The sequence below is a fragment of the Ictidomys tridecemlineatus genome, chromosome X (assembly GCF_052094955.1).
Source record: "Ictidomys tridecemlineatus isolate mIctTri1 chromosome X, mIctTri1.hap1, whole genome shotgun sequence".
Classification (NCBI taxonomy): Eukaryota; Metazoa; Chordata; class Mammalia; order Rodentia; family Sciuridae; genus Ictidomys; species Ictidomys tridecemlineatus.
Genome location: NC_135493.1, coordinates 44,533,733 through 44,677,911, shown reverse-complemented (window position 1 = coordinate 44,677,911; position 144,179 = coordinate 44,533,733). Strand labels below are relative to the sequence as shown.

The 144,179-nt window shown below is 32.7% G+C and overlaps 1 protein-coding gene and 1 non-coding gene across 3 annotated transcripts; both read right to left on the bottom strand.

The window, feature by feature from the left end:
- Window positions 1-7,158: 7,158 nt before the first annotated feature.
- Window positions 7,159-7,262, bottom strand: LOC120890989 (U6 spliceosomal RNA). Its single transcript, XR_005735439.1, has one exon. It is a non-coding gene; the product is annotated as a U6 spliceosomal RNA (small nuclear RNA).
- A 37,228-nt stretch (window positions 7,263-44,490) lies between these two features.
- Window positions 44,491-143,532, bottom strand: Klhl4 (kelch like family member 4). 2 transcript variants are annotated; one of them, XM_005323413.5, is made up of 11 exons: window positions 142,879-143,531; window positions 80,368-80,535; window positions 79,847-79,983; window positions 77,373-77,569; window positions 72,997-73,209; window positions 70,651-70,837; window positions 59,351-59,575; window positions 57,749-57,911; window positions 55,498-55,710; window positions 47,659-47,830; window positions 44,491-45,957 (listed from the first exon to the last, which is right to left on the bottom strand). In XM_005323413.5, exons 1-11 carry the CDS (start codon window positions 143,298-143,300, stop codon window positions 45,898-45,900), a joined length of 2,157 nt encoding a protein of 718 aa, XP_005323470.1. In that variant the 5' UTR covers window positions 143,301-143,531; the 3' UTR covers window positions 44,491-45,897. The 2 variants fall into 2 exon arrangements, with proteins under 2 accessions (XP_005323470.1, XP_040139653.1); XM_040283719.2 differs by lacking the exon at window positions 55,498-55,710 and having other exon boundaries at window positions 142,879-143,532.
- Between the last annotated feature and the right edge of the window lie 647 nt (window positions 143,533-144,179).

Genomic DNA, 144,179 nt, shown 5'->3' with positions numbered 1-144,179 from the left:
ATTTGTCCATAGTTTACATTAGTTTTTTAACACATTTAATATAGTTCATTTAAATATTATTTTCTAATAAATGCTATATTTTGGCCTCCTCAGAAACAGTTAATTTTATTGATATTTTTGATATAGTTATGAACCATATTCTCTTATTTCTTCTAAGGTCTTGTAATTTTGTTTTGAGAATTGGACGGGTAAAAATGTAATGCAGGGTCTATTAAAATCAGTTTCCTCTACACAGGATTTCATTAGTATGTATTTATTCATTGGCTTTAATGAACTATTTTTTTTATTTCAGGATTATTTTTTCATCATCCTCATTGTGTCATATTGCCAGAAAAAAGTGTTAAAATTTTGGATTAATTATTGGAAATTCATATTCTTTTGTTCATTGGGGACACTGATGTCAGGTCATCTTATGATTCATCAGAGATTTTCTTAACATCTGGAACCACCTGGTTTCCTAGTCTTTGCTACAGGTGCTATGTGCATGTCTGGCCATGCATTCAACACTCAATCATGTATTTTACCACTGTGCATTATCCTTCACTTTCTCTGTTATAAAACCTCTATATCAGTCATAAGTGACATCTCAGTGACTTCATAGGTGTAGATTCACAGGAATATGTCAGAGTTTTCCAAAATATCTCATTCAGCAATCTTTCCTCCCAAGCTTATGGTAAGTCTATTGCTTACCCCATTTTATATGCAATACTCAAGACAGCAGCAATTTTATTCAGCTGATTTTAAATGTTTTTGATAAATGCCCCCCCATTACTGATGTATTCATCTAAGCTCCTAGAGATTTTTGAGTTTGGAAAAATAAAAGTACTTTGAGAATGCCCTCCATGAAGCCACCAAACAGACCAGTAAGGAAAACCAACGACAAATAAAGGGTGTTCTACTCTCTCTACATACCTCTAATGGGACTGTGTGCTCTTATTTTCAAGTCTACCACTGAACTGGGAAAATCATTCTTGTGTTTATGTTAAAATGCCACAATATTGCTATTCTTCCCAAAATTCAACCCAAAATTTTGGATTCATATAAGCATTTCATTTTAACCAGGGTTCCAATAAAATTGATTCTGGTAGTTTTTATCAGTATTTTCATTGCTTTTCATTAGGGTAAGACTCTTAGAATTTCATACATGATCTATTCAGTGTGGGAAGGAGATCTCTTTTTTTCAATAAATGGTATTGGAAGAACTGGATACTCATATAATGAAAAGAACTTTTACCCCAAGTCACTCATGATAACAACAAAAATAATTTGTGATATATACACACATTTTTCCATAAAGAAAATTGAAATTGTGTAACTTGATGACAACTGTAATAAATGAAAGGAACTGAAGAATATCATATAAACTGACATAAGCTAGACTCAGCTCAGGTTAAGAAGGGTCAAATATTTACTCTCATTTGTGGGAGCTAGAGCAAAATTTAAAAAAAAAGAATTTTTAAAAAGTAGGGATCTTTTCAAAATAGAAAGGATATCAGTGGGGCAGAGTTAAGGGATCAAGGGAGAGGGAGAAAGGAAAAGAAGGGGGAGAAACAGGGAATTAAAATTGATCAAACTATGCTATATGTATTTGTGAATTTATCACAATGGATTGCACTTTTATAAGAATGTACCAATGGAAAAAATATATATACACAAATAAAAGGAAAATGAGAAGTATAGAAGAATGGGAATGCAGGGATGACTATGAAACTTATTGGAGAAAATTATTATATATATATAATGAATTCCACTATGTATAAATATAACACACTAATAAAACACAATGGATTATAAAAACTCTTAAATTTCAATAATAATTAGAGAAAAAACTGCAAGTTGATCAAAAATATTGAATAAAAAATTTAAAAAGAAGATATAAAAATTATCATTAAATATGTGAAATATGCATAATGTTGTTAGTCAAGAGATAAATGCAAATTCATTCCATTCATACCTGTGAGAAATCATTTTATACCATTTCATACCTATCAAAATATTTAAAATTCAAAGTGATCAACAAATACCAGATGTTTATGAGGATTTGTAATAAATGCAAATATTATATATATTGCTGCTAGGAGAAAAATTTCTCAAAGTCACTTTGGCGATTTTAGCAGGACCTTGTAAAATTAAACATACACCTACTTAGGACAGTATATCATACAAGTGATTATACTACTATGCAATAATAGGAAATGTAAACTATTTATATTTAATATAAAATTGAGGAACATAAAGAAAATCATATTAAGGGGGAAAGCCTGATGCAGTATTTACTCACTATCTGATTCTACTTTTAAACATATCAGAGAAGACATTTTCTTTCTATTAGAAAGAAGAATAATGTTTGTCTATGGGTATTAGAATTGACTAGAAGCTACCTAGAGATTAGAATTGACTAGAAGCTACCTAGAGTTCTGTTTATGTAGGCATATATACTTTCTAAAAATGTTAAATTCTACACTTATAATGCATGTATTTTAATGTGCTTAAATTTTACCTACAACACAACAAAATGATGGTTATCAGAAATTGAAGGCATATTTAATCTCTTTAATCTCTAGTTCAATAAGGTCTTTTTTTAAAAAATTTGTTTTAGTTGTAGTTGGACACAATACCTTTTATTTTATTTTTATGTGGCGCTGAGGATTGAACCCAGCACCCCATATGTGCTAGGCAAGTGCTCTACCACTGATTCACAACCCCAGCCCTGTTCTTTTTTTTTAATCTCCCATATTCCTTATTTTACAATTTGTTTCCATGACTCCATAGAAAAAGAGTATTCGACAAGTGTCAGATAATATGTATTTTCATCCTAGTCTTATCTCTTACTAGGTTCGTAATTTGGGGAAATCTTGAAGGATTATAGATACACTGAATATTATTAAACTGGAGGAAAAGTGTAAGGTGCATAAGCATGGCTAATGTGAATTAGAAAATTATTATTGAAAGTGTTGCAATTTGTACACGTGGAAAAATGAGAATTCATACTCTATTTGAATCAAATGTATGATATGTCAAGATCATTGTATTGTCTTGAACAACTAATAAAAAATAAATAAAGATTAACTGACCAATGAAAAAGTGAAAAAAAAGGAAAGTGTTGTGGGCCTTGTGTAAATAGGATACTCTCTGATGTGCAAATTAAAACCTCCAACTTACTTTGACTTCTATCTACACTTAAGCAATTCCTCAGAGTCTTAGGAAAGTTTTCCTTTCTCTTGGATGACACCTAAGGCTAATTGACTGGGACATTTGGATTTAGATATCCATAAGAGATGCAATCTAACTTAATATGCCCTATGATTTTTTGTATACATCCTTTTCTCATAATAAAAATATTCAATGTGTAAGAAAGGATTGGTTGAAGCTATTATAGGAAAAAATATCATTGACATTTTGAATATTTTTTCATAAGGTAAAATGACATTGCTCTTTATAAACTGTACCTTCATTAGAGTGGAATAGTTTACAATAGCCTTGAATAAATATCAGTAGTGGACAAATTCTTTGGAAAGTTCAGTCAGATAACAAAGAGGTTTATCATGTCTACAGTCATTCATTTTTGAAGAAGAAGGAAACTTTTTCTGCTTTAATGTCTCTTTCATATATTCTTTGGAGAATCTTTTTTATTCACTCACATTGAGGATAACCTCTGGCTATTGATAAATTTTTGAGCATCTTCTGACTAAGGAGGCCCTTGTGACCTGACACAATGTAGTATTCAGGCAGACTTGTAATTTTCTACATAAAAGAAATTTCTTTCTTTATTGTCAATTTCCTTTTTAAACCTACTACAAAACTATGTTAGAACCATTCCATTCCATCATAATCAGATTCACCAATTCAGCACTTACATAATCCTTAGAAATCTTAATACTTTGTCTATATATTATTATGGTTGTCCACATTAGTTTTGTTTGATTCATGAAATTATGTTATTAAAGAACTTGAAGAGACTCATATGAGAAAACAACATGTAACACTACATTTACAAAACCACTTTTTATGTCAATATACTCAGGGGTAAAATATTTAAGTAGAATGAGAAATACACTTTATATCACTCAATGTTAGACCACTTCTTTATTGATATAAGCCAAATAGTATCCAATTACATTTTTAAGGTATTTTGAAACTTTCCACTTTTTGTTCCAGAAATTTAATAAAGTAAAAATCACCACTTTTGATTTATATTCTCATATCTCTTCATTTCTTCTATAATTTCCTTTTCCTGTCATTTAAACTGTCACCAGCACTCAAACAGAGCCTTGTTTTCTTTATCAGAAGTTCTTTTTTTTTAAAGAGAGAGTGAGAGAGGAGATAGATAGATAGATAGAGAGAGAGAGAGAGAGAGAGAGAGAGAGAGAGAGAGAGAATTTTTTAATATTTATTTTTTAGTTTTCGGCAGACACAACATCTTTTGTTGGTATGTGGTGCTGAGGATTTAACCCAGGCCGCACGCATGCCAGGCGAGCGCGCTACCGTTTGAGCCACATCCCCAGCCCCTATCAGAAGTTCTTTGATTTTCAAGTTTAATAGTCTCATGTGTAGTTTCAAAGTCATTATCTAAAATGCATATACATACATAGCACAAGAATGTGCTTTTATAATGACATTGAAAACTTCACTTTAATGTAAAAGAAAGAACACAATATATTTTGAAAGCTTTTTATTAACATTACTTAAAATAATTTTGCTTTCATCAATTTTCAATTTTTTCATTTTTTATGAGATGCTTTTCCATCAAAATGAGAACTTAGAAGTCAGAATTATACCCACCACCTGATTAAATGGTTTGCTCCATATTTGTCCTTTAGCATTAGGGTGCATAATTAACTTACACTTATTTACAGCACACATAACACAGATAAGTTATGCTTATCTGAGTAATATACCAAGCATTGATATGTAAAATAAACAACATAAAAATTGTAGCATTTGTAGTGTTCAAGACAATATAAAATGACTTATGATAATAGCATTTGACATTTATTGATTTCACTCAATGTATGTTACCTCATGTAAGTAAAACAAGAAAAAGTAGTCAATATGCCCTAATGTCATGCAGCTAATTGGAGATATATTTCTTTGTTGCTGTTGTTGTTTGTTTGTTTGTTTTGTTTTGGGATACATTTTTATTTATTTATGTATTTTTATTTATATATAATAGCAGAATGGATTACAATTCTTATTACATATGTAGAGCTTAATTTTTCATATCTTCGGTTGTATACATAGTATATTCACACCAATTTGTGTCTTCATACATGTACTTTGGATAAAAATGATCATCACATTCAACCATCATTAATTACCCCATGCCCCCTTCCTTCTCCTCCCACCCCTCTGCCCTATCTAGAGTTTGTCTATTTCTCCCATGCTCACTTTCCCTATCCCAGTATGAATCAGCTTCCTTATATCAGAGAAAACATTCAGCATTTGTATTTTGGGATTGACTAACTTCACTTAGCATTATCTTCTCTAACTCCATCCATTTACCTGCAAATGCCATGATATTATTCTCTTTTATTGTTGAGTAATATTCCATTGTGTATGTATGACACATATTTTTATCCATTCATCTATTGAAGGGCATCTAGGTTGGTTCCACAATTTAGCTATTGTGAATTGTGGTGCTATAAACATTGATGTGGCTGTGTCCCTGTAGTATGCTGTTTTTAAGTCCTTTGGGTATAGACCGAGGAGAGGGACAGCTGAATCAAATGGTGGTTCCATTCCCAGTTTTCCAAGAAATCTCCATACTACTTTCCATATTGTCTGCACCAATTTGCAGTCCCACCAGCAGTGTATGAATGTACCTTTTTCCCCACATCCTTGCCAGCACTTATTGTTGTTTGTCTTCATAATAGCTGCCATTCTGACTGGAGTGAGATGAAATCTTAGAGTGGTTTTGATTTGCATTTCTCTAATTTCTAGTGATGATGAACTTTTTTTTCATGTATTTGTTGATTGATTGTACATCATTTTCTGATAAGTGTCTTTTCAGTTCCTTGGCCCATTTATTGACTGGGTTACTTTGTGTGTGTGTGTGTGTGCGTGTGTGTGTGTGTGTGTGTGTGCGTGTGTTTAGCTTTTTGAGTTCTTTATATACCCTAGATATTAGTCCTCTATCTGATGTGTGAGGTAAAGATTTGCTCCCAAGATGTAGGCTCTCTATTCACCTCACAGATTGTTTCTTTTGCTAAGAAGAAAGTTTTTAGTTTGAGTCCATCCCATTTATTGATTCTTGATTTCAACTCTTGCTTCAAAGGAAATTGGGGTCTAATCCCACATGATGGAGAGTAGGGACTACTTTTTCTTCTATTAGATGCAGGGCCTCTGCTTGTATTCCTAAGTCCTTAACAAATAATTTTTATATGACAAAAAACATTGGGAAAATTTTCTTTTTATAAAGTTTTGAATATTTAACCAAAATTATATGTGGCAAAATTATAGACTTTTTAATTTTACTGTGTTCTGATACAGAATATAAATTCAGCTAATTCAGAATAGTTGCTTGCCTTTGAAAGGAGTGTAAAAATTGTATACAAAGACAGAAGCACTATGTAATGCATATGGAAAAAACAAAAGCCCTACACAAATTCCATGGCCTTGTTCCTTGGGAAATTGGAAATTTTGTGAAGAATAACCCACAGAAATGTAGTAACTTGTTTACTTCCAAAAAATCCAACAAAAGTCTCACAGTTGAAATTCAAAGAAAATTATGGGCTGGTGGAATCTGTGCCTTTTGAATTTCCTCCCACAAGTGCACACTGGACATCAGAGATGTTATTTATATTTGATCTCACCATGAGACTCATGAGTGAAAGTGCCAAACTCAAGACAGAAGTGGTGAAACCTGTGGAAGACCCAAATATCAAACCTCTAAAAGACACAAGATATTAAATCTCCTAAGACACAATATGCATATAGAATTTTTCTTATAAGTAGATGAGATAAATCACATAATTTGGGTTCATATTTCTTGACATTGTCTCTGACTCCTATAAAATAATTATTGTATTCAGTTGGAAAATGCCTTTAGTTTATTCTTTCTTGATTTTTAATCTGGTGGAGATGTTTTATGTTTGTTCCCAAATTCTCCTTTTTAATAAGGATTTATTTGAAAGGTTCTTCTTTTTCTTATTTTTTTTTCTTTTTTTGGAATGCTTCACAAGCATGTCATTCTCATGCAGGGCCTATGCTAATCTTCTCTCTATTTTCCCAATTTTTAGTATATGTGCTGCCAAGGCAAGCATATTTGTAAGATTCTGTTGTGTGCCTGTGACAGATGTGTTAAGGGCTGGAGCTATTTTGCACTATGGTTAGTAATTTTCAGTTTAGTGTATTTTGTGCCAAAATCATGTGTTTTCACATAAGTTTTTCAGTCTTCATAAAAACATTCATTTTCCTTTCTTTAATTTGGACCACAGGATAAAAAGAATCAGTTTTGAACAGAGACAGTTTTTGCCTTCACCATGTGTTAATTATAACAAAAAACTTACATTTTGAATCATTTATTTTTTTCTGGTGGGAAAAAAGTCTCCTTAAGTATCAGAAAATTTCAAAGGAAATCCTTTATATACTAGAATTTATAATTTATTTGAAAACCATTATTTATATATAATTTGAGACCTCTAAGTACATATCATATTCTAGTATTTCTGTGCTTTTTTCAGTTTCAATAACCCTGAAATGATTTTACAAATTCCTTTTCTACTGAGCTTTTTACTTAGAGAACAGAACTTTTTAATAGCATTTCATGCTTTTACGTAAGGGAAGATAGTAAGAATGAAAGTTATTTTTTATCAGAGCATTATAGTAATACATAGTAGTTTTGGGGTTCATTTTCACAAAATGATATTTGCATGAAATTTGATTTACTCCATATCAGTCCCTGGTGTCGCTCTTTTCCCTCACCTATCTCTCCCCCTATTCTTCTTCTTCTACTCTATACTCAATTATTTTTTTTTATTTTTGTCTTGCTATTTATACATATGCATAAATGTAGAATTAACTGCATATATTTTCTGTTAAATTTATTTCACATTGTTTTTTCTTTTCCCATCTGTCCTCCCTCAATCTCAATCTCCCTCTTCTACTACACTGATCTTCTCTTTAACCTTTTTATACCCCATTTTTTCATTATTTTCTTTAGCTTCCATATATGAGAGATTTTTTGAGTCTGGTTTACTTTACTTAGTTAGATAGTCTCCAGTTCTATCCACTTACTGGAAAACGTGATAATTTCATTCTTCTTTATGAATGAGTAAAACTCCATTGTGTATATACAGCAAATTTTATTAATCTAGGCATCTATTTATGGGTCCATAATCTAGGAATCTATGTATGGGTCCACAATTTGGCTATTGTGAATTATGCCTCTATAAATATTGAAGTGGCTTTATTGCTATAATATTGAAACTTTTGTACTTTTGGGTAAATACAAAGGAATGGGATAGCTGGATCATATTCATTCCTAGTTTTTTGAGGAATGTCTATACTGCTTTACAGTGTATTAAATTATCCATCTGACTGAAAATTTATGAATATACCTTTCCCCCCACATTCTTCCTAATATTTATGATTTATATTTTTGAAAATTGCCATTTCTACTGGAGTGAAATAAAATTTTAGCATGATTTTGATTTTAAATTCCATGATTGCCTGAGATATTGGACACTTTTTCCAAATATTTGCTGCTCATCTTCATTTCTTCTTTTGAGAAGTGTCTATTTACAGTTCTTTTGCCCATTTTTGGTTTGGGTTGTCTGTATTTGGGGTGTTAAGTTTTCTGAGTTCTTTTTATATTATGGTTTTTAATCCCCTCTCAGGAGCAGCTGGCTGAGTTTTTCTCCCATTCTCTAGGCTTTATTTTTGCTCTTAATAATTTTCTTTGCTGTGCAAAAGATTTTGAATTTTCAGCTATCCCACTTATTGACTCTTTGTTTTATTTTTTGCACAGTTACAAACTTTCTTGTTCTAATTCCTAAGTCCTTGATCCAATTTAACTCGACTTTTATGCAGGGTGAGTGAATTGGATATAGTTCCATTCTTTTACATATGATTTCCAGTTTTTCCAGCACCATTTATTAAACAAGGTATCTTTTCTCAAACATATATTTTGGCACCTTTGTCATGTGTCAGATAAATATAAATTGTGAGTTTTTCGTTGTGTCTTCTATTTTTTTCCATTGGTGTTTATGCATATTTTCATGTCAATACAATGCTGTTATAGTTACTATAACCCTATAGCAAAGTATTGTGATGCCTCCCTAATTGTTCTTCTCTTCTCACTCAGGATTGCTTTGGCTATACTGTTTGTATTATACTTCCAAATAAATTTCAGGATTCTTTTCTAGTTCTCTGAAAAATATCATTGATACTTCAATGGAATTTCATTGAATATTACTTTTGGTAGTATTGCCATTTTGAATACATTAATTCTACGAATTCAAGAACATGGGAGGTTTTTGCATCTTCTATGTTGTTCTTCAAATTCTTTCTTTGGCATTCTATAATTCTTGTGGTAGAGATCTCTCACTCCCTCTTTTAGGCTAATCCCTATGTGTTTCATTTTTCTTCTTGAGAATATTTTGAATGGGATAGTTTTCCTGATTTTCTTCTCAGCAGATTCACTGTTGGGGGATAAGAAAGCTTTTTAATGTATTATTGGGTGCACTGATGTTTGGGAAATATGTTTTATTACTGTTAGAACTTCTTGCTGGATTTTTCTCTTAACCAGAATGTAGTGCCCTTCTTAGTCTCTTCTAATAAATTCTTATTATTTTTTTTTTGCTTTTTACAACCAATGTTAATTTTTTAATTTTTAATTTTTATTTGTGTTTTTAATTATACATGACAGTAGGATGTATTTTGACATATATACATGGATTATAACTTCTCATTTTTTGGTTGTACATAATTTGGAGTTACACTGGTTGTGTATTCATATATGGATATATGAATGTTATATATGATCCATTGTACTATCTTTTCTATTCCTATCCTCTCCCTTCCCTTAATTCCCCTTTGTCTAATCAAAAGTATTTCTATTATTCCCTCCCTATACCCTTATTTTGTGTTAGCATCCACATATGAGAGAGAACATCTAATCTTTTGTTTTATGGGGATTGGCTTATTTCACTTAGCATGATAGCCTACAGTTGTCATTTACTGGAAAATGACACAGTTTTATTATTCTTTAAGCATAAGTAATATTCCATTTTGTATATATACCCCATTTTCTCTAGTTCTATAACTGGTCACATGATCATAGCAGGTATAGTACTACTATATTTTACACCCTATTATCTGTTCCATTGACCTTCAGGAAGTAACTTATGTGGCATGTGATTTATTGCCTAGTGGGATAACCCAAAACCTCATACCTGAAAACTTTAGGTCATTAGTAATCCTGCATAAATTGGGTTCTTGCAGTTTTCCATTGACTTTTTTATTTTACTGGATTTTTAATTTTTTTCTTTTAGTTATACATAACAATAGAATGTATTTTGACATATCCTACATACATGGAATATATTTCCTCATTCTTTTAGTTGTACATGAAGTAAAGTTACGCTGGTCATGTATTCATATATGAACATAGGCATGTTATGTCCAAGTCATTCTACTGCCTTTCCTGTTCACACCCCCATCACTTCCCCCAATTCCTCACTGTTCAATCTGATAAACTTATACTCCCCCACCTATTATGGGTCAGCACTGCATATCAGAGAGAACATTCAGCCTTTGTTTTCTAGGGATTGGTTTATTTCACTTAGCATGATAGCCTCCAGTCACATCCATTTACTAGCAAATGCAACTACTTCCTTCTTTTTGGCTGAGTAATATTCCAATTTGTACATGTACCACATTTTTTTATACATTCATCTGTTGAAGGGCTCCTAGTTTGGTTCAATATCTTATCTATTGTGAATTGAGCTGCTATAAATATTGATGAGGCTGCATCACTATAGATGCTGATTTTATGTCCTTTGAATATATAATGAGGTGTGGGGTGATGGGGGTTTTGGTCCCCCCCCATTCCCTCCTGACCTGAAGGAGAGATTGGGGGAGCATACCCCAACCAGGATGGCCAAGAAAGGTAAATGTCGACTGGCCGCTCACACCCAGCCCTCCCTCCCTGGAGGACAATCAGGGAGAACAGTCAAAGCAGGATCTTGTTTACTGAGAAAAAACACATAGCTAATATAATGTACAGGAGCCAATCGGAGTAAAGGTCAGCAGGGTGGGGAGAGTTCACGTGTACACCCATCCTACAGGCAGTAATGGGAGACAGGAGCTGTCCGTGAGGGCAGACCGTGAGGGCAGAAGGGTTCTGAGCCTATCCAAGAGGTGGTCCAATTCTTCATCACAACCCACGGCAATGCCTTCTGGCTAATCGCCAGGTGCTTTCTTAGCCATATGTGGCCCCAGGACTGGGAAGTGATAGCAGCCAGCAAGTTAATTTTCCTCTTTTCTGATGCAACATGTCCCACGTTACATTATGCCCTACAGTGGGGCAACTGGGTCAGATAATGGTTTCATTCCAAGATTTTTTTCTGAGGAATCTTCATAATGCTTTCTAGAATAGTTGCACCAATTTTCAGTCCCACCAGCAATGTATAAGTGTACCTTTTTTTCCACAACCTCACCAACATTTATTCTTACTTGTATTCTTCATAATTGCCAATAGGACTGGAGGGAGTTGATACCTCAGTGTAGTTTTAATTTGCATTACTCTAATTGCTAGAAATGTTGAACATTTTCTCATATATTTATTAAACATTCATATTTCAAAGGTTTATTTATTCATATGTTTCACAAATGTAACACTTCTATTAGGGCATCTCATCTGTTCTGTATCTCCTTGTAGCAACTGGGAGCAGACACTACTCTCAATGTTGCTTGTAGCAATGGCAAAGGAAAGAGACAGTATGGGTAATTGTCCACTGTATCTTTGAGATTCTAAATAACAAATGTCTGTTTTACTTATATTTCATTGGCTAAAACAAGTTACAGTCTCAGTCCCAATGTAACGTGGAAATTCCATTCTATGTTCAGAACTTCAAGAAATTCCACATTTCTTGGCAAGAAAACAAGAAATAGGATTAATGACTAACTGTGCTGTTGATATTATGATACACAGTATGTCCCTGAACTTTTTCTAAAATTTTAAGTTTTATATCTCCCATTAATAATCAATAATTGGGTGTTTATCATTGAGGGTTTTTTCTCTTTTTTTCTTTTAAGTTATACATGATACTAGAATATATTTTGACATTTATACAAGCATGGAGAGCATCTTATTTTAATTAGTATCCCAAGTTTAAGGTTGTATGTGATGTGGAGATTCACTGTGGTGTATTCATGTATGTACATAGAAAAGTTATGTCAGATTCATTCTACCATCTTTCCTATTCCTCCCTCCCTTCCCTTTATTCCCCTTTGTCTAATATATTAAACTTCTACTCTTCCTGTTCCTCTCACCTTGTTGTGTGTCAGCATCTATATATCAAAGAGAGAATTCAACCTTTGTTTTTTGAGGGATTGGTTTATTCTGTTGAGCATAATAGTCACCAGATCATCCATTTACTTGCAAAAGTCTTAAAGTCATTCTTTTCTGACTAAATAATATTTTATTGTGTATATATAACATGTTCTCTGTGTTCATTCATTTGCTGAAAGGCACATAGGTGGGTTTCATACTTTGACTATTGTGAATTTAGCTGTTATTAACATTGATGTAGTATTCTGATTTTATTCCTTTGGGTATATTCTGAGGAGTGGGAAAACTAGGTGGTTCCATGCCAAGTTTTCTGAGGAATCTCCATACTGTTTCTTGATTTTATTTTTCACACTTTAGTAATCTTGTTAAGGAAGTCGTTTCTTAAACTGACATGATGGAGATTGGGGCCTAATTTTTCTTCTAGTAGGTGCAACATCTCTGGTCTAATGCCTAGATCTTTGATTCACTTTGAGTTTTGTGCATGGTGAGATAGGGTTTAAATTTCATTCTGCTACATATGGATTTCCAGTTTTGCCAGCATAATTTGTTGAAGAGACTATCTTTTCTCCAATGTATGCTTATGGCACATTTGGCTAGTATGAGATAATTGTATTTATGTGGGTTTTTCTTCATTTGTTTCATTAATTTACATTCGTTTTCAAGTTTGTTTTGGTTCTAATATCATACTGCTTTTGTTACTACTAGTAGTTCTGTAGTATAATTTAAGGTCTGGCATTTTAATGCCTTCAGACTCACTTTTCTCACTAAGGATTGCTTTGGCTATTCTTGGCATCTTATTTTCCAAATGAATTTCATGATTTTTTTTCTAGTTCTATGAAGATCATCATTGCAAATTTAATTGGAATTGCATTAAATCTGTATAGTACTTTTGTAGTATGGCTATTTTGATAATGTTAATTCTTTCTGTCCCAGTATGTGGGAGATTTCCATCTTCTAAGGTATTCTTCAATTTCTTTTCTTATTTATTTATTTATTTGGCACCAAGGATTGGTGTCTTTGTCTCTGGCTAGAGTTTCAAGGGCTCTATTGAATAGAAATGGTAAATAAGGGCATCCTTGCTTGTTCCAGTTTTTAGAGGGAATGCTTTCAGTTTTTCCCATTTTAGAAAGCTATTAGCCTTGGATTTAATAAATATAAGTTTTAAAATGTTAAGGTATGTTCCTATTATCCCTAATTTTTTTAGTGTCTTCAACATAAATGGATGCAGCATTTTCCTGCATCTATCCAAATAATCATGTGCTTCTTGTTTTTTACTCTATTGTTATGTGAATTATATTTATTGATTTCCATATGTTGAGCTAACCTTACATCCATGGAATGAAACCCACATGATTATGGTGCACTATCCTTTTAATGTGTTTCTGTACATGATTTGCCAGTATTTTATTAACAAATAAGATCATATATGTTCATCAGAGATGTTCATCTGAAGTTTTCTTTTCCTGGTGTGTATTCTGAAAATTTTCACTTGCTTTTTGCTTTTACAGATATGAGAATAGATACTTATTAATGTTTTTGAAGTCCTCTTTTATGGAATATTTATTCAGTTCTTTCACATTTAGCCTATGGGTGTCTTTACCTTTTAGATGTGTCTCTTACATGCAGCATATAGTTGAATCATGTTTTTAATCTAGTCTGATATTCTTTTTATTGGGGGGTCAAGATCATGCAAGTTTATTGTTACTATGGACATGTGTTTGTAGTAGTCTGTCATTTTGGTTTGTTTGCTATATTTAATTCTATAGTGCTTTTTATTCTGTTAGTTACTCTCTTAGTGATATGTATTTGGGAGCTTTGGGGTTTATTTTGAAGTTTTGCTGTGTGCAGTTTATATTAAAATATTCTTTGTAGCACTGCTTGAGAGGTCATAATTTTTTTTAGTGTATCTTTGCCATGGAAAGTTATTATTTTCTTCATTATTTCTGAATGATAGCTTTGATGGATATAGCAGCCTTGGTCATTTTTTCATTTAGATTCTGGAATATCTCATTCCAGACAATCATTTATTTTAAGGTCTGAGTTGAGAAGTGAGTCTTATTTGTCTGCCTCTAAATGTGACCTGACATTTTTCTCTTGCAGCTATTAATATTAACTTTTTATTTCCTATGTCATACATTTTGATTATGCTATGTTTTAGAGAGGTTATGGTTTGATCTTGTCAACTTGGGATCCTATATGATCCTTGTGAGTGTATGTCTATCTCAGTTCCAATGTGGGGATATTTTTCTTTTACTATCTTATTGAAGATGTTCTTAGTGCCTTTAGCCTGTATCTCCATGTTGTCTTCTATGCCAATGACTCTCAGTTTTGTAATCTTGTTGTTTTCCCAGAATTCTTGTGTATCCTGATCATGGTCTTTTTTTTATTCTATTTTTTTTTGTATCTTTTTTAAATTGGTTCTTCAAAACATTACAAAGCTCATGATATATCATCTTTCATACATTTGACTCAAGTGGGTTATGAACTCCCATTTTTACCCCAAATACAAATTGCAGAATCACATCGGTTACACACTCACATTTTTACATAATGGCATATTAGTGACTGTTGTATTCTGCTACCTTTCCTATCCCCTAATATCCCCCCTCCCCTCCCCACCCATCATCCCTCTCTACCTCATCTGCTGTTATTCAATTCTCTCCCTTGTTTCCACCCCCTTTCCCCTCATATCCTCTTCTATGTAATTTTGTGTAACATTGAGGGTCTCCTACCATTTCCATATGCTTTCCCTTCTCTCTCCCTTTCTCTCCCCCCACTCGTCTTTGTTTAATGTTAATCTTTAATCATGGTCTTTTATACTTTACTCTTTATTTTTTACTGGATATTCAATTCAGGCCTATCATCAAAGCCTGAATTTCTGTCCTGAAAGCCTGAAGTTTCATTTTCTATCCAATGTAGTGTTTATTTTTTGCTTTGAAGTGAAGTTTTAAACTGACTATTTTTTATTTTCAGGTTTCTGATTATATTTTTTTCATTATGTGGTAGTTCTTCATTGAAATTGTTTTTCAACTCCTGTATTTGTTCTCCGTGTTTTTTCCTTAAATCTTCTTTTGGTTAATTGAACATATTAATACTCAGATTTTTTATAATATTTCTCTGAAATCTCATCTATTTCTACATCTGTGGAATCATTATTTGGGGTGAATTTTCAAGGTAGATTTTTAGCTTGTTTCTTCATGTTTTCAGAGGTTTGGGATTTATGCATCATTAGATGAATTCCTCTTGTTTTTTTATGTATGTGTCCTTTTGTGTGTAGTTAACTACTTTATTCTAAACTTCTTCCTGTATTTGAAATATGAATATATTTACAGGTTTAGAGTCTGAGGTCCCTCTATGGTTTTTCCTACTCGGGGCCTGGTTGTTGGTTTGGTTTGGAGTTTTTGTTTTCCCTATTCTATCTGAAGAAATATTGTTGATGCTTCAGTGGGGATGAATCATGTGTTATGTGAAATTCACTCTTACTTGGCTAAGTTGTCATAATTGCTTGGCAGCAAGATATCTATTCTGTTATCTTGAAGTTTACCAATCACTCTCCACACCTCTTAGAGGAAGAAGAAGCTAGGAATAACACTAATGTTATCAATAGATATGCTGCCTTAAGATAAATGTCTGGTATCTAATTTGACTTCTATAATACTAATTGCCACCCATGTAGTAATGTTTGTGTTAACATTTAAGTTCAGCACCAAAAATTTAGAAGCATGAACTAGATCACGCATTGGACAACATGTATGTACTACATCATCCTCTGTATTAATAGTCACAAAAAACTGAATAGGGTAGGAATTACATAAAATATATAGTTCTATTAGATAGTGGGATTGCAGTTTTTTAATTGAAGAGAAAATCAAATAGGAATGCAAAAGACAAATTGAATTATTTAAAAAGTAAATAGAAGAAAGTTAGGAGCTAGGTGGTAGATGGTAGTTATAAAGAAGGAAGAAAAGTAAATAACTGAATGTAGCAAAATAACGAAAGTGAGGAAGCAGGAGCAGGAAACTTCACTATCAGTGGGAGAAGACACTGAAAAGAAGGCAATAAGATGAAAAAAAAGGTACAAACAAATTAACAAATATAAAAACAAAACCACTCAAACCCACATATAATTAAATAATAAATAGGTGAAAGTAACATATGTGTTCATGAAATTTTGCATGTAAGAACCAATCTGCACAGTGAGAACACACATTCATAACTACACACACAATGATACAGAATGGAAAAAAGTAAAATTTAATAAAATAAAATAAAATTGGAAAAAGTTTTTAAAAATAAAATTAAAAAAACAAGAATTGGGGGGATACAGGGAAATATATAAAAATATATAATAGGAAGAAATATAAATTTGTTTTAGATGAGAGGATCAAAATTGCTGGCAAGGATGCATTTTCATTCTTTTGTGTGTGTGTCAAGGGTTGAGGGTTGTTAACCCCAATATCATTATGTTCCTCACTTAGCTTCCTGTCCTTGTGGCTAAGAACCAAAGCTGATTGCTGTAGCTTTCAGCTTTCAGTCTCCCAGTGTAAGGTAAGAGAGACTGGGGAGTGTGGAAAGATTGTATACTCCTGTATCAGAGATGGTACAGAGATCTACACTGGAAGTTCCAGTAGTAGGAATTTAATTTTTATTGACTATTAAAACTTTGTTGGTGGATTTTTGAGATTTGATCCTTACCCCTTTTTGATGAACAGATGCTTACCTCTGCTGGACATCTTGGTCTGTTATGAAACAAGGGCTACAAAAGGTCTTCTTTCTCTTAGGTACCCATATCCTGGTTTCCCATAGGGACAACTCTTTGAACCTATTATAGTCACACTGAATCAGGTATACTCTGGAGCCCACAATAGGCAACAGCTGTGTTAGACTGGCACTTTACCAAAAGTCACACATCTCTAGATTTATCTTCTATTGAGTATTATGGAGTGTTAAATATTTATTATGATTAACAAATTGGTTCACTTAGTATAAAAAATAATAGTAGTGCATTTTGAGAGCTTCCTGTGTGTTAGTGCTGTGCTGAGCATTTACATACACCAGAGAATACCCACAGCAATCCTGTGAGAAATTCAAAAAATATGCATAAAACATTGAAATAGGAAAAATAATTCATTAAGAAGAATGAATAAATTATGAATAGTTCAATAGAGATTATGTTCAAATAATTGATTATTGAATCAAATATTATAGATTATGTTGCTTTTGTAAAAGCTGCAATGAACAAACAAGATTTTTTAAAAATATGTGGAAATATTAATTTCTTCTCATAGTACAATATTTACTAGTTACAGCTGTAGTTTCCAGAATATTTTGCGTAATAAATGAACATTTAATTTAATTTTATTTTTCTAAATTTTTTATTAGTTGATCAAAACATTACAATGATCTTGACATATCATACATTTGATTCAAATGGGGTATGTAATCTTAATCTTATTTTTCCACGTGTACAGATTGCAGGATCACATTGGTTATACAGCCACGTTTATACATAGGGCCATACTAGTGTCTATTGTATTGTGCTGCCCTTTCTATCCCCCCCTCTCCTACCCTCCTCTCTTTCTACCCAATCTACTGTGACACGTTTCTCTCTCTCTCTTATTTCTTCCCCCTCACACCATCTTATATGTAATTTTGCATAACCATGAGGGTCTCCTACCATCTTCTGTGCAATTCCCCTTCTCTCTCCCATTCCCACACAACTCTTGTCCCTATTCTCATGCTCTTCCTCCCTATTCTGTTTTGAGTTGTCCCCCTTATATCAAAGAAGACATTCTGCATTTGGTTCTTAGAGATTGGCTAGCTTCACTTAGCATAATCTGCTCTAATGCCATCCATTTCCCTGAAAATGCCATGATTTTGTTGTTCTTAAGTGCTGAGTAATATTCCATTGTGTATAAATGCCACATTTTTTTTTTATCCATTCATCCAATGAAGGGCATCTGGGTTGATTCCACAGTCTAGCTATTGTGAATTGTGCTGCTATGAACACTGATGTAGCAGTGTCCCTGTTGTATGCTCTTTTTACGTCTTTTAGGTATAGTCTGAGAAGGGGAATAGCTGGGTTAAATGGTGGTTCCATTCTCAGCTTTCCAAGGAATGTCCATACTGCTTTCCAAATTGGCTGAAAAAAATTTGCATTCCCACCAGCAATGTACAAGTGAACCCTTTTCCCCACATCCTCGCCAGCACTTGTTATTGTTTGACTTCATAATGGCTGCCATTCTTATTGGAGTGAGATGGTATCTTAGAGTGGTTTTAATTTGCATTTCTCTGATTGCTAGAGATGGTGAGCATTTTTTCGTGTATTTGTTGATTGATTGCATTTCCTCCTCTGAGAAGTGTCTGTTCAGATCCTTGGCCCATTTGTTGGTTGTGTTATTTGTTTTCTTGTTTAATTTTTTGAATTCTTTGTATACTCTGGAGATTAGAGCTCTATCTGAAGTGTGAGGGGTAAATATTTGTTTCCAGGATGTAGGCTCTCTATTTACCTCTCTTATTGTTCCTCTTGCTGAGAAAAAACTTTTTAGTTTGAGTATGTCCCATTTGTTGATTCTTGATTTTAACTCTTCTTCTATAGGTGTCCTATTAAGGAATTTGGAGCCCGCCCCTACAAGGTGGAGATTATGGCCAACTTTTTCTTCTATTAGACGCAAAGTTTCTCATTTGATTCCTAGCTCTTTGATCCATTTTGAGTTAACTTTTGTGCAAGGTGAGAGAAAAGGATTCAATTTCATTTTGTTGCATATGGATTTCCAGTTCTCCCAGCACCATTTGTTGAAGATGCTATCCTTTCTCCATTGCATGCTTTTGGCACCTTTGTCTAATATAAGGTAGTTGTAATTTTGTGGATTGGTCTCTGTGTCCTCTATTCTGTACCATTGGTCTACCTGCCTGTTTTGGTACCAGTACCATGCTGTTTTTGATACTATTGCTCTGTAGTATAGTTAAAATCTGGTATCGCTATACTGCCAGTTTCACTCTTCCTGTTTAGAATTGCTTTTGCTATTCTGGATCTTTTATTTTTCCAGATGAATTTCATGATTGCTTTTTTTCTTTCTATGAGAAATGCTGTTGGGATTTTGATTGGTATTGCATTAAACCTATAAAGAACTTTTGGTAATATTGCCATTTTAATAATATTAGTTCTGCCTATCCATGAACAAAGTATATCTTTCCACCTTCTAAGGTCTTCTTCTATTTCTCTTTAGGATTCTGTAGTTATCGTTGTATAGTTCTTTCACCTCTTTAGTTAGGTTGATTCCCAAGTTTTTTTTTTTTTTTGAGGATATTATGAATGGGGTGATTGTTCTCATTACTATTTCAGAGGATTTGTCACTGATATACGTGAATGCCTTTGATTTATGTGTGTTGATTTTATATCCTGCTACTTTGCTGAATTCATTTACTAGCTCTAGAAGTTTCTGGGTAGAACGTTTTGGGTCTGCTAGGTATAGGATCATGTCATCCACAAATAGTGATAATTTAAGTTCTTTTTTTCCTATCTTTATGCCTTTAATTTCTTTCATCTGTCTAATTGCTCTGGCCAGTGTTTCGAGAACTATGTTGAACAGAAGTGGTGAGAGAGGGCATCCCTGTCTTGTTCCAGATTTTAGAGGGAATGCCGTTCAGAATGATGCTAGCCTGAGGCTTAGCATAGATAGCTTTTACAATGTTGAGGTATGTTCCTGTTATCCCAAGTTTTTCTAGTATTTTGAACATAAAGGGATGCTGTACTTTGTCAAATGCTTTGTCTGCATCTATTGAGATGATCTTATGGTTCTTATCTTTAAGTCTATTGATGTGGTGAATAACATTTATTGATTTCCATATATTGATCCAGTCTTGCATCCCAGGGATGAATCCTACTTAATCATCATGCACGATCTTTTTGATATGTTTCTGTATCCAATTTGCCAGAATTTTATTGAGGATTTTTGCATCTATGTTCATTAGAGATATTGGTCTGTAGTTTTCTTTCTTTGATGTGTGTTTGTCTGGTTTAGGAATCCGGGTGATGTTGGCCTCATAGAATGAATTTGGAAGTTCTCCCTCTTTTTCTATTTCCTGAAATAGTTTGAAAAGTATTGGTATTAGTTCTTCTTTAAAGGTTTTGTAAAACTCTGTTGTATACCCATCCAGTCCTGGGCTTTATTCTTAGTTGGTTGTCTTTTGATGGCTTCTTCTATTTCCTCAATTGATATTGGTCTGTTTAGGTTGTGTATATCCTCCTGACTCAATCTGGGCAGATCATATGACTTAAGAAATTTATCCATGCCTTCACTATCTTCTATTTTATTGAAGTATAAGGATTCAAAATAATTTCTGATTATCTTCTGTATTTCTGAGTGTCTGTTGTGATATTGCCTTTTTCATCCCAAATGCTAGTAATTTGAGTTCTCTCTCTTCTTCTCTTCATTAGTATGGCTAAGGGTCTGTTGATCTTATTTATTTTTTCAAAGAACCAACTTTTGGTTTTTTCAATTGTTTTTTTTTTTTTTGTTTGTTTGTTTGTTTCAATTTCATTGATTTCAGATCCGGTTTTAATTATTTCTTGCCTTCTACTACTTTTGCTGTTCTTTTGCTCTTCTCTTCCTAGGGTTTTGAGATGAAGTGTGAGATCATTTATTTGTTGTTGTTTTTTTTTCCTTTTTTTTTAAGGAATGAACTCCAAGCAATGAATTTTCCTCTTGGAACTGCTTTCATTGTGTCCCATAGATTCTGATATGTTGTGCCTGTGTTTTCATTTATCTCTAAGAATTTTTTAATTTCCTCCTTGATGTCTTCTGTAACCCATTGATCATTCAGTAACATATTGTTCATTCTCCAAGTGATATAGGGTTTTCCTTCCTTCTTTTATTGTTGATTTCCAGTTTCATTCCATTATGATCAGATAGGATGCATGGTATTATCTCTATTCCATTATAATTTCTAAGAGTTGCCCCATGACATAATATATGGTCTATTTTTGAGAAGGATCCATGTGCTGCTGAGAAAAATATTAATCGCTTGATGTTGGGTGGTATATTCTATATATGTCAATTATGTCTAGGTTATTAATTGTATTATTGAGTTCTGTAGTTTCTTTATTTAACTTTTGTTTGGAAGATCTGTCCAGTGGTGAGAGAGGTATGTTGAAGTCTCCCATAATTATTGTATTGTGGTCTATTTGACTCTTGAACTTGAGAAGAGTTTTTTTGATGAACATAGCTGCACCATTGTTTGGGGCATATATATTTATGATTGTTATGTCTTGTTGGTGTATGGTTCCCTTGAGCAGGATATAGTGTCCTTCTTTATCCCTTTTGATTAACTTTGGCTTGAAGTCTATTTTATTTGATATGAGCATGGACACTCCTGCTTGCTTCTGAGGTCCATATGAGTGATATGATTTTTCCCAACCTTTCACCTTCAGTCGATGTATGTCTTTGACTATCAGATGTATCTTCTGTAGGCAGCATATTGTTGGATTTTTTTTTTGATCCATTCTACTAGCCTGTGTCTCTTGATTGGTGAGTTTAAGCCATTAACATTTAGGGTTACTATTGAGATATAGTTTGTACTTCCAGCCATATTTGTTTATTTATGTTACTTAACATGATTTGTTTTTCCTCTTTGATTATTTTTTCCTTTACTGTACTATCTCCCGATGTTGATTTTCATTGTTATTTTTCATTTCCTCTTACTGTAATGTTTTGCCAAGGATGTTTTGAAGAGATGGTTTTCTAGCTGCAAATTCTTTTAACTTTTGTTTATTGTGGAAGGTTTTAATTTCATCTTCCAACCGGAAGCTTAATTTTGTTGGATACATGATTCTTGGTTGGAACCCATTTTCTTTCAGCATTTGAAATATGTTGTTCCAGGATCTTCTAGCTTTCAGAGTCTGTATTGAAAGATCAGCTGTTAACCTGATGGGTTTACCCCTAAATGTAATCTGCTTTCTTTCTATTGTAGCTTTTAAAATTCTCTCCTTATTCTGTATGTTGGGCATCTTCATTGTATTGTGTCTTGGTGTGGATCTCTTGTGATTTATCACATTCAGCATACTGTAGGCTTCTAGGATTTGGAATTCTGTTTCATTCTTCAAGTCTGGGAAGTTTTCTTGTATTATTTCATTGAACAGATTGCTCATTCCTTTGGTTTGGACCTCCATACCTTCCTATATCCCAATAACTCTTAAGTTTGGTTTCTTTATGTTATCCCACATTTCTTGGATGTTCTGCCTATGGTTTCTTAACAGTCTCGCTGAGCTGTCTGTGTTCTTTTTAATTTGAAATACTTTGTCTTCATTGTCTGATGTTCTGTCTTCTAAGTGTTCTACTCTTCTGGTAATACTCTCATTTGAGTTTTTAATTTGGTTATTGCTTCCTGCATTTCCAGGATTTCTGTTTGTTTTTTGTTTTCTTTTCTTTTTTTATAACCTCTATCTCCCTGTATTGTTGATCTTTTGCTTCTTGGATTTGTTTATGTAATTCATTGTCAAAGTCATCTTTCATTGTCTGATTTTGCTGCCTAATGTCTAATATCTTCCTTGAGACTCCAGATCATCTGAAGCATGTATATCCTGAACTCTTTATCTGACATTCCATCTGCTGCAGATATTACCTCTTCTAAAGTTGAAATGACCTGCATTGCTTGTGGTCCTTTCTTTCCTTGTCTTTTCATACTGCTCACATTTCTTTCCAGCTTTGTGAAACTGTTGTGCTATTGATTTTCCCCCTATATATTTATGATTCTCATGTATAGTTCCAAGGTCTCTCTTTTGTGGAGAAAGACAATGTTAACAGTTCCCAATATCAATAGTACATCATCTAAGCACATGTTTTCCTTATTACTACATTTATAGTTAGACTCTATGTCTACAAATGTTGGTTTCAATTATCATTTACAAACATAGTCATTAGTTTCATGAAAGACATACCGTTTCTGGTAGCTTGAAGAAAACTGAATTTCAGGTGTAGGATGTTATGTTTAGGGGGAAATGAGTGAGGGTATGGGGTTAAACTAACTTAGTAACTTTGGAAAGCTCTAAACAATAGATGGGTAATTTATGGAAGAATGTCTAGATTCAAACTCCTTTCTGTATTTATAAGATTACCTTACTTATAAATAGTAAAATTTAGGGGGTTGCAAGTGGGACAGAAGGAGTAAGAAGGAGAAAAACAAATAACAAGGAAAGAAAGAGAAAAAAGAGTGGGGTAAAAAGAAAATAAGAGAAAAAATAGAAAAGAGAAAATAAAGGGAGGAGGGAGATGGGGCATATGCAATTCCTCTATATTATATTATTCTGGTTATCAGTTGTTAAAGACCTTTTAAATGCACAATTATTGGTTTCACATATGTTGAGGTTGTGAGGACCAGAGGGGGAAGGATAGAGGAGACTGGATGAATGGATGAAAAGAGAAAGAGAAGAGAAAAAAAGAAAAAAAAAAAGAAAAAAATGTCTCTCAGAACTCTTTTTGTTTTTCTTCCAGTGGGTGGCTTTGTCTATTCCTAGCTTGAATCTCTGCGTTCAGGGTGGTGGTGGTAGTCAGTGTGAGAGGACTTGAGCTTCCACCTGTGGCCTCTCTACTCTTATTCTCTGAGATGTAAACCAGGCACCTGATCTGCTGCAGAACCATGCTGATAGCCACGCCCACCAGTTGATGGGTATTAAGGTTTGATGGGATTTTCTAAGATGAGTTCCATCAGTTTTTCTTATAAGGTGTTTGATGAGGTGGGGGATGTTGGGGAGACCTTATGTTTGTCCAGAACTCGATCCAGTGACTGCACAGGAGGGGGGCTGGGCCCCTCCTCCAGTTGGGGTGGTCTGTCTACCACGCAGGCGGGCGGCTGGGCCCCTTCTCCAGGTCACATGGTCTGTCTACTGCACAGGCGGGCAGCTGGGCCCCTCCTCCAGTACGGGTGGTCTGTCTACCGTGCAGGTGGATGGCTGGGCTCCTCCCATTTAATTTTATTTTGCTGTCTATATAAAATATATTATTAAATTTCATTGTACAAAATTATTTGTTGCTGTATTCCATCTACTGATGAAACTTTAAATAGTATTTGAGCCTAGCTTTTTTACTTTCTGCTTATAGAAACTGTTTATTTAGTTACTAGTGTTCACCTAGTTACGAAATTTTCACATATAGTTTTTTGTAAATTTCACCACCATATATGAAATGGAACCATGTAAAATGCCAAGTGGTTTTGTAAAATACAGTAAATACTGGTACTTAAATGAATAACTGGAAACTTTGGCAGATTAAGATTATAAATTTTCTGTTGACTCAGAAAAGATAACAATTTGTCACAAAAATACTCTATTATATACAACATTTTTTGAAATGGTGTTGGAAATTCTTAAATGTAAACAAGTTGCATGAAGGTTATAAAGAGATGTAAATATCTGGGTTAACTCTTGCATATAATTAATACCAAGCAATGACAACTAACATATTGACTTCTGGTAAGTATCATTTATAAAATTAGTTGCCATTTTCTTTATAAAAATAAAATCAGTATTAATTAAAAAGTAGTTGTTCTTGGGTTGGGGTTGTAGCTCAGTGGTAGAGTGCTTGCCTTGCACACGTGAGGCCCTGGATTCCATCCTCAGCACCAAATAAATAAAAATAAAGATATTGTGTCCATCTACAACTAAAGAATATTTTTAAAAGGTAGTAGTTCTATCAAAAATAATAAACGAAGATTTTTCAAATTGTTATTTTAAGATTATAGTATTTCAAATTTAATTTTAACACATTTTAAGGTTTAATTATCTAATTGGAATGTTTTATTGTCTTTGTGAGAGCACTCAAATTTTTTTGTTTATAGAAGTACTGCTTAAATATCATTCAGTTTTTTGAAACTTCTTCCTACTTTCTCTCAGGATCTGACATTTTTCTGGCACCAGGTTAATGTCTATCTTACTTCTTAAACAAATATTAAAAATTAATAGCGTTATGGTAAGTGAAGATAATTATGCATGCTTGGAGCATTTGGAGACATCAATACTAACATTATAAAATTACAATGTTTAAAAACTGAGAGTAAAAAGTGCTTCAAACACTTTTTTAAAAGATGAATCAGGCACTGGACAAAGTCAGGGATTTCCTGTCTCTTGATTTCTTTTTATGTGTAATTTAACATTATTGCTTATTCTGTTACATAGATTTAACATTTTGCTGATATATATACACATCCACACACATATATAATGGTTATAAAATTGTATTTTGGTTCATAAATGTGAATACTTCATTATTGTTTTCTTTTCCTATTTTTTTTCATGAGCATTATTTCTCAATCAAGGTGTGTCTCCCCAGAACTCCTGCCTGTTTGTTCTAAACTTGATTAAATCTCCCAAAGGAAACCTCCTTGATTAATGCCCTGGACCCCAATAAAGACTTCAGTCCACAGGTGCCTTGTTAACTCAATAACTTCCCACAACTGGTTGAACATGTATATCACAGGCAGCTCCCTCTTCTTTTCATTGCCCCTACAAGGCATACATCCCTCTTCCCTCTGTGATTTATAAGTAATTCACTACATCTGTTATTTCATGTGTTTTGTTTAGTAGCTGCCTCTGTATTTCACCTTATGAATGCATTTGAACTTAACTTTACTCCTTAAATTCCTGTAGGGATTTTAACTGTGGAAATATATAGGGAAGCAGAAGTGTTCCACTGGTGAGCAAACTCCCAGGGGATAAAAGGCATCCTGTTTCCCACTGCTAGAATGCTCTGCAGTTTCTCCTAGAAACTAATAAGGTAACTAATACATTTGCAATGCCTAACTGCTATGGCAATGTCCTTCATGAGGACTGTAAGCAATTACAAACACCTACCCTGGACTCCCAACAGGGCAGATCTGGAATTTATAGGCTAACTAATCTCCAGGGGAAAACTTTAAGAACTACTTTTTAAAAATGAAATATTCAGACTACTGATATTTTCAAGAAGCTTACGACACTGTTTCTTTCCCCAAATGACTATTCACCTACATTCCCTGGGAAAAGGCAGCAATTGTTGGGGTGCAACTTATTTTGGTCTCACTCCACATGATCAAAGTATAAATTTCTCTTCTAAGCTCTAATAGTAGCACAAAGTGAGAAATCAATGACCACCAGAAGCCTGGAGTTAAAGTTAATGATTTTAAATTTAATGACTTTATTGTTAAAGGGTTTACTTTAAAATTTGTTCTTTATTTAAATTGTATTTATTTTTTTGTGGATCCAAATAAAAAAGATAAATAACTTTATTTCTTTAAAAACCACATCTTTTACTAGTTTCACATCTAGTTAGAAAATAGAAATATTTGACAACTTGTTTTCATGATACCAATTACCTTTCATTCTTTCTTATTCATAAGTTTTATCATAATTTCAGAGGAGCTTTCTCTTAAATTAGATCAGATTGTGAAATTTAGTTTTATGCTCAGGAAATTCCTTTCATAACACTTAACTTGCATTGAAATTATGTATTATTCATGTAAATTTTGGTGAATGTATATCTTCTGAACTAGGCCATGAGGTCTATCAGATATTTTACCTAAAATACCCTAGTGTATTGCACTGCACTAAGGAGGTGGTAGGAGCTACTGGATGTGAAGCCTGCCAAACTCTGACTTCATCTTACACTATACTCCTCTGGCTCATTGTGCTCCAGTCTTTGACATTTTTTGTTTGTTTGTTTGTTTGTTCCATTTATAAGCTCTCCTTAATTTTTTTCTCTAGATATTCATATCATTCAAGTCTCAGATTAAATATTATCCCTGAAAGAAGCATTCCCTGACTTTACCCATGTCAAAGAACCAAGTCACAGTATATGTTTCCAGAGTAACCATTGCTCTATGAAATATTTTTGTTTTTATTCTTTCTTCTTTCCCACATAATATATGAGTTCTGTGAGGATAAAAAGCTTGGCTACTCTTGCCAGTCTATGTATTTATTTTTCAAGGAACTACTCAGCACATGCTATTTGTTCAATAAATGTCTTGAATGAATGAGTGATGTTCAATAAATATATGTATAGTAATTGAATGAAGTAATTACTTCTCTATGAGCAAGGAATCCTTATCTGACCAAAAAGTGACTCACACTAAGGTGTGAATATATCTTAATAGAGATAGTTGATATGTGTCATTTTGAATTAGAAACCAAGATTTGAGGTATTTTATGGGAGATAATTCATTCAAAGAAATTTAACCTGTTTTTAATTAAATAGACCAGATCAATAAGGAAGGAGTCTATATAGCATGGTGAATATTGCCCAGATTATTTCTTGACACTCAGGAAAAGAGGGCTGTGATAAAACAGCTAATAAAAATGAGAATGGTAGAGGGGCTGGGATTGTAGCTCAATGGTAGAGCACTTTCCTAGCATGTGTGTGGCACTGGGTTTGATTCTCAGCACAGTAAATAAATAAATAAATAAATAAATAAATAAATATCATCAACTAATAAAATTTTTAAAAAATTTTTAAAAATAAGAATGGGAGAGAGGGTGAGATGCCAGAAGATCCTTATTTGGAAGCAGTAATTCTAGTACTTTCAGATATGATGGAAAATGATGTCCTCATCATTAACACTTAAGACTCTAGATGTTGCATTCATAGCCTCATCCCAGATACATACAGGCATACCAACAACATCTCTATCTTCACCAAACCCCAAAATCAGTGTTGCGTACTTCTTAGATAGTGGTACTATAAATGCTACCTTGGTCACCAACAGTTAAAAAAGAAGTCAAAGTGAGAGAATCAAGACTTATGAAAAACAGCTGCTCTCTGCTTCCATTTTGGGGCTTCAATAACTATTTCAGTAGATTTTGAATGGACTACACGCTATGCTACTACAGATAAGTTTTCCTCAAATTTAACACTAGAGATAATTTTTAATGGATACTTCTTCATTGTGTTGGATTATCCTGTGCAATGTAAGATGTTTATTAGTATTACTGGTCCCTATTTAATAAATGCTAGTTGTACCAATCAGTTGTGGAAATTAAAAGATCTTCAGATATTTCCAAATATGCCTTTAGTGTCCAAAGTTGTACCAATTGATAAATACTGCTGTAGAGTGAAAGGGCAGAGTTAGAGAAATTGATTTTGTGACTATTTCTGGAATCTAGGTTTTCACCGAAGAGGAGCCTTAGAAAACCTACTTTCATGTACCAGTGAAGATAAACCTAGCATTTTCTGGTGTATTAAACAAAACCCAGTACATATTTTTCTCACATGGGCTTATTTGATTGTGAGAGCTGGTAAATCTGCAAAATGTAAGGTAGTCTGGCAGACTGGAAACTTACAAACAGGACCTGATGTAGTTTTGAGCAGAATTTCTTTTTCCTCATGGTAACATGAGTGTTTTTTTTTTTCTTAAGACCTGTCAACTGATTCAATAAGGTACATAATATCTCAAGTTAATCTTTTTTACTGAATACAACTGATGTGAATGTTAAGCACATCTATGAAATACTCTACAACAATACCTATATTAGTATTTGAATACCTGGTACTATAGCCTAGTTATGTAGGTACATAAAATATCACTTTCTGTATATTTTTTAATTTCACAAACTAATTTACATAAATAGTCATATTAGTATGCTGATTAAGAAATAGTCATTCTTAGCTGGGTGCAGTGGTACACACCTATAATACCAGCAGCTCTGAAGGCTAAGGACAGGTGGAGACTATACAACTGATAAAACCAAAAATGTTGGTTATATGGTCTTTCACAGGATATTTTTGCCACCTCTGATTTGTTACTTGTTCTAACCTTGGACTACATCTCAATTTAATTTATTGTATATGTGTGTGGGGGGTGGATATGTGGGTGTGCATATGTATATGTTGATAAAGTAGCATATGTGAGTCTATGAAAATATAATCTTATGAAAAAGCGAGAAAGAATGGAAAGAAAATTTTCCACTTTGTTTGATGCTATTAGTAAACTGCTAATATGACAATAAAAATATAAGAAAAATGGTTATATAACACCATCTACTGAGAAAATATGAGATTACAGAGGATATGACAAAATCTATTTCTCTCTAATTTTGCTGCAGCATCACCTGGATTCTTGTTATAAAACTCGAATTTCTGTATTATAGTCCTCATAAATTTTGATACAAAACAAAGCTCATACCTGCGGGAAATAAGACAAATGCCTCTTTACATTTTCTCACATTTTATTTATTTGGTTTTCACAGGTCAATATTTTATCTTCAGTAATGAATTTACTTGTTGGAGGAACAGTCCAGTGATATGCTGGTGGGAATGAGGGAGGCCTCAGGGCTTCATCCCAGACATATTGAGTTCCAGTGACAGAGGGCTTTATGCAACAATTTTCTTTAGGAAAGCAGGTGGCTACTGTTCATGTGCTAAGCCAGGAACCACAGGACAGATCCAGCTAAGTAATTTATATGTGAATGACAGGATTGGTGCTGTGAATGAGAGGAGGAAATCTGATGAATTGCCCTACTATGGCATCTACTGATGATTTTGCCAGATTTTATTGGCTGGCTCAGGGGTATAAGATTGTGGTCTGAATCCATCATAAGCGTACCATGAAGTTTCTGAAAAGAATCATTAAATGCAATGGCTTGCTCTCCAAATTCTAGTGTGCATTAAGTAGCTTTAAGATATCATAGATGTTTAACATGAAATTTATAGACAACAAATGAATATAGATAATTTCTAGTGTATTTCAATATTTAGAAGCATATTTACTTCACAACAGCATTGATACAATGTCAATTTCCTGGGTATATTGTGAAAATTCAGCATGGGTTTGCACTTCAAACTTTAAGATAATTTCCACCCCAGCCTACAACTTGACTGCAAGCTCATGAAAGACTCTGAGCTAGACACCCAGATAAGTTTCTCTTGCATTCTTGACCCTCAACAAATGCATGGCATAATTAATGTTTGTTTTAACATGCTAAATTTGAGATAATTTGTTTCATAGCAATAGTGACATATAAGAGACTATTTTTATACAGATGCATTATACTTTTGCGAAGGTAATACTAAATTGAACCACTGGCTTACTCTTTCTAAGGGATGGTCTAAAGCCAAAAGATCAGGTATACATTCTGTCTCAGTATTCTGTAATATTACTGTGACATTGTTGTTCACATCCAACTTTCTCCCTATAATCATCCAGCTTCCTTGGAGTACCAATGAAAGGATTGACTTTAGTTTCCTCTAATGCTTGGAACATCGTAAGGACTTCTCCTCTATGCCTATTACTTATATCCTAAGCAAGGAAAGAAATTTTTAGACACACAGTAAAACCACTGGTCTGACCCAACATAGAAAAGCTACTAATTGTTCTGCTCATGATCTACTGTTATAGGTGCTTAAGTTCTGTATCTTACATTTCTGGACCACTGGGCAAATATTTCTTTCTCTAGCCAGCTCTCAACCTGCACCTCATTTGTAGCTTAATCATACATCAAGGGAGTGTGGGAGACATCTTTTCACTGGAAGTCATTATCTTTTCCCTTTACTCTCCTTAGATTTTCTCAGCACATTCAATTTGCTCTCAAGTAGAAACATGTCTTCTACTCTCCAGCCAGTTTTATGCATAGTTGTGTGGTTTTTCACCTGTAATTGTTATCATAATCCAAAAGTGTTCTGAGGAGAATGTGGATGCTATAAAGTTTAATCAAAATGATAAGGTATCTTCATGACCTTAATACAACAAAACAATAAAATATATAATATACATACAAATACACTAAATAAATACATATAAACATACAAAAGTGTGTATATATATATATATATATATATATATAGTGAATAACTACAAACATAATTATTTTTTATCTGATCATATGCCTAGAGATGCAATATCCAAAGCTCAGTGATATGTATGGATTTGTGTGAAAGTGAGATAAGTCATGAAACTTGGTCATTGTACAACTATAAGGTCCAATGAAGAGACACTGTAACTGATGGGCAAAAGCAGTTCAGTTATTAAAAGCTAGCCTACAGCATGGCTGATATATTCCCCACCAGCAATAACTCCTTTGTCTCTGATGATTAATTTAGCTTCACAAAAACCTTGGTTAAGGTAATTACATCTTGGATAATATTGGCCATTGGAGATGTGCTTTGCTTAATGTTGACATTAAGTACAATAACATCTTTATTCTTTAAATTTTTATTTTTTTAATACAAATGGAAAATTATTTTTCATTTCTCTGGTTGTATATGATGTAGAGTCACACAATTCATGCAATCATACCTGTACATAGGTTAATAATGTCTGTCTCATCTTTTTCCTCACACCCCATCCCCTGCCCTCCCTCTCCTCTACCCAATCCAAAGTTCTTCCATTCTTCCCTTGCCCCCCCCCCATTATGGATCAGTATCCACTTATTAGAGAAAACATTTGGCCTTTGGTATTTTGGGATTGGCTTACTTTGCTTAGCATCCAATTAGCTGTAAATGACATAATTTCAACTCCAACTCCATCCAATTAGCTGTAAATGCCATAATTTAAGGCTGAGTAATATTCCATTGTGTATATTTAGCACAGTTTCTTTATCATTCATCTATTGAAGGGTATTTAGATTGGTTCTACAGTTTAGCTCTTGTGAATTGAGCTGCTATAAACATTGGTGTGGCTGCATTACTATAGTATGCTGATTTTAAGTCCTTTGTGTATAGACCAAGGAGTATAATAACTGGGTCAAATGGTAGTTTCATTCCAAGTTTTCTAAGAAATCTCTATACTTCTTTCTAAAGTGTTTGCACATTTTCCAATCCCACCAGCAATCAATCAGTGTATCTTTTTCCTCAAATCCTCACTAGTACTCATTGTTGCCTGTATTCTTGATAATTGCCATTCTGACTAGAATGCGATGAAATCTTAGTGTAGTTTTGATTTGCATTTCTCTAATTGCTAAAGATGTTGAACTTACATATTTGTTGATTGATTGTATATCTTCTTCTGTGAAGTGTCGCCCATTTCCTCAGTTCATTTATTTATTGAGTTATTTGGGGTTTTTTTTGGGTGTTAAATTTTTTGAGTTCTTTATATATCCTGGAGATTAGTGCTCTATCTGATGTGCATGCGGTAAGATTTTCTCCTATTCTATAGGCTCTCTCTTTACATTATTGATTGTTTCCTTTGCTGCAAAGAAGTTTTCTTGTTTTTTTTTTTAGTTTGAATCCATCCCATTTATTGATTCTTGATTTTATTTCTTGCACTTTAGGAGTCTTGTTAAGGAAGTCAGGTCCTAAGCCAATATGATGAAGATTCGGGTCTAGTTTATCTTCTATTAGGTGCAGAGTCTCTGGTCTAATTACTAGGTCCTTGATCCACTTTGAGTTGAGTTTTGCACAAGGTGAGAGATAGAGGTTTAAATTCATTTTGTTGCATATGTACATCTTGATTTTTTTAATTTATGAGAATGATGTAATATAATTGAGTCACCTATATTTGGCCAACACAGCAATTCAGAAAGAATAAAGCTCTCAGACCTCTAAAGTTAAAGACCAAATAGTGGTATGAGAAGATATTAAAGAACAGAAAAAAATTGAATCCCTGAATTGCTAGAAGTGCTCTCTTTTTATATATTCTTTCAACAGTGAACACCTGATGAAAGACAGATCTGATTTCATACTTGTCTCATTTAGCTTTAAATGTTTAAAAATTGAATTTGAATTCCTTTGGAAGAATTTGAATTCTCAACCCCAAAGTCCCTGTGATGATATTATATTTAAATAGTGTCACTCACAAATTTATTTTTCCTACATGACCCATAAAAAATTATTTAGTTTGCTAATGTCTAACCTAAAAAATGCCTTGACTTCTAATTGCTTCAAGTATATTAGTTTGATCTCAACAAACCTCATACTATAGGTTAGAGTCCTCTACATTGCAAGTTTAACTGTTATCGTCAATTTGCTACATCTGAACAAGAAAAAAATGAAACCACACATCTTAGGGAGTAAATGTGTTATGGTGAGATTACAATAAATCAGTGAGTAGATCTTAGAGCAGGACGGGACCTTTATTCACCAGTTGATGGTCTGGATTCACCAACTTGAAGCACAAGGGGCAGGCTGCAAGTCTACACCCTCTGACCCCCTCCTGTGGTTTGAGTACACCTTTAATAGTCCAAAACCATATTAATCATAAGTTGCTGTTGTTATGATTCAAAACCATAAACAAATGTCATGAGATCTAAAATCATAAGCAAACGGTGGAGTGGGCCAAAACATCTCTAGTTGAGTACAAGTTAAAGAATGGTTACTAATATCTAGACAATCTTTGACCAGGTACATTGTCCAAGAAAAATGGGAATGAAAGAGAGAACAATTTTATGTCTTATAAGAATTGCCATTTTGTGTTACCAAACATACTACGCTAAGGAACTATTGATGGGTAAAGAGGTGGAGCTTTCACATGGGAGAAGCAGTTTTTATATGACGTGGAGTCTCAGGGGGAAAAAGAACTTTGTTTGGTCATTGCTCATATAGTTTGTCCTATAACAAATGGAATCCCCTTAAGGTACTTAGGTAGCTCACATTTTTTATTTGTTAAAAGTGTGCCAAAAAACTCCAATCACAATTCTATAATAGTGGGTCAATGCTGCCACTGATGTTATCATGTAGCCAATTTTTCCCATTTGAGGAGTGAACTTACAGATCTTCTACAACTGAGATACGCCCTAGCCCTTTTTTATTTATTTTTTATTTTTTATTTTTTTAAAGGAGAGAGAGGGAGAGGGAGAGAGAGAGAGAGAGAGAGAGAGAATTTTTATTTTTTAATATTTTTTAGTTTTTGGTGGACACAACATCTTTATTTTATTTGTATGTGGTGCTGAGGATCAAACCCAGTGCCCCGCGCATGCCAGGTGAGCGCACTACTGCTTGAGCCACATCCCCAGCCCTTTTTCTTTTATTTTGAGACAGGGTTTTTCTAAGTGACCAAGGCTAGTCTCATACATGTGATCCTCCAGTCTCTGTTGTGTCCAGAGTGCCTGGGATTTCAGGCATGCATCACTGAGACAAGCTAGCAACATTAATTTTAAAAGTTTAAAAAAATAGACATTTATTTTTAGTCTATTATTTTTATAATTTAATTATAATTTATGACTGAATTTTGTAATTTAGTTTATTATTTTTTTAAAAGATACTTTTATCTATGTGCAGTTATTGTTGACTGTCTTACCTTGCAACTGTTCTCCTTCATTAATTTGGTCTACAATACCATGCCTTACAAACAGCAGTAGAAACATTTAATGCAGCTTAACTTCTTGTTTTGTTTTTCTTTCTCCCCAGCCAGCCTCTACCCTTTTTGTTTATACTTTATACTTAGAGACAGTGTCTCACTGAGTTGCTTAGGGCCTTGGCAAATTGCTGAGGCTGGCTTTGAACTTGCGATCCTCTTGCCTCAGCCTCCCAAGCCATTGGGATTACAGCCTTGCAGCACCATATCCAGTGCAGCTTCACTGCTTGGGAAGGCACTATCATACTGTCTTTTCTACCTAATTCAACTTGCCTTTTTTTTTTCTCCTCAAACCTGCAATTATCCTATCATAAAGTAAAGGATAGGTAGAATTTAGAAAACTTTCTCCTAAAACAAATTTTATATAACATTATATTTAAGTATAAAATATTTAATTGTAAAGTAAGTATTTTAGTCTTTATGAACCACAGTTTCTGTTGCAAATAATCAACTCTGCCATTGTAAAGCTGAGTATAGCTGAGTTCCTCTAAAACAAAAAAAAAAAAAAAAAAAGCCAGTGGTGAGAAAATGATATGACCAAAAGTGTTACTTTTCTAACACTGAATAATATCACACTGCCTTATGGAATGCTTGTAAATTTGAATGGAGATCATTTCAGTATACTGTTATCTGACATTCCAGAGCTTCAAATATGCATAGATGACAAATTTCTGCTATTATCCCTAATACTTATATTCCTAACTCCTAATTAGATGTCAAAGTCAGTGCTGTTTTTAAACTTGTTTCATTTCATTACTGAAACATCTCTCAAAATCTCCTGATTAAGAAGAGTAGCTTTTCATCCTGATATTACTTTTGACCCCCATTACTATACAACTATGTAACATGAAATGTTATGTTTCATCTGTCACTGTGATGATGACCAATAAAACTTAATGAGACTTTCACAAATGATTCATCTGACCTAGAAATAAAAACAATAAAAGCATGGAACATTTTTCAAAATTTGAAGAAAATCTTTATTTCTCTAAATAAATAAGCAGAAGTGGAGCCATCTAATGTAAGTCATTGCCACAATTCTGCATGTCTTTGGAAAGGAAAAATTGTTGAACACCAGTTGTTAATTCTCCTATTCAGGAAAGAACAGGAGTCCAGGAGTCAGGCATCTGGGGTATATATACATATTCACCCTGTGCAGCTGAACCTATAGAAGCCATTCTTATTTCAGTCCTTCTTCTTGCTCTTCTCCTGAAATTTGGAACATGGTTTTCCAGATGACCTTGTATCCAGGCCTGCATTTCTTGGCAATATAGATCTTGGAAAAAAATTTCTAAAATTAGACAACTATGTAAATCTTTTTAAAATTGTGCCAATGGACAATGGTTGTAAGGGGAACAATTGTCACTAGACCAGTTAGAATAAGAACCACATATTTGTATTAATATATTCCTTGATGCTATATGGTCAGAAAGTGTAAGAAGATACCATAGAGAATGAGTGGAATGATAATGCCCTGTGAATTGAAGCCAGAAACTAGTAAGAAGAGACTAAGGCAGCATAAAAGTCAATATATGACTGTCCTTGAGGGCTAAAGTTCCATTTGCTAAAAATTAGATTTGAATTTCAGATAGACAATGCATTTTTTTCATTATACTTATGTTTCAAGTACTGTGTGATGTATTTTTACCAAAACATTACATATTTGTTTGAAATTATTACCTCATATCATTATTTGGCATATATTTGTGATGTGTAATTTTATCTGCTATTTTTGTCATATTTAAGAGTACCCAGATATTTGGTTAAACATTATTTTGGAGTGTGTCTGCAAGGGTGCTCTGGGTGAAATTTGCATTTGCATCAGTGAGCTCAGTAAAAGGGTTTTCCTGCCAATGTAGGTGGGCATCATAAAATCCACTGAGGGTTTATATAGAACAAAAGGCATAGGAAGGGAGAGTTCACACCTTTTTCCTAACTGCTTGATCTGAGAACTCGGTCTTCCCCTGTCCTTAGTCTTATATTTATACCATTGGCTTTTTGGTTTTCAGGCCCTCAGACTTGGACAGGACCCTCACTACTGATATCTTTAAATCTTTATCTTGAAAATGGAAGATCATGGAACTTCCCAGCCTCCAAAATCACATAGGAAAATTGGTATTGCTTGACCTCTCTTGGCTTAATGTTGAGGAAGGGATCCAAAAGCTTAAGGAGGTTGGGATTTCAAACTGGTTTGTCATTTAAGACTTTTTCCCAAATTAGAAGGCTCCAAAAGACACAAAATTTATTAATTTTGATAAATAAATTTTTAAGAGGAACCATAGCATTCTTCTTACTGGTCTTCTTTTCAGGTCAAGCATTACAATGGGAATGTGAATCACTTAATTTGAAAATCTACAACAATGAAAGAATTTGTTTATGCAGGGCCATCTTTTGGTCCACGTTTGAGTCAACCAACTAAATCAACTACTAAAGCCTTTTCTAACACATCATTCGTTAGTATCAAATATAGAATATCTGTTTAGTGAGGTCATACCAATAAATTTAGCCTGATTCAACATTGTTTCTTCAGCCACAATCTTATCATCTTTTTCCACATGTTCTCTAGATTTCACACTAATAGTTTTTTTATACATCATATCCAAAACAAACCTTTTGAAATTTAATTCCATGAAGCTTTTCTTCTATATTTTTAACAAACCTTTCATAGTTTTAGCACTTACATTGAGTTTTTAGTCAACATTTAGGTTATTTTTTATGTAAGGATTAAGATGTACATTTAATTTTATTCTTTCAATGTAAATATCCCATTTTCCCAGCACTACTCATTGAAAGGACTGTCCTTTCCCATTGCATAGACTTGGAATTCATATAAAAATATGTTTCCATATAAATAAGTGAAGTCTTATTTGTGGACTTTAATCCATTGTATTGACCTATATGGATGCATTTAGGCTAGTACCACATTATTTTTATTACTTTATATTTATGGAAGTTTGAAGTCAGGAATTTATTATCTCCAGCTTTGCTTTTGCTGAAAACTGCTTTTGCTATTCAGGGTCATTTGAATGGTTATGAATTTTGTTATTTCTGCAACAAAAAATCATTGGGATTTTGATAGCGATCTCATATAAGTTGGAGATTGCTTTAAGTATTATTGATATCTTAACAATATTTGGTTTTCAGTTCCATGTGCCTGGAATATTTTTTCATTTATTGAGTCTCATATAGTTTCATTCAACAATATTTTATAGTTTTTAGCATATAAATGATTCACCTACTTGCTTAAATTCATTTCCAAGTATTTTATTCATTTGATGGTATTGCAAATATAACAACTTTACAAAATTTCATTCCGTATTGTTCATTATTAGTGTATAGAAGTGATACTGGTTTTTGTGTTCTACAACTTTGCTATATTTGTGCATTAGTTATACCAGTTATTTTTTTAATTGATTTTATTTTTTTTAAATATGACAGCGGAATGCATTATAATTCTTATTACACTTATATGCCACAATTTTTCATATATCTGTTTGCATATAAAGTATGTTGATACCCAATTCATGTCTTCATACATGTACTTTGTATAATGATTTCCATTACATTCCACCATCCTTGCTAATCCCCTGCCCCCTTCCTTGCCCTCCCACCCCTCTTCCCTATCTAGAATTCATCTATTCTTCCCATGCTCCCCCTCCTCCTTCATCTATTCCTACCCCACTATGAGTCAGCCTCCTTACATCAGAGAAAACATTCTGCATTTGTTTTTAGGGATTGGCTAACTTCACTTAGCATTATCTTCTCTAACTCCATCCATTTACCTGCAAATGCCATGATTTTATTCTCTTTTATTGCTGAGTAAAATTCTATTGTGAATATGCCACAATTTTTTTTCCATTCATCCACTGAAGGGCATCTAGGTTGCCTCCACAGTTTAACTATTGTGAATTGTGCTGTTGTAAACATTGATGTGGCTGTGTCCCTGTAGTATTGGAAAGTTTTAGGGATATCTACATATAAGATCGCCTTTTTTTTTTTTCCACACAAAGACAATTTTACTTCTTTCATTACAATTTGTGTAGCTTTTATTTTATTTATTTATTATTTTTGTTTTGCATAATTACTCTGGTTAGGACTTTTAGTGCTATATTTTTGTTCATTTGATTTGGTTTTTCTCTGATGGAGTTTAAACTCTGGGCCTTGTACATATAGGGAAACACTTCCCCCACTGAATTGTAGTCCAGTGTTCCAGTACTATGTTGAATAGAATCATGCATTTGTATCTTGGTTTTGAACTCAGACCATAGGAAGCTTTTAGTATTTCACCATTGAGTATAATATTTTATGTGGGTTATTCATATATGGCCATCTATTTCTATCTTATTGATATTTTTAGCCTCTCAACTATCATTTCCAGATAATAGATCTCTAAGGTACTTAATAATATCATTTTCATGTTCTTAAGAGCCAAACAGGGCTCTGATGCTTAGTAGTTCTCTAGTCATTTAATATCCAAATTTCAGTTATCTCATCTGTAAGATGTGACTAAAATCAATCTCTCTAGTGATGTAATGGGATTAAAATGAAGTAATGCACAGAGATTATTTAATGTAATACCTAGAAAATAGTATGCATTTACTACAATTTAGCTGTCAACTCAGTGTAGAAGAGGATATTCTGTACCACTTTCTGTACCCAGTGTATTTCATGATTTTGACCTTGGTCCAAACTCTGCCTTATTCTAACATAATGATAGAAAAAATGCTATTCTAAGAAGCATCTGATGCAGATGAATCCATCCAAAGTCTATTTTGTATGGAAGGCAGCTCAAATGAAAGATAGACACGATATTTAGGAAAAAAAAATGTTTAACGAAGGATCCAAGAACTGGTAATGGTAGGTAGTCTGAATTATCCCTAAACCTGAAAGATAAGAGGAAGAAATAGTTACTGAAATTCAAATAAATATGTAGTTATGAGAAAGGGATGCTTATCAAAAGCTTTAGCTTTCTATAAAACACTCCAATGCCAAAATGTATCATGGCAGAAAGAGAGCCAGGAAAATAAATATCCCAATTTTGTATCCATTGATTTAATTTAAAAAAACAAACATGCCTTCTGACTTTATGAATGCAAAGTCATAACTATAACACATATGTAATTACTTATTTGAGATTTTGCAATTCATAACAAAACATATTATTTGATTCCTGCAAAAATTAAAGGGTTGGCCCCACTCCTCTTTCTGAATGAAACACTACAAGATACTGAATTCTGATATCAGCATAATTCTGATAATTTTGCCATAGTTACTTCCAGTCTTTGTGTGTGTTTGGAGGAGTGTGTGTGTGTGTGTGTGTGTGTGTGTGTGTATGAATCAGCCATTACTATGAGGTTCGTGTATATCCTTGCAGTTCATTGTTTTGTATTTTCACATATGCATATAATGATTTTTTAAAGTTTACAGAAATGAATCATATGATCTCAATCATTTTGAGAAACTCTCTGTCCATCTGGGCTTCTCTGTGTTACTATTCTGTCATATGTACATAAATATAAAGTCCTCTTTTTCTAATTGTCATTTTTTGTTGTTCCATTCCATATACTCTGTATCAGGAAAACTATTGTTCCAGCTACAAGACCACTCTGCAGGTCTATAGGTATATTTACACCTATTTAGGGGGCCGGTTAAATTCCTGGACTTTCCTCTACCCCATTTATGACCACAAGAAACTCAGAGGTGATTTTCAGCCAATTTTCACCTACACATGCTACACAATTATTTTTATTTTACATCTACTTCTACATAGTGCTAAAGTTTGCTGTCACCTTAGTTTTGATCTTAAAAAATAAGGCTTGCTGTCACCCTAGATTTTATGTTAGAAAATTTCTGGGAAATTTACCAGGAGATTTATTTGCATCTAGCACATAGTCAATGAAGATGGGGATATGACAATTCTTCCTATGCCCCACATACATTCTTGTCTATCTTGCTTTGTCAACAATCTTCTTCCCAAGGCACATGTCTTCCAAGCCCATGGTATCTTTATGTATATTTAGTAGGGAAGCATAAACACCTGCTTTTAACTTAATATACATTTTCAATAAAATATTTTATTGAAACATTTTTAGGCTTACAATCTTCAAAATTTTTAAGATTTTAGTTTTAGAACTTTTGAATGGAACTATAATGGCCTAAAGTGGAAATGGTTACAGGATAAGAGTAAACTCAGAAGTAAGGAAAACCCCATCTCAAATGTCAGTTCATTACACTGGCACACAAGTAGCAGTAAAGGTATTTCCTTTCTAACAAAATTAGTGAGTGGAATAGATTTTTGAGTTAACAAGTCAGGTTAGTGAGAAAGGGCCTCAGCATTTAGGGATTTTGGCTAAGATTTCCAAAACAATAAGAAAGAGAACATTTCTGGGTTTTTCAATGTAAGTATTGTACAGGTTTTACATTTTTACATTCTTATTTTGGTATCAATTAATATACCACAATATTAATTAGTGATAACAGAAATTCTAGTCATCAGAGCACACTTCACATTATTTTAAAACAGGCCTGGAGGGATAAAATCAGACAGAGCTCTTTGAAATATATACCTTCATAAATTCACTTAGACTTATGTCAGTTTTGTCAAATCTGAAAGAGGCTAAAAAAAGAGTCAATTAGGCTTGGAAATCCATCTGAGTTCATAGAAGAGTCCTGGACAGTCCAGAAAATTAATTAGAAAACCTGTCCCTTTCACCTCAGATGAACGTGGCAAGAAAAAGTGGACAAATAATGGTGACTGCTGAGAAAACATGTTTCATAGTCTTTTTCTTTCCCTGGAATAAAATCATAGGGTCCAAGTCTTATTTGAGAACTCAAGAAATGTTATGGTTTGGACATGGGGTGTTCCTCAAAAGCTCACATGTGATACAATGCAAGAAGGTTCAGAGGAGAAATGATTGGGTTGTAAGAGTCTTAGCCCAATCAGTGCATTAATCCCCCTGATAGGGATTAACTGATTGGTAACTGAAGTGGTAAGACAAAGTTGGAGGAGGTGGGACTTGAGGCATGGCTTTGGATACATATTTGTATCTGGCAAATGGAGTCTCTCCCTGCTTTCTGATCTTTTGTGAGCCACTTCTCTCTGTTGCTTCCCTCTGCTGTGATGTTCTGCCTCACCTTGAGCTCTGAGGAATGGAGGCTGTTGTCTATGGATTGAGACCTCTGAAACTGTGAGCCCTCAAATAAACTTTTCTCTTCTGTAATTTTTCTGGTTGGGTCCTCTTAGTCATAGCACAGAAAAAAGAAATGACTAAAACAAGAGCAAATCTAAAATCCATGGGTTTTTGGATAAATCACTCTGTGGATATAGAAAGAAAAAAAACTTAGTTTCTCCCCACTGTACTCTCACAACACAAAATGCTGCTGCTATCAAATGTGGAGGGTTTCCCCCTAAAGAAACCAAGCAAGTCCTCTAATTCAATTCAATTTTGATAGCATCTCACAGTTGACAGCATCAACTCTTACAATTGGAGGTCTCTGTTCTCAGTACTCTGTCCCCACTTTTAGAAATCAATTACAAGCCCTAAGTTGTTTCACTCATGTTTCTGATCCACTGGATATAAATTAGTGTGGGAGGCCTCCACGTCATGTGACCAGCGTTTTCCTGATTGGTTGAGGCCCTGTTGGTCACTTCCAGTGGTCTGCCACTTTCAAGTGGCTGTAGATGGTGGCTCCAATCTTGAGAGTAGTAAAAATGCAGACAAATATGTCTTCATATGTGGGCGTGCCTTCCTACATCCCCAGAGATTGAGTTACCTTATCTATCCTTGTAACCTTGCCCCTCTTGACCTTTTCTGGATGGAAATTTCTAAGAACCAGAGTCCCCCCAATAAAAGACTACTCCAAAATGTGCTAGCTCTCTCTCACCAGCCTCTTGTGACATTCCTTGCTCTCCCATTTGGGGAGCTTGAGGCCGAGCGCAGAGAAGCCATCCTGGGACTTGAACTTAAAGGTAAATTGTGTGTCTGTGTTTTATTTGATACCTTAGGAAATTCACTGGAATGACCTCTTAGTTTAGCTGCCGGCGCTGGCTGCGGGCAGTAAATTAGAATTCCTATTAGTGTCTCCTCAAGTTCCATTAATTTTCTATATGACTCATGGAACTCAGGGAAATTGTTACTTACATTCACTAGGTTATTATAAAGGATATGACAAAGGATACTGATGAATATCAGATGAAGAGATAGGTAGGGTAAGATATGGAAGAAGAAGTATGGAACTCCTAGGCCCTCTCTGAGCAAGCACCATCCAGGAACCTCCATGTGATCAGAAGTCAACAAGTATCCCCAAATCCGTCTTTGGTGTTTTGTGTGTGTGTGTGTGTTTTTTTTTTTTTGTGTGTGTGTGTACAGTTATAATTGATTAAATAATTGACCATTGGTGATAAACTTTAGACTCTCCACTACTTGCTGGAGATGGGGCTGAAAATTCTCAACCTTCTGATGCTTTGGTCTTTGTGACAGGATCCATCCCGAAGTTTCCTGGAGGCTTCCAGCCATCAGTTACCTTATTATCACACAAGAAAACAGTCATCACTCATCACTCTGGAGATTCAAAGGATTTTAGGATTGGTATGTAAGGAAATGGAGACAAACACAACATATATTTTACAATATTACAACTGCATTTGTGACTTCAGAAGAAATTGCCTTTAGTGTTCCCTCCACATAAAACAAGGAAGAAGCCACATTTGAGCCACATCTATCCACTTGATGGATAGCATAGTTATGCAAGGTATAACAAGGTATAAGTTTAGTGCCACAGCTGTATGGTATATAAGGTATTTAGAAGTTCCTGTATACTCTGTAGAAATAGATATTAATTATGTTGTTGATCAGATGATGTCCAGGGGATTCTGAACATGGTCATAGTGATTAAATCAAGAAACAGCATTTTCTAATCATAGTTTCTAAATGTGTCAACCCTTATACTTGTTGAAAAAATATATAAATTAATAACTCCATTTCCTATATTTGTGTGATTAAACTATCATCTAAAGGCATGGTAGCAAGTGCCTTGTCCCTATTCCTCCTTTTACCAATTAACCTTGACTAACACAAGTACAGTTATGCTTTAGTGCCCTGGGCCTCTGCAACTCTCCATTCCTTTTGCTCAAAAATCTCAGATTTTGGAATCTCACTGTAGACCTCAATAGCCTGAATGTGACTTTCAAATGCAGCTGTTTAGTGGTAGCCCTGGGTAACATATGTTTGTCTCCTACAAGTCAATATGCTTAAGCTGAAGCAAGCCCATCTCGACCATCAAGAAGATGATATTCAATCTCAGTTTGCTTAACCAGGCATGGCACAGTATGCATATTGGTGCCACATAACTGTTTCTGGACCTATTACAACCAGGCTGTAATAGGTCTTTTGTTCTGTCCCTTACTTACTGAACTCATTTAACTTGATAGGCCAACTAGTGTGCTATGTATAAATGTTTAACTTTACTCTAGTATTGGTTTGGGTAAAATGTTAATTCAGAAGATCCAACGGGCTGCATATGTGCTTTAAGGCTTCTTTATGTCTCCATCTTCCCCTCCAGAACTGGAAAAGTCTACAATCCTGTATTTAGATTAGAGACCATGGTAAGTGTGAGAAGCAAAGGAAGGGGATTTTATTTTTGTATTTAAATATTTCAGCTACTGTGGCAATATAACATCAAAGGAATATTTAGGACACATTGACATATTCTAAAGGCACACTCTATAACCAGAGGAAATTTGTTTTATTTAAATTCAACTTGTCAAAGTACAAATACTTTTGTACAACTTATGTTGTTGTTTTTAAAAATTTAATAGGTAGTAGTACATTTTATAAGTATTTCTCTGGATTTTTATTTGCTGCTTTCATAATCTACAATACAAAGCCATTTTAAAAGAACATATTGCGGAAATTCTAAAATTGAACATTTACCTGAAAAGTTGGTTTCATAAAGAGTTTTTCTAAAATTTCCCTTAATAGCTTTATATTTAAATGGACTAATTGGAAATAAAAATTTAAATCTAAAATACTATTCAAATAGCTATTTTTGTTACTCTATATTAATTTGAAAAGTGTTTTACTACAATTATCCTTTTTTCAGTTGGATAAATATAATGTTAACAGAAAAGCATGTGTTGGTGCATAAAAGATAGCTACAAAATGGACCATGGACTATGCATATAAAACATTTGATGTTTCCATGTGTGAATATTGAATAACATTTTCTCAATTTTAATGCACTTAAAATTGTTGGTTTTGAAACCCATTTAACTTAATGGTATGTATATACTGAGTTTACATAAATGTTTGATGACAATAATACTTTTCTTGTAAGGGAGGACCTGATATACTGAAGCTAATGTCACAGTTGGTATCAATATGATAAACATTCACTGTTTTACGATGTAGATTATATATGTAACACCACAATAATATTTTACTGGTAACTAAATTAATGTAACGGTATGGTAAGAACTATCAAATCTGAATGCATTTTCTGGTAAATAGTTACTGAAAAGAGTAATGAAGCTTGTGAAAATTTTGACATACTGTGATCAGCATAACAAATTATAACAGTGCACCATTTTTTAGACTTGACACAGGAAATATTTTCATCTTGAGAAATGTAAGATATAATATCATTATTTCGGTGCGGTTTGAATAAGACTATAGTGTCTTGATGAAAATCATATTCTATATTTTAAGCTTCAGGCATTATTTTATATTGTTATATTTTGGATAATAGAGTACCTTTTTAAAAAATAAAGTGTTTTTCATTTGTCAGACTCTTAATTTGAAAATTCTTAATGCTTATATTATCTTCACACTTTGATCACTAACAATTTTCATTAAGTATTTTACCATTTTATACTAATGAGGTTAAACCTAGCCTATTGGATTTCTCTATATTATTAACTATGACAAAATATGCACTTAATATTTGTCTACAATTCATATTTAAAACTTATGTCGGCTTCAAAAATGAGAGCAATTCTAAGTATATATTAGAATGACAAAACAAATTTCGAGTTTGCTTATTAATTTTAGAAAAGAACATATTACTTCTTTCTCCCTTTTTTCTACTATGCTTCTTGCAGTTATCCAGTTTCATTCTATTTGATAAAGATAGCTTTAGGGTAGCTTCACCACCACAACACATGCACCAGCTCTTCCAATATTAACAGGCACCTCCTAAAACAAAAACATGAAAAGAAATAAGGTTTGAATTCTGTCTTTAGCATGACATAGAATGTTGGGACTGAGAAAAGCGATTATTTTGATCCAACTTTCACCATACAGAAAGATAAGAGAAACTATAGACCAGACAACAGTGTAGTGTAGGGAAAAAAAATAGATTTTAGATGGCATAAACCTGAGTTTGTGGATTAAGTGATCTTGGGTAAGTTTCACCTCTCTGATAATTTTCATACTTGAAAACTTGCTGAGAATAACACTAACACTTCAATGTTTTTGAAGGGTTAATAAAATTATTAATGAAAATAATTTATCCTATATACTTGTAAATCTACTCCCTGGTATTTATTTCCCTATTTTCATTGTCACACAATATAACAGTGACAACCAGAAACAGAATGGGGTTCTCTTAGCTACTGGTCTATTATCTTCAGGAAATTCAATTCCATAAGTTTAGTCAAACATTTTGATTATTGTATTTGAGCTAAAACCTTATTTGCTACTTATTTTCCATCTCTGATTGGTACCAAGCTTTGCTAAAATAAGAAGTTACCTACATGGTAGGGTGTGAGACTCTTCAAATTTTTGGAGGAAGGAGAAGAAAACCCATTATCAGTTGTCATTATATTAATAAATATTTATTTAAAGCACAACAAAATGCAATGTGGCATGAAGTCAGTTTCATGCAAGGTAAAGTTGAGTTCTAAATAGGAGATTTGCCAGTTTGCATTGATGGTAAAGAGTTAATCCTATATAATTTTTATCAACCCACAATTTACTTAGCAGAATAAATATATATATATATATATATATATATATATATATATATTTTGGGATCAATTTAGGGCTAGTCACTGGCAAAATGGTCAAAAGAGTCACATTTTTCTTTACAATCTCCAAGATGTACTTTCAGTTTTCTTTTTTGCATCCTTGGAATTTGTTCTATTAGATCCTTAGCTCTTTTGAGGAGTTTAATTCTGGTCTCTTGCTGTGTACTAAATTCCTTGAATGACTGAAGTTAGGAGTATTGCCATTTACACAGTCTCTATGAGGAGAAGATTGAAGGCTTTTCTTCTAGTCACCAACTGTCTTATTAGGGCAGGCATTGTGGAATAAGATATTGATCATTGTTTCTCAACTTAAAATACAAACATAAAAGGTTAACCAGAGTGAAGCTCTTGAATTATTCAATCTGATTCACTGCCTTATTTTATTTTTTCCCCCAGTACCAGGGACTGAAGCCAGGGATGCTTAGCCACTGAGCCACATCCCTAGTCCTTTTTCATATCTTATTTAGAGACAGAGTCGAAGTTGCTTAGGGCCTTGCTAAATTGCTGATGCTGTCTTTGAACTTGTGATCCTCTTGTCTCAGCCTCCAGAGCCACTGGGATTACAGGCATGTACCACTGTGCCCAGCTGATTCACTTCCTATCTGTGAGAGTAATGCTCCTGTTGAGTCAAGCCTTTTCTCTTTCATATAAGTGCTGCTGTATCCTAGTAATGACCTGCTAAAGCAACTAACAATTCTCTAAATCAACTATAAGTTCTCTAAGACATAGATAAAACACATACTATCAATCTCAACAAAAGGCCAGGTTAGGTCCTAGAAAGGAAAAGAATGAAATTAATTCCAAAAACAAATTTTAAAATAATTTACTAAAATTGAAACATACTAATTTGAATATTTTATGAGAGTACCTCTGTCCATTCATTTTTCTGAGCATCATATGACTCAACAGTGTTCAAATAAGTGTGTCCATCATATCCTCCAACCACATACAGTTTGTCTCCAAGGGGACAGACAGCAACAGCATCTCGAGGAACACTCAGAGGTGCCACTGTTGACCATGAATCATGTTTTGGATCATATCTTAAAGAGATTTAGGAAGACAATTCAGAGAGAAAATGCAATATTGTTAAAATATAAAATAATGGGCATTAATAAAATACACATTTATCTAAAACACTAAATTAAAAACACATTATAAATATCAAGTGTTAGTTGGCTAATAGTGTTAAAGATACACAAAATTAAAAACACATTATAAATATCAAGTGTTAGTTGGCTAATAGTGTTAAGGATACATATATAACAGAATTCTCATCAGCCACCAGAGGTCTCTCAAAGCATATCAAAGAAGTGTTTCCTAAATACCATGAATTTCTTTATACTCAGATTATCTTTGAAGAAAATTCACATATTGGAATCATAGCACATATAAAAATTGTCCACTCTCTCATTTAGTGTTTTGGTTGGGGAGGTATTTAATTTCATATTCTTTGTTCATGAAAATTATTCTTGGGAAGCCTAATCCTAATTACATGAAAGCTCACATTTGAAAGTAAACCTAAAGACAATTGTTGTTTTTTAAAAATTTTATTTGTGCTGAATAAAATGTAGTACCTTGCTTTTAATATTATTTACACTTAGAATGAGTATAATTTTATCCTGTTTTTTTTTTCTTCTGAGGGTACTTATTCAACTATACAGGAGTCTAGGAGCTTTTTTGCTTGTTTGTTTGCTTCTATTTTAGTCTAACTGCTATATCAAAACATTTTCAGTATGCAAACAAGAATTCAGTAAGTAATATTAATTAAAATACTTTCTAGGAACTGTTTCTTAAACTTTAAAGCCTGTTTAAAACACACATAATACTGAGACTTAAAAGGGATAAAAATTAAGAAAATTCACAAAACTATACTTGGGAATTCTCTAATTTTATGTTGACCTAGTTATAAAGGCCCAATGAAAGATTTATTTATGGTTTATTTTATAAACTTAACTTTCATTTATCATCTACTAATGTATTTATATATTCATATTGTCTCCTCTTTTAATATCATATATATATATATATATATATATATATAGAGAGAGAGAGAGAGAGAGAGAGAGAGAGAGAGAGAGCTATATACCATGCCCTTTTTATTTATATTTTTATGTTTGTTTTAATTTTTATTTGTTATTTTTAGTTATGCATGACAATAGAATGCATTTTGACAGATTGTACATAAACAGTGTATAATTTATTCTATTTAGGATCAGACTCTTGCGGTTGCACATGATGTGGAGTTACCCGGGTCATGTATTCAAATACAAGTCTAGGAAAGTTATTACCTATTAATTTAGTGTTTCCTAATCCCCTCCCCCACCTTTATCTACATTTTCTTTTGTTTAATCCAATGTTTTACTGTTATCCTTCTCCCCAACCTCCCCTGTTTGGGGTTAGTATCCACAAATTAGAGAACATTTGGCCTTTGTTTAAAATTAGATATATTTCACTTAGCATGATAGTTTCCAGTTCCATCCTTTCACTGGCAAATACCATAATTTCATTCTTCTTTATGGCTGAGCAATACTACATTGTGGACAAATACCACATTTTCTTCATCCATTCATCCATTGATGTTTGATGTTTCCATTGTTTGGTTATTGTGAGTTGAGCTGCTATAAACATTGATGTGGCTGAATCACTGTAGTATGCTATTTTTAAGTCCTTTGGGTATAGACGGAGGAGTTGAATAACTGGGTCAAATGGTGTTCCATTCCAAGTTTTCTAAGGAATCTCTATACTGCTTTCCAGATTGGTTGCACCAATTTGCAGTCCCACCAGCAATATATGAGTGAACCTTTTTCCCCCACATGCTCACCAATATTTATTGTTACTTGTATTCTTAACAATTGCCATTCTGAGAGGATTGCTGAGCTACATCCACAGCTATTTTTATTTTTTTATTTTATTTTTTATGTTTTGAGACAGGGTTTCACTAAGTTGTTTAGGGCCTCACTAATTTACTGAGTCTGGCTTTGAACTTACAATCCCCCTGCCTAGTCTCTGGAGTCACTGGGATGTGCACTACCATGCCCTGCACCTTTAATTATATTTTAAATCATCTGATATCAGTTTCTATCTGAAGTTGACCTCATATCCAAGAATATACTTGATACTATTTGAAAACAGTAAGTAACTAAGCAACTTCAATACCCATTAAAATTTATTGTTATGTAGTATATCAACTTGATTTCTGATATAAGATGACCCACAACCAGAATATCTATAGTTATTTGCTCTAGCTATGTGGATCTTCAAAACACCAGCTATTATTAACTGAGGCTGCATTCAGTAACATTCAATGTAAAAACATGTAGGAATGGTGAACCAGAAGTCACTAAAGGAATTCCTTACAGATTTGCATCCAATAACCCAAGAGTTTTCTGCATGTTTATAAATAATAACCCAAATCTTCCTCATGTTATTATTATCTGGATATTGCTTAAAACACATTTCACCATACTTTTTAAGCACAAATAAAATTTTAAAATAACAATAATTTTCCATGGATTCATTTGTACTTTGGATCAATGTTTTCCCTAATATTATATTAATATTATGTTTATATTATAGATGTTTTAGTGTTGTCTACAATCAAGTAACTCATAAAAAGACTATAGAGGGCTAGAGTTGTACCTCAGTGATAGAGTGCTTGCCTAGCACATGTGAGGCACTGGATTTAGATTCTCAGCACCACATAAAAATAAATAAATAAATATAGGTATTGTATCCATCTACAACTAAAAAATACTTTAAAAATTTGAAGACACATGGTTCTTAGTTACAGAATCATATTTTACATAAAAATATAATTCAATTCCTCAGTACAGCTAAAATAAAAAAACTAGAGATATATATTTTATGACAAGTTTGTATATGTATTTTTCATATATACATATATTATAAATATGTATATGTAAATTTTCTGACAGGCAGAAATTATGAATTGTAGATGCATTTAACTTTTTGAGGTTTACAAAAGGAATCCATAAATTATCTAGGTAATTTAAAATTTCTACACTTCTTTTAATTTATTTCAATATTCTTTTAACAACTGTATCTACTACATATTTTGAGTCTTTCTAAAAGGAGACCATGATTCCTTCTAGCCACACACACACAATGCATACACACAATTCCTAAAATTGGATAATTTTATCATGAAATTCTTTATGAATAAAAGAAGAAATTATTGACTTGAATTCTGCCAAATGTCCTAATGTAACATAACAAATTTGATTTTACACCAAAATGGAAAGTCAAATATGATTAGTTTCATACATTTACAAACTCCACATATAAGAAAAATCCTTCTGCTACTGTTTTTTATTTAACAAGAGAAGCCTCAGCTTCTACATCTGTAAAGTGATAGGGATAAACTAGATCTTAAAGGTCTTTTCCACTTGAAACTATAATAATTCCAGTGTTGTTGCTGATGGATATAAACAATGAACACAGACATAAGCCTCATTCTTAAATATAAAGAAAATCCAATGTGACATTTTTGTAATTTTTGTCTTGTCAATATATTATTAAAATTGATGTCAGTAATTCAGTAGGAAATCTATCTATCTATCATCTATGTACCACAATCCAGCCAACAATAGCAGAACATGTAAGTGACTATGGAATATCATAAAGAATAGAGTATGTTTTAGGAGACAAAGTAGATATTAATAAGTTGAAACATTAAAAATTTCCAAGATATTCTTTTCTGGTCACAAAGAAAATAAACTGCAAATTAAAAAATAAAACTGAAAAATCCATGAACCTGTGGAACAAATGAGTCAAACCAAAAGTCACAAAGAGCTAGGTGTGGTGGTGCACACCTGTAATACCTGTGGTTTGGGAGATTGAGGCAAGGAAGATCACAAGTTCAAAGCCAGCTCAGCTTCACCAATTTAGCATGGCTGTAAACAAACATGTCTCAAAATAAACAATAAAAAGTACTGGAGATGTTACTCAGTGATAAAGAACCACTGGATTCAATCCCCAGTGCCATAAAACAAAGTAATCACAAGAAGAACTATAAAATACTTTAATAGAAATGAAAAGGAAAACATGATATACAAATCCTATGTGATGCAATGAAAACAGTGCTATGTGGAAAATTTATAACTAAAAATGCTGTATTTAAACCAAAGTTTGCAAATCAACAAACTTTACATTTAAAAACTAGAAAAAAGTAAGCAAACTAAATCCAAAGCACAGAAGTAAGGAAATAATATAGAGCAGAAATAAATAATATAGTCAACAGAAAAACTAAAGAATATTAATAATGAATGAAACCAAAAGTTGTTTTTTTTATTATTATTTTTCCTTTTTGGCACTAAGGATCCAACTTAGGAGTGTGTTATCACTGGTCTCCATCCGCAGTCCTTTTTATTTTGAGTCAGGGTCTCACTAAGTTGCTAAAGCTAGCCTCATCTTTGAAATCCTCCTGCCTCTGCCTCCTGAGTAAGTGAGATTACAGATCCATGCTTGGCAAGTGTTGGTTCATTGAAATGATAAAAATGTTTATAAATTTTAATTCTTTTATAATAAGCAAATAGAGAAAATATTCACTAGAATCAGTGAAATAAGTGACATAAATACTAATTTTTCAGAAAAAAGAAATAATAAAAAATTACTAGGAGGGGCTGGGGTTATGGCTCAGTAATAGAGTGCTTGCTTAGCATGTGTGAGGAACTGGGTTCTATTCTCAGCACCACATATAAATAAATAAAATAAAGGTCCATTGATAAATACAAAAATACATTAATAAATGAAATTAGTATGAATGTTTTTACTCCAATAATTTGGATAAATTAGATGAAATGGGAAAATTCCTAGAAAAATACAACCCACTGAAATTGCATCATGAAGAAGTAGAAAATATAAATAGATTAACAACAAAATGAGACTCAGCCAATAATCAAAAATTTTTCAACAAAGAAATCTCTAGGATTATATTGCTTTCTTAAAATTTAAAGGAAATTAACATTAATCCTCAAATGCCCCCAAAACTGAATAAAAAGTAATAATTCTAAACTCTATCAGTTCTTCATAAGTTTTATAAAATCAAAAATACCCTACAAGGAAAGAAAACTACAGAACAATATCTCTAATAAATATTGATGTAAAATTTTCAACATGATACTAGGAAACCAAATTATACAACCTATTGAATAACTGTAAACAAGTGAAATTTATTTCTGGACTTCAGGATGTTTTATTATACAAAATACTCCCAGTATAACAAAATGAAGAAAAATATATACATGATCATCTCAATTGATGTAGAAAAATGTATGGGTCAAAATTAATCATATTTTCATGATAACATACTAATAAAACCAGAAGAAATACACCACAATATAATAAAGACTATATATAAAACCCAGAGCTAATATTGTATTTAATTATAAAATGAATTTCTTATATGGTCAGGAACAAGAAAAGGTGCTCATTTTCAACAGTTCTGTTCACTACATTTCTGGAAATTCTAGCCAGAGCAGGAGAAGGAGAAGAAGGAGAAGGAGGAGGAGAATGGGGAGGGGGAGGGGGAAGTGGAGGGGGAGGGGGAAGGGGAGGAGAAGGAGAAAAGGCATCCAAACTGGAAAATAAGAAATTACTAATGAATGAAAAGATACCTCATGCTTATGGATTGGAGGAGTTAATATTAATATTTGATCTACAGATCAATTACAATCCCTTACAAATGATGAATGACATTTTTTTGCAGAAATATAATAATGCATCATAACTCCACATGAGGTAACAAGGGATGATTCATAATATCGAAAAACAAAGTTGGAAATCTCACACATTATGATTTCAAAATTCTCTGTAAAGTTACACTAATGCAGTCAGTGTGGTGTTGCTATAAATACATAAAAGACCAGTGGAAGAGAATGGAGATCTCAGAAAACAATCCCCACATTCATAGTTAAATAATTTTGGGAAATAGAGCCAATACCATCTAATGAGGCAGGGGAGATTTTTCAGGAAATTCTGATGGGAAAACAGGATATCAGAATGCAAAAATAAAGTTGGATCTCTATTCTGCACATGAAAATTAGCTCAAATGGATCAAAGAGCCAAAACTATAAAATTCTAAGAGGAAAACATAGATGAAAAGCTTACTGACATTGTATTTGGCAAGCAATTCTTAGATATGGCACCAAAAATATAGTTTAAAAGAATACAAATAGATAAATAGGATTCCATCAAAATTTAAAATGTTTTGCATCACAAACATTATCAATATGGTGAAAAGGAAATACAATGGAGAAATTATTTGAAAATCACATATAAGACAGGCAATTAATTTCCATAATATGTAAAGAATCCTTTTACCTGAATAACAAAAATAAACATCCTTATTTTTAAAATTGCAAAGCACTTCAACAGACATTACTCTAAAAAAGATACTCCAAAGTCTAATAGCATCCAATAAGATGCTCAAAACCAATAATCCTTAGGAAAATAGAAATTACAACCACAATGAGACGATGCTTCACAACCATTGGGATGGCTGTTGTTTAATAAATAATATGTAAGTAAAAAACTATTAATAATATGTAAGTAAGAAACTATTAGATATAATTACTTATTATGATTCAATATTAATGCTTCCCACAAGTAAAATATTAGTTTTCTTCCTTAAGTCTTTTCTTACTACAGTTTATGATTCAACTATTACTATAGTTGGATAAATTTCATCCAAACTGCTTTCTTTATGATATTTCAATTCCCTCACATTTAAATATTCCTTTGTCTACAAGATCAAGTCCCAAAATGTCTACTTTGTTATTTTAGGTCATATGACAATCTGCTATTAACAAATTGCCTTCTCAAATTATATTTCAACCCAAACTTTATGCTCTCATTTACAAAGCTTTCTCCAAATTTTACCTCCTTGGCCTTTTTCTAGACAGAAATTCCCACCTACTTTGATAGAACTACAAAGTACAGGTTATTTTCAGCAATATACCACACTGAATGTCTCCCATTCAAAGAACTTACCTATGGGAAAGGAAATACTTATTGCAATAGAGTTAACATTCCTAAAACTATTAACAATAGAGTTAACATTCCTAAAACTATTCTATTGGAGTTTTCCCTGTATATTTTGAGGAAGTAAAGTCTTTATACTTTTGATGATTGATCTGATTTTAGAAATTATAAACTTAATTTCATTTGATTCTGGTAAATGAATTGACTAACGTAGCTTAGGATAAAATTTCCTTATTCTTTCATCACTTTTGTCTCTATTTTGTGTGATTATCACACAGTAAGATATCATACTTTTAAGGTTTTATGCTGACTACAAAATGTATAAGGAGGATTTTTTCCAAAATATTTTGAGTGTAAGAGCAAGTAGAAGCCAGCCAGAGTGGCACATGCCTGTAATCCAAGTGTCTCGGGACACTGAGTCAGAAGGATGGTTAGTTTAAAGCTAGCCTCAGCAATTTAGCAAGACCCTAAGCAACACAGTGAGACCCTGTCTCTAAATAAAATATTTAAAAAGGGCTGGGGATGTGGTTTAGTAGTTAAGTGCCCCTGGGTTCAATCCCCAGTGCCGAAAAAGGACTAATCCACTGAAAAAAAAAAGATTAACAATTATTTGGAAGATTACTTTCTTATAGTTTAAAAATCGTTTTGTTTCTGAAACAATGAATAACCAAATGATCCCACAGAAAAATAAACAGAAACAATTTACCTTTCCACACAGTCAGAAAGCCTGGAGCAATGGTTAGAAGCAGGGGCATCATGACCCCCTACAACATATAAGAATCCATTGTATGTTGCAACTCCCACACCTCCTCGTCTTTTGGACATTGGAGAACACAGACTCCACTTGTTAGTATGTGGGTCAAAATATTCCATTGATTTGAGGCAGGAACTTCCATCACGTCCACCAATAGCATATAACCTAGAAAAAATATAATTGTACGTGTGTGTGTGTGTGTGTGTGTGTGTGTGTGTATAAACAAAGTGCATGCCTAGAAATGAAAGCAAAATAACCTCATATAAAGTAATTCAATTTTCTGACATTTCTGCTTTCATATTCTAAAGTCCCTAAATATTTTGTAACAGAGTTTCTGGGGGCAACTGTAAAGGTCTATCCTACCCTAATCCTCTCCCCTTCACCATTTTCATCAAAATAACTTTAACAAATAGATAAAAGAACCCATGGGAAATTAACAGAAAAGGGAGGGAGATACCAAAAGTTTTGGGAAAATGATTCCAAAGACCAACCTTAGTAAACTTGCAATTTTAGTTAGGTCCAATTGCTCAGTATCAGAATCCCTGTCATGAAGCATTTTATTTATTATGAAAATATCTATCACTAAGAAGTTATTAACTTAATAAATAATTAAAAGGATAGAACGCATAAGCTGGATTTTTCTAGCTTGGAAAAGAACTAGACTATAGTATTTCTCCCATTAACTTTAAAATGCCAATTCTTTTGATGAACAGTATTTTTAATCTAATTTATTCTTATAACAATAAAGATGATAAACATTTATAGAACCATATGTCTATAAATACCCTTCATAATGAGTTTTAAATAACAACAACTCATCAAAACAAAATTAAATGAATCAAAGTTGATAATTTCAACCTGTTCTCTATAGAAGATCGTATTACTGAATCACCTGACATCATTTGGGTCATACCAGAGATAGATTTAGATGTAATTTAAGCTCTAAAACATTGTAAATATGGATCTCCTTTAACATATAAAACTTTCCTGTGTCTTTTTGTGCAATATTTTAAAATCCATTTGTGTTGAAATTTCATTGAAATCATTTATATGTTGAGGTATTGGCTTTATAAATAATTAGTACAGAGAGACAAGGCTTTTTCTTGCCACTGATCCAACCTATTGTTTGAAATTCTTTTTTTTAATATTTTCAAATTTTATGTTTTAAAATTTAACTGATTTTATTTTTTAAAATACACAACAGTGGAATGCATTATAATTCTTATTATACACACAGAACACAATTTTTCATATCTTTGTATATAAAGTGTGTTCATGCCAATTCATGTCTTTATACATGTACTTTTTTTGCATTACAATGCTTATTACACATTATCATGCAAACCCTTTCTATATGCTTATCATTTGTCTCCAAAGGTTCCATCTCAAAAAGCCTGTAACTATCTGGTAACAATTCAATCACTTGAAAACCTTTAACATTATCAGTTTTAGTATATTGGCTTGCTCTCTTGGGGAAGTGATCAAGCAAAGTCAAATATTGAGGAAGAGTAAGACTAGGTGGGATTCCATAGTTGGAAACCCTAAACACTCAGGAAAGCAACTGTAGAACCAAAAAAAAAAAAAAAAAACCCAAAGAAACAAAGCAACTACAAAAATACTTTTGTACAAATAGAGGCAGATAAAATTTTGATAAATCAAGAGTAAATATTAAGGCTGGAGTTGTAGCCCATTGGTAGAGCTCTTGCCTAGCACATCTGAGGAACTGGATTTGATTCTCAGCACCACATAAAATAAAGGTATTGATTGTTTCCATCTACAAATAAAAATATTTTTTAAAAGAGTAAATATTAATATAAAAGTGTTAGCTTCTTAAGAGTAAAAATAGACCTGATTGCTGCAAAAGTGAGTGTCAGATTTATGTTCCTATACCTCTACTGAGGATCTTGTTTTAATATAGATTCTGACGCAAAGATTCAGCATTACTGAATGGACCTCAAGGAATGCTGATGTTGCCTGTCCTAGGACCACACTCTGAATAGCAAGGGTCTACAGAATATTTTATCACATATGTATTTTAAACAAATACTTTAATTTTAATGACTGGAAAGTTATAACAAAATGCTTTTATGATAGATAACAAACATATTCTGAACACTTAAAAGGCTTATTTATTGATGGATCATGTTTATGAAGTTCTGTATTACATGACTTGGGAACAAAGAATATGTATGTCTGGACTTACTTATTGTTTAATGCAACAACACCAACTGTGCTTCTAGGAGTAGACATACTGGCCACATAATTCCACTGGCGTCCCTCAGGATCCCATCTTTCTACAGTATTTAGATAACTCCACCCATCATGACCACCTACAGCATACATTGGTCCTTCAAGTGTGGCTACACCTATAAGATAAATATAGTATTAGGATTCAACTAAGTGTCATTCACAATATGCACTGTTTCATTTCACAAGCAACCTAATACTCAAAAATTGCTATATTCTCAAATGGTTTTGCCTTCATGCAAATAATTTACTCAATTTGATCCCAGGCTAAATATAGTCTTCTTACCCTAGAAAACTTTTAGTTATAGCTACTTAACCATAGAAATTTATTGTTGCTACTGAAGTCAAAGAAGTCACAGAATGCACCATTTCTAGGTATGCAATAAAAAAATGGGAAACTGTTTTCTTTCTGGCATAAAGTCAATGTGTTATTTTAATGCAAAAGGTAGATAAAATATTCAATCTTAGAAAAACCTGGAATTGGAATTCTAGACTGAATGTACCATATCTCTTTAACTCTTGTTATTTAATATATATATATAAAAGAGTACTGTGAGATAATTAACCAGACATTGAGTTTTAAGATTTAGTTAGTAGTTTGTTCTCTGCTTCCTATCTGTTCTGAGAAATCGTATCATTGAGTTTTTCTACACTTTATTCATCATCTCAATCCACCTTTCAGTGATGTATCTTCATCTTCTTTCCTACCTCTTTAATAACATTAATTATATTGAAAATAAACTTGCTCTGATTTTTTTCTACAGGACATGATTTCTTATCTGTAAGAACTATACTGACATAACCAATCTTAATAATCACATAGTGCATATGTGACAGAAACAATTTATCTGGATAATTGGTAGGGGTGATACCAGTCCTGGATCTGCCATATTTCAGCTATAAAAAGTTCATTATTAAAAAATCCAATTCTTGTGGTGTTTTTTAATCATCATTATGACATCTCAAACATATGGAACCTAGTATGAAGAAAGATGTATCCTGACAGATATTCAGGAGAATAAATATTTCCCACTATTCCATAAGTCCTTACTTCATTTATCTTAAACTTCTTGGAAACTGCTGGGCAATGTATAAGTTAAAATTGTTTTCAACCAAAGGGTTTCTCTGAAACAACTTTACCTTGGACCTGCATCCTAAGAGTTTTGAAGAAATATAGATTTGATTCTTGTGGGGAGATACATAATTCATCTAACTAGAAACAATATTTATCATCAAATGGTCTCCTCTCTATATTGAGCTTAGGAAAAAACTTCCTGTTGTAATTTTAGGTTCCTCAATAATATAACCTACCTAAAGTTGCTATCTTTGTTAAAATGGAATCCTCTTTTAAAAATGGTATAAAGGAAGCAGGATTAACAAATATGTAATCTATTACATTTAAAGAGTTTCATGAATTTTTACTATTTGCTTAAGCTTTTCAGCATTTAGAATCATTTTGACCTAGAGTTTGACTAAAGTCCAAAAATGTACAACTATGGTTCATTTTTTTAAATATTTACTATACATTCTTAATGAATTATATAGCATTAATTCTTACCTAAGCCATGCCTGTGTGTTGACATGGGAGGCATGACAATCCAGATTTTGGCAACAGGATTAAAACATTCAACTGTATTCAAAGTTTTTAGACCATCTCTTCCTCCCACAACATAAAGCTTATTATCAATAACTGCAACACCAAACTGAAGCCTACGGCCACTCATGGTGCCAATATGCAGCCAATTGTTGGTCCTGAGGTCATATTTTTCAATTGTAGTGGTACCTGTTAAAGGGATATTTGACAATGGTAAAAATCATTTATATTAAAAATTTTAAGTTGACATAATTCACATTATATTTTTATATCCACAACTTTTAGTAAATTATCAGGGATTGCAGCTCACATTGCACTAAGTAGCCCAGATGGCACTACAGCATGACAGATAAAGCAAAGGGTAAAATATTTACTTACCACTTTTGGGTCAAAATGGAAAAGTCAGAATAAAATAATACATATGGCACATATATTATATATTTACACCTCATTTGGCAATATTGTGCTATTGGTAGTACTAATACATGTATGAAATATTATATTTTATAAAACATACCTTGGGTTCTGTTATTCAACATTTGCACGTCTTTTACAGTTTTAGTTATGTATGAGCATTGGGTATGTTGATTTCTGCTCCATTGTTCAGGTTGTAAGGTGTGTGCGTGTGTGTTTTAAAAGACAAATGACTAAAGAACAAGGAACTGATACACACAATGTTTCATGGTAGTATCACAAATCATGGTTAAGAATATAGAAATCTGAGGTATTACTTTAGATTTTAATAAAATTTCATTTTTACTCTATTACTAAAATATGTTTATGGCCATGGGAAATTATCACTACTATCATTGTAAGTAATAATAAATTGTAATTTCTGCAGACAATTCTTGATTCACTCATAATTGCTGCTGATACAGTAAAAGAAGATTTTGCACAATATAGAGCCTTCTTTCAGTACTATGATGGAAAATGCTAAAATTATTATTCAAACCAATAGTGTTCCTAATATACTATGTGGAAAGCTTAGGAATTTTCATACCAATCGCACAAAGCCAAGAACAGAGATATGAAAATTACATTTTCTAATTGTCCCTTTACTGAGAGATTTGTGGAGAAAAAAATACATCAGTTATTATGGAAATAAAATTAATATCTGAAGTTTATTCTATGGCAGTTATAAGGCTATGGTATGGGGTAACATCAAGTCAAAATTTGATCATAGAACATATTAGATATTTTGTTAAATATGAATAATTTGTTGGGTTACGTTTTTTATTAGATTATCATTTCTGCACCAAACATATTCAGATGACACTGTTCAAACTTGAATATCTACAAACACATATAGTTTCACTCCTGTTGCTTTCAACTAGTTTTCTCTGAATGTTTTCATATTTTTATATTTCCTTATTCCAATTTTCTAAAATCTTTCTCCATATATTGTATATGTACATATATGCATACATATACATACATACATACATACATATACATGAATACATTTGTATATGTTAACTTCTTTACTTCTAACTCTTTCCATTAGTGGACTTTACAAGCTAGCCAATTTAGATTAGGACACAAAAACTAGGCTGCATTAATTATTGATATCATGGTGATATTCATGTTGAAGTAATTAGGCAGGAAACTGTACAAAGCTACATTAATTATCTGTATACAGAAGGTTTACACTAAAAGTTGCAGACATTTGTCTTATGCCAGGTTAATATTTCCAGGAATTATATTAACTGTTAAATAAGTTTATCTCTCACTTCTCTATTGCCATCATGAATGTTTATGAACCAGTAGTTTGGTATCTTGAATTCGGGAGAATTCCCTATCCCATTTGCCTATACCTACTAATGTGCCAACTAATTAAGATGTAAATTCTCTAGCTAGTTTATTATGATAGCTCCACATTTCATGGAAAAAAATCATAAATTATATTTTGGCTTTTTTTGTATTTTTTCTGTGGAGATCATCCTTTTGCTGAGAATGTTACAAATACTGTTTCTCAGGTCATTTTGAAGCTCAATTGTTAATTATAATCTTAGCAAGAATGAACAAATCCCATTAAACTTTGTAATACTAATGGGAACACAATATTTCCTGCAGTTGCAAATATATATGAATTAATGATTTCCTTTATTTATTTTTAAAATGAACTAAAAGTGACTATAATAACATTTCCTTTGTCATCTGTGGTATTCTCTCTCAGAATTCATTGTTTTTAATGAATAAATCATTACTAAATAGTTTGTATGTACAAAGTTTATCATTGGACCATTGTAAAATTTCAACCTTGTTCACACTTAGAACTTTTCTGATTATTCTTTCAGATACATTCTAAAAGTTATTATTAACCCTAGTCATTTGTGTGGTATCTATATTTAGCAATTAATTCTGAGTTTATTGCATGAGTCAGAGAGGAAATTAAAAACAGAGGAAGTACTATATTTAATAGACATCAAAAGGTGAAAGCTCCAAAATATATATCTTTAAAAAATAACTGAAATAACACACAATAAGAGCTCTAATTATAGACAATATTTTTATAGTTTTATGAAAGAATGGTAATTGACATATTTTTTCAATATAATATTGATTTATATAAATATATGTTACACTTTAATGTTCTTTGTTATATTTCTTTCTTTACCCCACGTTTTATTTTTCAATAGATTCTAAGGCATATAAGAAAGAGGGTGTTTTGCTATTGTTCTTACTTTTAGAATAGTGGTAGTATAAAAAGACACACACAGAATTTGAGTCAGAATTCAATTTCTAGACTTTCTCCATGTTTGTCCTTGGGTTGGCTAACTAATATTAATATGTGCAAATTAGAAGTAATGAAACCTCTCTTGCAGTACGGTTGTAAGGTTTAGTAATAATGTTTGAAAATGACAATCAAGGATTGGGTACTCAAAAGTTAGAAATTTAAGTATTCTTCTAGCAATCTGCACATCCCATAGAGACATTTACAGTGTCTCCACATAGTAGGAACTCAAAGGGTCTCAAAATAATGCTCTCTACTTTCCATAACAAACTGTGGTAATAGAGACTAGGGATTATAGGCTACCATTTTACGAAATTGAGTTGATAATTAAAATGATCAATGAACTAAAAATAATCTAAAGAATGAACTAAGAAAATACAGAAAGTGAAAAAAACACTGCAATAAACAGATGGAGGTTATGGAGAAGAACTAAGTGGAAATACTGAAAATGAAATATTCAATAAATCAAATTAAAAATTTTATTTGAAAGTATAACCAAGAGATTAGACTATGTATAACACAGATTTTCAGGCATCAAATGAAGAATATAATCTTGAAACCCAGTAAACAAAAAAGAAAAGATGATAAGTGACTAGGGCCAGAGTGTTCAAGAAAAATGAGATAGTATTAAGAAACCAAATCTTAGAATATTAGCTTAGAAAAAGATACTGAGATACAAACTAAGGGAATTTATCATACTTTCAGTGAAATAATATCAAAATAATTTTCAAAGCTTGGGAATGAGAGGGAAGTCCAAATATGTGAACCCTTTAGAATCCCAAATAAATAAGATCAGAAATTATTCTCTTCATGACACATTAAAATACCTATTACACAGAAAAAGGACAAAATTTTAAATCCACAAGAGAAAAATGGCAGGTCATATTTAGAGGTAAATACAAAATACTCCTCATATTCAGTTCAGTCTCTAAAAGCCAGGAGGGATTAGAACAGTATATACCAAGTCCTGAGAGGTAATGCTTGCCAACCAGGATTTCTATATCAAGCAAAGCTATCCTTCAGAATTGAAAATTAGAAAAAACCCTCTAATATAGGCAGAAACTAAAAGAATTTTGACTACAAATTAAGTACTATTCAGAATATTCAATTAAATATTACATGTAGATATAATGAAAAACAAATGTTAGAGCCAGCAAATGGATGAATATTACAAGTATAGCCAAATAAAAGAATTAGATATTAGAAGTAAATTAAAATAGCATAATATGGTAATCATCTCTTTATAATAACACTGAATGAAAATGGTCTCAAATCTTAAATTACAAGATATAGACTGGCAGAATGAACTAGAAAACAAGATGTACCCATGTATTGTTTACAGAAGACTCACCTTACAGGCAAAGAGAGCCATAGACTAAAGATGAAAGGATTATAAAAGATATATAATGCAAACATAGTACAAAGACAAACAAGGATAGCTATTCTCATAACTCACAAATCTGTCTTAGAATAAAAATTAATAATAAAAGACAGATAATTCATTATTTTAATAAATAAAACATTAATGATAGCTTGTATGTACAAGATAAACAAAGTTTATCATTTTACCATTTTTAAATTTCAACCTTGATCCTGCTTAGAACATTCTATTCATTGTCATCATTCTTTTATATACATTATAAAAAGTCTTTACCATAGTATACTGGTGAAGGAACTATTCAGCAAGAATAATGATTGTGAATATTTCTGCCTCAAATATTAGCACACTTACTAACATAAAGCAAACCCTACTCAATATATGATGACTCAGTTATCCCCAAATACAATACTACTGGGTTGTTTCAACAGACTTCTTTCACCAATAGATAGCTAATCCACATTTAAAAAAAAAAAAGTTTCTCCAGACCTACAAAATAATATTAAATAAACAGACCTATCAGTCATTTATATAATATTTCATCCATCTCCAACAGAGGTCACCTTCTTTTCAGATACATATGGAATCTTCTCCAAAATATACCATATTTTAGGACACAAAGCTAGACTTAACATATAAAAAATAGAGATAATTTTTCATATTGTCAGAAAATAATGAAATAAAATTAGAAATCAATTACAAAATAAAAAGAAATCATTTTAATACATGGAATTTGAATATTGTACTTTTGAAGGAGAAATGGTTCATAGTAGAAATCAGGAGGGAAACCAAACCAATTATTAGAAACAAAAATAGAGATAAAACATAATCTCCAGGACATTATGAAGCAGTTTTAAGAGGAAAGTTTATAATACTGATTGTCTACATAAAAAAAAGAGAAAGACCTCAAATAAACAACCTAATGTTAAATCTCAAAGCCCTAGAAAAGCAAGAACAAACTAATTCTGAGACCAACAGAAGACAGGATATAATTAATAGTCAAAAGTAATGAAATTGAGAATAAAAAATACAAAGGATCAATGAAAGAAAGTATTGGTTCTTTGAAAAGATAAACAAGATTGATAAATACTTAGCCAAACTATCTAAAAGAAAAAGGCAGAACCCAATCAATAAATGTAGAAATGTAAAAGAAGATATCATAAACATTTGTGAAATCAAGAGGAATATTAGGGACAATTTTGAAAATTTACACTCCAATAAACTGGAAAATCTAGAGGGTATTGATAGTTACATATGTCTTACCCAAACTGAACCAGGAGGATATAGAAAACATAAGCACACCAATATCAAGAAATGAGATTGACTCAATAATTAGAAGCCTTCCAATTAAGAAAACTCCATAACCAGGTGGATTCTCAGCTGTGTTCTAGCAAATCTGTAAAGAAGAACTAATACCAATAACCCTCAAATTATTCCATGCAATAGAAAGGGAAGGGACACTCCCAAATTTATTCTAAGAAGTGTGTAACACACTTGATACCAAAACCATATTAAGAAATATCAAGGAAAAAAAACTACAGACAAATATCCCTGATGAACTTAGATATAAAAATTCTTAATAAAATATTAGCATTCTACATTTAAAAACATATTAATGGGGCTGGGAATGTGGCTCAAGCGGTAGTGCGCTTGCCTGGCATGCGTGGGGCACTGGGTTCGATCCTCAGCACCACATAAAAGCAAAATAAACGTGTTGTGTCCACCAAAAACTAAAAAATAACTATTAAAAAATTCTCTCTCTCTCTTAAAAATCATATTAATGATTGTACATAATAATGAGGCTCATTTCATTGAAGAGATGCATAGTTGGTCAAACATATACAAATCAATAAATGTAATTCACCACATAAATAGAATTAGACAAAAAACACATGGTCTTATCAATAGATGCAGAAAAGTCAACAAAGTCCAGGACACATTCTTGCTAAAAATACTGAAGAAACTAGGAATACAAAGAACTTACCTGAACATCATAAAAACTATATACAACAAATCTAAAGCCAATGCAAACATCATAATGAATGGACAGAAACTAAAAGAATATCCCCTAAAATCAGGAACAAGACAAAGATGTCCACTCTCATCAATTCTATTCAATATATTTCTTGAAACTTTAGAGAATTCAGGGAACAGACTAAAATAAAAGAATTACATATAGAAAAAAATAAGTAGGAATATCTGTTTGCTAATTACATGATAATATATGTAGAGACTACAAAAACACCAGAAGATATACAGACCAATAAACAAATTCAGTAAAATAGAAGGATTGAAGATCAAAATAAATAAGTCAATGACTTCCCTGTACCCCAACAATGATTCTGCTGAGAGAGAAATTAGGAAAATAATTACATTCACAATAGTCTCAATACAAGAAATACAATAGAAAGGGAGGGGACACTCCCAAATTTATTCTAAGAAGTGTATAACACACTTGATACCAAATCTAACCAAGGATGTGAAGTACCTCTACAATAAAAACTATGGAACAACGGGAAAAAGAAATTGTAGGTCTCAGAAGGTGGAAATACCTCCCATATTTTTGTATAGGCAGAATTAGTATTGTTAAAGTGGCGATATTACCAAAAGTGATCTATAGATTCAAAGTGATTGCCATAAAAATGCCAATGACATTTGGCACAGAACTAGAAGAAACAATTCTAAAATTCATTTGGAAAAATAAAAGACCCAGAATAATCAAAGCAATACTAAGCTATAAGAGTGATGCTGGAGGCATGACAATATCAAATTTCAAATTTTACTACAGAGATAAAATAACAAAAGAGCATGGTATTGACATAAAAACAGGCATGGAGATCAGTGGAATTGAATGAAAGACACAGAAAAACTCGCGTATTAACAGTCATCTTAACCTTGACAAAGGTGCCAAAAACATACCTTGGAGAAAGGGTAGCCTTTTTAATAAACACTGCTGGAAAAACTGGCTATCTATACGTAGAATGAAGAAACTAGATATTTATACCTCACCCTGCACAAAAATCAATACAAAGTAGACCTAACACCTAGGAATTAGACAACAAAAAAGCAACTGCTAGAAGAAAACATAGGTCAACACTCCAACATACTGGCACAGGGACCAAGTTCCTAAAGACTAAGACTCCTGAATTTCAAGAAATAAGACCTAGAATCAATAAGTGGAATGGCATCAAATTAAAAAGCTTCTGCACACTAAAGGAAATAAATGTGTGAAGACAGAGCCTACAGAATGGAAGAAAATCTTTAGCAGATACTATTTCATTGGGGAATTAATAACCTGCATATATAAAAAATTAAAAAACTTAAAGAAAAAACCCCAATCAATAAATGTGCATATGGACTAAATAGACACTTCTCAAAAAATAAATAAATGCATGCGATCTACAAATATATGAAAACATTTTGACATCCATGAGGGAAATACAACTAAAAATAACACTAAAATTTTACCTCACTACAGTTAGAACAGCAATCATCAAGAATAAAATAATAGCTGGTGAAGATGTGGGGGGAAAAGTACACTCATGCATTTTTGGTGGGACTGCAAATTAGTACAACCACTTTGGAAAGCAATTATGGAGATCCTTCAAAAGACTAGGAATATCACTACTAAATGATCCAAGTATTGCACTCCTTGGTATTTATCCACAATAACTAGAATAAGCATTTATAATGATACATACATACCAATATTAATAGCAGTGTAATTCACAATAGCCAAGTCATGGAACCAGAATAGGTACCCATAAACAGATAAATGTATAAAGTGATTGTGATATATACATACAATCAAAGGAGTTTTACTCAGCAATAAAGAAAAATAAATTATGTCATTTGCTGATAAAATGGGTGAAGCTGGAGAGGATCATGCTAAGTGAAATAAGCCAGACTTAGAATGTCAAGAATTTAATGTTTTCTCTCATCTGCTGAAGCTAGATAGACATAAGGAAAAAAATGAGGAAGGTCATGAAAATAGAAGGGAGAACAGTGGGGTAGAGGAAAGAGATTGAAGAGGAAGGAGGAAAAATGTGAAAGGGGAGTAACTATGGAGTTAAAATGAATACATGTTATGTGCATGTATGAATACATTATAATGAATGAATTCCACTTTATTTATAACTATAATGCACCAAGTATAAAAACAACAAATAAATGGAAAAATAGTAGAGCAAGTGAATCAGTAGGAGGGAAGAGAAGTAGGAAAGGGGAAGTACTGGGGATTGAATTGGTGCAAGTTATGTTCTATGCATTTATGAGTAGGTCAAAATACCCACAATATCATTCATGACTATAATGAACTAATTTAAAAAAGAAGCTGCTGGGCACTGTGATGCACAACTGTAATCCTAGCAGCAGAGGAGCCTGAGAGAGGATGATTGTGAGTTCAAAGCCAGTGTCAGCAAAAGTGAGGTGCTAAGCAACTCAGTGAGACCCTGTTTCTAAATAAAATACAAAATAGAACTGGGGATGTGGCTCAGTGGTCAAGTGCTCATGAATTCAATCCTTGCTATCCTTCAAAAAAAAAAAAAAAAACCAACTATGCCCAGCTGAAATGCTTATTGAGGAGAAAGAAAACAAAAGAATGGGTAGTAGAAGAAGATCATTAAAAACACCAGCTACAAACACAAGAAGAGTTAGATAAATGAGTATTGTAATTTTCTTTTTTCTTCTATTATCCATTTTTCCTGTTATAGGATAAATTGATTTTATATCACAATATTATAACATTGTTTATTTTACATTTTAATATTTAAGTCATCAATTAGACATCAAAGGATATCAAGAAAAAGAGTAAATACCACCCAGTGATTCCATATTCTCTTCTAGTGCATTGTCTGCAGCATATATTTGTATCATGTTAGGTGGAAGTATGACCTTGGTAATTTGGAAATTAAATATGGTTTTAGGAGATGTGTATGGGTGCCAAATTGACAGGGCCTGAAGTTGTGATGGACTATTTTATGTTTCAAATTGGCTAATACAAAGCAACCAGATGTTTGATCAAACATTCATTCTTCCAGATACTTTTGTGAAAGTATTTTTAAAAATGAGATTAACAGAACAGTAGACTCAGTAAATATGATTATCCTAAATAATATACAGAGGCCTCCTTCAATTAGTGAAGACATCAATGGAAATAAAAGTTCGATCTCCCCAAGAAGAAAGAGTTTTGTCTGCATGCTGCCCTTGGATTCAAACTAATTGAAATTCTTTCCTGCTAGCCTATATGTGCATGGATGTGCCAACTCTCCACAACACATAACTCAATTCCACATGAACCAAATCCATTTGGTTTTGTTTCTCTGGGGAATACTGATGATTACAGAAAGTTCCCCATATTTTTGTGTGATAAAAATTCTTAGGCTAATTCTACCCAAACCACAATTAATTAGGTTATTTTACTAACATGTTCCTTAATCTGATACATCAGACAACTATTTTATTAGGCTTCCCAAAATATTGTATTTATTTAATTTTATAAGTGTACTGATTTTTAATTTGTGCTCTATTTCATTAAATTTTCCTTATATAAAGTAGAGAAACTGAAAAGGAGTTATAGATACTTATAACTATTATCTAAAAACATTCATTTATACAAGAATAATATAAGAAGAACCTGAAAAATAAGAAATACAAACAAAAATAAACATAAAAGTTTCCATTCTCATATTAAATATGAGTCCATTAATAATATCAGAAACTAAAGATAACCACATTTGAATTTTGTATTTATTACCTTTCAATTTAAATAACAAAAAACTTCTAACATGCTATTAAATTCATTCTATTCAACAAAATGCAAGAAAATACACAGTTGCCAGGCTTAAAACTTATGATAGGATCCCATTGTAATTTGGTAAATTCTGAAGCACAAACACCTGTAAAATAATCCTTTAACATTGAAAATAATTGTGTTTTCAGCCTCCTGTTTTTAAATAGATTCTGAGGTTTTAATATATTCTCTGAAATATATTTGTTGAAAAATTAGTCCCCAGGGTGGTAATATTGAGAGGTAGGTGGACATCAAAAAGGAGTCAGGGCCATGAGTCACTTTCTTATGAATAGATTAATGCTGTTCTTACTTGACTGGAATAGTTACCATGATAGCACTTCATTACAAAGGTTCCATTATGTTTTTCTCTTCTACATGTACGTGCTTTGCCCTTTTACTTTTCTAACAGGTTGGCCTTCCAGTCTCCAACTAAATAAACTCTGTTTTTTTTAAAATTATCCAACTTATTCCCATACATATAACAGGAAACTAAACAACAAGGTTACAATTAATCAGAATATTTCCTGTGTACTGTTCCAATTTCCAGTTACACTTATCAGAGGAAAAAAATGTTTCCAGTAGTATAAAACTTTTAGTTTTGTATTATTTTCTACAACATAGCCATTCTATGTATGATTTGCTAATAAATTTTATCTTTAAGTAGATTGATGGTTTTATTTTATATGCAACCAATTCAATTTAAAATATTTTTTCTATTACAGCAATATGGATTGAAAGACTGAGAAATCAAGTATAAAGAGGCAGAACTATAGAAAACAAGTTCTGAAAAGGGTTTGGGTAGATATAATGGCTTCAGGAACTGTCCCCTATAACATTTAATGAAATTCTTATAAAAAATCATTATTTTCAGGTTTGAATTCCAGAATTTCATGATTATTTATAACTAGTCTTTGAGTATCTATCTAATAAGAATTTGAGAACAGGAAAGAAACTACTCTTTCTCTCAAAAAATAAATCTGAAGGTCCTTGTCCTTTTCCTTTATGACCAACATCAAATAAGTGGTCCTTGAAAATATTTCATATAGCAATATGAATATTCAAATTGAAAATTCCTTGCATACATTGAAAGTGTCTATTAGGAGTTTAGTTCAATCCTCAGCACCACATACAAAGAAAGATGTTGTGTCCGCTGAAAAAACTAAAAAATAAATATTAAAAAATTCTCTCTCTCTCTCTCTCAAAAATTACATTAAATAACTTATTTATGAAAATGTATATATATATACACATATATACATACACTCATTTAACATGGCTTTAGTACCACCTTCCTGATTTGGAGAATGTTTACTATATCTTTTCTTTCTGGAATGAAGGCACTTTTTATTTCTCTCTTTTACCTTTCATTGCATCCATGCCTCCCACAGCATAAAGAGACCCCACAGTTGATTTTCTAGGCTTTGTTCTAGGGCTTTGCATCATGGGTCTTCTCTCAGGTAAGAGATGATACTTCATAGCTTCCATGAGTAACTTCTGACACTCAAGATCACCAGCAAACATGGAACTATTTTCTAGATCTGCCAGTAACTGAAAAGTAATGATGCATGGCATATAATTGAACAGTCTACCATTACAAAGAAAATATTTAAGTTTATATAAATTTGAAGATAACTGAAGCTAATTCAAGTGTATATTTTTTGTTATTTTTTAGTTTAAGTTTCTTATTAGTAAGATATTTTTATTTTCACTTATCATGTAAATGACTAGAAGTTTCATAGTAGTATCAATGATCTATTGCAACTTTGTTCCATTTGATTTGTACATATATCATATCATCTGAAGGAATATAAAAAAAACTTATAAAATTATTATTGTTACTATTATTGTTTAAATAATCCATATTATAGGTACAGAACACACTAAGAGATAAGAGTACAAAAGACTACTGGTTGCATGTTTGAGCTGGAAATTTCCCTTCATGCCAATAAAATAACTTCAAACTAAATTACTTTGCTAAAAAAGTCAAATAGACTTAAAGGAATGTAAAATTAAAGACTTCTGATATATTATACCCACCAGTGCATCTTAAAATTCCATGTCTAAAATTCATCTGGTGAGATTTAAAAAATGTGAATTTCTCAACGTGACCCCCAAATATTGCTTAAATGGGCCTGAGAAATTGTTTCTAATAAGCACCTAGGTAATGCCATATTGCTAGGACAGGAACATATTTTTCTTCCATATTTTTATTAGTATAAAATAGTTGTAAATAATCCTAGGCTTCATTGTAACATATTGGTATATGCACATAATATAACAATATAATTTGGCCAGTATCATTCCTAGTATTTCCCCTTTCACTTCCCTCCTCCCTCCTCTGGGACAATAACATTTTAAATGGTGCTCTCTAAGAGAATCTAATAAATCACTTGAGAATAACACCAATAAGCATACATATATTCACATAAACATAAAATTTCTATAGTTTATGAAGTTAATCTATCGATTCTAGATTTAGAATTGTGGGTCTAAAATTACATATATATGTTAATGTTTCTTTTTTAGGTGTTACCATTGCCTTGTCCTTTGGATAAATTTGCTATAGTTAGAAGGGTGATCAATGTTATTGTATTGCACATGTATGGAGTCTTAAAAGCAAGTATGTAGTTTCATGGGATTTAATTAACAGCTAAAAGTAATATATGGAGAAACTATCAGTGTATTAACAATCTTTTTTCAGTATTAATATTCAGTTAACAATTTTGTTGAAAATGGACTAATATTAATGTTAATTTTAATATTTATGAAACTATCACAAGCTATCTAAAGTCTAGGCAAGACTTCTCTTTCTGATGTGGATGCTGTTTGAGGACTTTAACAGAACCAATAAATATGAAATACATATGGGTAATATACTTTTATATTTAGTATAAATAATATCCATTTTGATCAATTTTTAAAGAAAAAAATTGTGCTTACCATCAATGATGGAATTATGCAGTGGTACTGCACTGCAATCTCACTAAAATGCAAATATTAAGATTCAGTAAGAGATAAGTCAACCTTGGGCCTAAATCAATGTTGTTTGCTTAGAAGCATCCTTGCTATATTCCTTCAGTTTGGCAAGCATGATGAGGATGCCATTATAATGATGCTCTAGTGCATCTGAAAATATGCTTTCAATCATGGCAGATAATTACTCATGGTGGTAGATATTATCCAGAATCAGATTCTTTTCTAGACATTCTTGTGGGAGGCTCTTATACTTATTATAAACACCTTGCCTAGAAGGTGAGCAGTAAAAGAAAAAGCGTCAGACTAGTTATTTTCTCTGCTTGGTACAAGTGCTATGCAAGAGAGGAAACTGAAACTAATTAATATAATGATGTGTAGGGATTATCTGTATTTTTATCCATGTTTCCTCTTTCCATATTAATATTTCTAATTAAAGGTTGAATATGAATTTCTGTGAAATAAATACTGAGTGCACTAAATTGAATATTCCCTGAATAAATAGGCAATTAAAGAATGGATTGGTGGCCTTGGGTTGTGGCTCAATGGTAGAGTGCTCACCTAGCATGGGTGAGGGACTGGGTTCAATCCTCAGCACCAAATAAAAATAAATAAATAAAAATAAAGGCATTGTGTTCACCTATAACTAAAAAAAAACAATTTAAAAAAGAATGGATTGGTGCCTAGAGGTAGTTTAGAACTCTAATATACATTACCTGGGGAAATTTCCATACCTGTGCTGGAAGTAATGGCAGTCGGATGTAAGAAAGCAGCGTTGCCAGGTCTTGTTGCCTAGTCTGAACATCATGACCTACCCACTGCATTAGAGCATGGAAAATGGTTTCTTCATCAGGCACATTAATATCATCACTGCACAGAAGTTTTGAAATTTCATTAGCTGGAAGCAGGAGGAATTCTTGGTTTTTTATTACCTCAATGAAGTGTTCCTAGAAAAGAAAGGTCATCTACTGAAATTTTGTATTTTAGAATTTTCTTAAGGAAACAAGCATATCAAAGGATTTCACTTTTTTAATCTTTAAAAATGTCAGATATATATATCCATTTCTAGCAATAGTTGCTATTGCTATCTGACAGGAGTATTGGAGCCTTCTGAAGCTTAGGGTCCAAGTACTTCCACTAGGAATTATTTAGTGAACACAAGGAAAGTCTTTAACTTCACAGGCCACATGGGAAGAATGAAGAATGTCAGAGCTGAGAATACTGCTTTTTCTTCCAGCTGTTTACATGACAAAAAGAGTTTTTGACTCCAGAACTGACTTCCTAGTTGATCTTTAGTAAAAAGCCCCAAAGAGAAAGGCTGAAAAGTTTTGAGGTGGAAGCAATCCTGAAGGTCTGGGAGAGACCTATGTATTTGAGGCAGCTATGTATTTGAGGCAGCAACTGATTGTACTTTTTTGAGATGATAAAAGGAGATAAATGAAAAAGTATTTCCTCTTATGGAAGAGAATGATCTACTATTGACCAAGGGAAATGTATCCTTCTCTAATGCATCACAGTCAACAGATTCGACAGTCTGAAAGGTGTTAGGAAATGTTCCTTGAGACAAGAGTAGGGCTATATTTCCATTTCTGTTATATCTCCAATGTCCTTTCTATAAATGTTTTCTCATGTATTTTGGCAAGTATCAAATTTTAAACAGCTGTGTTTCCATTTTTTTAATCAAAATACCACCATATTTTCTAGTTTATAAATATTACATATTTCTTAAATATTTTAATCTACAATATTTTTCACAATGAATGCTATAAAATATGCTTCTGAAATATACATAAACATGTGCACCTGGTAATTTATGTTACACAGCAAACAGATATTCTGAGAGTAGAGTAAGACTGAAAAACTGGGGACTCTGGATGAATCAAATCAATCCCTCACCTCTACTCATACATTAGTCATTATAGAACTGAGTTAGCCTAATAACAAAATTATACATACAGCATTCTCAAGGTTGATAGACCCCTAAGGAAGCTCTGATATCATAAAGTTTCAAACTAACTCATCTATTAAAAAAAATTGAAAATCCTCTCACTCATAGAAAATGATGACAATAGTGTTACTAATATATCTCATTTATACAGCATTTCACACTTTAATAAAATATTTCACAAGCATTAAACCATTCAAAATATGTTCTTACGAGGAAGTGAAATTACTCTGATGAGAAAGCCAGCAATACATATTATTTGATCTATTAAGCTACAAAATCTGGACTTAGATGTAACCCTCTAACATAACATCTATTGCATTTTTAAAATGCTAAAACTTTTTGGTAAGAGATAGAATATTTTTATTAAAGAGTTAATAAAACATAAAACACTGTAAAATTTAGGGTTACCAATAGCCAGCATTTACATAAACTCTGAAACTATGGTAAATAATGGAAAACACTGTTTCATTCTCCTTTGTGTCTATTTTACAATGACACAAAAGGAACAAAGAAAGGAAAGAGATGCCTACTCAATGGAAAAGGTGGATTACGGTCTATTAAATTTGATTATACATTTGAGGGAGTAAAGAAAATAGTAGAAATGGTTTACTTGGTGTTCATACCACATACAATCAGAAATTTGATTTTCTGATAGAATTTTGTATGACTTCGAGTTGCTATCTTATAAGACTATTGAAAATTGCTGGGCAATCTGGATAAGTCTAAATAACAAATATATGTATTATTTTAAATTAGCAATATATGACCCTGAAGTATTCAATATTGTAGACAAAATGTATTATTTTAAATTATCAACATATGACCCTGAAATATTCAGTACATGTAGACAAATAATTAGTAATGCATAAATCTGATTTTTAAAACATATTTTTTAGTGTTGATAAACCTTTATTTTTTTCATTTATTTATATATGGTGCTGAGAATTGAACCCAGTGACTCACACATGTGAGGCAAGCAATCTACCACTGAGCCACAACCCCAGCCCTAAAGTCTGATTTTAAATTTTTGGTTTTGAAATTATTTTGCTCCTTGTTTAAGGTAAACACATTTTTCTTCTATGTACTATCCCAAAAATCTTCTTTTGTGTCTTGTATTCACTATGAAACTCTTTTCCAGATCTACATTTAAATTGCTATAAAATTTAACAAAAGAATATAGCATGCTTGCTGAATGATTCATTGGTACAGACAACTATTTACATGATTGAAATGGTTAATTTTGTGTGAACTTGTTTAGGTCACAGAGTGCCCAGATATTTGACCAAATATTTTTCTGGGTTTCGCCCTAAGGGTATTTCTGGATGAAGCCCATCCACATTATAGAGGACAATCTGCTTATTCAATATAGCAGTTCACCTGATTGTAATTGTATCTCTAAATTGTTTAACATTATCCTTAGATATCAAAATTATTTGGGCTGGGGCTGGGGCTCAGTAGCAGCGCACCTGCCTGTCATGTGTGAGGCACTTATTTTGATCCTCAGCACCGCATATAAATAAATAAAAAATAAAGGTACATCAACTAAAAATGAATATTAAAAATTTTTTTGCATTATTATATGGTCTAAAATTATTTGCAGTATTACAAAAGCACTATTATAGCAAGCCCTTTACCTATTTTATTGTACTCACAATAGATACTAACATAATACTAAAGGAGGATTAAGGGAGACAACACCATTGTATTTTTATACACATCCTGCTTTAACACTCAGTTTGGGACACATAATAGGAAAAGGAAGACAAGTTCATTTTGTGTAACAAAAATAATTCATGCAGTTTATCAGAACTTATTTTGTCTGCAAGAGTAAGATACCAGGCAGGAAACTGTTAATACTTAGTTCAAGAATTTAAGTAATTTAACAGGAAGTTTTCATGTTTGGCTTTTGTGGGTAAGATTAACCTTTGAACTATATAACTGCTGTTCCTTTAGATTCTGTGTCATGTGTATTTAGGACACATGAATACAAATAGCATAATTAAATTACACATTTTAAAATGCAAATCCATTATAATGTGATTACCACACAATGATACTGTTAAAGAATACATTTGCAATTTCAAATGTTTAGGAATGATTTGGAATGGGAAGAAGGAAGAAGAAAAATTTACAAGAAATTTTTAGAGAATGCAAATTTTAGAAATTTGAAAATTTTATGATCAGGTAAAACTGTAGAAAATATATATATGGTCTTTACACTAAAATAATGTTACATTTACTAATCAATTTTACATGTCATTCTCTTTTTTCACTTGTAAGCACATGCCTTTCATTTTTTTAAAACTTAAATAACTGAAACATTTCTTGTATAAAATATTCTTTATTAGGTTTCATAGATAGATCCATGTCTTATGTCGGTCAGTACTCTCAGAGGTTAAAAAAGTTCGTTTTCTTCTTTGCATCAGGATGGTATTAACGTTAATGCTAAGGCTTATTTTATATTCTCTGTCCAGTTTTCCTTGCCTCTTTACAACACATATTTCATGTGATTGTCACCTGACTAAATAAAGATCATTTCATTCTATGGAAATTTTAAATAATTATCACAAACTGATAGGGCTGGGGACAGAGCTCAGTGATAGAGCACTTCTTTAGCATTCTGACACTTTCATTTAATTCATAATTAATAGTAGAATTGTAGAGGGTTTTGGTTTGCTTTTCTGTGGTGCTGAGTATAAACCCAGTGCCTAGCACATTTTAAGTAAGAGCTCCAAAAAATTGTCTGAGTTATTAATTTTGGTAATTCTTAAGCTCTTTCAATTAATCTATTAATATTAGCATTTTCTTATTGAGTGATATTTATCTTTCATTATAAATCATAACATGTCAATTTTAGAAATTAAATAATTATGCAAAAGCATCAGCAAATTAATATTTTTTCTTAATAATATAGATCTGATTTGCAATATATACGTGCACAATTCAATTTTGGCATTATTTTCATTTCTCCAAGTTTTGAGATTTAATAAAACTTTTTGGTTCCAAAGATTAACAAAATTTAATTGAGTACTGCTCAACTAGACAAATATTTTTATCTATTATGTGTAAGTCACCTGTAAATTATGTTTATATATTGCTTTTAATTTTATTCCAATATTTACATAGTACTTGTACAAGTTATTTTGAAACAATTGACTTTACCATGGTGTACTTATGTGCCACGTTGAGGAGCTCTGTACAGCCCTGGGCATCTCCAAATGATCGAATTCCTAAGCAATTTGAAGGATGGAGCTGCTTTATGAGGAAACTGGAGCAGACTTCAACAACCTGCGTCAGTTGCAGGAGACAAGCTGCAGCCAGCAGACTTTCAATGGTATCTTCTTTTAATAGAAGGACACCTAAATTATTTGAAAAAGTAAACAATGATTATGTTTCCTATAAAGAATGGCAAAAATGTGCTAGTTAGTTGAATTTTCCATTTCCCTCCAAATTAAGGCTATGTTTTTTTTTTCCTATACTGTAGTTATACTCTAGGAATATGTTTTGAGCCTGATATACATAAGGGAGACTGAGTGTAAACACTAATAGGACTGAAGGGAGCCAAAGTAGAATATCAAAAGTATTATGGTAAATGAACAGTGAATATTAACATTACAAAAACTACAAATTGTTTTTCTTAAGTCTGAATTTAAAACTTATCTCAGTCTTTTATTATTAATGTATTCATAAGAACATCACCTTAAATATATTATTTTTAATGGTCAATCATACCTAAATAAAGCTGGAAAAACTGTCTACATTATGAGTCAAGGCACATTATGTCAGTTTGTACAGAGATCATACCACTGACCATACACATTAACTGTCATTTGTGAGAAGCTAAAGATCTTGGTAAATGAGAAGAGCCCTTTATATCCAAATTTTTGTATATGCATCTATTATTTGGTAAAGATATCTTTGCCCAAATATTATTCATGGACTTGAGTCCTACAAGTGACTCAAAAGGAAAAGAATGTTGCACAGGTTCTACATATAAATAACTGCTTATATAAGTATTTGCTTTTATAAAAAAATAGACTTTGTTTAAAAATATCTGTAATGATTTCTAAAAATGGGATCAGAAGTAATTTATATTATTTCCTTTATCATGATATATCTAAAATTTTTAGAGCAAGCATTATTGATAATTTATTGCAAACATTGTTATTTTTAAGATATACCCCCACTTTTAATGTTTTAGCCAAAGTGACTATTTCTTTAAGTTTTCTTTCTAAAAACAACTTAATATGTATCCAATATGACTGCACAACCATAAGTATTTTGTGACAAGTTCTATATTTAATTTAGTCTGTGAAATATGTTGTAAAGTAGTCTGGTCCATTTGTACATTTTCTTGTGTTATTTCTTTTCTTGAAGTTTGAAAAGAAAACCCAGACAATATCTCATGAGATGCAAAAAGTATTAACTATATCTGCAAATGTTCACTCCCAATTTTGCCTATACTCTGGCAAACACTATGCATTTTCTCTATGACTTTCCCTATTTTGGATACCTAAAACAGATGGAATAATACAATAAGTGGTCTTTTGTGTGGTATGATGTTTTCAAAGTTACATTCTTCTTGTACCATCTATCAGAACATCATTCCTTTTGTATTGCCTATTAATATACATATTATGCACTTACAAAGTTTGGTGTATCAATTCAGATTTTATAAACAGCTTGGTTGTTTCTATTTTTTATTTTTATGAATAATGCTGTTATAAACATTTGTGTGCACATTTTGGGGTGCATATATTTTCATTTCTCTTGGACATATATTTAAAAGTGGAATCTCTGAGTTGTAAGTACAATATGTTTAATTTTTGAGAAATTTCCCTACACATATACTTTCAAGTGAATGGTTACTGGTACTAAATTGATAAAGTGTGGAGATATCACCAGATGCATTTAAAATGCAAGTGTAATAGTTACTTTTGAAAGATATCAATATTTACAACATATTATGAGTTTTGCACCTTACAACTATTTAAAATTACAAAAACTTTTAGTCATTAATGAAAAATTTAAGGGGATTTTTTTTGTTTTTCAAATTTATTTTAGGCACAATGTAAACAAAATTGTTTGAAAACAATTCTCCTGGAGAAAGCCAAGATGCACACGTATAGCCTTTAGAAGAATCTATGAATATATAATTACATAAAGGTATTTAAATAGTAGGAGATCCTAAAGATGAAAAAAAATCATTATGGAGAAAAGATCAAAATACTTTGTTGGCCCACAGAGTCATGTTTTAGAATTTGAGTAAATATGAATTTATAATCCCAAAGGAAGAGACTAATTCTCTATTATAAAATTAGAACATAATTTTATAGTAGAGAATTAGTCAGAATTTACTTCCACTTTTCTTTTGAAAACAAGAATTTGTTAACTTTATTCAAGAGGGACATCTTCTTATATTGGGGGCTAAAATAATTCTCTACTATCATGGTAAAATACTTTACTGCATGTTATTTACCTTTTGTTGTTTTCTGTTATGATTCAATACTCATAGGCTCCCTTCTTACTACCTTAGAAAGGTTACTTAACTCATCTATCCTCAGTAGATTGAAAATAATAATAATACAGTTTATATAATGCACAATTATAATGAGTTAATTCATGTCAGAACTTACCTGTATAAGCGTATTGCACCAAGGAGTTAAGTGCATTTGGATCTACTCCTTCCATTCTGACCTCTTCTTGTTTGGCTTCAAGCACATCATTAGTGAACATGGCAGCAAAATAATCAGACACTGCACTGAGAACCAACCTATAAATAGTAATGTTTCATAAGAACTGAAATCAAATTGATAATCTCACCAAAAAGATGAAATTCACTCAATAAGTTTGTAAATCTGGTCAGTTTGGAATTTGCATAGATCTTTCATAATTCCATAAAATGTAATGAAGTTAAAAAGGCCAGATAAGTAAACTGGTCTTCTTTCAGAGAGTTTGTGTTGTTTCCTTCAACAATCTCTCAGAACTTTGGTTCTTCTAAACATTGCATGAAGAATTAGATCATATAATGTTTTTTTTTCAATGTGGGAAAATAAATCTATTTGTCCAGTGTTCCAATTTATGAGCAATTTGCTTATTCTCCCTCATTCAGATTGGCCCTACTGTCCATATGTTCTGTCTGCATAAGTATACTTACCGATGTGCTGGGATTCTGAGGTGTCCAGCAATGAGTAGTACATCACACAGTTGTTTCTCTTTCAAGTAGTTCTCCATTTTACAGAGAGTTTGCTCTGCATGGTTTTTAGCGTGGTATTGCTCCTCAGACCTGGTGGTATTCATTTCTTCAGTATACTGTGAATACAGTCTGAAAGGTAAGAAAGAATGAAAATATAGTTTATCATAACATTTTATAAGAATTGCATTTTTTTCTCCTAGAGAGATGCACATATCTAGTGTGGTAAGGGCTCTCTCAGAACAAAGAGAAAGCAACTTGACACACTCAGTAGTTATGTGCATATATTCCAAAAACAAAGAGAAAGCAACATGGTATATTCAGTGTGCATGTGCAACTCTGCTCTAACTCTGTGGTAACACTGCCACAACTCTGTTGCAACTCTGTTATAGGTGACACTGTCCAATTCTGTTCTAATTCTATAGTATAGAATACTTAATAAGAATGTATGTTGCCATATAGGGAAGAAAAAGCAGCTAACATGTAAAGGGGATATGTAAGGCAATCCCTGGCTGTGCATAGGGTTCAGCCTCTGGATATAAATCCACTGTGCCAGTGCTGGGACTAAAAAACCAGTTTCCTATCTCTCTGTGAGAGAATCCTGCAACACCAGTAGAAATTTAGGCACGTAATCTTCAGAAAACAATATTTTGGATTAAAGTAAAATTAAAATTAGCTCTATAATCTTAAATATGTTTATATGATTACTGTCTCACTCTCCATTAAAGTGAAAAGTCATGGTTAGTATTTATATTTGGAATGTAATCATAATCATGAATGCTTTACCCTAGTAAAAACTATTATATGCACAAATATAATCATGAAAATACCACTGTTCTTTGAATCTAAATGTGTATCAAATTTATGTCACAGGACACATAACCTTTAGACATTCTTCAAAATAATTAAAAATTTTTTTATTCCACTTTTGTCTATGAGCTACACATTAACCATCAGAAATATTTCTTGAAGATTTTTTAGCCCTGAGAGTCCTTGTAACTTTCTTTACAATATGTCAATCTTATGAGAAAACTTGATGTATTTCCACTATTTATTGGGGGCTTAATATTTAGGAAAATGTCATCACTGTGGTATTTATAATAATGAAAGCTGTACTAGTGTATTTTGAATTTCACACAGTGGAGTAATCTAAATGCCTATAGAAACACACACAGTCTTATAATTGGTAGAGTTTTATAAATTTGATTGTTGAATGAACAGAATTAAATATATTGCTCATTACCTTTCTTGTTTCCAGGCATCATATTCCAACCAACAATTAGGATTAGCTTTAAATTTCCCAACTCTAACACAGCCTAGGTTGTTTTACAGAAAACTGGTCCACGGTGATATTACTCTCTCTATATATAACTCAAATAAATGATTCCTCTCTGAATCTTCTTGACTTTAAAGAATTTTTAAGTTACAATAATGTATTAACAACCAGGGTACCATGTGTTAAATTAAGATTGGATTAAACCAATCTCCATACTTTGATGATAAATTTTGTCCCAACAGTGGCCTCCATTCATAGAGAACTGAACCATAGCTTGCTATGCAAATAAATAGTAACCTTGTAATCAAGTGACTGAGACCTATCCAAATATATCAGGATGGACCTTCAGGCAATCTCAGGAAAAAGACTGGAAAATTATGATCAAATGAGGTGAATGGGCTGAACTACACCAATCAGATAACTTCTCTATGCTCTTTCCTGGTTTTCTGCCTATAAATATAGCTTACCACATTGGAGGTATGACATTCTAAATCATCTTCATATAGAATTTAATCTGTTCTACAACCTTTTTTTTCTCAAATAAACATTTCTAAATTTAACTATTTTTTCTTTAACATATGATATGGATAGCCTAATAATTTCCTATATTTTCCTGATAGAGGCAATCTTCTTTACTAATTATAGAAAGGAAAAATCCCTTGGAACCACTGAAAGGAAAACATTCAGGTTATATTTAATTCATATTTTTTAATATTTCCTCTGCAATTGTAATTGTTAAATTCACATTAATTTTGTCAATCAAGCATTCAGTGTTTTATTATCTTAGTTACCATCATGTATACAGCAATTATGTGAAACTTTCTAAAGAAGAGGTATGTTTGGCAAGTTTTGGTAAGGGAACAATTTTATTTTCTTATTTTTTTTTTAATCAGCCTAACTTGGACAAGGATTAAAACTAGTTTAGGATGCTCTTATTTGTTTTTTTTTATTGGTTGTTCAAAACATTACAAAGCTTTTGACATATCATGTTTCATACATTAGATTCAAGTTGGTTATGAACTCCCATTTTTACCCCAAATACAGATTGCAGAATCACATCTGTTATTTGGACACAATGAAATTATTCTATATCTGAAATGTATTTCATAATCAAAATGCAGGTTTTTAAGAATCTAAAAATCCAATAAATATGAACCACACATAAGTTCCTTATGCTTCAAAATACAGACACAACTCTTCTGTCAAATCAAGAAATAAGAAATCAAGGCTGAAAATGTAGCTCAGTGGTAGAGTGCTTGCTTAGCATTTGTGAAAAACTGGGTTCAATCCTCAGTAACTACATAAAAAATAAATAAAGGAAATAAAGGTACTGTGTCCATCTACAATTAAAAATATTTAAAAAATAAGAAATCAGTGCTCAGAGATATGAGTAAATCAAAATACTAGCATTCAAAATACAGCAAATATATTAATCTAAAGATACAAAATAAAGCAAAAAAATATAATCTACTCTCGGTTATTAGCTAAGGAGAATGTAATGATCACTACCAGGAAAGCTAGTACATTGATACTTACCTACCTAATTTTAGTAATTACCTAGAGCTCATAAAGTATAGTTCTTTTGTCTCCAGTTTAGATACCATAATGTCAAGTCAGAGGTTATAATGGAAACCACTGCATTAGAGAATATTTGTCCCATTGTCTTATTGTATAGTAACTACAGGATATAACATGAGAGGCAGATGATGGAATGTAAAGATCCTATGATCTGAAGGTGGAATACTTAAATTTAAATTTAAGTCCAGTATTTGCTATATACTTGATGAGTGATCTTAGCCAAGTCACATTATCTTTGTTAATTATTAACTTTATCCTACAAAATGGGGATGAAATTAATATTAAGACTACCAGCAATTATGTTTATGGTACAAGACTCTTCCAAGAACCAAATGAAATAATGGAAATGAAAGATTTATGTACAAAGTTAAGTCTTAAGTTAACTGACAAGATTTACTTACATAAATATGTAATGTTTTAAAAATTCTTACATTGAATTTTTATAAGTTAATATACATTTTTCTCTGGAACAGTAATAAAATTACATAATATAAACATATTTATGTACATATATATAAATGTATGATGTATTTATATAAATATCAGCTCATGGACTTTTCCTCTATAATTTGGTTTAAAAACTAATACTGCTTCATTCATTCTGTTGCTTAAATCATTCAAGGTTTGAACATTAGCAGCTCTTACAACTGGCTCATCTGTCCCTTTGACATATTTTATTATCACAGAATTATTGTTAGATTTCCCTTACTGTCTGACACTAGAAGTTGCCATAAGCTTACTTTTTTTAAGTATAATCAGACATTTCAGCAAGGATCCTAAGTTCTCTTCATTGGTTAATTATATTAGAAATCAACATCTGGGTACTAGTTGTGCTTAATTTATTAGGTATGACTGCTTCTAGGGTCTCATCAGAGTAAGAGAATACATGTATATGCACTAAACTAATAACTTGAGTTTTAATATTAAAATTCAATTATTACTTTAGTGCACTAGGTATTTATAATGTTTTGTTCTTAGGCAGCACTTAACAAGATCATCACCAACTTAAATAAAAACTATTTTCTCCTTGGAGTTTAAACTCAGGATGGTACTATAATTGAACTGCAATGAGATTTTTAAAACAAGTAAAAATTGAAATATGGCAAAACTTGATGGCCAAAATACAATTATTCTATAGTGCTCTTGGTATAGATGTCAATGAAAAATAAAATAACATATCCTTAAAAAATTCACAGTGTACCGGAGGTTGTAGTGCATGCCTATAATTCCAGCAACTAGGGAAATTGAGGCAGGAGGATCACAAATTCAAATCCAGCCTCAGAAACTTAGTGAGGCCCTAAACAACTTATTGAGACCTTCTCTAAAGATAAAAAGTAAAAATGGATGTGTCTCCATGGTTAAGAGACTCTAGATTAAATTCCCAGTACCAAACAAAAAAATGTGTTGTAAAATTTAAAGACCACATTCCTCTAAGGAAATGCTCTGTATTTAAATGGGCTTGTGAGAGATAAGAGTCCAAAGATCATTGTTAGAAATATTGCTTTAAGCACTTTCAGATACAGTTCAAAGCTTATTATAAACATGTTTATGTAATAGTCCCACACATTAAAATTAAGGCTAATGAAAATCTTTGGAAAAATGTTAAAACCACATCTCTGAGTACATGTTGAAATCCCAGTTAAAATTCTATATGAAAATGTGTATTAGAGTCCCTCTTCCTGTAATCAGATCCCATTGTCTTAATATTATTTTCAATGCCCTCTTATTTGAATCTGTCTCCTCTCTGGTTTCTATGATATATATATATATTTTCTACCAGCCTCTCTTTCTCTCCCAATTTCCTAAATGTCCAGATCCTGAAGATTGTATTTTTAGCTCTCTCTTTCCTCTTTGAATTTAATCTACTGTCATGACCAACTATTAATCAAATGCCTATGAATTCTAATCTTTATAAAAATCCTCTCTGTTAAACTAAAGACATTTCCAATGGCCAGTCTGACACTTCTATAGGAAGATTTAACTTAGTATGTCAAACTTAGTATGTCAAACAATAGCTCCATCTTTTCCTTCCAAAGTTAAGAGTAATATGATACACTTCATTCTCCTATTTGACCCATAATAAATTATTCAAATTTTTTATACTGTGGTTCATGAAGTATGGTATGGTGAAAAGATTATGCATTTTATTACAAAATATTAGGCTTGTACCATACCTCTGCTACTACTAGGTCTGAGAGTTTAAGCAAATTAATTGATCCCGTGGAATCAATCTTTCTTTCTCTTTCTTCCTTTCTTCCTTTCTTCCTTCCTTCCTTCCTTCCTTCCTTCCTTCCTTCCTTCCTTCCTTCCTTTCTTTCTTTCTTTCTTTCTTTCTTTCATGGTGCTAGGGATTGAACCCAGGGCCTTGTCTGAGAGTTTAAGCAAATTAATTGATCCCGTGGAATCAATCTTTCTTTCTCTTTCTTTCTTTCTTTCTTTCTTTCTTTCTTCCTTTCTTCCTTTCTTCCTTTCTTCCTTTCTTCCTTTCTTCCTTCCTTCCTTCCTTCCTTCCTTCCTTCCTTCCTTCCTTCCTTCCTTCCTTCCTTCCTTCCTTTCTTTCTTTCTTTCTTTCTTTCTTTCTTTCTTTCTTTCTTTCTTTCTTTCTTTCTTTCTTTCTTTCATGGTGCTAGGGATTGAACCCAGGGCCTTGTGCCTGTGAACAAAGCACTCTACCAACTTCTACCAACTGAGCCATATCCCCAGCCACCAAATCTTTTTCTTTATAAAACTAACAATAATTAATTTACTTTCCAGATTTGTTATAAATATTTATGAAAGTATATAAAAGTAAATGACAACCAAAAATTTTAGTTTACTTTCTCTAATTCCTTTTTTCTATGAATTACTGTAAGCCTGATGTAAGCTCTGATTCCTTTCTACAGCTTTTCAATTAATATTCATACTTATGACTTTCTGTTCTCTAAATGATCTGTAAGATATTGCTGGATTACTGTTAGTAAAACATACCTCCATGAATCCATTTCATTTTCAAAACAATTAAATAGTTCACAATTATTAACCAGGTTAAGTACAAACTTCTTACCTTACAACTGTAACATGGCCTCAATTTATACTCCCTATCACATCTTCCTTTACATAGTGTATGCTATCTTCTACTAATTCTTTGACTATCCCTTGCACTTTATCTCTTTACATTGCTGATTACATTTTTTTCTCTATGCAATTTCTCACTCCATATTTATTTACTGAGGCAGTTTCTTCTGCCTCAAATCGTACAAATATGTAATATTCCTCTTCATTTGAAAATTTATAATGATTTGTATTACTCTTTTTACATTTACCTTCTATAGAAATAACTAAAACAGTCAAAGTATCTGTCCTCAATCAACTAATACTAAAGTTTAGGAACATAAAGAAATATACAAGTGAATAGTAATATAAAAAAGTTAATTTGCGGGGCTGGGGTCATGGCTCAGTGGTAGAGTGCTCGCCTAGTACATGCGAGACACTGGGTTCAATCCTAAGCACTACATAAAAATAAGTAAATAAAATAAAGGTTTTGTGTCCAACTACAACTAAAAAAATTAATTTAAAAAGGTAATTTGGATTTATCCATGCATTTATCCAAGAAACATACTAAATAACAATTAAATATCAGATTCTATAAAATTAATATGGAAAACTTTTGTGCTTCATTCACTGTCACAGCCCAGAATGCTGGTATGCCTAAAGCCAGTTATTTGGTTTCTTCTTTAATAATCTCAGAATGCAGGTAAGAATCTACAAACTCCTAACCATTTTAAAAACACAATCAGTTCAGTTTCCTGACATAGATTGTAAGTATTACTTGAGAATGGATTTGTATTATGTTATTCCTGATTTTTTAAATGTGTAGCAAAATGTACATAACCTAAAATTTATCATATTCACCATTGTAAGTATATGGTTCAGTGGCATTAATTACATTCATATTGTTTTGCAACCAATACTAACATCCATGTCCATAATATATATTTTTTATTATTCAGAACTCTGTACTCATTTAATAATAACTCACCATTCCCTTCTCCCCCCAGCTTCTGGCAACCTCAATTTTATTTTCTGTCTCTATGAATGTGATCACTGTAGGTATCTCATTTAAGTGTACAATATAGTATTTACCAATTTGTGATGGTTTTAGTTCATAAAACATAATATTTTTAAATTTCATTCATGGTCTTCCTTTTTATGGCCAAGTAAGAGTTATTTATGTGAATATACCAAAATCTGTTTACCCATGAACATGTCAATGGTCATTTTGGTTCTTTCTACATGTAGATTTTTTAACTAACAATGCTATAAATATCAATGCACAATTATCTGTTCAGATTTTGGCTTTTAATTATTTTTAAATATACCTAAAACTTGATCTCTTGATCTGCAGGCTAATAGATTAGTTCTATGTTTAATCTTTTTGTTGTTGTTTATTTAGCTTAAAATAACTCATTTTCTTATAGTTCTTGGAAGACAAAAGTCTGAAATGCATTTCACTGATTTAAACCAAAGGTATTGGCAGAGCTACATTACTTTCAGAAGGATCTAGAGTTAGATGCTTATGTTCCCCTCCTGTATTCAACCCTAGCAATTTTGTGAGACTTTCATATCACATTACTCTGACACCTAGTCTTCTTCAACTTAAAAAATTGTAAAATACTTATAAAACATTTTAATTATTTTGAATGAACAGTCAGTGGTATTATGTACACATTATTTTGCAACAAATCTCTAGAGATTTTTTCTTCTTGTGAAACTGAAACTCTATAATCATTAAACAGCCCACTCTCATTTTCCATTCCTCTAGCAAACACAATTCTACTTTCTGCCTCTGTGAATTTGAATACTCTAAGTGCCTCATATAAGTGAAATCATTCAGTATTTGTGTTTTGTGATTGGATACTTTTCCTACCATAATGGCTACATGGTCAATCCTCATTGTAGCATGTGTCAAAATTCCTTTCTTTTTAAGACTGAATATCAGATTTGTTTATTCAATCATCAATTGTTGGACCCTTCAGATGTTTCCATATTTTGGCTATTATGAATAATGCCACTATGACCATGCATTTTCAAGTATCTATTCACATCCTTGCTTTCAATTCTGTAAATATACCTGGAAATGAAATTGCTGGATCATAGAGTAAATGTACTATTCTATTTTTTAAGACTTGCCATATTGTTTTCCACCATGGCTACACAATATTTTATTCCCACCAACTTAAAAAATTACATTTCTAGACCTGCTCAATAAAAATGTTATTTTTTAGGCTTTTTTCCCCTTTTGTTAATAATAGCCATCCTAGTGTATGCAAACTGATATATTCGTTTTTTGGATTTGCATTTCCTAAATGGTTTTAAATAGACTTCTGTTTAAGTTCATTAGTAAATATATCTTTCTTCTTCTTCAATTAGATAAAACATGTTTGATTATTTATTGGTCTAACTACTATGGAAAGACTTCCAGGAAAATTTTAAAAAGAACAGGAGTGTTATGTTTTGGATTTAGGTGTCCCCGAAAAGCTCATGGGTGAGACAATTAAATAAAATTTAGAGATGAAATGATTGGGTTATGAGAAGCTGAATCTTATTAGTGCATTAATCAATGACCTGATAGAGGTTAAGTTGGTGGTAACTATATAGGTAGATGGTATGGCTAAAGAAGGTGGGTCCCTGGGGAATTGCCTCTGGAATATACATTTTGTGCTTGTTTATTGGGTCTCTCTCTCTCTCTCTCTCTCTCTCTCTCTCTCTCTCTCTCTCTCTCTCTCTCTCTGCCTTCTGGTGTGATGTCCTGTGTTGCTTTCCTCTGTCATGGCCTTCTTCCATGATGTTCTACATCCTCTCATGCACAGAGCAACAGAGCCAGCCATCTATGAAGTAGGACTTCTGAAACTTTGAGGCCCCAAATAAACTTGTTCTCCTCTAAAATGTGTCTTGTCAGGTCTTATAGTTACAGTAGCAAAAAAGCTTACTAGGACAGAAATTGGTACCAAGAAGTGGGGACATTGCTGTGACTAACCTAACCATGTGATTCAAAAGCTTTTTGATCTTTTTGGAATTTGTGGGAGGAATTTTGGAAAATTTAGAAATACAAGCTACAAAAGCTTTAGAATGTCATAGGCTGACCTGAGTGGATGATTCTCATGAGAGTTCATAATAGCAGAATGCTGATATGACTCTAGGTCATAAAAAGTGGGCTCATGGGGTTTCAACAGAGAAGGAAGACTCTATTGCAATTGAAATTGGAATAAACACTACTCATATTATGGTTTGGCAAAATTGTCTACATTTTGCTCATGTCCTGAGACTTTCTGTAAGCCTGAATTTAAACTTGACAGACTTCTAAACTTGTAGAAGAAATTTCAAGACAGCAGAGCCTTCAGGGGTGGCATGAGTATTGCTGGCAGTTTGTAGCCAAGATTATTGTGATAATCAGGAGCAGAAAGCAAAGCAAATAGACTTGAAAAACTTGAAATTTGCCCAGTAAATGGTGAATAAAACTGGAACTAAGGAAGTTGTTGTAATTAAAGATAAAACAACCACTAAAGATAAAACAACCACTAAAGATATGCTGCTAAATACTTTACACAGAAACAATAGGAAAGATGGCTGTGGGCATCTCAGAAATTTGCAAGGACACACATATCTCAGGCTCAAGGGTACCAACAATTTTTTTTGAGAAGAAAGGAGTAGAACATGCTATGTGGGCAGGGGGTGCTAGGAAGTTATTTCACCATACTCAGCCACCCAGGCACTCACAGTTTGCTTCAGTCACGATCTATAGAGGCTTGGCTAGTGCTCAAAGTGGTGGCAGACCTTAGCACCAACTATGTAGTACCAGTACTGCATGTAGAAATGAAGGATGCTGGTCATGGAGGCGTCTCCTGTGGTTTCAAAGGAAGGCCTGGGAGGTCAGGCAAAGGACAGTAGGGTTCTATTTCTTGTGGGCAGCCCCCGAGCAGGCCATTAAGCACAAAGATGTGAGAAGGAAACAGAAACTGCAGTGGAGATTCCCCAAAATCAAAAAATGCCAATACCATGAAATTTCTGCTGAGTAAAGCTGCAAGAATTGAGCAAGGACAAGCCAAGAGAGGAGTCATGTGGGCTGCAATCAGGAAAACCATAGAGTGGAGATATAAGCCCTTTGGAGAGACTGTCATGATTTTATGTGCCCCAGAACCTGGACCCAGAACTACAGTATTTACTTGCCCAGCTGGGTTTTAGTCTTACATTGGTCCCATCCCTTCTTTCTATGCCCTTATTTCTCCATTTTGGAATGGAAATGTTACTATGTGCTTTTATATATTGGATACATGAAACTTGCTTTTGAGTTTTACAAAGGCTCACACTGAGATTTTGCCTTCAGTCTCAGAGGAGACTTTGAACGTGGACTTTTGAGCAATGCTTGGATTTTTGATAATATGGGAACTCTTGAAAACAGACTAAATGTATTTTGCATTATGAGATAAGCATGAGCTTTTTGGAGGCCAGGATTGAATGCTATGATTTAAATATTAGGTGTCCCTCAAATGTTCATGTTTGAGATAATAAGAGAAATTTTAAAGGTGAAATAATTAGTTTATGAGAAGCTGAACCTTATTAGTGCATTAATCTCCTCTTGGGAATTAAGTGGTGGTAACTATATAGGCAGATAATGTGGCTAGAGGAGGATCCCTGGGGAATTGGCTCTGGAGTGTACATTTTGTGCTTGTTGAGTGGATCTCTCTCTCTCTCTCTCTCTCTCTCTCTCTCTCTCTCTCTCTCTCTCTCTCTCTCTCTCTCTCTCCTTTCTGGTGTAATGTCCTGTGTTGCTTTCCTCTGTCATACCCGTCTTCCAGGATGTTGTGCATCACCTCAGGCCCAGAGTAATGGAGCCCACGGTCTACAAATTAAAACTGCTGAAACCATGAGTCCCCAAATAAACTTATTCTCCTCTAAAATTGTTTTTGTTGGGTCTTTTAGTCATAGTAGCCAAAAAGCTGACTAAAATATGGTGAAAGTAGGCATCCTTGTCTTGTTCCTAATAGCATAAGAAAAACCTTCAATATGATGTTAGTTGAGATATTTTCATATAGTCCCTCATTATGCTGGCAAAGTTTCAGGGTATATGGTTCTGTATTTATCTTTTAGGTCCACTTGATTATAATGTTGTCTAAGGCTATAATTAAATTATTGATCTTATAACTGATTTTCCTGTAGATTATGTGTATTGGGATATTTAAATCTTCTGAAAGTAGAGTAAAGCCATCTAAGTCTCCTTAAATTCTGTCAATAATTGTTTACTTTCTTTAGGAGCTATGGTGCTGTGCATATTTCTTTCATAATTGTTTTATTTGTGAAATGACCCTTTAATCAGTATATCACTTCCTGTCTCTTGTGGGTGTGTTTTCATTAAAATGTATCTTGTCCCATTGGTTTGGGAGGCTGAGGCAGGAAGATCACAAGTTCAAGGCAACTTAGTAAGACTCTGTATTAAAATTTAAAAAAATGGTCTGGGGATGTGGTTCAGTGGTTAAGTACTCCTGGGTTCAATCCTTGGTACCAAAAAACAAACAAAAAAATATATTGTTTGATTAAAGTATAAGAGTATATTAACCCAGGTCACTATGTCACTATTTGTTATTATATACCATGTATTTACATAGAAATTATACTGAATAGACTTTATTTTAGCAAAGATATATTTGGATTTTTTTCCCTAAAGAACTTGGCCAATTCATGTCTTTGGGATTGAAGAGATTAACCTATTTATACTTACACTTATTAGTATTTGTCATTTTCATTGTATTATTTCCTGAATGTTTTATATATATATTTGTCTTTCATTCACTTCATCAGTCTTCTTCTTTTTTCAAATCTTTGTTATGCAGTATATAGAATCTCATCTCATTTTCATTTGTGAATACTATGTATATATTTTCTTTTTTTATATTTTTAGGTATAGATAGACACAATACCTTTATTTGTTTATTTAGTTTTCTATGTGGTGCTGGGGATTGAACCCAGTGCCTTACACATGCTGGGCAAGCACTCTACCACTGAGCCACAATATATATTTTCTTGGTAGTTACCAAGAAATTCCTTATAATATCATGACATTATAAAAATTCATTGTACTCTAATTCTGATTTAACTTTTATTTATATGCAAAATTATACTCATTTTATAACTATGCCCCTCCCATAATGTTAGGGACATAAAATTTCCTTTTTATATATTGTATACTCATTACCATATTCTTTTATGTAATAGGGATTGAAACAAGGGGTGCTCAATCACTTAGCTACATCTCCAATTGTTTTATTAATACTTTTTTAGAATTTTGATAACAGGGATCAAACACAGGGATGCTTAACCACTGAGCCACATTCCAAGCCCTTTTTATTTTATTTTTTTTTATTTTGAGAGAATGTCTTGCTAAGTTGTTTGGGGCCTTACTAAGTTGCTGAGGCTGGCTTTGAACTTGCAAGCTTCCAGTCTCAGCTTCCTCAGCTACTGGGAATATAGATGTGCACCTCCACACCTGGCTACTGTTCTGTTTTCAAAAGATCCTTCAATTTAGAATGACAATGTTCTTTCACAGAGAATTCATGGTTGATTAAAAATTTTTCAGCACTTTAAATATATCATCTCACTGCTTTCTATTCTGCTAAGTTTCTTCTGAAAAATATACTAATAATTTTATTGAGGATTCTTTTTACATTATGGGTCATATTGCTGCTTTTAGGATGATCTCTTTATCATATCAGACTTTCAACAATTTAACTATGATGGGGTTGTAACTGAATCATTTTGCTTTATCTAACTTGGAGTTCTATTAATTGATTGTATTTGTCAATATATGTCTTTCTCCAAATTTGAGAAACTCTCTGCCATTACTTTAAAAAAGCTCTGTGACCCTTTCTCATTTCTCCTTTGGAGATTCCAGTTGTATGAACACTGGTCTGCTTAATATGCATATTCTTAAGATCATAGACTTTCTTGCACTACTTAAAACTTTACTGTTGAACCCTGTAGTGTATTTTTCATTTAGGTTATTGTAATTTTACGCCCCAGAAGTTCTGATTTGTTCTTTTTGTACTTGTCATCTCCTCTTTGATATTTAAATTTTGTTCATATATTGCTTCTCTGATTTCCTTTAATGTTTTCTGTTTTCCATTAGCTCTTTGAGCATATTTGTGAAAGATTTCTAAACAAATTCTTTGTCTAGTAAATCTGAATCTTGTGCTTCTTTAGGGTCTATTTGTGGATATTTATTTTGCCCCTTTTAATAAAACATGCTTCATTCTTCTATTTTGGTTTTATTATCTGTTTCATTGAAAATTTTCCTTAGGGGGAAAAAATTCATCTTCCAGCCTTGGGACAATGGCTATATGTGGGAAAAGCATTTTACTTATCTTACTAACAAGAAGGCTTTATATGTTTCCAGGACTTTTAGGTTTATGCAACTTCTGTGAACCTATGTGTATGCTTTTATGCAATATACAGGTTTTTATACAATATACAGGTTTCTTTCAAATGTATCAATTTTCCTAAATCTCAATTCTGTTTCTACTAGGTGCCTGAGATAGTCCATTGTATTGTTTTACCTATAATCTCTAGCCCTAATTTACCAAGAGTTAGTAGTTCCTCAGCAGTTTTCACTTAAGTGACACTCCCATTATTTCCTACTGTGATTTTCAATGAGAGATTTAAATTATGCTGCTGTTTTCTTCTGAACTGTAAGTCAGGCAATATTGAAACCAGTCCTTTAGGTAGCTCACGACAGACCAGGAGTTTGGCAACATGTTTCATTCTATTCCTTGTATCTTGAGAGGGAAAACTTTCATATGTATTTTTTTCAAGGTAAATTTTCCCATTAGCTTATAACTACTTACTGAAAGTAAATATATGTACTTAATAAAAATATACTGTAATATCACAAGAGATGTAAAAAAATATTAAATGTTACCTTAATTGTATTGTAAAATAAAAGTAAAATTCAAGAGGAGGCAGTATGGTATAGTTGTTGTGAGCTTAGGTTCGGATTCAGATAATTAACTTTAGTTCCAACATGTAAATTAAGTGACTAAGAAGTTCATTTCCCTTATTATCAACTCCTTCCATCTCTAAAAAAGTGTCAAGGGGGATTTTTAAAGTTTTATTTTATATTTAGTTGAGAAATAATTTTTCATGTATTATGGGGTACAGTGTAATGTTTTGATGCAAGTATACATTATGGAATAAACAAATCGGGCTAATTATCATATTTATAACCTCAAATACTTTTTTTTCCTTCGAGGTAAGAACATTTAAAGAACATTATTTTTTTAAAAAAAATTCTTAGTTGTATTTGGACACATTACCTTTATTTTATTTATTTATTTTTATGTGGTGCTGAGGATCAAACCTAATGCCTTGCAAGAACTAGGTGAGTGCTCTACCACTGAGCCACAACCACAGCCTCTTAAAGACCATTCTTTTAGCTCCTTTAAAATAGAAAATGTATCACTATTAACTATAAACACTATGCTATATAATCACTGGAATATGATCACTGGAATCTATTTCTTCTGAAATGAAACTGAACTTTGCCCACCATCACCCCTTTCCCTTTCATGATCCCTGATCCTTTGTCCTTAGCTTCTGGTAACCACCATTATAACTCTCTGTTTCCATGACTTTGGCATTTTTAGTTTCCAGATATGAATTTCTTTAATGAAACAAAAAGCACTCCTTAAATATGAGATATCATCATCATACCATCATCACCAGAGCTGGCATTAATTGTGAAAGCAAAGATAAACTACCAAGTATCCTTAGAAGGATGAAGAAAAAAAAAAAACAGATAAGTTTAGTCTTAAAGAACATGTGTAGCTGCATTAACAGTACAGTGTGAGAAAAATATGTAAGGAATGAAGTGTTTAACAGGGTGAACGAATGTGTAACTATTTTAAATGGTGTTGGTATTTGTTCCAGCTAGGCTACTTATAGATGATACAAGAAACTTGCAAGTAGCAGAGTCAAAAGTAGATTATTAACAAAGCTAAACACAGGAAAATCATAGGCCACTTAGCAAACATTTATGGACAAGTGACAACAGAAAAAAAAAAGAAAGAAAATAACCACAAAATCTGGGATGAGGAATTGAGCCAACAAGAAGGGATGCTCAGAATTAGTTATTCTGAGGGGTCTTTGAAATTAAAGCTGACAGGAATTTGACTATGAAAGAAAGAGAGTGAAAGTAGTTTGCACTTGCCTTCAGTGGGCTGAAGGTCATCCCTGAGTAAAATTAGACAATTATGAACCAGATGCCTGGAAGAAAAAAAAATGTGTACAGTAGGTTTAGCACCAGCATTTTATCAATTTTATATACTTTTTGTGTGTCACAAAAATGAGAGCAACAAATAATAATCAAGCATTAGATTTAATGAGAAAGAAGATGACAAATTTGTGATTTAAACAGATGAAGGGTCAATAAAAATCATGCAACCATTTTTTGTTTGTTGTTAATTTGGGAGAATTTTAACTGCAGGGAACCTCATGAATTTTTGATTACACTTTGTTGGGACAAAAGTATCTGAAACAAGGTTATTGAATCCAAAAGATCAAATTTCACACAATCTATACATAAATAACAGCCCCTTAAATATGAAGATGGATTCATTAACCTGGCTGAAGTTTCTGAAAGTCTACTGTAGCAATTTGTAAAGCTTTGGGTCTTACAGTGGTAGAAGTAAAAGGAAGCTGCAATTCTCCAACCAGATTTAAAGTACTGTTAAAATGTTTTCTTACTTATTGTTTAATGTGACAACATTTTAAATAAAACACACTTACTGGTTTTCTAAATACTGCTGAGAATGTTTTAATGCTATCATTTTTCATCTATTTTATAAAATTCAAGAAATTTGTGACTGCTTTTCCTTTAAAAGAGATGCCAATTTTCTACATTAAAACTAGGATTTCTGGGCTGAGGATTTAACTCGGTGGTGAGGTACATGACTAACATGCAAGAGAGTCTGGGTTTGATCCCCAGAAAAAAAAAAAAAAAACAGAAAGAAAGAAAGAAAAAAAAAAAAAGCGGGACATGGTGGCACGTGCCTGTAATCCCAAAGGATCTGGGATAGTAGGATCACAAGTTAAAAGCCAGCCTCAGCAAAAGTGAAGTGTTAAGCAACTCATTGAGGCCTTGTCTCTAAATAAAATACAAAAATAGGACTGAGGATGTGGCTCTAGTTGAGTGCCCTTGAGTTCAATGCCTGGTAAACCACCGCCCAGCATAAAAAAAAAAAAAAAAAAAAAAGAAAAACAAAATTCCTTTAATAGGACTTTTTAAAAGCCCTAATTTATTTTGACTGACCAAATCTTAATACATCAATTTTGTTTACAGAAATTACATCTATACTTCTACCCAAGATTATATTAATGTTTTAGTCAGCTGTTTTGCTACTGTGACTAAATGAACAGATTAAAGAACAATTTTATGAGAAGAAAAGTTTATTTGAGGGCTCAGAGTTTCAGAGGTCTTAGTCCATAGAAGGCCAGATCCATTCCATGGGATGCAAGGTGAGGCAGGATATCATGGTGAAAGAGTGTGGCAGAGGAAAGCAGCTCACATTGCAATCAGGAAGCAGAGAGAAAGAGTCCACTATCCAGATATCCAAATATATACCCCAAAGATCCAATTCCCACCTCCTCCAGCCACACCCTACCACTTTAATTACCTCTCAGTTAATCCCTACAGAGGAATTAATTCACTGATTGGGTTAAGGCTCTTATAACCCAATCATTTCTCCACTGAACCTTCTTTCATTATCTCACACAAGAGCTTTTGGGGGACACCTCACATCCAAACCATTACAATTATATATGAGTGTATTTCTACCCAAAATAACAATTTTAAATTACTGACAAAATGACAATTAAGTAGTACTGATTAATAATTTATAAAATCTAATATAATAATTTATGTTATAAGAAAAAATCACTAAATATCACTACATGAATGTACAAAATTCATTTTGGATACATTCTTATAATTGAAACATATTTTCCACAGTTCCTGTAATATAGTAGATCTATAAAGTCTATCAAGTATTCAATGTCACATTAACCACAAAAGTTTTTAGAACTGAAAATAGAACATATTAAAGTCTTTCAAATTTGAAGAATTATTCTTGTTTCAAATATGTTTATGAATCTCCCATGTGTGCATGTAATTATTTTCTTTGTTGATATCTTAAGATGCAGGTCATTTTTCATATCCATTACGTAAAAGAATTCATTAACATCTCTTTTCCCATACTTTTTTAGTATAAACTTAATGTTACATTATGAAAATGATTTGACCTTTGTGTTGATGTGTATACAGATGCTTACATCACAGTTCTGTTTATATTAAGTTAAAACATAATACCAATTATTAGCAATCTACATCTAGATTAAGTCAAAGATTAGATGGAAAATTCAATAAAGCCATATTTGGGGTAAACAACACTAAGGCCTCACAAGTCATCAAATAAAGACAAAAATATAATATTTTTAAAATTTTCTAAGGAGAATGTGGAAACATAAGTACTATCACCTAATCAAAGTAAATCTTCAATTTGGCTTGTTTTCTAAATACAACTTGCTTTATGCTATTGTCTTTGTTAGCTCTGAAATAATACTTAATCTAAGAGAAAAATAAGGAAAGTAAGGAAGGAAAACTATTGATAGTGCATTTTAATAATAAAATACTATAAAAAATGTTGGTTCTTAAAGTCTTGTTTTTCGTCTTGCACTTGTGACCCCTCTATTTTCATTCTGGGACACAGTTGAAGATTTTTGATTCATTTTATATGCCTAAATGAATTATGGGTAAATTAAAAATTATGTTTATATAAAGAACTTTGGCCATTATAATCAAATAAATACCCCATCATAAGGCTGGATTGGGGGCTGATATAACTCACGTTTTCCTTATGGCATATCTCTCTCATGGCTTCATATTTTTCAGAGTTGCTATGATTTAGGAGATATAATTTAATAGCAGTCTGTATAAATCCATTCTATAATTAACTGTATACTTTATAACTTACTTCAGTTATCAAAAACATTCTGGGGCTGGGGTTGTGGCTCAGTGGTAGAGCGCTCACCTAGCATGTGCGAGGCCCTGGGTTCGATCCTCAGCACCACATAAAAATAAAAAAAATTAAATAAAATAAATGTATTGTGTCCAGCTACAACTAAAAAATAAATTTAAAAAAACATTCTAATAAAAATATAATACAATCTTTTACTTTTGTTTGCAGTTGTCAAGAAAGACAGACTTACTCATCCTTCTATATTACTAATTTAATAATAATAGGCTATTGAATTTCACTTAGAAGCCAGGCAATATGCATAATTTCTTAGGTATTAATACATTTAATCTTCAGGCTTTGAGTTAAATTTTATCACCACTTCTCATGTATGGAAACTTAGGCTCAGCAAGATATAAACCTGCCCAATATTAGAGAGCTGGTAAATACATTGGGTTTTGAATCAAGGTCTGTCTAATCCTAAGGCTGTGGACTTTGCATTATTTAACACTACTATTTAAATACTTATATTAAGTTGCTCATTTAATTAATAGTATTTTTGAATCTTTGTACTGTCTTCTAAACAGATCTAAGTTATGTTGTTACTGATAAATGCATACTTACTTAAAAGAAAACCTTAGAAAAACTTTAATTAGAAAAACTGATAAATTATATGAATTTATGAAAGCTGCTTAAATTGCTTATTACAATGACAAAATATAAACATTATAAGTTAGTGACCGGAAATCATATTTTTATCTCAATATAATTGTAGGTAGGAAGACAAGGGTTTTAAGGATCACTTGGCTTAGAAGTCATTTGAGAAATATACTAGTTTCCTTTACTGACCTAATAATTTTAGCATTTTAGAATTTTACATTTAAAAGTTGGTTTAGGGAGAGGGATCTTTTGAAGCTATTTTCTAAAAAAAATCATAATTTTGAATAGTTTTACTTTCACCTATTTATCTTAACACTACTTATCTTTGTAATTAGCAAAAATATTTGTACGTATTTATGGGTTACAATGTGTCCTTTGATACATGTATATATTGATAAGATTGTGAAATGATCAAACCAGTTTAATCAGTGTATCAATAGCTTCAAATATCATTTCTTTGTAGTGAGAACTTTGAAATTCCTCTCTTTTTAGTTGTTTTGAAACATACAATATATTATCATTAACTATATTCACTATTCTGTACATCACATCACCAGAACCTATTCCTTCTAACTGAAATATTGTATCCTTTTTTAATTGAATTTATTATTTTTTTAAATACACAACAACAGTGGAATGCATTACAATCCTTATTACACATATAGAGCACAATTTTTCATATCTCTGTATATAAAGTATGTTCACATCAATTTATGTCATTATACATGTACTTTTTTGCATTATAATTCTTAATACACATATATACCATAGTTTTTCATATCTCTGTTTGTATATAAGGTGTGTTGACACCCAATTCAAGTCTTCATACATGTACTTTGTATAATGATGACCATCAATTTCCACCATCCTTGCTAATCGCCTTCCTCCTCCCTTTCCCTCTTAGCCCTCTTTCTTATCTAGAATTAATCTAATCCTTTCTATTGATATTTTAAAGAAAAATAATGTATTCTTCAGTATCAGATTTTAGAAGAGACACATGAAAAGAAGAAATAGTGTTTTTCATTGAAATAATATTTTCATATTAATGATGAGGATTTTTAATTTTCATTTCTATTTTTAGACTCCTGTGTTAAGCCTTTGATTTGTAGTTTACTTGTAAAGTAGGAATAATAAGAAGAAACAAAAGCAAAATAATGGGCCAACTCATATTCTAAGAGGGATAGAATTATTACATCTCCATATATGGTTTATTTGGGCACTTGTACCACATACACTTGCCTCAATTCTTTTTTCAAGTGGTAGGGCAATTGCCAAATCCAAAGTAGAGCCTCTAATGGGGAAGTAACAGAAGTAGACAAGCTGAGCTAAAATAATCACATTTTCTCAGTGACATGAAAATGTTCTATTAAAAGCAGCACAAGTGGTATAATCCTCAAGTCTGTGGTTGGCAATCTTTTAAGAATCACATCATTGTTTTGTTTGCTACTTCTGCTTCTCAGATTTACAAACCATTTACAGAATCAAGTGTTTCTGATAATATGTTTACTTCAGATGTTAAAAATACTCAGAATCTATAACTGTAGTAAAGAAACACAAATAGTATTTTTTCAGAAATATTTTCTATATAGAATAAAAGGCAAATGTAATTCATACATGGTACATATGTTTTTGCAAAATCATAATAATGCATTATTTATGTTCTCAGTGGTGGATTGAATATGAATATAGTAAAGCAAAATACATTAGCAGGCTATATTTTGATTTGAGTATTTCTTGAGTATTTTTCCTTTCATAGTATTTCTGAATTTGGCACTTCAATATCTAGTTAAGACAATACAGCACAATCTAGTTAGGCAGTAGGAACCTCAGGAGAACATGTTAAATGTAAATCTTAGAAACAACAGGGTCAGTTATCTAGGAAGATAGATAAGAATAAAGCAGGTGGATCCAACATGGCAGCTGGCGAGGAAGCAGCGATTCCAACGTCTCCACTTTAACGGGATAAGAAAGACCCATCGGAACAGAGGCAGCCTACCTACGGAGGAACTTCTAGCATAATTCCCTTAAGAGGAGAGCTGCCGTGAACTGGTAGGTTTATTGGAAGTGACAGTTTGTCCCAGAGAAGTGGATCTTGGATGGCCACGCGGGCACATAGGTCTAGTCCCGCAGCCATCAGCCACTCCGGCAAGCAGCTCCCCCGGGAGGCCTAGCTCTCGCTCTGGGAGCAGCTGCCTCACCCGCCCGGTTCCTAACCACGCGGCCACAGCTACCCGGCTCTACAGGTAGCCCCGCGGCGGGTGCAGAAGTCAAGTCCTGCAGCCAGCAGCCGCTTTTGCAAGCGGCGGACACCCGGAGCGGCTTGGCCCGCCCCGCCCGAACCGGCAGTCGTCCTCCGCCAGCAGGGCTCCCCTGGGAGGCCTAGTGCTCGCTCTGGGAGCAGCCGCCTCACCTGCCCGGTTCCTAACCACGCAGTCACAGCTACCCGGCTCTACAGGTGGCCCCCCTCCGGCGGGCGCAGAGGTCCAATCCCGCAGCCACCAGCAGCTTCTGAAAGCGGCAGCGGCCCAGAGCGGAGTGGCAGCCCAAACTAGCAGACGCCCCCGCCATACCGGCTCTCCCGGGAGGCCCTGCTCTCGCTCTGCGAACAGCCAAACCACCCGCCTGGATCTGAGCCACACAGACACAGCTGCCCGCTCTTCAGGTGGCTCCCGGTGGCCCGACTCAGCTAGAAGGGTCCCCACATGGCCCAGCACATGGCCATGCCCTTGGGGCTCTGCTAACAGCCCCGCCAACCTGGCGAACAACCGGGAAACTTCAAAATCTCTCCATGGGCGTGACTACAAGGACCAAAGGACTCTCGACCCCCAACTCCCCCTACTGCCAGTGTCAGGCAGACCTGAGACCCACCAGCGGAACTGGCCTAGAAGCCTGCCAGCATGGTAGACACGTCACTCCAATTGGAGTAGGGGCAGAGCAGAGCAGCCGCCTGCATCCGGATCAGGCGCAACGACCCGAGGGGGTGGTAGTCATATCGACAAAATTGGAGGGGGGGCTGAGCAGAGCCGCCACCTGCACCCGCAGGGTGGGGAGACCTGTGAACAACCGGCAGAGCAGGCCTAGCGGCCCGCCAGCACAGTAGTGAGATCACCCCAACTAGAGGAGGAGCACAGCCACTACCCGCCCTGCAAGGGAGATTTTTCAACTATACAAGAGCAATATAAATAATTAGGGGGAAAATCTCATAAACACAACAGTTTCACCAAGCAGAAAGAAACGTGAGCAGCATGAAAAGACAAGGAAAGAAAGGACCACAAGCAATGCAGGTCAACTCAACTTTAGAAGAGGTAATAGCTGCAACAGATTGAATGTCAGATAAAGAGTTCAGGATATATATGCTTCAGATGATCTGGAGTCTCAAGGAAGACATGAGACAGCAAAATCAGACAATGAAAGATCACATTGACAAACAAATCCAGGAAGTAAAAGATCAATTTCACAGGGAGATAGAGGTAATAAAAAACAAACAAATAGAAATCCTAGAAATGCAGGAAGCAATAAACCAACTTAAAAACTCAATTGAGAATACTACCAGCAGAGTAGATCACTTAGAAGAGAGAACATCAGACAATGAAGACAAAGTATTTCAACTGGAAAAGAACATAGACAGCTCAACAAGTCTGCTAAGAAACCATGAGCAGAATATTCAAGAATTATGGGACAATATCAAAAGACCAAACTGAAGAATCATTGGGATACAGGAAGGCACAGAGCTCCATACCAAAGAAATAAACAATCTATTCAGTGAAATAATACGAGAAAACTTCCCAGACTTGAAGAATGAGACAGAATCCCAAATCCTAGAAGCCTACAGGACGCCGAATGTGCAAAATCATAAGAGATCCACACCTAGACACATTATAATGAAGATGTCCAACATACAGAATAAGGAGAGAATTTTAAAAGCTGCAAGAGAAAGAAAGCAGATTACATTTAGGGGCAAACCAATCAGGATAACAGCTGATCTCTCAACACAGACTCTGAAAGCTAGAAGATCCTGGAATAACATATTTCAAACACTGAAAGAAAATGGGTTCCAACCAAGAATCATGTATCCGGCGAAATTAAGCTTCAGGATAGAAGATGAAATTAAAACCTTCCATGATAAACAAAAGTTAAAAGAATTCGCAGCTAGAAAACCATCTCTTCAAAAAACTCTTGGCAAAACATTACAGGAAGAGGAAATGGAAAATAACATTGAAAACCAACAATGGGAGGTAGGACAGTAAAGGGGGGAAAGTAGTCAAAGAGGATAACAAATCAGGTTTAGTAACATCAATAAACAAATATGGTTAGAAGAACAAACCATATCTCAATAATAACCCTAAATGTTAATGGCTTAAACTCACCAATTAAGAGACACAGGCTAGTAGAATGGATCACAAAACAAGACCCAACAATATGCTGCCTAGAGGAGACGCATCTGATAGGAAAAGATATTCATAGACTGAAGGTGAAAGGTTGGGAAAAATCATACCACTCATATGGACTGCGGAAACAAGCAGGAGTGTCCATACTCATATCTAATAAAATAGATTTCAAGCCAAAGTTAATCAAAAGGGATAAAGAAGGACACTTCATACTGCTCAAGGGAAACATACACCAACAAGATATAACAATCATAAATATATATGCCCCAAATAATGGTGCAGCTGTGTTCATCAAGCAAACTCTTCTCAAGTTCAAGAGTCTAATAGACCACCATACAATAATCATGGGAGACTTCAACACACCTCTCTCACCACTGGACAGATCTTCCAAACAAAAGTTAAATAAGGAAACTATAGAACTCAATAACACAATTAACAACCTAGACTTAATTGACATATATAGACTATACCACCCAACATCAAGTAGTTACACTTTTTTTTCAGCAGCACATGGAACCTTCTCAAAAATAGACCATATATTATGTCACAGGGCAACTCTTAGACAATATAAAGGGGTAGAGATAATACCATGCATCTTATCTGATCATAATGGAATAAAACTGAAAATCAATGATAAAAGAAGAAAGGAAAAATCAAGCATCACTTGGAGAATGAACAATAGGTTGCTGAATGATCAATGGGTTTTAGAAGACATCAAGGAGGAAATTAAAAACTTCCTAGAGTTAAATGAAAACACAGACACAACATATCGGAATCTATGGGACACATTGAAAGCAGTTCTAAGAGGAAAATTCATTGCTTGGAGTTCATTCCTTAAAAAAAGAAAAAACTAACAAATAAATGATCTCATACTTCATCTCAAAAATCCTAGAAAAAGAAGAGCAAAACAACAGCAAAAGAAGTAGAAGGCAAGAAATAATTAAAATCAGAGCTGAAATTAATGAAATTGAAACAAAAGAAACAATTGAAAAAATTCACAAAACTGAAAGTTGGTTCTTTGAAAAAATAAATAAAATTGACAGACCCTTAGCGATGCTAACAAAGAGAAGAAGAGAGAGAACTCAAATTACTAACATACGGGATGAAAAAGGCAATATCAGAACAGACACTTCAGAAATACAGAAGATAATCAGAAATTATTTTGAATCCTTATACTCCAAGGAAATAGAAGATAGTGAAGGCATAGATAAATTCCTTAAGTCTTATGATCTGCCCAGATTGAGTCAGGAGGATATAGACAACCTAAACAGACCAATAACAATAGAGGAAATAGAAGAAACCATCAAAAGATTACCAACTAAGAAAAGCCCAGGACCGGATGGGTATACAGCAGAGTTTTACAAAACCTTTAAAGAGGAACTAACACCAATACTTTTCAAGCTATTTCAGGAAATAGAAAAAGAGGGAGAACTTCCAAATTCATTCTACGAGGCCAACATCACACTGATTCCGAAACCAGACAAAGACACTTCAAAGAAAGAAAACTACAGACCAATATCTCTAAAAAACCTTGACGCAAAAATCCTCAATAAAATTCTGGCGAATCGGATTCAAATACATATCAAAAAAATTATACACCATGACCAAGTAGGATTCATCCCCGGGATGCAAGGCTGGTTCAATATACGGAAATCAATAAATGTTATTCACCATATCAATAGACTTAAAAATAAGAACCATATGATCATCTCAATAGATGCAGAAAAAGCATTCCACAAAGTTCAGCATCCCTTTATGTTCAAAACTCTAGAAAAATTAGGGATAACTGGAACATACCTCAACATTGTAAAAGCAATCTATGATAAGCCACAGGCCAGCATCATTCTGAATGGAGAAATATTGAAGGCATTCCCTCTAAGATCTGGTACAAGACAGGGATGCCCTCTCTCACCACTTCTGTTCAACATAGTCCTCGAAACACTGGCCAGAGCAATTAGACAGACGAAAGAAATTAAAGGCATAAAAATAGGAAAAGAAGAACTTAAATTATCACTATTTGCAGATGATATGATCCTATACCTAGCAGACCCAAAAGGGTCTACAAAGAAGCTATTAGAGCTAATAAATGAATTCAGCAAAGTGGCAGGATATAATATCAACACGCATAAATCAAAGGCATTCCTGTATATCAGCGATAAATCCTCTGAAACGGAAATGAGGACAACTACTCCATTCACAATATCTCCCCCAAAAATAAAATACTTGGGAATCAACCTAACAAAAGAGGTGAAAGATTTATATAATGAAAATTACAGAACCCTAAAGAAAGATATAGAAGAAGACCTTAGAAGATGGAAAAATATACCCTGCTCATGGATAGGCAGAACTAACATCATCAAAATGGCGATATTACCAAAAGTTCTCTATAAGTTCAATGCAATACCAATCAAAATCCCAACAGCATTTCTTGTAGAAATAGATAAAAGAATCATGAAATTCATATGGAATAATAAAAGACCCAGAATAGCAAAAGCAATTCTAAGCAGGAAGTGTGAATCAGGCGGTATAGCGATACCAGACTTCAAACTATACTACAGAACAATAGTAACAAAAACAGCATGGTACTGGTACCAAAACAGGCGGGTGGACCAATGGTACAGAATAGAGGACACAGTAACCAATCCACAAAACTACAACTATCTTATATATGATAAAGGGGCTAAAAGCATGCAATGGAGGAAGGATAGCATCTTCAACAAATGGTGCTGGGAAAACTGGAAATCCATTTGCATCAAAATGAATCTGAATCCCTATCTCTTGCCATGCACAAAAGTTAACTCAAAATGAATCAAGGAGCTTGATATTAAATCAGAGACACGGCATCTGATAGAAGAAAAAGTTGGTTATGATCTACATACTGTGGGATCGGGCCCCAAATTCCTCAATAGGACACCCATAACGCAAGAGTTAACAACTAAAATCAACAAATGGTACTTACTCAAACTAAAAAGTTTTTTCTCAGCAAAAGAAACAATAAGAGAGATAAACAGGGAGCCTACATCCTGGGAACAAATCTTTAATCCACACACTTCAGATAGAGCCCTAATAACCAGAATATACAAAGAACTCAAAAAATTAGACAATAAGATAACAAATAACACAATCAATAAATGGGCCAAGGACCTGAACAGACACTTCTCAGAGGAGGACATACAATCAATCAATAAGTACATGAAAAAATGCTCACCATCTCTAGCAGTCAGAGAAATGCAAATCAAAACTACCCTAAGATACCATCTCACTCCAGTAAGATTAGCAGCCATTAGGAAGTCAAACAACAATAAGTGCTGGAGAGGATGCGGGGAAAAGGGCACTCTTGTTCATTGCTGGTGGGACTGCAAATTGGTGCAGCCAATTTGGAAAGCAGTATGGAGATTTCTTGGAAAGCTGGGAATGGAACCACCATTTGACCCAGCTATTCCCCTTCTGGGTCTATTCCCTAAAGACCTAATAAGAGCATGCTACAGGGACACTGCTACATCAATGTTCATAGCAGCACAATTCACGATAGCAAGATGGTGGAATCAGCCTATATGCCCTTCAATAGATGAATGGATAAAAAAAATGTGGCATTTATACACAATGGAGTATTACTCTGCATTAAAAAATGACAAAATCATAGAATTTGGAGGGAAATGGATGGCATTAGAGTAGATTATGCTAAGTGAAGCTAGTCAATCGTTAAAAAACAAATACCAAATGACCCCTTTGATATAAGGGGAGTAAACAAGGACAGGGTAGGGACGAAGAGCTTGAGAAGAAGATTTACATTAAACAGGGATGAGAGGTGGGAGGGAAAGGGAGTGAGAAGGGAAATCGCATGGAAATGGAAGGCGATCCTCAGGGTTATACAAAATGATATATAAGAGGAAAGGAGAGGTAAGACAAGATAATACAAATGGAAGAAATGATTTACAGTAGAAGCGGTAGAGAGAGAAAAGGGGAGGGGAGGGGAGGGGAGGGGGGATAGTAGAGAATAGGACTGACAGCAGAATACATCAGACACTAGAAAGACAATATGTCAATCAATGGAAGTGTAACTGATGTGATTCTGCAAGCTGTATACGGGGTAAAATGGGAGTTCATAACCCACTTGAATCAAAATGTGAAATATGATATATCAAGAACTATGTAATGGAGGGGTAAGACAAGATAATACAAATGGAAGAAATGATTTACAGTAGAAGGGGTAGAGAGAGAAAAGGGGAGGGGAGGGGAGGGGGGATAGTAGAGAATAGGACTGACAGCAGAATACATCAGACACTAGAAAGACAATATGTCAATCAATGGAAGGGTAACTGATGTGATACAGCAATCTGTATACGGGGTAAAGTTGGGAGTTCATAACCCGCTTGAATCAAACTGTGAAATATGATGTATTAAGAACTGTGTAATGTTTTGAACGACCAACAATAAAAAAAAAAAAGAATAAAGCAGACAGAACTTTATGGAAAGACAAGGAAAAGAGTGATTTTCTAATTTCCTAGTTTCAAATGCAAAAAAAATAAATTAAATTAAACTATCAGAATATATTAATTTAATATATTTTTTAAAAATTCAACATCATTGTGAGGATTTAAATTAAGGGTCTCATTTTTTGATTCAGTCAAAAGCTAATCTGAGAGTTTCAACAGTTCTCAAAATAATCTATTTTGTGGATTGGGGATATAGCTTGGTGGTAGTGTGCTTGTCTACTATGTACAACCCCTGGGTTCAATCTTCATCACTACCAAAAATAATAATAACATATTTTTCTTATCAATGCACTTTGCTGGTTTTGAACTTGTGATCCTCCTGTCTCAGCCTCCCAAACTGCTGAGTTTACAGGTTTACACCACCATGCCTGGCATTGCTTAGTGATTTAACTATCTTCTATTTCTTCCATAGACTGGTATATAATCCTCTTTCAATCTCTTTACCAAAAATTAATTTATGTATATAAATAAGAAAATTTTATTATCTCATTTCCATTAGAATGTTGAATTGTTCTACTTTATTTATGTTGGCACTAAAAAGTGTGTATCACCATTTGCTTTTACTAAAACAGACTGTCAAAAGTATCTATACATTGTATATTCTGATTATATAAGCAGATTAACTATTATTATTATCCTGTTAAAATTCATTAATTTGATGTACACTAATTCAGATTTTGTAATACTTGAAATAGGTGGTATATTGTTAATGTTGAAAAAAGTTTACTAAAGAAATTAAGTAAGGGAAAGGAAAACTCCAAATAAAGAGAAAACAATGCTTAAATGGACATTAGGAATGTTAATTTACATTAACAAAAATGTAATACTTGTATCAACAGACAATAGTTTAGGTTGCGATATACTAATTAAAAAAGAACACTAGACTAGATGTTAAATTAATATTCCTAGTAGAAAACATGCATTTAATGTAATTTCCTTTCTTTTCAAAAGAAATCATAATTCCTTTACTACATTGTTTTACCATCTAAGGCTAATTAATGAAAAGAATCAAACCTGAACAGACTTTTTCTATTCTTGAAAAACATTATAAAGTGTATGGGGATGATACCTCTGCACAAAATAACAATTGGTAGAAAGATGTTACTTTATAAATACTAGTAGAAAACAAGAGCTAAAATACTGTCCTACTCAATTCAGCAAATATTCAATAGCCAGTATACACAAAACACTGTACTGACACACAATGTACCATGATATATGTGAACAGCCCATCACTTTCTGTAGTCAGATTCCTAAGAAATAATATTATCTTCAGTTTATGCATATACTAAAACAAATATAAACCAAAGGGAATACTGATATCTTGAAGTAAGTACTGTATTATGCCCATTTCTATAATTTATAAGCCTTAAACTCACCAAAATTTTTCCTCACTGAACTTCAATTAAAACATTTTTAATATTAGTAACAAATACAAGATTAACAAAGTTAGATAAAGTTAAAGCCTAGAATTGAAATGGCACATTTAAAGAAGTTTTATAGCAGAAAATTCTGTGTTAATACATGGGCCAACTGGAAATATAAGCAGAGACTTCTGGACAAATCTAGATGGTATTTTTCTTCCTAAAGAAAGTAAGGTGAGGTGCAGAAATAAGAATGTCAATTCCTTGTGTTAAGACAATGTATTAGACAATTTTCCATTCCTTTTTAAAACAAAACAAAAAACAAACTCAAGGCTGGACACTTTATGAAAAAAAGAAGTTGATTTAGTTCACAGTTTGGAAGACTGAAAATCCAAACAGCACTAACTCTGGTGAGGGCCTCTTTGACATCATGGCAGAGGGTGTCACTGTGGAAGCACATGTGAGAGGAAGAAAGGGACCTATGTTGCTAGAGAATCACAGAAAGACTCTGGTCCCATGAGGGCTACATTAATCCCTTCCAATGATATGCTATCAATGACCTAATGACCTCCTCTACGTCCCACTCCTTTTTTTTTTTTTTTTTTTTTTTGGTACTGAGAAATGAACTCAGGGGCACTTGACCACTCAGCCACATCCCCAGCCCTATTTTGTATTTTATTTAGAGAAAGGGTCTCACTGAGTTCCTTAGTGCCTCACCATTGCTGAGGCTTGCTTTGAACTTGCAATCCTACTGCCTCAGCCTCCCAAGCCATAGGGATTACAGCCATGTACCACCATGCTGGCTAAGTCCCACTTCTTAAAGATCCCACAACTCCTTAATATCACCATACTGAGGAAGGACCAAGCTACATGAATGTTTGGGGATGCAATCTATATTCAAACCATAGCAAGCAATGTTTCTGTTCTAGAATGAACTATAGTGTCTGAATATCAATAATAATTGTCATTTCAAGAGTTCAATCGATTGCTATATGACAGTTACTTTTCAGAATAGTTGATATAAAGTTCCTCATTCAACTCTCTCAACAACTAACTACATCATCATACTAATTTTATTGATGCAGAAATAAGCTATGCATAGTAAATATGTAACTTGCTGAAAGGTGGAAAAGCCACTCAAAGTCACAATTGGGATTTGAATTTAGGTAGTCTCTCTAGAGGGCCAGAGTCCTAATAACTAAAAAAAAAAAGATAAATAACACTTGTCTTTCTAGAATTTGTTCTCTAATTTGCCTTTATCTTGGTGGGTTTGGAGATTAAATGCAAATCAATAATGACTAAAAATATTTCAAATTTTTCCAGGATCTAAATAAATGTAATAGCTAGCACATGCAAGAGTCTTTCAGCTACCTCAGAACTTTTTAGGTTGCTAAAGAGACTCTTACAGAGACATTAAAAATTATAATTTCAACAATACACAAAAAGTCAAATTTTAAAAGTCCTACCAGTTGTATCTTGCCTTCCTGTAGCCAAATTTTAAGTCAATTGCAAAGAAGTGATAACGAATCCATACCATACTGTATTTGAAAATAAACTAGGCTCTAACTTATAATTATTTTCTAAACCAAATGTAGAAATGTATTCATGCCTTTAACAAATATTTATTGAATATACACAAAAAATGAAGGAATATATATAAATAAGGTCTTCATCCATGGTTTTATGTGACAAAATATTGTGCCCCATATAAAATTAAGTGACACAAAAATTCATATTTTTGTGAATAACCAGTGAACAATTTCAGAATGTAATTTACATATATGTACATTTAAAAAATAAAATATTATGTACATTAAAGTTTACATATATGTATTTAGTTTTATTAGTTTGCAATAGATTAAACTTACTCCACAGAAATCTAATTGGGTAGTATTTTGGATGTATTTTTATAATTTCTGATACTGTAAACATGGAAACAAGTACACAGAATGTACTGGACAGGACCTGATGAAAAATGAAGGATTTCTGTCTTCCAGAAAAAGGAGGTGGAGAAAGTGTGACTATATTTATGGGTATGATGCATCTCAAATAAAATAATGTATGACACTCCTAAGAATTCAGACTAGGATAGAATTTATCCTTGCACTAACAATTTTCAATTAACTATATATAGGCGGAAATTTTGGGCTTATTTAAACTCTGCTCCATAATCACAAAGACTATACACACATACTACGGTATAGGGGTAGAGTGTTTCAGAAGGTATAAGTCGAAATGCCTAAGTGAATCTCTCCAAATAAACACTTTTGAAGAATGTTTGAGACCCTCTTAAGCTAAGTTGAGAATTTAGCACTAAAGATCACCTAAAGAGAAGTTGAAAGAAAGGAGAGGTGGAGATAAAATGTATGATAACATTTTACTGGACACTGGAACATAGCTTACTCTCATAATATGACATTGTGCAATATAGAGGTTTTCACTCCTTGTTCTGAATAAAATATTTAAAAGCCCGGAGGTTCCTAGAAAATCATGTGGAAATTTTTTAAGCATGAACCAAGAAAATTTCTTCTGATCATGGAAATGTATGGGGAAGCATTCCCCTCATGAGTAAACTCTTGGGGGGGGGTGGAGTAACAGGTGCTCTGTCTCCCACCCTTAGAATGCCCTGCAATCTCTCCTAGGCTCTAGTAAAATAACTAAATATATGTGCAATGACCTGCTTGAGAAGCCATTGTGCTGGAGACTCATCAGCCTCGACCTTGATTACAGGCACATAGTTCCTGGTTGTAAAGGAACTTGCTTGCTACATAACTACAATGTTTCATCAAGCTCCCATGTTCCCAGATCTGCCCACCTAACAGTAACTTCAGACAATGGACTTTCTTGATAACTGCACAAAGCTCCTAACATTGCATATTGTAACTGCAGAATGTAACTGAAGAATAAGCAACATTACTGATACTATAAGCAATAATGTAGTTGTTGCATTAATGCCCTAATGTAAACTATTGGTATAAATAAATGTGGCCACTTGGATTAGCAGCCATTTTCCTACCTCTGCACCTTGTCTCTGTGTCTCTGTTTATTTTACTTACAGGTGGGACAAGAGAGCTAGGTCCCACCAGAAGAGATTTTTCTGGTGGTTTTGAAATCTAATAAGAAAAAATGATAATGGAATAACCTGGATAGAATCAATATCAATTGATTCTAATGGATTTCTACTGCAACAACAACATGTAGTCTCTGATAGAAGGAAGTAGGATTGCAGATCACACAAACTTGTTTGTGACATCCCACAATGAAGGTGGTAAAATAAAGGGATGGACCTTTTTAGTTGACTGTGTTGAAAGAGATTAGTCTTATGTAGTCTCTTGGAAATGAGTAGAAATGAAATGAGTAGAAATGAAATGAAAGGCTCCATAAAATACTGTTGAATTCATAAGAGGAAAAAAATAAAACAATGCCAGCCTGATTTGGAAGTTGCCTCACTGGATCATTCACAGGTGCATTGAGACTAGATAATAATTTCATTATAAATTCAACTTCATGCAGTGGCCTTTGAAAGTGAATATATAGTAATAAGATCATCATTAAATTTTCCTACTAATATTTCCTTTATAAACACTCTATAAAATAGCATGCAAAACTCTGCATCTCCTTATATGTGAAGATGTAATGTAAATAATTCAAACTGGAAAAGTTTGCTTAACTACTTGGACAAATGCATTCTGTTCACAAGTATCCAGAATGATGTAGATCACATAAAGGTGTCATAATTCTTTTTAGTTAGCTTTTCATCATTGTGATCAGAAAATCCAACAAGAACAATAAAAAGGAGGAAATGTTTATTTTGATTCACAGTTTCAGAGGTTCAGCCCATGATTGGCCAACTCCTTAGCTGTGGGCCTAAGGTAAGGGAGAATATCATGGCCAAAGGACATGGGGAAGAAAAGCAGATCCAAATATGACAAGAAGCTGGGACTTCTGCTCACAGGAAAAACATATAAACCTAAAGGCACATTTCACCTGACCTACTTCTACCAGTGCCACTCTACCTACCTATAGTTACTGCCCAGTTAATCACTTTTAATCTACTGACCAGGCTACACTACTTATAGTCTAATCATTGGAAATCTGAAAATTCTTGCACTATCTCACATGAGATTTTATGAAATACTTCATACTGAAACAATAACAATTCCTTCAGCTACACAGAGAGATTAAATATACCATTTACATTCTACCACTCTCTCATTTTCAGAGAAATAATATATATATATGTATATATATATGTGTGTGTGTATGTGTGTGTGTGTGTGTATATATATATATATATATATATATATATATATATATATATATATATAGGTTCACCTTCATTTTTTTATTAGTTGCTCAAGACAATACAATGATCTTAACATATCATACATTTGATTCAAATAGGGTATGAATTCTCATTTTTCCACATGTACAGATTGCAGGATCTCATTGGTTATATAACCAATAAAATATTTATTTTAATGGATATTTTAGTTTTATAATTATTAAACAGGTAAAATATATTTTGAAAACCAAGTGTTTCTAATATTTAAGTGAATGAATGCATTGTCCATATGCCTTGAGATATAATTTTATGAAACCTAGACAATTGGCATTATTTTAAAACAGCTTCTAACTCTCTCCCAAGATGATGGATATGAAGATGATGGCGCACATTCTTGGTGGGAAGTGCTGGTAACACAAGGGACAATATGGACATTGATCTCTGAGAATTGTGGTTGTAGATATGGACCTCTCTGATGGCTCCTAATACCATGGGCTCGGGGGCTTATCTTTGTTATGCCTATCTCAATGGGTTTTTAGGAATGGGTCAGTCACTTGGTTATTGATTATTTAAGTCATTTAAAGGGAAAATACACTAGCAGTATTTTCCTGTGGCAAAAGATAAGAGCACAAGCAGCATAAAATACAAACAGTGTAAGAATGAAGAGGCAAGAAAAGAAGACACATAAAAAGGACTTTGTATATATACTTAGAAATATAGCACACATCTCACAAAGTCTGGGCTGAATACCTACTCAGAAAAGGTGTCAGAAAACCTTAAGCTTTCAACTGTGGGTGACACAGGGGCTCTGTAAAAGCAGGCAATGTAGGATAAAACAAAGTTGTAAATGGACTTGCTAACTGGTGAAAGAGGATATCAACCCAAAGCTAATCTGCAAAGAGCAATGGAATAGAATTCATTTTTTTCCAGAAGTTTAAGGATCTCTGTTAAATTACTAACTAACCACAAAGCAAACAGAATACAGACTTCAGTGACCATGCATGAACTATAAGTTAAAATTGAGTTAAGAAATTCACTAAGAAAAATAACCCACAAAAAAACAGCAAAAAAGAAACACTGGAGAGGGGTGATTTGATTTTCAGAGTTGTCACATTTTAAAACTTAAAGTGACATTTTCTAACAAAATATTATGAGGCAAACAAGGAAACAAGAAAGTATGATCCACTTATGTTGTTGGTAGATTGTCTAAGGAAGCCCAGACATTGGAATTAAGACTAGACATTGGACAAAGACTTTAAGTCAACTGCTTTACATACATTCAAAGAATTAAAGGAAGCTAGGGGAAATAGTCTACCAAATACAAAATATGAATACAGTGATAGAGCTTATAAAATGGATTCAAATAAATTCTAATGAGATTCCAGTGAAATTTTGTAGCTGAAAGCATAACAAAAATGAAAAATTTACTACATTGGTTTAATGGTAATAGCAAGAAGAAAAAAAAAACTGAATCTGAATTGAGATGATCTATTCTGAGAGCAGAAAGTTAAAATAATTAAGAAATATGAACATTTAATTTAAGAGTATCCCTAAGCATACTAAAAGTGAATAATTTAAATCCAAAAAAGGCTTACGTGGTTAGACAGACAAGATATTAGTAAAAGTATTCATTAAAACAATTTCAAAAGTTGATTAGAGATCTGAATCTACACATATAAGGAACTCAACAAATTCCCAGTAGGATTATCTAAGATTCTATGATATAATACTAAAATGCCAAAAATTGCAAACAAATAGAGAATCTTGGAAGCACTGAGAGAGACTTAACTCATAACATGCAAGTATTCCTAAAAATGATTACTTGCAAACTTTTCTTTAGAAATGGCTGGAGACAAATGACAGTGGAATGATATACTTAAAATTCTGAAAGAAAAATAATTGAACAAGAATTCTCTACTTTTGAAATCATTCTTTAAGAAGAAGGAGGAAATTAAGACATTTCCAGAACAAAAAAGTGAATAGAATTAGTCACTAGTAATCCTGATGTACAACAATTCCACATGGATATTATTCAGTCTGAATTGTAAGAACCCTAGATAATAACCTGAAGATATACAAAGGAATAAAAACCCTGGTAAAGGTAATTATCAAGATTAAATGTATATGGTTTTATTGTATTCTTAGTTTTTAATTCTTATTTATATCTATATAATTTAAAAGTTAAGTTCATGAAATAATTTTAAGCCTATATTAGTGAAAGCACTACACATAAAGATGATTTGTGATGACAATATTATAAAGAGGGATATGTATACAAATAGTGTTTTTTATACTACTGAATGTAAAATGCTATTAAAATTAGATTGTTATGTATTTTCAGATGTCAAATATAATCACCAGGGTAACTTATAATAAAATGAGAAAAGAATACAGGAAAAGAAATGAGAAGGAAATCTAGATGGCATACTTGAGAAAATAAAACACAAATGAAAAATGTAATTGAGAAATTGAAAATAAAATGATATAATGCATATAGAAAATTAGCAAAATGGGAACATTACTTTAAATGTGAATGGAATAATATCTCCTATTAAATGGCAGAGATTATAGCATGGATTTTTTTAAAAGCTATATACTTTTTTTTTCTAAAAAAGGCACAATTTAGTGTAAGGAAATAATAATAAAGAGGAGACAGAGACAAGGTGCTGAGGCAGGGTAAGTGTCAGAGTGGCTCCTTGTCCAACTGGCCAAGTGTATTTATACCATAGGTTACATTAGGTCATTAGTACTATAACAACATTATTGTTTAGAGTATCAGTAAAGTTGCTTATTCTGCAGTTACATTTCATAGTTACAATATGCAATATTAGGAGCTTTGTGCAATTCTCAAGAAAGTCCATTGTCTGAAGTTACTGATAGGTGGGCAGATCCAGGGGCACCAGAGCTTGGTGAAACATTGTAGTTATCTACTAAACAAGTTCTTCTATTCCCAGGAGCTATGTGCCTGGAATTAAGGTCGAGGCTTGATGAGGCTCTAACACAGAGGTATCTCTGGGCACTGCCATACCAGCTAGATATTGCACATATATTAGCTATATTATTAGATTCTAAGAGAGACTACAAACTCCTGTCTGTTACCCCCCAGGAGTTTGCTCACCAGGGGAATGCTTCCTTACACATTTCCATGGTCAGAATCCTTACAGTTTAGATGCAAAGATACAACCAGTTTGAAAGTGAATAGAAAAAAAAATTCAACTAGAATCACGGGCATGGTTATAGTTATAAATACCTCCTTATCCATGGGGGATACATTCCAATACACAAAATGGGTAGCAGAAACAGTAGGCAACAGAGAATCATTTATATATATATATATATATATATATATATATATATATATATGTGTGCGTGTGTGTGTGTGTGTGTGTGTGTGTGTACATAACATGTTTTCCTATATATACACACATGCATATGATGAAGTTAAACTTATGAATTAGGCACATTAGAGATAAATAATAATTAATAATAAAATTGAACAAATATAACAATATAGTGTAATAAATTGTGTAAATGTAGTCTTCCTCTTCCCTTATCAAAATATCTTTCTGTAGTCCACACATTCTTTTGATCATGATTATATGAGATGATATAATGTTTTCTATGATGAGAATAAGAATGATATAGGCATCACAATATAACATAATACTACTATGTAAAACAAGCACTGCAAAAATCACAATATCTGATCTGGTAACTAACTAATGGAAGGGCAGGGTATACAGACTGGATGTGCTGGAAAAAGGATGATTCACTTTCCAGCTGGGGCAGAGTAGGGAAGTCCAAATTTTATCATAGTACTCTGAATGAAACACAATTTAGAACTTATAAATTGCTTCTGGAATTTTCAATCCAATGTTTTGGTACAATATTTACCATGGGTTCCATGAAAAGAGAAACAACAGATATGAAGAGACTAGTATATCAAACAAATATACCTAAGTAAAAATATTGTTACAAGGACAAAGGACATTATCAAGAAGACATAACATTATAAATATATACATACCTATCAACATAACAACAAATCATCAGAAGCAAAACTAACAGAATTGAACAGATGTAGACAATTTAATATTAATAGCTTGAGATTTCACCATCAACTTTCAATGAGAGAACAATAAAACAAAACAAATCTAAGTAACATGAAAAACTCTATAAACTGACAATATCTAACATATCTACACAGAATTCTCTACCCATAAATTGGAAAATACTCACTCATCTCAAATGTACATAGAACATTCTCCAGAAAATATCGTATCTTATGCCAAAAAAGAAGACCTGATGAATTTAAATGACAATACAGTAAGCTTGTTCTCAGAACACATTGAAATAAATCAGAAATAAATAATAAAATTAAGAGTCAGATCCACCAATATGTAGAAATTAAAGAATACACACTTAACCAATAAATAAAAGTAATCACAGGAGAAATTAGAAAATACTTTTAGATTAATTTTAAAAAGATGACATACTTAAATTTATGTGATGTAGGGAAAGCAGTGACTTTGTGAGATTATATAGTCATAAACACATACATTATAAAAGAAAAACTTTACACTTTGAATAGAAAAGAAAAAGCAATGTGAATACAAATCCAGTAAGAGCAGGAAACACAATAAATAATGGTAAACAATAGAAAAAAGAGTTGGTTCTTTGGAAAGATCAATAAAATTTACAAACATTTGGCTAGACAGACTGAAGAAGAAAATTAAACTTCATTAAATTCAGAAATTAAACATGGTATTACCATTTATCATATAAAATATAAGTGATTATTAGACTATGAACAACTGTATGCCAACAAATTTGATTCCCTAGATAAAAAGTACAAATCTGCAGAAATATCAAATTTTCAAGCAGACCCAATAGGAAATAAAAAAAAAAAAATCTTGACAGCCCTGTAATAAAAAGTTGAATATTAATATTTCCCCACAAAGAAGAATCCAGGATTGACTCATAGTGGGGTAGGGAGGGGGAGCATGGGAGGAATAGATGAATTCTAGATAGGGAAGAGGGGTGGAAGAGAAAGGGAGGGGGCAGGGAATTAGCAAGGATGGTGGAATGTGATGGACTTCATTATCCAAATTACATATATGAAGACACAAATTGGGTGTCAACTTACTTTATATAGAGAGATATTAAAAACTGTGGTATACATATGTAATAAGAATTGTAATGCAACAAAAAAGTACATGTATAAGACATGAATTGGTACGAACATACTTTATATACAAAGATATGAAAAATTGTGCTCTGTATGTGTAATGAGAATTGTAATGCATTCTGCTGTCATGTATTTTAAAAAATAAAATCAATTAAAAAGAAAAAGAAAAAGCCAGGATCACATGGCTTTACTGGCAAATTCTACCAAAACATTAAAAATTTATATTAATCCTTCTCAGTTTTATCTAAAAAATAGGGGACAACACTTCACAATTATTCTATGGGGTTATACCACTATGTTGACAAAAAAAAGAAAAAAATTTAAAAATTCATCATGAATATAAAAATCATCAACAAAACACTACAAATCCAAATCCAGTAACATATTAAAAGATTACACAAAAAGACTAAGTGATATTTATCTTGGAAAAATGATTCAATATTCAAAATTCAGCCACTGTGGCAAACTACATTAATGTAATAAGGAAGAAGAACACATATGACAATCTTGATGCAGAAAAGAATTTGCTAAAATAATGATTAAAATAAACCAGGAGTACAAACTTGATAAAGGGGATTTGTGAGAAACAACAGGCAGCATTATACTTAAATACGAATGAAAACACAATGAGATATCACTTTGTGCCCATTAACAGTGGTTATTACAACAGAAGAAAACTCAAGAAAATAAGCAAAAAAGAAATAATAAGTGTTGGTGGGGATGTGGAGACATTAGTACTCCTGTGAATTACTGGTAAATAGGTAAACCAATTCCTTTGTGGAAAACACTATGGCAGCTCCTCAAATAATTTACAAAGAATTTCTGTATGTTTTAGTAATTATAATTCTGGGTATATACCTAAACAAGTGAAAGTAATGTTTTTATATTTGTACAAAAATAATCTCAGAAGAATTAGTCACAATAAACAAAAAGTAGAAAAACACATCCACCAACTGATGAACTTTATAAAGAATAGTTAATTTAAACATAAAATGAAATGTTATGAAGCCTTAAAAATGCCTGAAATTCTGAAAAATCTTACAACACAGATGAATCTTGAAGACATTACATTAATTAAAATAAGCCAGACAAAAGGGATCTCATTCTATTATTCCATTTATATAAGGTACTTAGAAAAGTCAAAATTATAGTAATTGAGAGTATAAAGGGACTAAAAGGAGGAGGAAATTGTGCTTTATTTTTTACTTTATAAAGGTAATTTTTTTTGGTACTGATAAGAGGAGGAAATGGGGCTTTCTTATTGAGTATAGATTTCATTTGGGGATCATTGAAAAGTTCTAGTTTAGGGCAGTAGTGAGGTTCTAAGTCTACTACGTGCCACAGAACTATTTTTTAATGGGAGTGTTCTGGGCTGGCCTAGATGGCTGTTATAGCAAGCTCTGCAGCTCATGCCCCCCAGATTCAGTGCTTTGGGTCCTGGGTATAGATTTTATTGAAGACTTGTGCTTTGTATACAGGAATTTGATGTAGCCGACAAAGAGACAAGCCCTGTACAGATAGTCTTGTGATTATTCAAAGCAGGCCCATTTGCTGTATTGCAGGGGCTGCACTAGATCAGAGCCTGATATCTTATCAAGCTACATCAGATACAACCAAAATCTGTTGATTGCAGTGTCTGAAACTGTCAGAATAGTTTGGCACAGACAAACTGAAAAAGGAGTTTCTGTCAGAATAGTTTAGCTCTGACAAACTGAAGAAAGCTTTGGTGACATTGGCAGCTCAGAACCAGCAATTGGAGCCCAGGTCATCTCCCCCCAGCTGGCGTTAAGGCTTGGACATAGAATGTCCCACAAAACTCATGTGCTACAAACATGATCCCCAATGTAGCAAGGTTCAGAAATGGAGCATTTAGGCCATGATTAGACCATGAGGGATCTGACCTCATTAATAGCTTAGTCCATTTGATGGACTAACACATTTTTTATCAGAGTATTTATAGTTATATAAAATTAACTTTTTCATTTTCACAAAATCATACATTCATGGAGTTTGATTTATACCACATCAGATCTGGTTCCTCCCCTTACTCTATCTACCAAAAAGCAATTCATAAAATTAAGGTTTGGATATTTTCTCTCATATGCGGGAACTGGAAAAAAAGGTAAAAATGGGGGTTGGACATAATAAAGATGTAGGGAATACCAGTAGAGTAGAAGTAGGTATATTTCTCTTTCCATGGCACCCACGGTAAATATAGTACAAAGACATTGGATTGAGAAAGAAAAGATATGAAGGGACTAGTATATCCCTGAGATCACATCCGCTTGGTTATGAAGTATTACCTTCTTGATGTGTATTTGAATGCAGTTTGCTAATATGTCAGTAAGGCATTTGGCACATATGTTCACTGGGGGGACATTTGTCTATAGTTTTTCTTTTTTATTTCTTTGTCTCATTTTGGTATCAGATCACAACTGGCTAAATTCATAAAATGAATTTAGGAGTGTTCCTTCCCCTTAAGTTTCATGGAATAATTTGAGGAAAACTTGTGCTAGTTCTTTAAATGTTTGTTAGGGCTCATCTGGTAATATATCTGGTCCTGGTCTTTTCTTTGTTGTAAGGCTTTCAATTGTTATTTAAATTTCATTGCATGATATTAATCTGTTTAGGTTTTCTATATTTGCCTGATTCAATGTGGGCAGGCCATGTGTGTCTAGAAATCTGTTAATATATTCTAGAATTTCCAGTTTTTCAGAATATAAATTTTCAAAATGATTTCTAATGATACTCTGAATTTTAGAAGTGTCTCTGATGATTTTTCATTTTTCACCTCTAATTTTGTTGATTTGCATCTTCTCTCTCTCGTGATTACTTTCACTAAGGGATTATCAATCTTATTTATCTTTTGGAAGTACCAACTCTTTGCTGCTTTGATCCTTTGTTTTTTAATTCTCTATTTCATTAATTTGGCCTTCTGGTTTTGATTATTTCCTGTTTTCTACTTATTTGGGAACTAATCCACTCTTCCATTTTTAAGGCCTCGAGGTGAGGCATAAGCTTATTTACTTGAGATCTGTTTGTTTTTTTTTTTTTTACATGTAGGCACTGAATGCTGTACCTTTTTTTCTTAGAACTGGTTTCATAGTGTACCAAATATTTTGATATGTTGTACCTCTGTTCACATTTGTTTCTAAGAATTTATTGATTTCTTCTCTCATTTCTTCTATGATGGCATTCTTCATATAAAATGGTATTTTTCAATCTGGGAATTGTGGCACGTGCCTATAATCTAAGTAACATGTGAGGCTAAGATAAAAGTATCACAGATTCAAGGCTACCTTCAGCAACTAGGCAAGACAGTATCAAAAAAAAAAAAAGAAAAAAAGAAAGGGGATGGGTATGTAACTCAGTAGTAAAGCACCCCAGGGCTTACTTCCCAGCACCAAAATACACACACACACACACACACACACACACACACGTGTGTGTGTGTGTGTGTGTGTGTGTATATATATATATATATATATATATATATATATATATATATATATATATATGTCTCTCTGTGTGTATATATATACATTTCAATCTCCTTATGTTTGATTTATAAGGATCAAAGTCTATAATATACATATATATATATTCCTTTTTAATTTTTTTAGTGTAGATGGACACAACACCTTTATTTTATATGTTTTTGTGTTTATATGGTGCCAGGGATTGAACCCAGTGCCTCATGTATGCATGCTAGGCAAGCACTATACCACTGAGCCACAACTCCAGCCCTTATTGCTATTACTTTTACTGATGTAGGTTTTCAGTTTTGTTCCATTATGATCTGTTAGAATGCACAGGATTATATCTATTTTTTGTATATACTAACATATACATTGGGACCTAGAATACTGTCTATATTGGAAAAGGTTAAATGAGCTGCTAAGAAGAAAGTAAATTCTGGTATTTGAGGATGAAAAAAATCTGTATCTGTATATTTGGTCCATTTGATTTATAGTATTACTTACATGTGAAATATATTTTTTGAATTTACATTTTGATTACCTGTCTATTCAGAACAAGGATGTGTTAAAATCATCCAGTATTGTCATACTGGGGTCCATCTGGGATTTAATGTCAAAAACTATTTTTAATGTAATTACAGGCACTGCTGTTTGGTACATATATATTTACTATCATTATAACCTCTTGTTGGATTGTTCCCTTAACCAATATGTAGTGGCCTTCTTTGATTTTTCTGCATAATTTTTGCTTGAAATATGTTTTTTCAGGGATGAGAATAGTATTTGTAATCCATTTGCATGGAATGTCTCTCTTCATTCTTTTACTTTCAGCTTATAGAAAACTTTGCTTATAAGATAAGTCTTTTGAAAATATCATTTATTTGGATCTTACTTTTAATACATTCTGCTAATCTGTGTCTTTCTTTTTTAAAATTTTTTTTAGTTGTTGATAGATGCTCATTCCATTTATTTATATGCAGTGCTGAGAATCAAACCCAGTGCCTCACACATGCCAGGCAAGTGTGCTACCACTAAGCCCCAGCCCTAGCCCCTAATCTGTGTCTTTCAATTGGGGAGTTGATAAAAATTATATTCACTATTATTATTTAGAGATGTCTGTTTTTCTGTCCTGACTCTCATTTAAGTAGTTGAGTTTGTGAGCTTCACCTATTTGAGAGATTTCAGGTTTGTTTTGGAATTCCTCTGAATATTATTAGTCAGCTATTCCATCACTGAGATTAAAAATCCTGGCTACGATAATTTTAGAGGAAGAAAAAATTTCTTTTTTCCCCTGATTCCTGAGGTCTCAGTCCATAGATGGCCAGATCCATTCTTCTGGGTCTAACATGAGGTAGAATATTATGGAAGGAAAGTATGAAGGAAAGCAGCTCAGGACATGGCCATTGGAAAGCAGAGATAGAGAGGTCTTACTTACCAGAGACAAAATATAAACCCTAAAGTCATGCTCCTAGTAACCTTCCTTATTCAGCCATACCCTACCTGGTGACATTTACTGATGAGTGTGACTGTCTTAAATACTCTTGAATTTTACACTATTAAGTGGTTAAAATTGTCAATCATATGTTGTTGTTGTATTTTTGAGTTAATCTAATATGAATAAGAAATTTTCACTATTCTCATTTGTTATGCTTAATTATCCTGCTAAATACATTGCAAAGGAGAACAGGCTGAGACATTGTCACTTTCCTAAAGAAATTTATTTAATCTTAAGGTAAGATAAGTTTAAAAAAATATTTAAAATGTACAAACAAAACAGATAGGTTTCAGAGGAAAAAGATATCATGTACAAATTAGAATTACTGGGAAATTCTTCAATAAGGAGGTAAAGCCCAGTGGCTCAGGAGGCTGAGGCAGGAGGATTGTGAGTTCAAAGCCAGCCTCAGCAACTTAGTGAGGTCCTAAGCAACTCAGGGAGACTCTGTCTCTAAATAAAATATAAATAAATGGCTAAGTGTTTAAGTGCCCCTATGTTCAATACTTGGCACAAAAGGAAAAAAAGGAGGTAACAGTTACATGACCCTCAAAAATGTACTAATCAATTTGTAGGCATATATCAGGTATATATGTGATCAATCAGTCAATAAATATGTGTAGACTGCTTCCTGTTGTAAAAAAGGTAGGATGCTACCTTCTAATAATACATTAGTAAGTACAAGAGATATCTCTCTAGCTGACATTCTGTCTTGGAAGTCTAATGATGTTAATTAAACATTAACAAATATGACATACTATGAAAAATAATATAGTTGGCTCTCTGAATATAGAAGAGTGACTTCATCTACTCCTGAAGCTTAGTGGGGATGATGGGAACAAACATTCTGGAAACAAAGAGTCATAAGGCCCTAATTGAACACAGTAGGCTCATGGAACTTAGAGAAGTGAAATATGGTTAACTATATCATTTATTTTCCAAACATGCAACATGTATTAGATTGAAAGGGAGATGTACTAAATGTAATCCTCAGCACTAGGTGTGGTACCATGTAGTGTAATTCCAGTGACTCAGGAAGCTGAGGCAGGAGGATCACAAGCTTGAGCCTAGCTTCTGCAACTTATATTCACTATTATTATTGAGAGATGTTTGTTTTTTCCTACAAATTTAATTCTGAGATAGGGATACGCTTTTCAATGTCATCTTATTTAGAGTTAGAGTTTAATGGCTAAGTATACTATACTGCATCAGATTTCAAAATATAGGTAGGCATATGTGAAAAATGCTAAAACATTCATATTAGGCTACAATATTGAACACACTTAAAATTATCTTGTTAAAACAGTATAATAAATAACTCCAGCTGTTTTCAAATAATAGTTATGCTTTACCACATTTTACAACTGCCTTTCTTCTCCTAGCTTAAATATCTTAAAAGTTTCTTCTTTCATTACTTTTTTAAAACAAAAATAAGGCTGTGTTTTCAACAAGTGAACACTATAATAGCACTTATATTACACAATCAAGGGTCTTAATCAAGAACTCAACAGACCTTTATAATATGATTATAAAAGTTATATTTGAAATATCCTATAAAATGGTAATATTTATGTCTGTCATTTGATTGCCAATGCAGTGAAACTTAATGATAATTTTGATAGAGTACCTATGCACAGTATCTGTATTTCAATTACATCACAATTTTAAGTGCTTTTAATATTCAAAATGTAATGGTAAGGGCTGGGGCCGTAGCTCAGCAGCAGAGGGCTTGTCTAGCATGGGTGAGGCACTAGGTTCAATCTTCCTAAAAATAAACTAATAAAATAAAGGCATTCTGTCCATTTATAACTATAAATAAATTTTTTAAAAAAATGTAATGGTAATTTCTGGAAATTAATCTTTTTGATAATGCTTCTTTCCTGTTTTTTTTTTTCTGTTTGAATTGTATTTCCAGAGTATCCCTATCTCAGAATTAAATTCAAATAACCTTACTTCATTTACATAGGGGTTTTTTGGAATGGTAATATTTTAAATATCTCAAGATTAGTTAAAATGGAAACATTACAAAACACGTAGTTAGCATAAGAAAGGAAACAATAAAATTAGAGCAGAAACGAATATAATTTAGTGTAGAAAACAATGAGAAATAATAAAAATAAGAAGTGGCTTTTTAAAAAAACATAAAATTGATAAACTCTTAATTAAACTAAGAAAAAGGAAAGAAGATTCACATAAAATCTAAAATGAAAAATGAGATATTTGTACTTATATCATAGATGTACAAAAAGTTCATCAAACACTACCACAAACAAGTGAATGCAAATAAACTGAATGGCCTACAAAAACTAGGAATAAATCCTGGCAAGATTTATTTTCTGGAGAAATAGATAATCTGAGCAGATAATAATTAAAAAGAAGTTTTATTCAGCAATCAAAACCTATCTAACTAAAAAAAATCTCATGACCAGATAGCTTTAATGGTTCATTATCCCAAACATTCAAGAATGATTAACATGAATCTTCTTAAAACTTTTCAAAGAATTGATGAAGAGGGAACATTTACAAACTCACTTTCTGAGGTATTACACTAATATGCAAAGCCAAATAAACACATCATAAATAAAGAAAACTAAAGACCAACATTCCTATTAGTAGATGAAAAAATCTTCATCAAAACACTAGAGGAACCAAATTTAACATCACATTAAAATATCAAATATGAATGGTATTTATCATTGAGTTGCAAGGCTGTTCTGTGACATGCAATTACTGTGATACAACAAATTTAAAATAAAGAATAAGATAATATTATCATATGTCAAACAGTACTTAAAAAATTCAACATTCCTCCATGATAAAAATTCTTACTAAACTAAGCAGAGAAGGAATTTGCCTCAGCATCATTAAGGACTTATATGAAAGTCCATAAGTAACATAATACCCCAGGGTTAAAAATCAAAATTTTTCCCTATTTTATTTGACATCACACTGGAACCCTAAATTGGAGAAATTGGCAAGAAAAATAAATAAACATCATTTAATTCAGGAAAAGAAGATGCAAAATCATTTCTATTTGCAGATAGCATAATATTACATGTTGAAAACTCTAGTAAAGCCACAAAAACTGATAGAATGAACATATTCAATAATGTTACAAGATATATAATCAGCATGCAACTAACAATGAACTACCAAGAAATGAAATAATTCTTTTTTCTGAATAGCATAAGTAGGAATCAAATATTTGGGAATTAACTAAAGCGAGGAGATGAAATGCTTGTATATTAAAAGCCACATAATATAGATGAAAGAAATTCTAGAAAACACAAAGCAATGGAAAGAAACCTGTACTTATGGATTTCAAGTCTTAATATTTTGAAAGGTCAATAATATCCAAAGCCATATGTAGATTAACTGCCAAGTCCATTGAAATCTCAGTGGCACTGTTATAATCATAGAAAAAAATCAAAATTCATATAGATTTAGAAAATATTCAAGATTATATCCAAGGAATCTTAATGGAAAAAAAGGTGACACAGGCATGTTTCTTGGTTTTAAAATAAAGTGATAGTAATTAAAACAGCATGTTGGGGCTGGGATTGGTGCTCAATAGAGGAGTGCTTGCCTAGCACATGTGAGGCACTGGGTTCAATCCTTAGCACCACATGAAAAAAATACATAAATAACAATATAGTTTAAGAACTGATATGTTTCTAGCATAAAACCATTTACATAGACCTCGGAACAGAAAAGGCAGATCAGAAATAAACCCATACATATGGGATCTACTGATCTTCCACAGGGAGCCAAGAATACACAATAACAAAGGATAGTCCCTTCAATAAATGTATTGAGAAAAGTGGATACCCACATGCAAAAAAATGAAACTGAATATCTTACACATAACACAAAATTTAATTCAAATTGATCAATTATTTAAATATAACACTTGAGTTCCCTAGGAGGCAATAAAGAAAAAATAAAGGACAAAATCTTGTCCCATGATCCAGCAAATGTTTTCTTAGATATGACACCAAAAGCAAGTAGACAAGTGGTAATATATTAAACTATAAGTTTTCTTCCCACAAAGGAAACAATCAATAGAATACTAGGATAGCCTGTAAAATGAGAGAAAAAATTTGCAAGCCATATATCTAAAAGAGAGTTATTATACCAATATATATTAAAATAATTAAAATAGGTAAATGACTTGAATAGACTTTTCTTTTTTGAAGTTATATAAATGTCTAATACGTATATGTAAAAAAAGCTCACCAGCTCTCATCATTTTGGAGTAAACACTTAAATCACCAAGTACAGTTGAATGGATAAACAAATTGTGGTACATACATACAATTAAATACTATTTAGTCTTAGAAAACAAACAAACTGTATATGCAGGAACATGAATGAACCTGAAAGACATTATTCTAGGTGTAATTGTTAAGAAGGCAGGTCTCTCTTTCAAAATTCTTTCCACACTAAAATTAAAAATAAACCAAGTTTATGTGGAAAATTTTATTAGAGGCCTGAAAATGAACGTGTCCTTATTCAAAGCAATAGCAGAGAGGCCATGGCTATTTATGGTTAAACAAAGGACAATGGCATCCTTGAAAAAGAGGATGTAATCTCCAAAAATAAATGAGGAAATTGGCAAAACGTATAAGAAAAACATATTTGGACCATGAGGTGTTTATTTTTTCTAGTATTCCTTCAATTTCATTCTGCCTACTTAAGGGATACACCTTAAGGAGTCTTAAAGCAAGAGTGAAATATCATTGTTAAAGGGCTTTACAAATAAATTCTATCTCCCTTTAGGTATCCGGACCTTACCTTAAAATAAATATTTCCCCTGTATGTACAGAGAAAGAGCTAGCTATATATGAACCTATTATTGCCCAAAGGAATAAGTAAATCTCCCACATATAAACACACTATACATCAGTAGTTAATATATTGAAATAAAGGGAAAGGTTTGTGTAAAGGTCTTTTTCTAATTCACTTTAAAATTACATGATTTATGGATTATTGGCTATACTACTATTATATTACTTGTTACATTCTATACTGCATTACAGTTATTAGTATAAATAGTCTATATTCTCTTATATAAGCAATTGAAAGCAGTTGTTTTATACATCTTTCTCTATTTCAAAGTGCCTTGCATTTATTATATTTATTCTAAATGTCAACTGAACTTAAAACTGGAAGTATAGTTTGGGGAAAATTTCTACTTTCATAGGATTTTTGCTTTCTAGATATGAGAGAAATTTATACTATTTCTCTTGTTTCTTATTTTGTTTTGTGTCAGTGTAAAAAACTTGCAGTCAGATTTACTTTAGCTTCTTTAACAGTTGTGTTAGCATCGTGACATATAAAACTGAGTCTAAATAGAGTGCAAAATCAAAACACTTCTGAAAAATAAGCAAGAATCCGTTAGTGACATGCTTCAAAGCTATAAGTTTCTCAACTAAGGCTGGTCAAAATGAAAACACTCTCATGGTTTTTGCTTGTAGAAAGCATTCATTTCATATCTTACAGAGTGCTTCTATAAAAGAGATTGACAAACTATAGCGTGTGGGTCATCCATCAATTTTGTATGCCTTTGAATTAGGACTACATTTTACTTTTTTAATGGTTAAAATAAAAAGAGGAATTCAAAAATATAAATTCAAAATTCAATGTCCATAAATTTGGTTTTATTAGAACACTGTCACACTCATTCATGTACATATTATGGTTGCTTCCAAGCTAATGTCAAAGTTAAGTAGTTGTAATAGAGAACATATGGCCTACACAATCTTAATATTTACTCTGAGTCCCTTTATTGAAAATAAAGGGACTCACCTACCCTTATTCTAAAACAGTCATCACATTCATGCCTCACAATATGCTTCTAGAATATCCAGCAAAGACTTAAAAAGTTTTTATCATCCTATTTCCTACATTTTGTTATACTGATTTACACAATCCAAATAAAGCAATGATGTATTAGATGGATTTTAAATATTTTTTGTAAATTTCTCTTATTCCATCCATAGTTTCAACTATGAGAAAGTGTTAGCTTTTGAACATTACTACTCCACAAATTCAGTTTAGCAAATGAAGAAAGAGTATTTGTAACTGACTGTATAGTATAAAGTTTCATTAAGTAATCGTAAAGTAATATTTTTTAGATTACATTGAGCCAAACTATGAGATTCATTTCCTTAACTGTACTGGTAAACTTCAAGAACATGAATGCAGGGGCTGGGGTTGTAGCTCAGTGGTAGAGGCATATGTGAGGCACTGGGTTCAATATATATATATATATATATATATATATATATATATATATATATATATAATTTTTTGAAAGAACATGAATGTATTTACTTACATTTTTTTTTCTAGTCTCTTCTCTAAAAACACTGGTCAAGTTTAGCTTGAATTACCAGCCAACTCATAGTTACTACTCATGTCCTGGAAACCAAAGTTGAGTGTTTAGCAAAAAGAAAATGTCTCTTGAATGACTGAAATATGGGTGGAGATTACAAGAATTTTAGTATATTTTCAATGCTGTATGTGAGGAAATTTACAGCAATTAACAACTTCTATAGAACATCCTGTCACAATGTGAATTTTCTATGTGAAAAAAGTTGCATGCATAAAATAATAATCTCAAAACTGCAAAAAATGGAAAAATAAACATAAAAACAAGTTGTTTAGTATTGTTGAAGCCCAGGAAAAACATTAAGCCTAAAAGTCCACTATGTTAAGCTGAAAAATGATAAAGAAATTATGAAGAACATGATCTTTTAGTAGAAGAGATGAACTTACTTTCCAGATATTGAGGACATATTAAAAGACTTGGATTCTCCAAGAAAAAAACCTGGACTACCTTTTACATTTAAAAAATGACAGGAAGATTGAATGGAGAAAAATTAGTTTTATGTCCTCCTTACTGCAGTCCATGAAATGCAGCAGATACTACATGATAATGAGAAGTCTCTGAACTGGACAATTCCACAGACACTAGCATGGTAATAGCCTAAACTCAGAATGACTCAAAATCTTATTACCATACATACATACATATCTAATATTAATTATTTTTCTCTATTTATAATATAGATAATAAAATTTGTATATTCTTGAGTATTTAAAATCGCTAATCTCAGAAAATTACAAATTATTGCACCTCATGTGTAACTTTCTTTCCAAATGCTAATGACTTTTACAGCTATAAAGATTCGTAAAATACGAAAATGAAGTTATTCTCATGTGGTTTGCTTTATGTCATATTTAGATGGTCTATAATATAAATAAAATACAAAAAAGTCTAAAGGTTTTAGCAAAAATGTCCAGTGAGCAAAATAACTCCAATACATGATTAGGTGTAACATGAGGTCCATGGTGTTCTCTGTCCTTTCCAAGTTTTCTTACAGTAAATACTTAAAATTTAAGTGAAGAAGGGCAAAGGAATTGAGGTAAAAGTTACAGAGCTAGGTGAAGCTAATGCTTGAAATTTCATGAATGATATACAATAGCAGAATTTGGGAATTTTCCTTATATTTCACCATGGTATTACACTAGCTACATCAAAATAAAGCTCTTCCTTTAAAAAACTAACAAAGTGGGGCTGAGGTTGTAGCAGAGTGGTTGAGCACTTGCCTTGCATGCATGAGGCACTGGGTTTGATCCTCAACACCACATAAAAACAAATAAATAAATAAATAAATAAATAAGAAAGATAGATTGTGTCATCTGCAACTTAAAAATAGAAAATAAAAAATAAATAACAAAGTGACCCAGTTGAGGTTTCCCAGTATGATTCTAAGCGGGATTTATCAAACAGAAACTTCAAAAGAACATTTTTGCATATATTAGATGTTCTAACTATAGTAATATATTTCTAAAAAGTTTGTCATCTTAGGCTTGAGTTGTAGCTCAGTGGTAAAGCACTTGCCTAGCATGATTCTCAGCACCACATAAAAATAAATAAATAAAATGAAGGTATTTTTAAAAAGCTTGTCATCTTTTCAAGGCCAATTATCTCACTTTAAATTATGATTTTCCTCTGCTAATAAAATTAACCCAACTAGCAAAATTCATTAGTATAAATTTGGTAGCTTCCAAAAAGAAATATTAATAATCTTAATCATCCTCATACTATACATCCAGCTACATAGAAATGATTGTTAGAACATAGTTTCTAATGCAACCTTGAATTTATGATACAGTCAACACTAACACAAATGGAGCACAGATTAACACTCTCCTTTATCATTCTCAAGTCAATGATGTTGACTTCTGCTGCATCATAAAGTCACTCTTTTGGACAAAAACTATAGTCGAGATGTTCCTCCATAAATCAATTCTTATTTCTGTGTATCCACTCTTTGGAAAGGAATTAAATAATAAAAAAGAATAGAGAGTTAAGAAAAAGATGAAGATAAAAATGAAGGGAAATTAAAAAGAAAATAATGGGAACTTAAACACCATTTGTACCTGGCATAAAATGGAATCGGAAGCGAGATTCTCATCCTTTTAATCCCTATATTATGTTTTGATGTTAAGTACAGGACTATGACTTAACATCATAGTCACATAATGTGAAAAAAGTTGCATGCATACAATAATAATCTCAAACTGCAAAAAATGGAAAAATAAACGTAAAAACAAGTTGTTTAGTATTGTTGAAGCCCAGACTCATCTTCAGTTAATGTGTGCCCTCATAAACATTTCTTAATGAAATACCAAATAAATGGTTTGAAGTTGTCTTCTAGTCAGTTTTAGAATAGCTGACATTAAATATAAGGACCAAATCAAAATATTGTTTAACATGTCCCCCCTCTTCTAACTACACGTTGTTACTTTTCATTAAATGGGAACAAGAATATAGCTACTGGCATAAATAATTTAAAAACAAGAAAGTAGGAAAAAAACTGAAGTAAAATTTTAAAATTAAGATGCCTTGATATTTACTCTAGTCAAGGTTTGTTTAAGCATTTCTTCTGGAAAACAAAACATATTTAGTTAGTTACACTTTAGAAACAATACACAGGTTTTGAAAGTTTGACCTTTTATAGTAAAATGTATATATGTGTGTATATCTATATTTATATATCTATAGAATTAGTTGTATGGTATCATGGAGCTTGAGATAAAATCATAGTGTCATTTTGTATTGCAGTTAAAGTTGAAAAACTACAAAAACATATAACATTGAAACACTAATATAAAGACAAATATATGGAGAAAACATTCTTTAGAATTCATATAAGTGTTCTAAAATAAAAATCATCTGTGTTTTACCATATCTTGATGCAGTCAAATACATATGTTTTTAAAGGATAATTTACTCCAAATCAACAATTTCTTGGTTCTCACATGTTAACTGAAGGAAAAATACCAGGGAAATATTGAGATATATTTAGTTTACTCTTTTACTTTTAAATGTACTTTATTTTTTTCAAGCATGGTATATGGAAACTTAAACATAGCCAGTTTGTTACTTATGTAAGTACTATTATTGTAAATCTCAGAACTATCTTCTTTTCAGAATGATAGAGGTAAGAAGGAGGAGACAGATTACTCTACTGGATATGATAAATTCTCTGTGTTTTATTTCTTTTGATCACACAAGAGCATCAAAGTAAACCTTCTGGGGGAAAAACACACTAACATCACTAGCAAGAATAAGTAACTAAGATGTTTCAATATAAAGATGTTTTATTAACCAAATAAATTCTAAAAGAAGCTTGAATTCATTAATTATAGTATGTTCTGATTTTACAGTTCATTTGCTGATGCAATTTGTAGGCAAAAATAATAAAGGATCCAACATCTGTATCAAGATGCTACCTGTTCCTCAAAGTTTATTTCAAATCATATCTCTTCTGTGAAGTGTTCCAAGGTTTCTCTGGCTAGAAGGGTTTTTTGTTGTTGTTGTTGTTGTTGTTGTTTGTTTGTTTGTTTGTTTTTTTGGTTTTGCCTTTTAATGTGTAAGGCTTATTTCTTGAATGGAAGAAAAAAATATAAGATAATAAATAATGCCAAATCTCAGTTGAGCAACTGGCTTGTTCAGTGCTAAAGCAGACTTCAGACTATATGCATAGTTGTGTTGCTTAAATTTTTATGTAAAACTCTGTTATCCATACAGTTGTTTATTAGGTCTTTTAACAAGTACTGTAAATAACATTACCCAGAAAAGTACACCTAAGTCTAATTGTGCTGTCAGCAGTCTAGTAAGCCAAGGAAAAATTAGGAAAGAGATTTAGCAGACAGCTTCCATTTACTAACCTAGCAGTAGCATGATTAAGTACAAATAACTTAGGTTAAAGAACTGTTGGAAAACATTGTAGGATGTTTAGTATAGGTACTAAGGAAGCAACAGGAGTAGACAGGGAGTAAATAGGGTAAGAGGTACATTCCGTACAATACATTTGAAAGTATGTAAGTGATAAATCACTGTGAGTAATGGAGAAATATGAGAAAATTTACCAGGATTAATAAAAAAAACTTATAGATTCACTTGCTACCTGCAATAAACATTACCATCCACATGGCATTTTCAAATGGAAATTATAGTGATGTATAAGTATCATATTTATGTATTTAGTTAAGAAATAATTGTTTAACAGTGTTTACAAAGTAAACCTTCTATAATTCTTTTTGTTAAAAAGTATCTCTTCTATCCTAAGTCTTCATATGACTTAAAACAATTTGTTTTGCATTTTCTCACTTCTAGTTATCTTTTCTTAGGTAGTTTTCAGTCTACTTAGAAAATATTCTTGCTATGTCACTAGGTGAGCATGAAAAAGATTCACAAAAAATGAAATATACTCAATGGATATATGTATCAGTTTGCATAAGAAAATAAACATTTTTATATAAGAAAGCCTATCTTATATGTTACACTGTTTTCTTCCTCAAAGATAAAACAGAAATAGGATTGCAACTAATTATTTTTTTAAAGTGGCAGGCCACTTTTATTTGAAATAAATATAAGTCACTTCATTGGTATCCATATTATCAGTGAATAAAAATAATTTTTGTTTTAGATGGCATCAAAAGGAGTTACTTTACTTTGACCTTATCAGTCATTAGGCTCTTAAAGTTAGTACACCAACTGACAGCCACAGATAATGTCATCTGGATAAGACTTAATATTGCAGGTATCCTTTTAATCAGTTTCCAAAAAGCACAAGAAAAACAAAAAACAAAAAAGAAAACACCATGTTTTCACAATTGGATGGTCCACTAGTGTTTATTTAGGAAATTTCTTTGCTAAGATAGCACTTGCTAAAATGGTGAAATTACAGCTTAGTTATACTACAGTGTGTCCCCATATACTTCCACCCAGTTTCCTATTTCTTATATTAGTATAATAAAAATTTTATAGTTAAGCAACCAATGTTGATATTTTATTAATAAATAAAGTCTATCTTCATTCAGATTTACAAGTTTTTACCAAAGGTTCCTTTTTTTGTTTCACATTATACATATTCAGAATATCTTCTTTTCCTTTGTATTTTATTTTATGCATTCTAATTATACATGACAATAGAATATATTTTGACATATACATATAAACATGAATTATGTCTTATTCTAGTTAGGATCCAGTCTTGTGGATGTACATGATATGATGATTCACTGTGGTGTATCCATATATGTACATTGGAAAATACACAGAGACAAACCCACATAAATAAGACAAAGATGGCATAAACATACACTGAAGAAAAGATAGCCTCTTCATCAAATGGTGCTGGGAAAACTGAAAATTCATACATAGCAGAATGAAATTTATATCCTATCTCTCACCCTGTACAAATTCAACTCAAAATGGATCAAGGAGCTAGATATTAATTAGACCAGAGACCCTGGACCTACTAAAAGAAAAAGTAGGCCCAAAATGTCAGTTTAGGAACAAAATTCCTCAATGAGTCTCTTAAAGCACAATAAGTATAATCAAGAATTAATAAATAGGATGCTATCAAAAAATCTTCTTCGCAACAAAGGAAATGAGCATGCAGAAAGAACCCACAGAATAAGAGAAAGTCTTTGCCACCTGAACATCAGATAGAGCATTAATCTCTAGGATATATAAAGAATCAAAACACTTAACACCAAAAAATCAGGTAACCCAATCAATAAATGGACAAAGGAACTGAACAGATGCTTAACAAAAGAAGAAATACAAATGATCAACAAATATATGAAAAAAAATGTTCAACATTTCTAGCAATTAGAGAAGTGCAAATGAAAACTACACTGAGATTTCATCTCACTCCAGTCAGAGTGGCAACAATCAAACATACAAGCAAGTCAGGTGTAGTGGTGCATGCCTTAATCCTTGCGGCTCAGGAGGCTGAGACAGGAGAATGGTGGGTTCAAAGCCAGTCTCAGCAAAAGTAAGGTGCTAAGCAATTCACTGAGACCCTATCTCCAAATAAAATACAAAACAGTGCTGGGGATGTGGCTCGGTGACCAAGTGCCCCTGAGTTCAATCCCCAATACATCCCCCCCCACCAAAAAAATAAAAGCAACAGTAAATGGTGGCAAGGATGTTGGGGAAAAAGTACACTCATACATTGCTGGGGGGACTGCATATTGGTTTAACCACTCTGGAAACCAGTATAGAGATTCCTCAAAAAAACTAGGAATATAATTGGCATTTCTTCTTAAGCTTCCCTTGGTCATGAGTGTATTTCAGGCTTTTTTTTCTCTTGATTACAAGACAACAGGATAAATAAGTGGGTATTTTGTAGAATGTCCTCCTATTTGGATTTGTCTGATTTTTTTTCATAATTAAATTGGGGTGATAGGTTTAGAGGAGGAGGAAGACAGATAAAATATCATTCTCATCACTACGTACATTTTATGTATATTTGATGTAATTGAACAGTTTTAATATTAACCTTGATTATACAATTAATGTAATGTTTCTTTTTTTCTCCATTGACAATTTTTAAATAGATATTGCTTGACTGTAGATGAACACAATGTCTTTATTTTATTCATTTATTTGGTGCTAAGGATGGAACCTAGTGCCTCACACATGCTAGGCAAGTGCTCTACCATTAACAATTTAAATGTATTTTTTCCTGTCCCTTTTCAACTCAGTAATCATTCTTTGAAATGAAGTCAATATGTGCAACTCACCCTTAAAGCTAAGTATTCTGCCTCACCTCCTAGGGAGCAGAGTTTCTAAGTAAATTATTTGGAATTACACTTCAAGAGACCTATCTTTATCTCTCTAATTATTCAACCATTTATTTATATCCCTATGGACTCATGAATGTTTGTTTTATACTTTGGTTCATAAACTAATGCTACTCTATATTGCTTTTCATATTGTTCCAGTTTTATCTATTGGGGGAGGCTCTTTAAGTCATTCCTGTATTCATTTGACACATATCCATTATTATTTTTCAGCACTTCTTATTTTCTGAAACAGCAAGGTATTCCAGGTTCATCCTGCAGAATATTATGTTTTGAATTAAGTATATTTATTGAGGATCCAGTGCTCTCTAATCCTCCCCCTTGATGTCAGTTTACATTTTCTTTAGATAAAATAATGTGATACTGATAAAGATGTACATTAATATATATACACATGTATATATGCATATATATATATACACACACACAACATGCGACTATTTTTGCTTAGAATATCAAAAGAAATAAATCAACAAAATTAGCATTAAGAGCCAGGCATGGTAGACTCTTGTAATCCCAGCAGCTTAGGAGGCTGATTCAGGAGGATAGCAAATTCAAAGCCAGCCTCAGCAAATTAGTCAGGCCCTAAGCCACTCAGTAAGGCCCTGTCTCTGAATAAAATATAAAATGTGCTAGGTATGTGGCTCAGTGGTTAAGTGTTCCTGGGTTCAATCCCTGGTATAAAAAAAAATAGCATCAAGGGGCAGACATTTTAGACGAGTCACAAAGAAGACATGAAAGTTTAAGAAATAAACTTCAAACTAAAGTACTATGGTAACTAAATACTTCTGCAATTTGCAACAGGACAATGTGATAAATTGCTCTTGAATCACATATTAAATAGTATAAAATATTCTGTATATTTTATTCTTGTTTGCAAATGCAGAAATGAAAAACTTTCATTTCAAATATCAGAAATAATGACTACAGGTGTTTAATCATAATATTTAAAGAAACATGGCCACAAAATATTATCAGATTCTTAAATGGAAGGGAGTCCTAAATTTTTCAAATATAATAAATATATGTTACGAAATCCTAACTTAAATTGTGTGCCCCAAATGAGAGAGGAGGACCAGAGTATTTCACTCCAAAGACACAAGCTACAATTAATGAGAATTTAAGATCAACTAAATGAAGTTCCATTCCTAAACAAACATTAGAAACCACTGCATTAAATTCAAACTTTTTGTTGAAATGTTACAAATTTAGTAAAATAATTTAACTACTTATACAACTTTGTTCAACATGTTCTAATGCACAGGCAAGAAAATTTAACCTCAATCTTTCTATAAACAATAAAATTGTAGTTTGTTCCTTCTCTCTTTTTCTGAAATAGTCTCTATGAAATAATTCAGTATAAAGTAGGCCTAAATCTGAAAAAAATCACAAATTATTTTTGCCTTGTATGAAGACTAGCAACAACAACAAAATAATTCCAAGAGATTTATTCTGACATTGTCATGTGATAAATCATAGATGTGATCACCATCTTCGCCTTCAAAATTTTTTTCTTAAAAGCATGAGAAAAGACATGTAAAGTACTTTGAGCCTGGCACATAGTAAATGTTGATAAATGATACCTTTAATTTTTGTTGCTCCATTATTATTGCTTTATTATTGTTATCTTTCCAAATTCATTGTCTACCATTCTTTCTATTGAACCCTCTATTCCAGATGCACTGACTTTCTTGCATTTGAACATAACATGCACAGTCCCATATCAAGGTCATGGAAATTGCTGTTCATTCTTCCTGGAAAACTCTTCCTTCAAGTAGCAACAAAGCTCATTTTTATTTTATGAGAAAAGAATCTTATAGTAAGTTTCACTATTTTCAATTCAGGATTTCCCTCATGCATAAATATTTCCCAGATTCCATGTCACAGATGGGTTTCTGTGAAGGATGAAGATACATAATGGATTTGTCTCTATCTGAAAATATTTCATAAAAAAGGAAGTAAACTACCATGTGGTAATGTTTCACAAAGGGCATAAGCCTCTGTAAATGAAACATATGATCTGTTGGTTGAATACAAAGATGCCCTCAGAAAAAATGGCAGCATTATTAAAGGATGACTGAAAAGTTACCTCTGAGGCCAGGGGCCATACACATGATCCTAAAATCACTAATGAACAAAAGGACAGGGCATATTTTATTCTTGTTTGCAAATGCAGAAATGAAAAACTTTTATTAAGTAAATTAAGGTATATTTTAGGCATTAATTAATAGATTGTGTGGGGGACAATTGGCAAAGATTTGTGTAGAAAAAGATGTATGGTAGTTACGAACTTTTTTGCAGAATAGATGCAGTAACCTCTCATTTGCTTCAAATTCTTGAGTCAGCCATCTTGGCTTCTTCCATCATTTCATATAATTCTGCTCATATATCTCCTCATCAGAAAAGCCTTCCATATCCAAAGGAGCATAACCCATTCACTCTCTTCCCTCTAGTTAATTTTTCTTCATTCTATTTATTACAACTTACATATTATATTTTTGGTTATGTTAATGCCCCTCTCAATTAAAATGTTCATTCCATGAAAACAACTGATTTAATCTGATTTTATTCCTGGAAACTAGAAGAGTACCTGACACATTGGGTGCTCAATAGATGTGGAATGAATTACCAATGAATTCTATATCTTGCCACCTTCCTTTGGGGTATCATCTAATCCTCCTTTCTTTGGTATATCCACATAAACAGTGATACTTGCTCTTTTTTCTAGGAAATCTTCACTTGAAAATTCAAAAGAGCTCAAGTGGAGAGGGAATTTGGAGTCTTTTCTAACAATGCAGCACTGGCAAAGATATACAAACTAATATATCAGTAGAGTTGGCAGGGTATGCAAAAGCCTGAATCCTTAACAGATAGAATGAGATCATGATCCCCATTTCTGCCAATTCTTTTCAAATAAGCAGTTTTGAGAACCTCAAATTTTGTACTAAGACATGTTCTTGGACCATAACTAGGTCAGTTGCATTTTAGTCAATATCATCAAACATTTGACTTAGCCAATTCAGTTTTGAAAAATGTTGCATAGTGTAACATTGTGGCATCTACCTGAGTACTTATGCAATTGTTTATTTATTAAAAACTTCAAAAAATGAAAAAAATAAATATATATATATATAAATATATGGATTCATAACCATATATTGTGTCACAGAAAGTATAATCATAATGTACTACTAAAATGTTTTGTTGGAAGTTATAGTTAAACTAAAAAAAAGAACACTTGAGGAAGGTAGTTTCAGAGAAGAAAAGATGCAGAGTCTGTAGATAATTAGGACAAAAAGAAAATGATAATTGAACCTAGGTCTCTAATAGGAAAGCATATTGGTATGTGCATACTTAACAATGTTGAATCAGGATGTAGAGCTTTTCTCAGATATACTACATACTTATAATACAATGCTACAGAAATGTACCTGAATTTTTAAATTTCAAAAACAATATATAGTTTTTAATATGTTAGATTTTAAACCTCTTGAGATACTAACTGTGGGTTATTATGTTATATTGTGTATTTCAAACTTATCCCATTCTTTATTCATTCTCTGTAATACTTATAGAAAGTAGAATAGTTAAAGATCCTTACTTTGCATTAGTGTCAGAACTCATCTCAAACTAATGTGATAATTCTGCATACTTATTACTGTTTTCTTTTTAAAACCAGAGGTGTTATATTGTGGGGATACAGGTTACTGCCACAAGCTTTTTATCCTGCTCCCCAATCTTGCTGAAGAAGAAAGGCATTAGAGTCAAGACATCAGACAACTGCTTCTTAGTCTTTCCTGGGGCAAGACATAGAGATTCAAATTGGGTAATGAGAGAGTAATAAAGCATCATATTTCATTTAACTTAGTCCTTCCCTTCTGCCTAAGATATACTTAGCATATTTATAAAACCACTTCTTCTTTTAAGAAAATATTTGTTTTCCTCTGAAACCACTGGATAATTAACAGAATAATTTTTAATTTGTTTTTAGTTACACATGGACATATCTTTACTTTGTTTATTTATTTTTATGTGGTAACCCACATGTATGAGGCAAGCACTCTGCCACTGAGCCACAACCCCAGCCCCAACAGAATAATTTTTAAAATATAAAAAAAATCATCAGTCAAAAAAATCAAAAGAGACTATTTTTTAAAATATATCACATGGTGATACTTTGCATTCAACACCTTAGCCAGCATTTTCTTCTAGCATCTAATTTTTTGTAAACATTTCCATGAGGTAAAATCAATTCATGAGTACTCAGAGAATTTTGTCAGGGGAGCACAGTGAACAATTTCAGTTTGTCTACTGTGTGTTAAATGCTTTCATTAATCTCCAAATTCAACATTTTTAAAAATGTTGTTCACAATAAAGAGACATAATTTGAGAAACTGCTGAGTCTAATAATATAGGCTTTATATTATTGTGAAAGTCCTATTAGGTGTACCAAATGCAACTTTCAATCTCAGTATTTACATACCATTTCCTCGGGTAAACACAAAATACATTAGAAAATACACACATGCACGCTTCATTTCTTAAGAAGCCTATATCACAATAAACTAAAGTCATTTCAAAAAATCTTCTATGTGTTTCCATTTCAACAAAACTTAGTTCTTATAAAAGTGTCAGTTGGCACATTTGATTTGTCTTTTGTCATAATGTTACGTTATTTTTAGAGTTTCTCTTTTCAATTTATGGGAGCAAGATAGTGTTCTTAAAACACATTTGGGACAACTTTTATCAAGGAGTAACTCTGCATCCTCCACAGAGACACAGTATGCCAAGTTTCCAGATTTCCAAGTAAAATTTCATAGCTTTTTGTTAAACTGTTATTTTTTTAAATATTTTATTAGTTGTTGGTGGACCTTTATTTATTTTTATGTGGTGCTGAGAATTTAACCCAGTGCCTCAAACATGCTAGGTAAGCATTCTACCACTGAGTCACAACCCTAGTCCTGAACTGAACTGTTACTTTAAGCAGATCAAAATATGTCTTGCTCTATAGCATTTTCAAAACTTAATTACATTGCAAGGGTCTTCATCTGTGTCTAAAATATATTGAGAATATAAAAATTTCTGATAATGAATAAGAGAAGAAGTAGACACATAAAAATTCACTATATTATATTTGACAATATTAGAGGGCACAATATATATTTTTTCAACTCAAATAGGACCAATGGACACAAAAGTAACATAAAATCAATTTGTTTCTGGACTGTACCCAAACACAATATATTATTTCTTCTTTGTTTTAATGTCCTAAATAGCTGACATATTCCATTTCCTACTTTAAGATCTCATTGTTGTAAGCAACATCTTGTTTTTTAATTTTTTTTAGTTGTAGGTAGACACACTATCTTTATTTATTTTTTATGTGGTGCTGAGGATCAAACCCAGTACCTCATAAGTACGAGGGAGACACTCTGCCACTGAGCTACAGCCTCAGCCCTGTAAACAACATCTTGTTACTTGCTTTATGCAGAATACTTTCATGATTGCAAACTAGTTGTGAAAGTAGCATAACTTGAATGTCAAATGCCAAAGAAAGTTTTCATATCCTCATATACAATAACATAATTTTGTAAGTCCTTATTATAACTGTGTATTAAGCAATAGATAAGGATATGCTGAGCAGCCAGAGCCTTTATTTTGTCCAAGTTAGTCTAACTCACAAAATCAGGAAAAATTCTTATAATTTATCACACTTGCTCAAAGAACCACAACTATTTGAACATCTGAACCACAGAGGTATTTTTTAAAAATTAAAAATTATAAAAATATCTCTTATAACTGGAACAATTCTTAATGGAGTGGGGATGGAACAGGAGAAATAAACTCACTACCCTAAAATTAATTTCATTAATTATCAAAATAGATGCATTATTACAGTTTTCCTTTATAAACTTAGAGGAGGGAGTTTCTTGGAGACCTTGATTGGCTGCATAAAAACTCAAGAGATTATTATAACACCTTCTATTTAAACCTGAAAGTTTTAGAGACTAAGTTAAAATAGTCTATGACTTTCACTTATATAACCCAAAACTCCTACCTTGCTTTAGAATCTTCTTTGTGGTTATCAGGTTTCATCTTCAAAATTTGTGAATGTTTATCACAATCTTCTTTGAGCAAATTCTCCTCTGATCCTCCTTTAGGACTATTTTTATTTGATTGAAGGTGTTCTATTAGGTTTTGCTGGTGCCAATTCTGAAGGGCTCTTTGATGAGCAGCAGCCGGTCCCGACACTGGTGTCGGTATATTGTAGTGGACAGGACTGTTGCCTTTCTTCAGTCCGTTTCTGTCCCGAGAGTGGTTCTTCAACCTGCCCTGAACCGGGGTCCCTCTATGCTCATATCCTTCCTGCTGAAGGCAGCTTCCAGTGTTAGGCGAACCTTGAGAAGGGTGACTGAACCACCTCCAGCGCAGCCTTAAGATTTGTTTCACATCAAATTCTTTCTTGCCGGACACAGACATTGTTGCAAAAGGAAAGACAAAGCCTTCTCTAACAGAAAGGAAACCGAGCCTTTGTTATCTCTTGTTTCTCTGCCTCTTCTGCAAAACTAACAAAAGCACAAGAGAGTAGTCTTTCTTGCTTTCTCTCCCCTCCCCCTCTGCCTGTGATACACTGTGAATACTTCTAGCCTTCTAGCTGAAGCAGAAAGCTGCTGCTAACAGTGTAGGTGGGAACCCATACTGACAGGATGATGAGGTCAGACCTTAAACAAGTAAATCAGCTTAGCACAGGAAAGCAGCTACCACAACACACCCCAGCTGCTAGATTTTCAAGCTCACAAGCCCTCTGTCTGGACTTGCAAATGTCTAGCCCAGCTTCTTTCCTACCAAAGCCCAGTAGCTGCAGCCTAAACATAAGCAAGTGAATTACAGCAAAGTATTTAAAACACACTTCCTTCGGTATTTCCTCACCCATCCCCCTGCCAGACTAATTTTTGGGTAGCCCACTTCTGAAAATATGTCACTTTATCCTAGGAGAATATGTGACAGGGGAATTAATTATAATCTATTTTGGATTCCTCTTGTGAAAATTTTGAAAGTAGTTCATTAAGGAAAAGCATCATGTCACAAATCCCCTCAGGCAGATCTGTAGTTATAGCCAAAGCTCATCGAAAAATGTGAATGTTTCTATATAAACATTTACTTGAAATTTTGAACAATTATAGAAACCTAAGAAAGTGTTGATTACCCATTACTACACACACAAAAACAAATAAACACCTATACACTCATGCACACCCCACTATGGGATGTAGGAATTTTAAGCTTACATGTGCATTTCTAAATGGGTTATATTAAAGAGATGTTTTCTTTCAGTGACCAAAAGTTAAAAATGAATAG

Bases quoted from the DNA above. Each gene is read 5' to 3' on its own strand.
- Klhl4 (XM_005323413.5), bottom strand. From the start codon at position 143,300: ATGTCTGTGTCCGGCAAGAAAGAATTTGATGTGAAACAAATCTTAAGG. The intron at 70,838-72,996 runs GTATGGAAATTT...ATTACTTTTCAG, and splicing joins TGCCATTACTTCCAGCACAG to TTACTGGCAGATCTAGAAAA. The intron at 45,958-47,658 runs GTACTCTCATAA...TTTTTGTTTTAG, and splicing joins AGAAAAATGAATGGACAGAG to GAGGTGCCTGTTAATATTGG.